The 142,874-nt window shown below is 45.5% G+C and overlaps 4 protein-coding genes across 4 annotated transcripts; 1 reads left to right on the top strand and 3 right to left on the bottom strand.

Annotated features, from left to right (window-relative positions):
• Positions 1-4,199: 4,199 nt before the first annotated feature.
• On the bottom strand, positions 4,200-12,019 carry Il4 (interleukin 4). Its single transcript, XM_045151645.1, has 4 exons — positions 11,891-12,019; positions 11,432-11,479; positions 4,843-5,004; positions 4,200-4,319 (listed from the first exon to the last, which is right to left on the bottom strand). Exons 1-4 carry the CDS (start codon positions 12,017-12,019, stop codon positions 4,209-4,211), a joined length of 450 nt encoding a protein of 149 aa, XP_045007580.1. The 3' UTR covers positions 4,200-4,208.
• Positions 12,020-28,043: 16,024 nt separating this feature from the next.
• Il13 (interleukin 13) lies at positions 28,044-30,218 on the bottom strand. Its single transcript, XM_004666573.3, has 4 exons — positions 30,045-30,218; positions 29,126-29,179; positions 28,661-28,765; positions 28,044-28,136 (listed from the first exon to the last, which is right to left on the bottom strand). The coding sequence occupies exons 1-4, from the start codon at positions 30,186-30,188 to the stop codon at positions 28,044-28,046; spliced, it is 396 nt and encodes a 131-aa protein (XP_004666630.3). The 5' UTR covers positions 30,189-30,218.
• A 22,700-nt stretch (positions 30,219-52,918) lies between these two features.
• Rad50 (RAD50 double strand break repair protein) lies at positions 52,919-121,674 on the bottom strand. Its single transcript, XM_045152755.1, has 25 exons — positions 121,464-121,674; positions 119,188-119,271; positions 117,416-117,567; positions 115,069-115,254; positions 112,773-112,977; positions 108,515-108,643; positions 108,237-108,402; positions 106,794-106,987; positions 105,532-105,738; positions 103,093-103,275; positions 101,931-102,088; positions 99,640-99,815; positions 98,062-98,299; positions 92,753-92,942; positions 91,386-91,512; positions 90,767-90,960; positions 85,982-86,092; positions 83,858-83,950; positions 83,671-83,784; positions 77,093-77,220; positions 73,969-74,193; positions 56,870-56,955; positions 56,278-56,420; positions 54,622-54,755; positions 52,919-53,282 (listed from the first exon to the last, which is right to left on the bottom strand). Exons 1-25 carry the CDS (start codon positions 121,590-121,592, stop codon positions 53,096-53,098), a joined length of 3,939 nt encoding a protein of 1,312 aa, XP_045008690.1. The 5' UTR covers positions 121,593-121,674; the 3' UTR covers positions 52,919-53,095.
• Positions 121,675-137,165: 15,491 nt separating this feature from the next.
• Positions 137,166-140,795, top strand: Il5 (interleukin 5). The gene is made up of 4 exons (XM_004666519.2): positions 137,166-137,309; positions 137,882-137,914; positions 140,444-140,572; positions 140,676-140,795. The coding sequence occupies exons 1-4, from the start codon at positions 137,166-137,168 to the stop codon at positions 140,778-140,780; spliced, it is 411 nt and encodes a 136-aa protein (XP_004666576.1). The 3' UTR covers positions 140,781-140,795.
• Positions 140,796-142,874: the final 2,079 nt, after the last annotated feature.

The raw sequence follows: 142,874 nt of genomic DNA, 5'->3' as shown, positions 1-142,874 counted from the left end.
CCCATCCGTGCCCCATCCCCTAGCAACCATCCCCTAGCAACCAATGTCCTAATTTCGCTTCTATGGGTTTTCCTATCTCGTATTAGTTCATATAAACACAATTGTACCAATCATGGTCTACTGTATTTGACATAATATGTTCAAGGCTCATCCATCTTGTGGCATTTATCATTTCTTTTTCTTTTTCAAAAATATTTTTATTTATTTGCACAAAGAAATGGGCACACCAGGGCCTCTTGCCACTGCAAACGAGTTCCAGATGGATTTGCCACTTTGTGCATCTGGTGTCACTGGGTACTGGTGAACCTAATCCATCTCTCCAGCTCATTCTTTTCTTATTTTCTTTTTATTGTCAAATAACATTCCATTGTGGGGTTATGTTACATTTTGTCCATCCACTCATCGTTTGATTGACATTTTGCCCTTAAAAAGAATATAGTAGGGGCTGGAGAGAAGGCTCAATGATTAAAGCACTTGCCTACAAGGCCTAACCACCCGGGTTTGATTCCCCCAGACCCACATAATGCCAGATGCACAAAGTGGCACATGTGTCTGGAGTTTGTTTGCAGTGGCTGGAGGCCCTGCATACCCATTCTCTTTGTGTGTCTCTCTTCTCTCTCTCTGCTTGCAAATAAATAAATACATAAATAATTTTTTTAAGAAAAGAATATAGTGGCTGGGAAATGGCTCAGTGGTTCGAGGTGCTTACTTGCAAAGCTGGCCATGTGGTGCAAGAGTCTGCATTTGTTTGCTGGGATGAGAGGCTCTGGCATGCCCACACACAAACACGTACCACATGCAAATAAATATTTTTTTAAAAAGAAGGTTGAAAGTCAGGTGTGGTGGCACACACCTTCAATCCCAGCACATGTGAGGCAGAGGTAGGAGGATTATGGTGAGTTCAAGGCCAGCCCAAAACTTCAGGGTTCCAGGTCAGCCTGGGCTAGAGTGAGACCCTACCTCACCTCAAAATAGAATGTTGATATCAACATGTATGGGACATGTTTTCAGATCCTTTGTGTATTGGGATTACTAGGACATAAACTGCATATTGCTATTTTAGGAACCACCAAATTCATTTCCAAAATGGCTTCATTATGTTGATTTTTTTTTTTTTTTTTTTTACAATGAGAGAGAACAAGAACGAGAGAGAGAGAGAAAATTGGCATGCCATGGCCATTAACCATTGCAATCGAACTCCAGATGTGTGCACCGCCTTGCACACATGTGTGACCTTGTGCATCTGGCTTATGTGGGTTCTGGGGAGTCAAACCTGGGTCCTTAGGCTTCACAGGAAAGCACCTTAACCACTAAGCCATCCCTCTAGCCCTGCTTCATTATTTTCTAATCATACTAGCTAAGGGTTCTAGCTTTTCTACATGTTCGTTATTGTCTATATCCTATTTTTTTCTTCTTCAATTAAAAAAACAAAACAGGGCTGGAGAGATGGCTTAGTGGTTAAGGCGCATGCTTGTGAAGCCTAAGGATCCAGGTTTGATTCTCCAGGTCCCACGTAAGCCAGATGCGCCTGGTGGTGCATGTGTCTGGAGTTCGTTTGCAGTGGCTAGAGACCTTGGTATGTCCCTTCTTACAGTCCCTCTCCCTCTAATAAATAAAAATAAATCTTTAAAAAACAAACAACAGCAACTACAACAACAAAAAATTTAGGGGTGGGGAGATGGCTTAGTGGCTAAAATTAGCTTCTGTGCAACTGTGACGACCTAAATTCAGATTCCCTGAACCCACATACAGCGGGCTCAAGCACCTGTCCCCGCAGCATGACGACGCTGAGAGGTGGCGTCAGGAGGCCTCCCACCCGTGGGCCGGCTCACCAGGCTTATGTAGCGGAGTGCAGTCGCCCGCCTGGAAGTGCCCGTGCTCGGCTTCAACAGCCCACTCGTGGCCACTCTTACCAGCGAGTTTTCTTTGTCACCTTGATAATATTATTTTCCTTTTTGAAAAATGAAGATTTGGCCAGGCGTAGTAGTGGCGCAAGCCTTTAATCCCAGCACTCGGGAGGCCGAGGTAGGAGGATCACTGTGAATTCAAGACCAGGCTGAGAATACAGATTAAATTCCAGGTCAGGCTGGGCTAGAGCAAGACCCTACCTTGAAAAACCAAAAACAAATAAACTAAAAAAGCACAACCAAGAAGCTTTGCCTCATGTATGCCGCCCCTTCCAGATGCTTTCTTTGGGGGTTAGGAATGATATAAGCCTCACTATGTTGCCCAGGCTGGTGGTCATCATGTACCTATGTTATCTTCCTGCCTTAGTCTCACAAAGTAGGTAAGATTGTAGGAAGACATCCTCACATCTGACTTCCTTAAAAAAAAAAAATTATTTATTTATTTGAGAGAAAGAGTGAGTATGGGCACACCAGGGTCTCCTGCCATTGCATACAGACTCCAGATGCATCTGGCTTTGCATGGGTACTGAGGTACCAAACCCTAGTGGCCAGGCTGTGCAAGCAAGCACATTTAACAGCTGATCACTCTCTCCAGCTCTTTACTAATCCTCTTACATTTGCAGCTTTCCATACTTAACTCTCTTATTATTTTTAAAAATATTTTTATTGGCTGGGTGTGGTAGCACATGCCTTTAAAACCCATACTTGGGTTTTAAAAACAAAAAATAAATAAATAAAAATAAAATGCTTTTATTTCTTTGCAATCAGAGAGAGAAAAAGAACAAGAGGTGGGAGTTATGTACCAAGGCCTCTTGCCATTGCTAACGAGCTCCAGATGCATGCACCACTTTGTGAATCTGGATTTACATGGATACTGGGGAACCAAACTCAAACCATCAGGCTTTGTAAGCAAGTGCCCTTAACCAATCTTTTGTTGTTGTTGTTTTCGAGGTAGGGTCTCACTCTAGCTCAGGCTAACCTGGAATTCACTATGCAGTCTCAAGGTGGCCTTGAACTCACAGCAATCCTCTTACCTCTGCCTCCCGAGTGCTGGGATTAAAAGTATGTGCCACCACACCCAGCTAACCAATCATATTTTTAAATTATGATTGATTTTTGAGACAGTTAGCCTCATGCTGGGATCACAGGCATGAGCCATTGTGTCCTTGTTCATCAATTGTAGACATTATTGTTGAACTGAACCTCTTCTACATCCTCTGAAAAGGGGGTCCTCATGCCTCTTTGCTTCTGCTATGACCTTCCAACCATCTTCAGTTTAGTTTTTCCCCCCTTTTTTTGAGCCTTGCTCAACACACTGGCCTTTTTTTTTTAATGTGAGAGAGTGAGAGCGAGGGAGAGAGAGAGAATTGGTGCACCAGGGTCTCCAGCCACTGTAAGTGAACTCCAGACATATGTGACTTTGTGTGCTTGCATCACCCTGTGTGTCTGGCCTACGTGAGACCTGGAGAGTTGAACATGGGTCCTTGGGCTTCGCAGGCAAGCACCTTAACCACTATGCCATCTCTCCAGCACGCTATGTTTTATATTGCCAGGAGAATAGCATTTATACTGGTCTCTAACCATAGGGAAGTCTTCTGGGATTTAACTATTGGTTGACTGGTCCAAGGATTTGAGAATCAAAAGAATTTGCAAGCTGGGTGTGGTGGTACACGCCTTTAATCCCAGCACTTGGAAGGCAAAGGTAGGAGGATTGCTGTGAGTTCAAGGCCACCCTGAGACTACATAGTGAATTCTAGGTCATCCTGGGCTAGAGCAAGACACTACCTAGAAAAAAAAATTATAGTAGTATGACTTTAAATATTGTTAATTCGGAGTCACATGCTATGTGAGAACGGCTTTTCCCACAGATGCACTCTAACCCCGTGTGCCAAAGAGAGAAGGCTGTTTGAAGGATGCGGCGGGCGTTCAGAAACGTGAGGCAGGGGCGCCGCTCAGAGCGCAGCATTTGCCTGCAGAAGGCGCGGTCGGTCAGCAGGACTCTTGGTCTCTCTGTGCAAGCAAGCTCCCTTAACCACTTACGTTTCCTGAGGCCCCGAACCCTTGGGTTCTCATCCAGGGAGAGGGGGACCCCTTGAGAAGGAAGTGCTCTTTCCCACTCTGCTCCCTCGCCATCCGTAGCCTCAGAAAGTTAAACTGGTTCCATCAGAGTTATAAACCATGATTTCATTTGTTGAGTAAAATATCATGAAATGCCTCTGCTGTTAGATTATACATATATTTTATTTTATAATGAGTTATAAATATATAAATACTTTAAAAATGAAGCCACTCAGTCATAAATTAAGACATCGCACTCCCACACTGTGAATATTTCTTTTGCATGATCGCTTTTAGGTTTTCCAAGAAGTTCTTCAGAGTCCTCTGTGTAGATTCATTCACAGGACAGTTTCTCTGCAAGAAAAAAACATTTCATTGCTTGCATCAGTAAGCACCCGTGTCTTGCTACAGAGGCCCATCTGCTTGGTAAAGCCGACTTGGGCACTCTGTAGGACGGTCATCTAGCTCGGCTGGACATCTGGGCCAGGAGGTGGGCCGTGTTGGTCTGCGAGGCGGCGCGGGGCCCCTCTTCTCGGAGCTCCCTGCAGGCACCCCGCCGCAGCTCAGGGCAGGCACAGCATCCTCTCTGTCCTTCTGGGGACTCTGCGGGTGTCCTCACCCTCCTGGGGGAGCCCACCTCGTGGACTCTGCCCCGGGCCACATCTCTGCTCACGGGCCCAGCCCCCCTGCCCCACGACCGCTGCCTGGATCTTTCTTCGGGGCCCCACGGTGACTGGACTGCGTATTTCGTGTTTGTTTCTTCTCCCTGGAGGCGGGGCTCTGCCTTTGCCTCGAGCGACCGCTGGCCAGGCAGCGAGCGGAGAAACGGAACCCCGGCCCCTGCCTGAGCCCCCCTCGCCCGCTGCGCAGCGCTCACCGTCGGGGCCAGGCGGGAAATGGTCCTGTAGAGTCCTCGCAGGCTGGCGAGAAGGTGGCACTGCTGGTGGCGGATCAGGCACCGGGTGGCCGCCCCGTGCGGCTGGTAGAACTGCCGGAGCACCCCCGCGGCCCTGCACAGGGCCTCGCTGTCCGACGCGCTCTGCGAGGGAGGGCGAGGCCGGAGGCCCGTGAGCACCGGAGCCGCTCCCGGCCCTGAAGCGGGGTTTGCTCCGTCTGCCTAGCGGATCTGTGTTCGAGGGCTCCCGGGGCACCAGGCCTGAAGACGGCTGTCAGCTGTCCCCGTACCCAGCCTAGCAGCCACCTGCAAATGCAGTGGCCTCTCCAGAAACTGCGGGTTTCTGTTTCCCTGCAGGGCTTCGCTAAAGGGGTACCCGAGAGAACCCCCCCCAAGCTAAGCGGATAGCAGAGTGGGGACCGCCTTCTCAGTGGCGGTGGCTGTGTCTCTATCCCCTGGGGGCTCCCTCTCCCCTCTGTCCAATATGCGCTCTCGGCCAAATGCTGTCCCCACCCCTGCAAGGGCCGAGCGTCCACTGTGTCCTGGACGCCTGCGCTGCTTGCTGGGCAGATGACCGCCCTCCTTGCTAGCCACACGCCGTGTGATCAAGTTGACCGTGCAAGGGAGGAATAAGGCGCTTCCCTTGGACAGAGCCCGTGGGACAGGGTTCCCAGCGGTCTACCCTAGGGAGCAGGGGAGGCCCCTGGGAGAGGGTGTTTTTGACTTAGGCCTTGGAGAGAGCCTCTCACTCACTGGCAGACAGAGAGGACGTGGGACCGTGGCAGGACCGGGAGCTCTGAGCTTACATGGGAGAGCACTCTGCCTGGGAGCCTGGGAGAGACATGGTGTCCCAGGCCATCCAGGCTGCTAACACACGGGCGTGCAGCCCCGGTGTTCCAGTTTCAGCCCAGCCTGTGTCTCCAGTCCCAGCCAGGATGTGTCTGAAGCCCTCTGCAGGCCAGTTTTAACCCAGGACTCATCAGAAAGGCAATTCTCAGACACCATCTTACACCCATTAAGTCAGAATTGCAGCGACAAAATCACCCGGGAACTGACAGGAGAAACACTGTCCAAGCAGGGTGACAAGATCCCCGGGAACCGGACAGAAACATTGGCCAGGCAGCTCTTAGGGTCTTACAGTTATCCTTTTTTTTCTATCAAAGTAAATTTAACAGAAATGAATTCACTTATCCCATCATATAGAGATAACTATGCTGCTAGTACTTCAATGAGTACAGAGGTGGTGGGACAGGAGATGAGTACAGAGGTGGTGGGAATTGGAGGTGAGTACAGAGGTGGTGGGACAGGAGATGAGTACAGAGGTGGTGGGAATAGGAGGTGAGCACAGAGGTGGTGGGAATAGGAGATGAGTACAGAGGTGGTGGGAATAGGAGGTGAGCACAGAGGTGGTGGGAATAGGAGGTGAGCATAGAGGTGGTGGGAATAGGAAGTGAGAACAGAGGTGGTGGGGACAGGAAGGGATTATGACCAAAATCACATTGTGTGCATGTATGAAAATCATTGGTAAACTGTTCTTACAATGTTTTAGTAAGTATCATCCTGGGGGTGTAACTCAGTGGTAGAGCACTTGCCTTGGCCTAGTTTCAATCCCTAGTACCAGGGATAAATCTCTTACTAGGTTTTGTTTTGTTTTTATTTTTGAGGTGAATCTTGCTCTAGCCCAGGTTGACCTGGAGTTTATTCTGTAGTCTCAGGCTGGTTTTGAACTCACAACGTTCCTCCTACCTCTGCCTCCTGAGTGCTGGGATTAGAGGTGTGCACCACCATGCCCGGCCCCTTACTAGTTTGTTTTTTTTTAGACAGGGTCTTGGTATGTAGCCTAGACTTGCCTGAAACTCGTGATCCCCTGCTTTCGTCTTACAAATGCTGGGATTAAAGGCACAGAACACCATGCCCAGCGTCCCACATTGCTTCCACATAATTTGTCCTCAAATAGGGGTTAGTTATTAATACTGTTTCGTAAACTTTTCACACTTAACAGGCCACAGGGATTTCCTCAAGTTATTAAACTGAGAAGGCATGGACATCCACTTGCCCACTGCGTGTTTGTACCTTAATTAACCAGCCCCTGGTTGTAGCAGATTTGTGCTTCGTGGTTAACACGGCAGTGAGTAATCTGGTGTTTGTTGCGATACTGGGGATAGAAGCCGGAGCTCTGCGTACACCAAGCAGGCAAGTGCTGCACCCCTGAACTACACCCCCAGTCTGTGTTCACCTTTCACTTCTAAGGACTAAAGTCTAGAAGTACAGATGCTATTTTAAAGCTTTTCAGAGAAATCTGGAAGCCTCTAGAGGCACCAGAATTGCAGGCTTAGAGTCATGAAGACCCAGAGCGGGCTGATGGAAGGACAGTTGGAGAACTGGCTGAGAGCCCCCACTCCCTGACTCGAGCTGGAAGTGTGAAATGCGCCAGGGTGCCAGGGCTCTGGTATTTGTGGGCAAGTGGAAGGACAAGTGAAAGGCGCATACCCTTATGTCTGCCAAGAGAACTCTGCTGATCTTTCCATCAAAACCCAATGATATGCTTCTGAAATTTGGCTTAGAGTCTGAAAATTAAACTGCCTGATCATTCTAACCAGTATATAGCTACATAACATAGCTCAAAAAAATTTTTTTTAAAGGTAGGGCCTCATGCTAGCCTAGGATGATCTGAAATTCACTCTGTAGTCTCAGGCTGGCCTCAAATTCACAGTGATGGTCCTACCCTTGGCCTCTGAGTGCTGGGATTAAAGGCATGCACCACCATGCCTGGCTCTAAAAGTTTTAAAAATTATTATTATTATTATTATTATTATTATTATTATTATTTATTTGAGAGAGACAGAGTCAGACAGAGGGAGAGAGAAAGAGAGAGAGGGAGGGAGGGAGGGAGAGAATGGGTGCGCTAGGGCACCCAGCCACTGCAAACAAACTGCAGATGCATGTGCCATCTTGTGTATCTGGCTTACATGGGACCTGGATAATCAAATCTGGGTCCTTAGGTTTTGCAGGCAAGTGCCTTAACTGCTAAGCCATCACTCCAGCCCTCCAAAAAAGTATTTTAAAAAGACTTTCTTTTCTTGGCTGGAGACAAAGGACCCAGGTTTGATTCTCCAGGTCCCATGTAAGCCAGATACACAAGTTGGCACATGCGTCTGGAGTTCGTTCGCAGTGCTAGAGATTCTAGTGCCCCCCCACTCTCTCTCCCTCATTCTCTCCCTCTGTCTCTAATAAATACATTTTTTAAATAATTAATATTTTTTGCAAGGTCTCAATCTAGCTCAGGTTGATCTGAAACTCACTCTGTAGCCCAGGCTGGCCTTGAACTCACAGACATGCTCCTATCTCAGCCTCCCAGTCTGCGCCACCACACCCGGCCTAAAGGACTTTCTAAAAGTAATTAAGATGAAGATAGAATTGAAAAGAGCACCATCTGGGAAAACTTCAAAAGATCTAGTCTGAAAGGCAGCTTTAATCAAAACCTTAAAATTTTAGTTCCATTAAGTTTACCGCCACAGACAATAACATCCTACTCCTGGCTTTTGGCCTGGGGGCACCCACCTGCCTATGTAGGTGTTGTGCCCAAGGGCTGTGGCCATGGCTCAGGAGAGCACTGTGACACCCAACAGACTTAGTACCTCAGAACTGCTCAAGAGACTCAAAAGACGGTCCTACGCCCCCACCACAGGCGAGTCTGTGGCTCACAAGAATGACAGAAAATGGCCACCTGGGAGGGGTTGTGGGCAGTGATGTCTTCTCAGCCTCCATCACCTCTTGACCAGCCTTGTTTAAGGCCGTGAAATGCTTCGTCCTCTTGCTATTGCATCTCCTTGTGACTTGGCCCATGTCTAGTAAGCCAGGGCTCTAGACGAGAGAACCCTTTAAAGCCAGACAGGGGTAGCTTGAGGCTCAGCGTAGCCCTCTGAGTACCCACAGCCTCCAGATGCATTGGCTCCATACCAAATGTGCCCTCCAAAGCCCGTCACCGAGCTTGTTCTCGTCCTTCACTCTTGAGACAGCCTTCCTTCATCAACACCCAGGCGGTGCCTGCGGCACCTGGGGTTTCCCCCTGGCAGCCACCAAGGGCACCGTACTACCCGATTGGACGAACTGGGATGTTTAATGCCCAAAAGAGATAAATATATTGGATTTGAGAAAGGCAGTCACCTTAGGAAGTGGAAAGAAGAACCTTTTCCTCCCTCCATCCTGCTTTTGTGTTCTTTTGAAAATAGCAACCTCGGGGCTGGAGGAAGGCTTATCAGTTAAGGTGCTTGCTAGCAAAGGCAAAGGACCTGGGTTCAGTTCTCCAGGGCCCACAGCCAGATGCACGAGGTGATGCATGCATCTGGAGTTCGTTTGCTGGAGGCACTGGTGCACCCATTCTCTTTCTATCTGACCCCCTCTCTCTGCTTCTTTCTCATAAATAAATAAATACTCAGAAAACACTATGCTGAATGTGTATAGGAATTTTTAAAATTTATATTATAAAAAACTAAAATAACAACCTCAGGCTGAAGGGAAGGCTTAGCAGTTAAGGCGCTTGTTAGCAAAGCTAAAGGACACAGATTCAATTCCTCACGACCTATGTAAGCCAGATGCACAAGGTGGCACATGTGTCTGGAGTTTGGTTTCAGTGGCTTGGAGGCCCTGATGTGCCCAATCTCTCTCTCTATTTTCCTCTCTCTTTCTCTCCCCAATAAATAAATAAAAATTGTAAAGAAAGAAAAAAAAAAGGAGAGAGGAGCCAGAATGGGGGTGAGGGTGGGAGCGAGGCCAGCCAGATTTTCTAGAAATAGCCCACAGTAGCTGCCCTCCGGTGTGGAGTCATGGAGGGCTTGGTGATGTCTAGCTACTAGCCTGCTTACAGCCATGGCTCCTCCACGGCCAGTCTGTACTGGGGTTCTACGGCCCTACACGAACACTTCCCACTAGCTATCCAGAGCTGGCTTCTAGTCCACCTTCACCCTGCCTTCAGAATCACTTCGTGTCTTCACTGAGAAAAGGGACCCCAAGATGTGTGAGGACTTCCCAGAGGCCGCACAGCCAGGGAATGGCAGAACTGGGCTGGAACCAAAGGATCTCACCTGCACACCCTCTGGACCTCCGAGCATGCTGGTCCCTGCTCTGGGCTACACTAATGCAGCAGCCTCAGGGGGACTCAGCCTCTAGTGGACACCATGTGGGCTGAAAGGCCTTATAGACAGAACATACATTTAAAGACACACATACAAACACATCCAAGCATGGTGGTTCATGTCTGTAATCCTAGCATTCAGGAGACAGAGGCAGGAGGATTGCTAATATTGTGAGGCTATCCTGGTCTAAATAGCAAGTCTTGAGCTTGCTAGGGTTACACTAGTGAGACCTTGTCTAAAATCAAAGAAAAATAAAGTAAGGTATCTGTGAATACACACACACAAACACACCTACATGCACCCATGCATATTTGCCCTTCAGAAACTCATCCTGCACCAGGCTCTGGGATAATCTTGAAGGAAATGAAGTGATGCAGATAAAACCTGAGGCACCGTGGGCTTCCATTTGTTCCCAGCCTCGGTGCCGGCTGTCACCTCCACCCCTCGGGGCTTCGCTCGCCTCCTGCACGTGGGAAGCGGGTGGTTGGGAGTCCACTGGTAAGTGGAGACCTCCGGGCTTTCATTCTCAGTTGTGTGTTTCCATGAAAACAGGAACTGAAGTGCACAAAGCGATTGATAGGGCTCTAGTCATGTGTTTTGTCAGAGAGACAATGCCCTATCAACGGTCACATCTGTCCCCTCCCACCACAGATGGAGTGTGGGGGAGGCAGGAAGGCAGAATCAGGGATGGTGGAACAAGGTCCTCAGGATGGTCCTGGACCCGACTGGAGGGGACTTTGGCAGGACAGAGTGAACTAAGGGTCTCTGGACACCCAGCTGGCTGCTAGTCGCCCAGGCTATGTCTGAGAAGGGGCTCTGGTGCCGCCTTCCCCATCGCTGGGGGACGTCGCTCAGACAAAGCAAAAGCTCCCACAACCTGAATCTCCGCATCTGCTTCTGGTGAGAGGATTTGGCTTTTTAGAAATGTATGGGCCAAACAAAACAAAACAAAAAATCCTCTCATTTAACAGTTATTAACTGAGGCTGGGCATGGTGGCACACGCCTTTAATCCCAGCACTTGGGAGGCAGAGGTAGGAGGATCACTGTGAGTTCGAGGCCACCCTGAGACTACATAGTGAATTCCAGGTCAGCCCGGGCTACAGTGAGACCCTACCTCGAAAAACCAAAACAAACAGTTATTTACTGAGCAGATCCTGTGTTCAGGCACTAAGGCAAGGCCGGGTAGAACAGGGAAGAGCCTGTCTTGGGCCAGGACAAATCCTGGCTTTTGGTGACAGGTCTTTTAACCCAGGCGAAACCAGAAACCCAAACACACTGATGAGTAAGGTCAGCATTCTCACTGTGCGAAAACTTAACACCTTATACTCGCTTTGGGCCTGCTTGGTTTCCATGAAAGAAGTTTCTTATTCAAACATGTGGGTGGCCCTCCTCCCCCCAAAGTCCCAACCTGTGTGTCAGAAGGGCGGCTCCTTACCTTGGAATCTGTGAGGATGGGTGCCACAGTCATCTCCGTGCATGGAGTCTTGACACAGGTAAGAATTAAGAAAGAAAAAGAGTTAACCCAAGTGGGACAGAGAAATATTTGATTCACTTTTCGTTCCTTGGGTAAACCTCCTACAGCTCCCTAGAGGGAAGCAGATGGGTCTCAAAAAGCCTCGTCCTGGCCCGGCATGGTGACGTGCACCTCTAATCCCAGCACACGGGGTGCAGAGGTGGGAGGATCGCTGTCAGTTCCAGGCCAGCGTGAGACTACAGAGTGAATTTCCAGGTCAGCCTGGGCTAAAGCGAGACCCCACCTCAAACAAAAACAAAATAAAAAGTTTCGCCTCAACCACCAGCCACCGCCTTCTTCAGCGGCCCCAGTTGTCACAGCCGGGAAGTGCGGCAGCATCACCCCGACATCTGGAGAGATGATGCTAGATAAGGTACTCACCTTTTCTTCTAAGAGCGAGGTCAGAGTCTGGACAATCTCCCCTAAGACTCTGTTGCACCCACGTACGGAGTTGCCAGGGCATACCAGCAGGCAGAGCAAGGTGGCAACCAGCTGGGGGGCAAGACCCATCAAGAGACCTCGTATTGTCAGCGACAACGCGAAGACAATGAGTTTATCAGGAGACACTAACAATGCACTTCTGACGAAGATATCTCTATATATAGATTTGAAATTGCTGAAACGGAGGGAAAATAAGTTTACATTGGAAATTTTGGTTATACCAGATTGTCAGTCATTTGGGGCCAATCAGCACCTCTCTTCCAGGAGAAAAAATGCCTCAGAGAGACAGGTAAACTGAAATCAGACCCACTGGAAAATGAAACCTTTTTTAAAAATCTACTACAAAGTTCCAGCATAGGAAATTACACCATAATTTGCTCTTTAGATTAATCTTATCAGCTGGGGGGGGGGGGGTTGCTGCTGGCTTGGGCTTTGCGTAGAAAGCAGAGGCCACAGGTGTCGTGTTTGCTAATGCCACCCTTCTGGGGGAAGACAGAGGAACATCAAGGAATTTTGACTTGTTAGCGCTTTGGCCTGGCTTCCAGGCACGGGAGGCATCCTGGAAACCGTCCTGTCATGGGAAAGCTGATTGGAGCTCTCCTCTGGTGCTGGAGAGTGACAGGATGGTGTGGGTCCCCGCCTCTGCTAGTTTGGCTCTTCTCGCAAGCTGCTGTCCTCAGAGGACAGGTAACATGGGTGGGACCTATTCCGGGGTCCAGCAGGTCTCACCAGTAAGGAGGCCCCAGGCAAGGTTGAAGGTTGTCATCCCGCCCCTCCCCCAACACACCCAAGGCTATGGGAATGGCTCCTTTTTTAAGTGAATTTAATAATTTTTTTTATTTTTTATTTATTTGAGAGAGAGAGAGAGAAAGAGACAGACAGAGAATGGGCTCAACAGGGCCTCCAGCCACTGCAAATGAACTGCAGATGCACGCACCCCTATGTGCACCTGGCTTACGTGGATCCTGGGGTTTGAACGTGGGTCCTTTGGCTTTGCAGTCAAGTGTCTTAACCGCTAAGCCACCTGTCCAGCCCTTAAGTGAATTTACACATGTTCTCAGCTCATCAGGAAAAATCTCACCAACTCACTGACAAGTTCCCCGCCAGTGCCCCCACCCACCCTGCTGTGGAGCCCTGGTGAGGCGCCTCGTTCGTGCCTCACCCTGTCACTGAACGCACGGGTGTGCCATTCGCCTGGACGTAGAGGTCCCCGGTCAGAGTTCCTTCCCCTCTCTCGCATCCTCCGCGGAAAGGAAAGGACCCTGCCTGTGCGTCCCCGCCCGGGCCGGGCCCCTTGCTCTGGAGGCATCCCTCCCTATGCTGGCTCCCTTTAGACATTATCTAGAAATGGTGTTGCTAAGGTTGTTCCTGCACTTCAGACAAAAACTATGATATACAAACCTTCCTTATAATTTTTCTCATTCTTTCTCTCTCTTAAATAATTAAAAATAAAATATTTTTTAAAAAGAAAGAGTAAGAGCAAGACAGGGGAGGGAGGGAGGGAGAACTGACACACCAGGGCCCCCGGCCACTGTACCCTAACCCTGGACACGTGCACCTGTGCAAACTTGCATGCCAGCGTCACATCGTGCGTCTGGCTGACATGGGAACTAGAGTGTCCAATGTGGGTTCTATGGCTTCACAGGCAAGAGCCTTAACTGCTAAGCCATCTCTCCAGCCCCAGAGAGGGAAAAAGAGAGAGAGAGAGAGAGAAAATGGGCATGCCAGGGCCTCTATCCACTGCAAATGAACTCCAGACACATGCGCCACCTTGTGCATCTGGTTTATGTGGTACTGGGGGATTGAACCTGAGTCCTTTGGCTTCATAGGTAAGCACTTTAATCACTAAACCACCTCTCCAGCCCACAGATGCTTTTTTTTTTTTTTTTTTTTTTTTTTTTTTTGGTTTTTCAAGGTAGGGTCTCACTCTAGCCCAGGCTGACCTGGAATTCACTAAGGAGTCTCAGCATGGCCTCAAACTCACTGTGATCCTCCTTCCTCTGCCTTCCGAGTGCCAGGATTAAAGGTGTGCACCACCACGCCTGGCCACAAATACATTTTTTTAAATTTTTTTTTATTATTTATTTATTTGAGAGCAACAGACACAGAGAGAAAGACAGATAGAGGGAGAGAGAGAGAATGGGCGTGCCAGGGCTTCCAGCCTCTGCAAACAAACTCCAGACTCGTGCGCCCCCTTGTGCATCTGGCTAACATGGGACCTGGGGAACTGAGCCTCGAACCGGGGTCCTTAGGCTTCACAGGCAAGCGCTTAACCACTAAGCCATCTCTCCAGCCCCACAAATACATTTTTAACATTTGAGCAATGTTATCTTTCAGGCACTGGTGACAGTGGCTAAATTCTTTTCTTCCAGGGATGTATAGCCATTGGTTCCAAAGCCAGGACAAAGGCCCGACCTCCGTTGCGTCCACCTGGCTCTTCGCTGCGCAGGTGGAAGCTGTGGGAAGCACGTGTGGGCGGATCTTCCGGAACAGGCGTCTCTTCAGCCCGCGGCAAAGCCTCCCGTGGGGTGAAGCAGGCAGAAGGGGTATGAAAGCAGGAGCTGGCTGGGTCCTGCTAAGCAGGCTCTCTAGGAAAAGCAGGGACACAGAGGGACAAAGAGGGGGAGGGCCAGGTCCCCAGAGTGTCCAACCGGCAAAGGAAGAGCCAGCTGTTCACGGATTCTGTTTTCCTGACCACCACTAAGGGTCAGACCTGGGCTTGAAGCTCTGTGGGCAAAGATGATGAGCCAGAAAAAAGTATACATGTATAATGGGGGAGCAATTTGTTCAGAAGCAGAATACAGCTTGTCTACTTGTTTCGATGGTTGGATGAGGCCAGGGAAGAGCAGATGAATTTTCCCAGACAACAGGAAGTGACCCAAAAGTCCTCTCAACGACCAGAAGAAGATGGGCCACCTTTCCCACAGGGACAACCGTGTGTGGCGGTGTGGATGGGACTGGCCAGGCGGAGGTCGGTGAGGCGGGCTGTCTGCACCGTCCGGAACAAAGTAGAGCAGCGGCCAGCCTGCAGGAGGTGGCGCAGCAGCCGGACGGGATGCTGAGGCCGTGCTGGGCTCTCCGTGTCGGCCACAGGCCCTTCCCCGCCCCGGGAGAGCCGAGAACCAGCACGCGCCGCCGGAGCCCACTAGACGGGCCACCTCCTGCCCGCGGCCACCGGCCCAACACAACTCCAGGTCACCGCTTCAGGAATGCCACAGCTCGCCCCCTTTGGGCGTCTGTGAGCAGCAGGTGGAGATCGGGGAGGAGGGCTGCGCACGTGTCACTCCATCTGTCTGTCACAGTGCACGTGGCTGAGTGTGTGCACTCTGCGTTCCCATGACTTGTCAGTCCTGCCTGCTCTGGGTCCTTCCCATGTGGCCTTGGGCACACCCGCAGTCTCATCCAAGAACTGGGGTGACAGTTCTATCTGTCTTGTGAGGTTTTTTGGAGGAACAAATAAGTTGGAGTTTAAGCCAATAAGAAAAAAGGTTGAAGTACTTAAGCTGGGGAGGTGGGCCGCCCAGCAAAGCGCTTGCTACGCCAGCCTGAGGCCAATGTCCAACTCCTCCTCCTTCTGTCCAAAGCTCTTTGGAGGCAGGTGATCAGGAGCAGCCCAGCCTTCCGCGTCTCGGGCACAGGACTGACAGGGGGGCTTGCTCCCCAGGCCTGGCTGGAGGGCTCCCTAGAACCCCGGCTGTCCCGGCCGCCCCCAGCCCAGCTGGGCAGAGCCCGGCCTCACTGTCCCGGCGGTCGGGCCGGGAGAGGACCGGTTCCCAGTTCCTCACAGGCTGCAAGGTGGGAAGAGGTGGTTTCCACAGCGAGCCAGGGCAGCACGTGGCAGGCCGGGCGCCGGCGAGAGAAAGCCAGGCCTCCGGAGGGAGGGTGACGGAGGACACCGGCTAGAAGCTGTGGTGGTCCTGAACAGAGAAGCTGGTGTGGCCGGGATGTGATAGTGTGAGGAGCCCCATGGCCTTGGGCTGTTCCACAGCAGTTTAGGGGGGCACCTAACAGCCGGAGTGGGCTACCCCGAATCCGAGCTCTGCTCCCCGGGGCTCGTGCAAGCTTGGAAAAGCTCTGCTATCCAATGTCTCTTCTCTGTGAATGGACCTAATAATAGGGGAGTGGGAGGACTGAGTGAGGCAATGAATATCCAGCGCGTGGTATGCTGTCTGGCCCATAAAAAAAAATCAACACCTAAGCATAAAAACAGCCATAAAGGGCTGGGCATGGTGGCGCAGGCCTTTAATCCCAGTACTCAGAGGAGCACTGTGAGTTCGAGGCCACCCTGAGACACATAGTGAATTCCAGGTCAGCCTGGACTAGCGTGAAACCCTACCTTGAAAACCCCAAAAATAAAATAAAATAAAAACCACCAAAACAGCTGTGGCGGCCTCACCGGTAGCAGTGGCCGCAGCAGCTGGAGTTGGGTGGCTGAGTGGGGAGGGCAGGAGAGGAGTCAGTGGCAGCTCCCAGGTTTCTGCTCCAGATGCAGAGAGCTTCCTCCCCAAGAGAAGGTGGGTCCGGAGGCGAGAGGTGAGCTGTGGGGCTGGGGGAATGAAGAACCAAGGGTGCCCTGGCTCTGAGCCAGGAGAAGTGTCCAGGGATGTAGAGGGGGATTGTAGGGGAAGACAAGAGACAAAAAGCAGCCGGCCACTCTCCAGCCATGCCGGAAGATGGGCAGGTAGCCTGACCAGGGCCCTGTGTGTCAAGAAGCAGAGGTGAGCGGTCCACAGCGGCGAGGCGAGGCCAGGGCAGATGCATCACTTCAGCTGCATGGAGTGACGCAATGGTGAGTGGTGACATCAGACAGATGTCTTAAGAGCAGGCTTGGGACAGGGTGGACTGGAAGGAAGCAGACCAAATGGAACCTGTGATGTGGCTGGCATTGCTGGAGAGGATGAGGTGTGACGGGTGAGAGCTGCAAGGGGGTCAAAGTGGGGTTCATGATTCTGCCTTGGAATACACGCAAACATAGGGCTTCCTCAGCTCACGAAAACCTCACAAGACACCCCTAGTCAAACCCCATCCCCAGCCCAGATATAATGTCAATGTCAGTTGTGAGGGTGGGAGTGAGGATGGCACAGAAGTGGCCATTGACTGCTAGCTCTTTTTTTAAAATTTTTGTTTTTATTTTTATTTGAAAGCGACAGAGAGAGAAAGAAGCAGATAGAGAGAGAGAATGGGCACGCCAGGGCTTCCAGCCACTGCAAACGAACTCCAGACACGTGCGCCCCCTTGTGCATCTGGCTAATGTGGGTCCTGGGGAATGGAGCCTCGAGCCGGGGTCCTTAGGCTTCATAGGCAAGCGCTTAACCGCTAAGCCGTCTCTCCAGCCCGACTGCTAACTCTTAAGAGTGGATAATGGATGACTGGGAGTAACTTCTGTGTTTGAAATTTTCTGTAGTACAAAATTAAAAAAACTGATGTGGCGTAGAGAGATTAGCTCAGTGGCGGAGCACTTGCCTAGCATGTAAGAGGCAAGGAGTTTAATCCCCATTACTGCAAAAGGAAAAAAAAAAATGTAGATAGGAGAAGTTTGAGGCCAGCCTGGGACTACAGAGTGAGTTCCAGGCCAGCCTGGGTTAGAGAAAACCCTGCCTCAAATAGGAAAAAAAAATGTATGTGAATGGTAAATTTAAGTACATATGACATTTATTCATTAAAATGTTCCATGCAGACTGGAGAGATGGCTTAGTGGTTAAGGCACTTGCCCACGAAGCCTAAGGCCCCAAGTTTGATTCCCCAGTACCCATGTAAGCCAGATGCTTACCCTGGTGTGCTCATTCTCTCTCTCTTTCTAGCTAACTAATACAAACAAAATATTTTAATTGTTCATGCCTGTTTAACAATTATATATTTATATCTATAATTTGCAGTACATATGTTTATGTAACCCCTATAAATTATAAGTACATAAGCCTACACATGAATTGTACAATTGTACACATACTCTCTAGAATGGAATGGATCACTTCTCACTTCCAGGGCCGTGTCTGTCCCCCTTTCCCACGTGGGCGTCTTCAAGAGCCTGGTCGTCTAGTCTCACCCTGGAGCCACTCGTTCCTCACCTTGCCCAGTAGCCAGAATGGCTCTCTTAAAACTTGAGTCAGGAGGCTAGAGAGATGGGCACTTGCTTGAAAGCCTAATAACCTAGTCTTTAAGTTTTCTAACTTTTATTTTTATTTATTTATTAGAGATACAAGAAGAGAAAGAGAGAGAGGGAGAGAATGGGTGCTTCAGGGCCTCCAGCTGCTGCAAATGAACTCCAGATGCCACCTTGTGCATCTGGCCTATGTGGGACCTGGAAAATCAAACCTGGGTCCTTAGGCTTCACAGGCAAGAGCCTTAACAGCTAAGCCATCTATCTCTCCAGCCCAGGACCCAGTTTTGATTACCCACCACCTACGTGAAACTAGATGTGCCTGTGTATGCATCTGGAATTTCTTTATTTTCTTTCTTTCTTTTCTTTTTTTTTTTTTTTTTGGTTTTGGTTTTTCAAGGTAGGGTCTCACTCTGGTCCAGGCTGACCTGGAATTAACTCTGTCATCTCAGGGTGGCCTTGAACTCATGGCAATCCTCCTACCTCTGCCTTCTGAGTGCTGGGATTAAAGGCGTGCACCACCATGCCCGGCTGTTGGAGTTTCTTTACAGTTGATAGAGGCATCTGTTCTCTTTCTCTCTCTCTCTCTCTCCATGAAAAAAAACAAAAACAAAAACAAAAAACTTGGGCTAGATAGATGGCTTAGTGGTTAAGGCACTTGCTTGTGAAGCCTAAGGACCCAGGTTGGACTCCCAAGAACCCATGTAAGCCAGATGCACATAGTGGCACATGCATCTGGAGTTTATGTGCAGCTGCTAGAGGCCCTAGCATGCCCATTCTCTCCCTCTCCCATAAATAAATAGAAATAAAATATTAAAAAGGCATATGCTATTTAAAAAGACAAAACTTGAGTCAGATATGGCCTGCACTAGGAGGCCTGGAGTGTCTCTGAGGATCCTTACCCACTCCATTTGAGCCAATTAGGCCCCTTCCCCCCCCTTTCTTAATTTACTCGTTCCCTACCTTCCTTCCTTTCTTCCCTCTCTCCTTCCCTCCTTCCTTTCTTTCTCTTTCTCTCTTTCTTTGCCTCTTTCCTTCTTTCTTTCTTTCCTTCCTTCCTTCCTTCCTTTCTCTCGACAGGGTTTCATGTGGCCCAGGCAGACTCTGACTAGCTATGTAGCATAGCAAAGGCTGGCCTTGAACTCCTGCTCCTCCTGCCCTCACCTCCCAAGTTCAGGGACGTCAGGTGTGAGCCACCCCACTGGACAAGCAAGTCTCTCGAGCAGAAGGGCAGCCCCAGCTGTCTGTGGTCCAGGCTTTGGCCCTTGCAGAGCCGTCCACCCCGATGCTTTTCCTCCTGTATGCACCGTCTTGTCTCCTCCATGGCCTTCAGGGCCACCAACATCCCTGAGCTTTTAGCTGTGCCCACAATGGCTTCCCAGCCCCTAGAATGGTGCAGTGCACTATTATGGAATGAACAAAGCTCTGAGACTTGGCCCAAATAACACTGGAAGTCAAGGACACAGTGGCACTTGAAACCAGAGTTGATTTTACCCAGAAGTTCTTGCCCTGAGCTCCTGGCTGTACGTTCTGCCTGTGTCCCCAAGAGGGCAAGCTAAGGGACCCAGCACAGACCCTGAGGTGACTCCGTCCAAGGGACCTACATCTAAGGAGGAGGGGCCAGAGGAGCCAGGGCTGACCCCAGACTGGGCTTGTGCGCAGGGACTGTGTAGGTCATGGCCTTCTCTCTTCCTTGAGGAGCAGCTGGAAGTCTGTCTCCAGACACAGAAAGAAGCTGGGTGAAGTTAACAGGTAGTTTTCATCTGTCCCCAGGGCTCCAGTGTTACATCACCCTCAGAGCTGAACAAGTTGCCCACCTTGCCCCATCACCCATCCATGGCTTCCCTACTTCACAAGCCATGTGAAGAAGGCCCTGGGAAGAGGGCGCCCTCTGCCCTCATCTCTTTGCAACTAAAGCTGAAGGCCGCAGAGTGCCTGCGAGGGACGTGGGTCTTCTAACCAGACTGTGAGCTGCGGCTCAGCCACCTAGGCTCTGCAGCTCACCACCTAGGCTCTGCAGGAACTGGCTTGTTTGTTTGTTTTGTTTTTTGTTTTTTGAGGTAGGGTCTCACTCTGGTCCAGGCTGACCTGGAATTAACTATGTAGTCTCAGGATGGCCTCGAACTCACGGCGATCCTCCTACCTCTGCCTCCTGAGTGCTGGGATTAAAGGTGTGCACCACCACACCCAGCTCATTTGCTTTTTAAAAAGTATTTTATTTATTTATTTGAGAGCGAGAGAAAAAGAGAGAGAGAGAGAGAGAGAGAGAGAATGGGTGCTCCTTGACCTCCAGCCACTGCAAATGAACTCCAGACACATGCACCACCTTGTGCATCTGGCTTCTGAGGGTATTGGGGAATCGAACCTGGGTCCTTAGGCTTTGCAGGTAAACACCTTGTGGTGGTTTGATTCAGGTGTCCCCCATAAACTTAGGTGACCTGAATGCTAGGTTCCCAGCTGATGGATATTTGGGAATTAATGCCTCCTGGAGGGAGTGTATTGTTGGGGGCGGGCTAATAGGCTTTATAGCCAGTTTCCTCATGCCAGTGTTTGGCACACCCTTCTGTTGCTGTGGTCCACCTTACGTTGGCCAGGGGGTGATGTCCACCCTCTGCTCATGCCATCGTTCTCCCCTGCCATCATGGAGCTTCCCCTCGAGCCTGTAAGCCAAAATAAATCTCTTTTTCCCAGAAGCTGCTTTTGGTTGGGTGATTTCTACCAGCAATGCGAACCGGACTGCAACACACCTTAACTGCTAAGCCATCTCTCCAGCCCTCATTTTGCTTTACTACATTTAAATTTATCTTTCTCCTTCCACAGGGAAAATAGAAGAAGCAGAGATTAGAAGAAAGGAGAATGGGTAAGTGGGAACTCTCCCCGCCCCCCCCACACCCATGTAGGGTCACTGGAGTTTCTCTGGTGTGGGCCTGGGCTGGGCCGGGCCAGGCACAATGGATATTCTGGTCAGAGCGCTCAACAACTACAGGCCTACAGGGGCCACTAGGGCTGGCGTGGGCTGACACCCCATGAGGGCTTCAGGAACAGCTATGTGGCCCCTGCACACTAGTCCGCAGTGATACACGGAGCAGAGATGACCAGATTCACCGGACCACACAGCACCCCGGGCAGGGCAGGGCTGGGGACATATCTGAGCCACTCCGTGACAGAATCACTTTCCACAAGAGAAGGCACCGTGGAGGGGAAGGGACAGAGCGACAGAAAGTGAGGCAGAACGTTGAAAACCGCTTCTGGGATTTTGAATGGCTTCCTCCCGGGCCTCCCTCGCTGCCGAGAAATCTGTTGATCTGGGAAAGTTCGTTGCAAACCATGTGCTCTGTCACTTTTGGGTGGAGCTGAGAAATGAATGGAGATAATGAGGCCTTGTGACTTTTACTTTTTCAGAGGAAGAGAGGGCAGTATGAGGAGGGAGCGTCTGACAATGGACACAACCCCAGTCCTGCGGGTCCAAAGGCAAGGCTAACCCACTACCAGGCTGTCCCTGGCTGGGAGGTCCCATGAGCGTGTGGCCAGCCTCTGCCCACCCCTTTCTTAGAAGGGAGGCGTCGAGCTGTTACCACTGACCAACTAACGGGAGAGGCAGAGCAGAAGGGCTCTCTCCCATGATCATGAGCCAGATATGATAAGCCGGTGACTTGATAAGCCCCAGCTTCTAGCTGTCCCTTGGCACAAGAGGACTGATGCACGACTCCTCAGTGTCCTGAGCAGCTCAGGGACAGCCTCAGAGAAACCCTGGGACTGTTTTCATATGTATTTATATATATGTATTTATTTATTTATATTTATTTATTTATTATATTTATTATATATATATTTAATATATGTGTACTTATTATTTTTATATATGTATTTATCATATATATATATATATATTTATTTATTTTCAAGCACAGAAAGATAAAAGAGAAACAGAGAATGGGTGTGCCAGGGCCTCCAGCCATTGCAAACAGACTCCAAATGCATGCATCTGGCTTTATGTGGGTACTGGGGAATCAAACCCGGGTGGTTGGGCTTTGCAGGAAAGTGCCTTAACCATTGAGCCATCTCTACCCACGTGTGGGGAGTGTTTTCTGACACCTGGGTTCACAGGCAGAGGTGTTTGCTGCTGAGTTCACTGGAAAGCGTGTGTCTCACTTTTCCTTTGGGGCCCAGTCCCTCTCGTTGAACCCCGGGTCTGGGGTGCCGAGAGGCTGGCATCCTGCATCCCGGCCACCCCGCCTCCCCCTCACCTGGCAACTCTCCGGTTCCTCCTGGCTGGGCCCTGTCGGGGTTCGCCTTGTGTGCGGGACAAGGCTGCTCCTATGGTGAGCGGAAGCTCCCCGCAGACAGCCCCAGGGCCAGGCCCACCCGCGATGCCCCCAAACCTTCCTGCTGCCGTCTATTCGTTTTTCCCTGTGTCTTCTTTCGTTCCTTCCCGGCCAGACCACCCCCTCCTATCACCAACAGCAGCTTGGCTCTGCGGCTGTGTCCAGCGGCTGGTGCCCTGGAGGACCCTGGGTGCCCCGCCCTGGTCTGCAGGTCTCAGAAGTCGAGGGACCGAGGCTGTGGCGAGCTGTGGACCCCTAGTGGTAGGGTCTGGCATAGCGCTGTCTGTCCAACGCGAGGACAGAGACTCTTCCAGTGCAATTCCACCGGAGGCCCTCCACAATAAATGCCCTTCAAAAATTCCTAAGGGGGCCCGGAGAGATGGCTTACTGGTGAAGGCGTTTGCCTGCAAAGCCAAAAGGATCTTCTTGGTTTGATTCCCCAGGACCCATGTAAACCAGATGCACAAGGTGGCCCATGCTTCTGGAGTTCGTTTTGCAGTGGCCAGAGGCCCTGGCACATCCATTCTCTCCCTGTCTATCTCTCTTTGTATGTCTGTCTTTTTTCATCTCTTGCTTGCTCAAATATATATATTTAAATATATAAATTAAATATAAATTAAATATATATATATATATTTAATTCCTAAGGGGGACTGGAGAGATGACTCAATGATTAAAGGTGCTTGCTGGCAAAGCTTGACATCCCAGGTTCAATGCCCCAGTACCCATATAAGTCCAGATGCACAAAGTGGCTCATGTGTCTGGACTTCGTTTGCAATGGCAAGAAGCCCTGGTGAGCCCACAGTAACTCTGCCTCCCTCCCTCTCTTTCTCTTTCCCTCTATGCTCACAAACAAATAAAAATATTTTTTTTAATCCTAAAGGAGCTGGCTGTGGTGGTAATCCCAGCACTTGGGAGGCCAAGGTAGGAGGATTGCTGTGAGTTCAAGGCCCGCCTGAGACTACATCATGAATACCAGGTTAGCCTGTGTAAGAGTGAGAGGGAGACCCTTCCTCAAAAGAAAAGTACTAAAGGAAAAATAAAGTAGGGTTTAGCACTTAAGGCACATGCCTGCGAAGTCTAAGGACCCAGGTTCAATTCTCCTGGTCCCACATAAGCCAGCTGCACATGGAGGTGCCTGTGTCTGGAGGTCGTTTGCAGTGGCAGTAGCTGGAGGCCCTGGCGCACCCATTCTCATTCTCTCTCTCTCTCTCTCTAATAAATAAATAAACAAGAATAAAATCTTAAAAAAAAAATAAAGCTGGGCATGGTGGCGCACACCTTTAATCCCAGCACTGGGGAGACAGACGTACCAAGATCTCTGTGAGTTCCAGGCCAGCCTAGGACTACAAAGTGAGTTCCAGGTCAGCCTGGACAAGAGTGAGTCCCTACCTCAAAAACAACAAAAACAAACATTTTTTTTTAAATTCCTAAAGAACCCTCCCCCAGGCAGCCGCTGACCAGGAGGCCTCCAGGGGCATTGCAGTGGAAGAGCCACTGGCCTCACTTGGGCAGTCAGGCCAGTGTCTTGGTCGGGAGAGGACCTGGCCAGAGGTGATGCTGCCTAAGGATGCATTGCCCAGATCTGAAAACAAATCCATGGGGCGGGGGAGACAGCTCAGTCAGGAAAGTGCTCGCAAGCATGAGGACTTGAGTTCAGATCCCCAATACCCTCTGAAAAAGCGAGAGGAAGTGACACGTGTTATAATCCTATGACTGGGGAGGCTGGGACAGGAGGAAGCCAGCATTTGCTGACTGGCTTGTCTGGGTGAATTGGTGGGTCATGGGTTCTGCGAGACCCTGCCACCAAAAAAAAAAAAAAAAAAGGTGGAGAGTGATTGAGGAAGACAATGATCATTGTCATTGATCTCTGACCTCCACGGGCATGCACACACCCATGCGCATGTACCCGCAGCCCTCCTCCATGTATGCTCACATGCATATGAGCATGCGTGCACACATACGTGCATTCACGTCACACACATACACAAAATGGTATCATTTAAAAACACCCTCCCAGCTAAAACCCTAGACCGTGAGTGGAGACAGAAGCTGAGATCAGCGCCATTCCCCTGTCCGTGACTCTCTAGCCTCTCTCCCTCCCGGTGGAGCTCCAGCTCCCTCTGCACCCTTCAGAGCTCCTCCTGCTGCTAAGCCAGGCATGGATGCTATCAATGCCTTGTGATCACAAGTCCAGATGCGACGCCTGCGCTCCTCAGCAAATGCAGTGGGGCACGTGTGCGGAACCCTCTCTGTGCCACTGAAAGCTGGTTCTGCCCTGTTCTGCACACTCCGCGGCCCTCCCCAGGGTCTCTGCCCTGCGCAGCAGCCGGGCTCCAGCACCACTGGCTTGGCTCTTCCAGTCCCTCCTGGGTGGCTATGGAGCCAGGAAGGGGGACCGATTCCCGAGCAGCCAGCCAAGTTCTGTCATTGCTCAGATGACAAGTGACCGTGAGCTCTGGGGCACCTGGGCGGGTCATGGTGAGTTTGAGAGTGGGCCTTGACAGCCCGCTACCTGCCGCAGAGCTGCCCCTCTTCCTGCTCTGGGCACCTCCGAAGATGCTGGCATGGCTTTGGCTGGCACCTGCAGATGCTGTTGGTTCCAGCAAGGGAAGTTCAGAGCGAGCTGCTGTGAGGTGCAGTTTGCCAGGGCCTCAGCCCGGGGCTGCCCACTGTGGCCTCCCACTCCCGCCCGGTCGGCAGCCGCACATGTCCTGGTTCACGGAGGGGCGACGGTGCCCTCACGATCGAGAAGGTCCAGAAATTCAATGCGCTGTTCTCAGAAAGTAAGTAGTGGTCTAATGCGGAAGAGGTGGCGGAAAGAATGTAAGAGCCAAAGGAAGGGTAGGACTCCTTACAACATGCTCCTCCAGACACAAAATGGCCTGGATGCCCATGACCTCACAGTGCCTGACACTCCCTACACAAGACCATCATAAGAGGAGGAGAAGATCATGACATCAAAATAAAAGAGAGACTGATTGAGATGGGAAGGGGATAAGATGGAGAATAGGGTTTCAAAGGGGAAAGGAGGGGCAGGTAGGGTATTACCATGGGATATTTTGTATTATCATGGAAAATGTTAATAAAAATTGAGAAAAAAAAAAGTAAGTAGTGAACTTTCTGTCAGCACACGGCATATCCACACAGGCTGACAACACTATTCTGGAGAGAAAGTACACATTCTGGCAAACGCAGGTGGCCTTAAAAATTTTTTTTTTTTATTGACAGCTTCTATACTTACAGACAATAAACTATGATATTTTCCTTCCCCTTTCACTCCCTTCACAACTCTGCTCTCCATCACCTGTAGCTGCTGAGCCCTCTCTCCAGCCCTGCAGGTGACCTTTGAGAGACAGTGGGAATGAGGGTGGACTTTGGAGTTGGAATGAATTTTGGGGTCAAACTCTGATTTTGCTCCTTTTTTTTTTTTTGTATGTGTGTCTGTGCATGTGGAGGTTGGGGGTTGATGTTAGATGCCTTTCTCAATTACTTTAAAAAATATATTATTTTGAGCAGGGCATGGTGGCACACACTTTTAATCTCAGCACTCAAGAGGCAGAAGTAGGAGGATCGCTGTGAGTTCAAGGCCAGCCTGAGAATACAGAGTGAATTCCAGGTCAGCCTGATCTAGAGTGAGACCCCACCTCAAAAAATCAAAAACTGTAAGCCGGGTATGGTGGTGCACCCCTTAAATCCCAGCACTTCAGAGGCAGAAGTAGGAGAATCACTGTCAGTTCAAGGCCACCCTGAGACTACAAAATCCCAGGTCAGCCTGAGCTACAGTGAGACATTACTTCAGAAAACAAACAAAAAAAAGGGGGTGCTGGAGAGATGGCTTAGCGGTTAAGAAGCTTGCCTGCAAAGCCTGAGCACCCAGGTTGCATTCCCCAGGACCCACATAAACCAGATCCACAAGGTGGCGCATAAATCTGGAGTTTGTGGCTAGAGGACCTGGCGTGTCTAGTCTCTTTATCTGCCTCCCTCCCCAACCCTCTGACAAATAAATAAATATTTTTTAAAAGGAGAGTGAGAGAATGAATGCTGCAAACAAACTCCAGACACATGTGCCACTCTGTACACCTGGTACTACATGGGTGCTGGGTGCTGGGGAATCGAACCTAAGTTGTTAGGCTCTTCAGGCAAGTGCCTGAACTGCTAAGCCATCTCTCTAGCACCTCAATCACTCTTTATCTGATTTTCTTTCTTTTTTTGTTTCTGTTTTTCGAGGTAGGTTCTCGCTGTAGCCCAGGCTGACCTGGAATTCACTCTGTAGTCTCTGGGTGGCCTCGAACTCACAGCGATCCTCCTACCTGTGCCTCCTGTGCTGGGATTAAAGGCGTGCGCCACCACGCCCGGCTTAATCTTATTTTCTTGAGACAGGGTCCCTTACTGAATCTGGAACTCACCAGTTTGGTTAGACGAGCTAGCCCACAAGCTCTGGGGAGTCTTCTCCCTCTCCGTCCCCAGGGCTGGGACTGCAGGCATGGGGGACCACGCCCCGCTTCTCTATGGGCGCTGGGGATGGGCCTGACGCCCCGTGCTTGCGCAATAAGTGCTCTACCCACTGAGCATCCCAGCCCTGGTTTTGCTCCTTACTGGCATGCGACCTTGGACAAGTTGCCTGCTCTTGGACCTCAGAGCCTGCTTGTGCCTGGGACTGGTGAGGGGCATGCAAGAGTGTGTGGCTGGTACAGACAGAGCTGGCCAGTCACTAGGAGATTCCCACGCGGTCCTCGCCTGCCCCAGATGTCGTCACGGAACCCCGCCATCGTGGCCCGAGCTTCCTCCGCTTGTAGCCGGCAGTGGGCAGGAGGGTTCCTGCCCTGAGGGTTCACGTCTAGCTTTCGGCCCGGCCCCTCCTACGGGGAGCCTGCCTCCCACACGCAGAGCGCCCCATCTTGAGACCACAGACCAGCATCCCCAAGGGCCAAAATAAAGCAAGCAAGCACAAACGGGCTGGTCCGCCACCGTCTTTATTTCTGGTTTCCAGTTTGAGAGTCAATGAGAGCTCTCCAAGTACCATCTCTACCATATATCATTAACCCTTTGCTAACACATTTAATACTTAACTTTAAATATGAGGACAAAAACAATAAATTACTCCATAGCTGAGGGTTGGCTGCTGGCTGGTGGACAAGAGTGCTGTCCTCTGTCCTGCTGCCTGCCTTGGATGAGGCCCAGAGATCCCCAGTGAGGTAGAGTTCTGTGCACAGTACTTGTTGCTGGGGACACGGGATCCTGTTGCTTCGGTGCTGGAGCCCCAAGTCTTGGGGCTCAGATAGCAACCGTCTCCTCACCCCAGCACTGACAAACACATTTAAATAACACACAACCATAATAAATAAAACCAAGGAGAAAGGTGCCCAAGCTGCTCTCTGCTTCAGTTGCCCTGCGTGAAGTGGGTCCCTCTCTTGCCACAGGGTGGCACCCACTGTAATGCTACCGTTCGCTCTAGAGAGGGGGCACGTGTGGGTCGTGTCTTCTGCCCTGGTCTCTCCGGCCTGGAGTCCTGGGCACAGGGCAGGTAGCACAGGCTGAGGTCTAAACTAAGGCAATGTCACCCCTCCCCACCCATCCTCCCTGGCTCCCCAAGAAACGTCTGACACGAAAAGGAAAAGTCGGATCTGCAGCTGGAATCTCCACGGGCCTCTCTGTGTCTCACGCTTCAGTTTGGGTTGCGGAAAAGTTTCCGTGAGTACTGGAGGAGGGTCTTGATGAACTGGGCCACTTCGATTTTTGTGTCTGGTAAGCTGGAACCCTGTGGGCACGACAGAGACCAGCGTGTTCCCGGGGTGCCAGAGGCGAGGATGACCAGCCAGGGGCTTTCCTGGGACTGTCACAAGCGGCCTGCACAAAAGTCCCTTCCGGGAGGAGGGTACTTAATAACTTGATATTGTATATATGTAAGTACAATGATTGTGATGGGGAGGTAATATGATGGAGAGTGGAATTTCAAAGGGGAAAGTGAGGGGGGGAGGGAGGGAATTAACATGGGATTTTTTTTTTATAATCATGGAAAATGCTAATAATAATAATTTTTTTTAAAGTCCCTTCCGGGTAGGTACTGCTGTTGCCCCTGTTCCACAGAGGTGGAAACTGAGGCTCAGATAGGAGGTAGGAGCCCTGGAGCCCAGGACCTGTATTTCCCAAAGGCTAGGGGTCCCTGCTGCCACAGTAAGCCCTGGCTTGAGTAGACCCCAGGCCTTATTCTCCTGGAGCTCCCAGGGGAACGCAGGCCAGCAGGGATGGGTGCTGGCGGGGGGCAATGTCGGAGGGCCTCACCCCAGCCGAGGCCTTGTGAGTGCACAGTCCCCTCAGCATCCTCTGGGTCTTGAGAATGGCACTGCAGCCAGAGACGTTGGCCAGGGACTCCAGGGCGGCGCAGTACTGGGAAGGAAAGGCGTGCGTTAGTCTGGGCGGGCCGGCGCCTGGTCAGGCGGGGAGAGTGAGAGGCAGGTCTAGATCGGGAGGAGGGTGGGGGGTAGCTCTGGGAAGTGATTGTTTGAAGCAGGGTCTCATTCTGTAGCCCAGGCTCCCCTGGAACCCACTATGTAGACCTGAAACACATAGCAATCCCCCTGCCTCTGCCTCCCAAGTGCTGAAATGCCACGCACAAGCCACCACACCCGGCTGGGAGGCTTAGGTGGAAAAGCCCCAGCTGCGTGAGTGGGGCTTGGGGGAGGGGAAGCCCAAGATTTACAAGCCCCCCCACCCCGCCACCCTGCCCCAGCCACCCAGGGTCCTTACCCCGCCGGCTGTGAGGTCTGCGCTCCACACCATGCTGTTGTTGCACAGGGGAGCCTGAGGAGACAAAGGGACCAGGCGTGAGGAGCCGAGTCCCCGGGAGGGGTCCCGACCTGCCCAGGCCAGGCGACCTGCATTGGGTCCGCACAGAGCACTAGGTGGCGGTGACGCAGAGCTGAGAAGGAAACTGAGTGACAGCTGGAAAAGGAGCAGCCTTATGCGAAGCTCAAAGCTCACTGTATGTAGCCAGGGCAGGAAGCCGGGGCCTGTGGGGAAGGCCCGAGCAGGGTTAGGTGAGGGAGGATGGGCTCAGGCTGCTGTTGGCCAGGACCAATCACACGGGGGTGGTGAGGGCCTGGCATTATCAAGTCCTTGCCTTCTAGAGTGGCAGTGCATTCGGCACACAGTCACGCCACGTGAGCCAGGCCTGGCTTGTAGCTGATGCCCTGTTGGTTAACCTCCCTGAGCCCGCCATGCCCGGGTCCAGATGTGCTGATGGGGTTGAAGTGACAAGCTTCCAGGACCAGCACTGGCAGTAACCAGTGCCCAGCTATCGCAAGCTGGCTCCCAGTGAGGGGAAGAGCTGAGGAGATAGAGTCCTGCCGTCAAATGGCCGTAGCTGACATGCCATGCACAGCAGCCACATGATGGCCCCAGGGGTCCAGGTGGCAGGCGCCACATGATTCTAGGGGACTGCTGACCCCTGCCTACCCTCATCTGTGCAGGGGTGCTGAGCAGGAGCTGGCAAAGGAGGGCCAGACCAGGGGAGCAGATGCCCCCTAGAGATACCGTCACCTCCTTCAGAGCTCCATCCATACTGCTGCACCCCTAGACTGAATTGTCTTCTTTCCTCATGAGCCCCCCAGTTCCCAAGGCAACCTGCCCCAGGCCCTGTGAGAGACCTCGGCCGAGTCCAACTCACCTTCTGGTCTTGTGTGATGTTGACCAGCTCCTCGATGAGCTCTCTGAGGGCCACCAGAGGTGGCACTGAGCATGGCACGGGGCCTGGGGCGGTGAGGTCACCAAAGCAGGCGAGAGCGAGGACCGCAGTCACCCAGAGCGCCATGAAGCCCAGAGCCACCAGGAGGACCCAAGGATGGACGTGCTGTGGGCTGGCCTGAGCGGAGTGGCTGGTGGCCCCATCCTCTGGCAGCAGCTTTTATAGTCCCCAGTGGTGACGCCCTCGCCCTGGCCTCCGCTTTGTCGGGTATTATCTGCAAACCACATCTTTACTCATCTTGATTTTTCACTTTTTGGAAAATCCAGTGCCGTATAAAGGAAAAAGTTTGATTTTGTGGATTTATTGAGAAGGGTCTAGGAAAGTTTGCAACATCTGAGCGGCTACTTCCAGGTTGTCAAGAGGCCCTAAGAGCAATGCCAGCTCCAGCGGAGTTACCTGGAGACTCTTCAGAGCCCAAAAAGCAGGCCCAATACTGAGCTCATGTCCCTAGACCAGACCCCTTCAGGTCACCGAAAGTGTCAGGCAGCCTTGGGGGCATTGTGGCTGTGACCAACCTACTAGTTATGACAATGTGGAAGTTTTATCATTTTCAGTGAGTGAGTGTCTTGTTTTCTTTTTTGGTTTTTCGAGGTAGGGTCTCACTCTAGCCCAGGCTGACCTGAAATTCACTCTGTAGTCTCAAAGTGGCCTCGAACTCATGGCCATCCTCCTACCTCTGCCTCCCTAGTGCTGGGATTAAAGGTGTGTGCCACCACGCCCGGCTGAGTGAGTGCCTTAATTTAGCAAAGTAAAGCTTGCTTTGGACACAGGATTCACATGGGATCAAGGGAGTGAACGAAGCTCCCGTCTGTCTGCAGATTCCCCCTTGGCCCCACATGGGATGCAAGTTCAGATGCACAAGGCTTCAGTGAAATGGCCAGCCAGCCCAGGGGCTCCTGGACTTTCATGCTTAAAATTGTTTCCATGCTAGCTTTGGTCATGGGCAGCTTGGACACCAGGGCCTATCCAGGTCATTGCGCTAGGACACTCTCATGGGACCAGGCTGGCAGCAGGGTGCTCTAGCCTCAGCCCAGGTCAGAGCAGGGCAACTGGGACTTGGTACCACCCCATATGCATTCCCCCGCCCCCAGTCTCTGCTGGAACAGCCTCTGTCTGCCAGGATCTCAAATTTCCCATATTGGTATGACTGAAGAACAGCTCCTGAGCCTGTCCAGGGCCAGGAGTAGCCCACCCTGAGGGATGCTGGCAGGTGGTCTTTCCCTGACTCCTCATTTCCAGAAACCTCCACTGCAGAGAGGCCACAACATTTGCCTATTAAATGCTGATGTCAAGATTGCACCGAGATCCACTTCCTCCCCTAGCCCAGCGCCCGCCCCTCTAGGCCCCCTCTCTGTTCAGTGAGGCTCAACCTCCTTATAAGGGTCCTCCTTATAAGATGCCAAGCCTCTTGTCTCCAGCTCAGGTTTACCAGCTCAACTACTGGTCCTGACATCAAAGGAAGCCCACCCCTGACCCTCAGGCTCTCCACACCCTCCGGCTCAGGGCTTGCAGTGACCCCAATCTTTTGTGGACCCCAATCTCCCCATGTGTAGGTGAGAGCCAGTGGGATCTTCGTGTTGGTGGAAGGAGCAGGAAACACCTTGGGTTGTGCAAGTCCCAGAGCCCTGAGCATGGATGAGTCAACGTCCCCCTGGCCCTCAAGGCCTGCAGAAGACTTTCGGGAGTAGCAGGTGGGCGCGCGCGTGGGAGAAGGCGCGCTGGCGCGGCGATGGCCCGCGGAGATAGGGACGCGCCTTATGTAACTGGAGATGGAGTCGATAAGCGGACCAGAGTGCCCTCCCCCTCCGGAGGAGGCTGGGGCGGGAAGGAGGGGCGGAGGACCCCGCGGGCCCAGGGGAAGCGGAGGTAGGAGAGCTGGACTTGCGTCCCCGGGGCCCCAGAGCTCCCGGGCGCACAGGCGACACCGGGCGACATCCACGCCCGCTCCTGGACCCGCTCCCCACGCGACCCGGAGGCGACCTGGGGGCCAGAGGGGAGGGGGCGTGCCGCGCTTGTCTCCTTTTTAGCTTCTTTTTTTCCTTTTCTCTCCGTTCTCTTCTCCTCCCCTCGTCTTTCTTTTCTCCTCTCCTTCCCTTTTGTCTTCCTTTTCTTAGTTTTTTAAAAGTTTGCTTTTTTGTTTGAAATATATTTAACTTATTTATTTATTTGAGAGAGACAAAGAGGGAGAGAGAGGGGGAGAATGGGCACACCAGGGCCTCCAGCCACTGCAAATGAACTCCAGATGCATGCGTATCCCCTTGAGCATCTGGTTTGCATGGGTACTGGAGACTCGAATCCGGATCCTTTGGCTTTGTAGGAAAAGCTTTAACCGCTAAGCCATCTCTCCAGCCCTGGGTTTTTTTTTTGTTTTTTTTTTTTGTATTTTTATTTTATTTATTAATTTGTCTATTTGAGAGAAAGAGATACAGAAATAGGCAGGTAGAGAGAGAACGAGAAAACGGGTGTGCAAGAGACTTCAGCCACTGCAAACGAACTCCCTACACATGTGCCCCCTTGTGCACCTGGCTTATGTGGATCCTGGGGAGTCGAACCTGGGTCCTTTGGCTTTGCAGGCAAGCTGAGCTATCTCCTCAGCCTTTTATTTATTTATGTATTTCGTTGTTGTTAATTTTTATTTACTTATTTGAGAGAGAGAGAAAGAGGCAAATAAAGAGAGAGAGAGAACAGGCGCACCAGGGCCCGCAGCTGCTGCAAACAAACTCCAGAAGCGTGCGCCCCCCTGTGCATCTGGCTTATGTGAGTCCCAGAGAATCGAACCTGGGTCCTTTGGCTTTTCAGGCAAGCACCTTAACCACTAAGCCATCTCTCTAGTCCTCTCCCCAGTCCTTTTAAAGCATTTTGTTGACAACTTCTATAGATACAGACAATATATCATGGTGATATTTCCCTCCAACTACCCTCCCAAGTCCCTCCAAGTACCCCTCCACCTAATCTCTTCTTTCCACCTAGTCTCTTCTATTTTCATGTCATTGTTTTTTGTTTTTTGTTTTTCCTCCTATTATGCAGGTCTTGAATTGGTAACTTCAACCACTGTGAGGTCAGGAATGCCACAGCAGTTTGGTCTGGAAGATAGGATTATAAGCACTCTGGCCCTTTCCTTAGCTCTTACTTTTTTTTTTTTTTTTTTTTTAAGGTAGGGTCTCCCCCTAGCCCAGGCTGACCTGAAATTCACTATATAGTCTCAGGGTGGCCTCACACTTGTAATGATCCTCCTACCTCTGCCTCCCGAGTGCTGGGATTAAAGGCGTGCGCCCCCGTGCCCGGCTCTTTTACACTCTTTCCATCACCTCTTCCGCAGTGGTCCCTGAGCCTTGGCGGCTGTGACAGAGATGTCTCACTTGGTGCTGAACACCCCACCGCCACTTTTTAGCACTTTGATGAATTTTGAGTTTCCCCACTGGCCACCACCATCTAAAAAGTGAAGCTTCTCTAGCCAAGAGTGAGAGAAGCTTTAAAGTACGGGCATAAACGTCAGTATTTACAGGGCAGTTGGTAGGCATAATATATCCATTTAGCCAGAGAGCAGTATCTGTTTCCCCGTTAAGGCTTATGATCTCCCCAGCCATCGACTTTTGATTATGTTTTCTGTACCAGGCATGAATCCCCTCCTGAGACATCAAACCCCATAACAGACCCGCCACTATTGCACCAGTTGGTACATTGGCTCAACTAAAACTTGCAAGGTCCACTGCTGGTTAAGATGGGTTAAGCTGGGCGTGGTGGCACATGACTTTAATCTCAGCACTCAGGAGGCAGAGGTAGGAGGATCTTCATGAGGTCTAGACCACCCTGATACTACATAGTAAATTCTAGGTTTCCAGTTCAGCCTGGGCAAGAGTGAGACCCTACCTCAAAAAAAAAAAAAAAGATGGTTGATGACTTTTGTCCCCCAGCAGGCTGCACAGCTCCTTCCAGCGTCCTGGCAGCTAGTCAGCAGGGAGGAGGCTTCCAGCTCCGCTCCAGCTTCATTTCTCAGTGTTCTGCAGCACAGGGTGCTGGGATCTTATTTCCTATTTCTTTTTGTAAATTTGTTTATCTATTTTGAGAGAGAGAGAGAATGGGTGTGCCAGGGCCTTTAGCTGCTACCAGTGAACTCCAGATGCGCGTGTCGCTTGTGCTCATGTGCAACATTGAGCCTTGTGTCACTGTGTCTGGTTTATGTGGGATCTGGAGATTTAAACAGGAGTCCTTAGGTCTCCCAGGCAAGCGCCTTAACCACTAAGCCATATCTCCAGCCCCCATTTCTCTTTTTATGAGAGGGGGCGGGGAGAGAGAGAGACAGAGAGAGAGAGAGAGAATTGGTGTGACAGGGCCTCCAGCTACTGTAATCAAACTCCAGATGTGTGCGCCACCTTACACGCATGTGCAGCCTTGAGCACGTATGTCGCCTTGTGCGTCTGGCTTGTGTGGGACCTGAAGAGTGGAACATGAGTCCTCAGGCTTGGCAGGCAAGCGCCTTAACCACCAAGCCATCTCTCCAGCCCCTTATTTACTATTTTTTTTTGAGGCAAGCCTAACATACGACCCCCCTTTTTTAATGAGAGGGAGTGAGAGCGGGGACGGGGGAGGGAGAGAATGGGCATGCCAGGGCCTCTAGTCACTGTAACGGAACTCCAGATCCATGTGCCACCTTGTGCGCACGTGCAACCTCACACACTTGTGTCACGTTGTGCATCTGGCTTATGAGGGACCTGGAGAGCCAAACATGGGTCCTCAGGCTTCGCAGGCAAGCCTTAACCACCAAGCCATTTTTCCAGCCCTTATTTCCTATTTCTTATCAGTAGAATCCATCACCTACTGTACCCCAGAAAATTGTAATTTATACCAAGTATCAGAGGACTAGTGGGCAGCTCTCCGTACATACAACACACACAGTGAGCGCGTTGCCTGCAGGGGACATAGGGTGGGTGTTTCCAGGGGTAACATGCTGGGGGACCTCCCCCACCACCCCAGCTCCAGGGCCCTGGGTAGTGGCCTTCTCACCAGCCTGTCTTGATTGCTGAGGTGGAACCAATCCCTTGGGAAGGCTGCGAAGAAAAGATGCCACGTCGGGAGGCATAAGGGCTGCAGGAGTCACTTTACTAAGCTAAAGTACTCACTAGAATTTTGTTTTTAGGAATGTTACCCTTGGAAGGAACTTCAGAAATGAAAGTGATGTGCATGGAAACCAGCCTGGTGGCTGTCAGCTCTCCACACATCTTGTTCATTTCTGTGCAACCTGTGAGCGAGCCCGGCTGCCCTTCGCTTTGCTGGTGGAGGGGGGGGGGGTCTGCCCAGCAAACAGCCTGGGAGGGAGTCCATCTCCCCCACCCTGGACAAAACGTACATGTTTACTATCGATCATAAAGTGCCCAGGTTCCCTAAGCCCAGCTTCCTCTCCTGTCATTGGGCCCACTGTGCGCAGGGGCCATCTATCTGTCTTTGCATCTCCCTGGGAGAACGACATTTATAGACTACCTCTGGCTGCAGTAAATGTTTGTCTCTGAGCCAAGAAGCTTGTCAGCTGTCAGCATCTACATAATGGTGACAGCTGATTTCTGTTGGCCTGTAAGTAGGCCCTCAGGGTTTTGTTCTGTCAGCTCTCTTGGGGTTGTTTGTTTGTTTGTTGTTTGGGTTTTTGTTTGTTTGTTTGTTTTGTTTTTTGAGACACGGCGTTACTATGTAGACCACGCTGGCCTTAGACTTGAGCGGTCCCCCTGCCTCAGCTTCGTAAGTGTCTGCCACCATGGTGTCTGTTTTCGTTTTGGCATGTAAGCATGTCCGTACGTGTGTGGGCACATGTATGTAAGACATACATGTAGAGTGAAGCTTGACGTGGGCGTCATCTTCAGTCATGCTTCACGTTAGTTATCTATAGCTACACTTATATATCTTTTACATAGGTTATGGTCTTGTATCCCTTCACACCTTAAGTTGTGAAACAGAGTCCCACTGCACCTGGAGCTCGTGAAGTCCCGTGAGCCAGCAAGTCCCGAGGATGCTCTTCTGCCCACTGCCTTGGCGTTGGGGTTACAGACACTGTCCGCCATTCCTGGTTTTTATGTGGGGACTGTGGGTCTGAACCAGGGTCCTCAGGCTTCACAGAACCCCCTAAGTTGTCTTTCCAGCCTTGTTTTTGTTTTGGATTGGAGGTGTCACTATGTGGCAAGGCTGGCCTGGAATGGTCCCTCAGTCTGTCTTTTCTCTTTTCTTTCCCTTCTCTTCTCTTCCTTTCCCTTCTCCTTTCTTCCTTCCTTCCTCCTTTCCTTCCTTCCTTCTCGAGACAGGGTCTCACTGTAGCCCAGACTGATCTAGAAATCACTCTGTAGCCCAGGCTGGCTCCAAACTCATGGTGGTCCTCAGGATCCCAAGTGCTGGGATTAAAGGCAGGCACTACTACACCCAGTTGACCTTCTGTCTTTAATAAACTATTTTGGTCATGACATTCTTTCTAAGTGAAACTTATGGTGTTAATACGGGCATGGTGGCATACACCTTTAATCCCCACACTTGGGAGGCAGAGGTAGGAGGATCACTATGAGTTCGAAGCCACCCAGAGTCTACATTCCCAAGTCAGGCTTGGCTAGAGAGTGAGACCCTACCTCAGAAAACCAACAACAAACACTTAAAGTGCTGGTTCTTGGTCTTGACATGTAGACATTATCTATTTACTCTCTGTCCTTCTTACCACTCTTCCTCAACTTATCTCTTTCCTTTACTCCCTCACCCTACCAGTATAGAAATGTCATAATTTGGACCAGTCAAAAGCTTTATTAGGGGCTGAAGATGTAGCTCAGTGGGTTGGGAGAATGGTCATCGAGCATGCATGAAGCCCCCAATTCCATCCCTAACACTACATAAAATGTCTGCAATCCAGCTGGGCATGGCGGCACATGGCTTTAATCCCAGCACTTGGGAGGCAGAAGTAGGAGGATCACCATGAGCATACATGGTGAATTCCAGGTCAGCCTGGGCAAGAGTGAGACCCTACCTTGAAAAACCAAAAAAAGTCTGCAATCTCAGCGCGCTCAGGAGGTGGAGGCAGGAGGCTCAGAAGTCACCCGTTGACTACATAATGAATTGAGGCCGGCCTGGGCTACACGAGATCTTGTCTCAAACAAAGAAAAGAGAGGCTGGAATACAGCTCAGAGGCAGAGCACTCAGATCACATGGATGAGGCTCTAGGTTCAATTTCCAGAATCATAAAAAAGAAGAGAGGCTAGAGAGATGGCTCAATGCTTAAGGTGCTTGTCTGCAAAGCCTAATGGCCTGGGTTCAATTCCCCAGTATCCATGTAAAGCCAGATGCACAAACTGGCACCTACATCTGGAGTTTTTCTGCAGTGACAATAGACCCTGGAACACTCATATTCTCTCCCTCTCTCTCTTTCCCCTTGCAAATAATTTTCATAAGTATTTATTTATCTATTTAAAGACAGAATGAGCCAGGCATGGTGGAGCATGCCTTAACCCCAGCGCTTGGGAGGCAGAGGTAGGAGAATTGCTGTGAGTTTGAGGCCACCCTGAGACTACATAGTGAATTCCAGGTCAGCCTGAGCTAGAGTGTGACCCCACCTCAAAAAACAGAAAAAAAAAAAAAAAAAAAGGAAAAGTGAGAGAGAGAGAGAGAATGGGCAGACCAGGCCCTCTAGCCACTACAGATAAACTTCAGATGTATGCATTATCTTGTACATCTGGCTTTATGTGGGTACTAGGGAATTGAACCTGGGTCCTTTGGCTTTGCAGGCAAGCACCTTAACAACTAAGATATCTCTCCAGCCCCACAAATAAATTAATTTTTAAAAAGATCCAGGGCTGGAGTGATGGCTTAGCGGTGAAGGCATTTGCCTGCAAAGCCAAAGGACCCTGGTTCGATTCCCCAGGACCCATGTTAGCCAGATGTACAAGGAGGCACAGGCATATGGAGTTTGCAGTGGCTGGAGGTCCTGGCGTGCCCATTCTCTCTTTCTCCCTTCTCTGTCCCTCTTTCTCTGTCAAATAATAAATAAATAAAAATAAAAAGATCCAAACAATGAAAATGGCATAATCTGCCAAGTTGCTTAGGAAAAAAAAAAAAGTAAGGCTGGAGAGATGGCTTAGCTTGTGTCTGACATTAGTTTGCAAGTGGCTGGAGGCCCTGGCATGCCCATTCTCACTCAAATAAATAAATAAATAAAATTTTTTAAAAATGTAAGGAAGGGAGAGAGGACGGCAACTTAAGAGGGAAAGACAAAACAGTTGGCCTGTAAGGCAGTCACCAGGAAAAGAGCTTGCCACATCAGCCTGAATACCTGTACTCAGGCTCCCAGAGGCCAGACGAAAAGCTGGATGCTGACCAGGGTGTCCGTGACTCCACTGTGGCTGTGGCAAGATGAAGGTGCAGTCAGAAGCATCTCCCGGAAGCTTGCAGGCAGCTGTGAGTACCGAGAGAATCTCCCTGAAACAAGGTGGAGGGCGAGGCCAGGCACCCATGATGTCCACTGACCTCCACAGGAATGCCGTGGCACCCACACACTGCCATGCACACCTGTGTGGGTGCACACAGCCGTGTTTGCCAGTAACAGAATTAGACAAATATTTCACAGTTGGATGTAGAGAATGTACTCTTTTTTAAAAATTTTATGTATTGGCCGGGTGTGGTGGCGCACACCTTTAATCCCAGCACTCGGGAGGCAGAGGTAGGAGGATTGCCATGAGTTCGAGGCCACTCTGAGACTCCATAGTGAATTCCAGGTCAGCCTGAGCTAGAGTGAGACCCTACCTCAAAAACAAAACAAAACAAAACAAAACAAAAAAACAAAAAACAAAAAATAAATTATGTATTACTTATAGAGAGAGAGAATGGTCCACCAAGGCCTATAGCCTCTGCAAATGAACTCCAGATGCATGCCCCACTATGTGCATCTGGCTTACATGGGACCTGGAGAATCGAACCTGGGTCCTTAGGTTTCACAGGCAAATGCCTTAACCTCTAAGCCATCTCTCCAGCCTACAATGCATTCTTTTTTTCCCTCTAAACTGTTTTCCTCTAGAGCTGTCTTGTTTCACACCTGCTTAGTTTCTCTCTCTCTCTCTCTCTCTCTCTCCCTTTTAAGTAGAATAGGATGGGGACAAAACGGGATAGAGGACAGGAATCCGATCAAATTACACTATGTTCAGGTAGTAGAATCCTCAGTAAAAAATGTTGAATTGGGCTGGAGAGATGGTTTAGCAGTTAGGGCCCTTGCCAGCAAAGCCAAAGACCCAGGTTTGATTCCTCAGTGCCCAGCTAAAGCCAGATGCTCATATGTCGCATTTGCAGTGGCTGGAGGCCCTGTTGCACCCATTCTCTCTCCACCTGCCTCGTTCTCTCTCTCTCTTTGTGTGCTTCTCTCTAAAATAAATAAATATTTTTTAAAAGTGCTAAACAAAAGTGAGTTTCAGGGCTGGAGAGATGGCTCAGTGGTTAAGGTGCTTGCCTGCAAAGCCTAATGACATGGGTTCGATTCCCCACCACTCAGGTAAAGCCAGATACACAAGGTAGTGCATGCATCTGGAGCTCATTTGTAGGGGCTGGGCACCCTGGCATGCCCATTCTCTTTGTCTCTCTTCTCTCTACTTGCAAATAAATAAATAAATAAATATTTAAAGTCCCCATTTTAAAAGACTGAGTTTTGCCATGTAATCCTGGTTGGCTTGGAACACTCTATGTGGACCAGGCTTGGCGATCCTCCTGCCTTGGCCTTGCCAGTGCTGGGATTACAGGTGTGTGCCAACAGCCCAGCTAGCGTTCTCTGGTCTTTTCAGAGATTTACCCCTAAAGGCTCTGTCCCTTGGGAGGTTTAGCAAAATCTAACACTCTCAGCTCCACCTTCCTGAGAAGCCTCCCTTGGAGTCCCCTGACCAGCTCTAGCAGTGAGCAGTCCTCTCCCTCAGTCTCTAGTGCTGGGGATTCCCCGGGCCTCTCTGGGGACCTCTCTTAGTCCTCGATCCCAGGGCTTCCTCACTCTCAGGGAAACACCTCTTCTGATAGTCTTATTTTTTCCTTCCTTCCTCCTTTCCTTCCTTCTTTCTTCCCTCCCTCCCTCCCTCTCTCCCTCCCTCCTTTCCTTCCTTCTTCCCTCCTTCCCTCTCACCCTCTGTCTCTTTCTCCCTTTCCTTCTGAATTATTTTCTTTTAAAATATTTTTACTTATAGGCCAGGCATGATGGCACACACCTTTAATCCCAGCACTTGAAAGGCAGAAGTAGGAGAACCACTGTGAGTCTGAGGTCAATCTGAGACTACATAGTGAATTCCTGAATTCCAGGTCAGCCTGGGCTAGGGTGAGACTCTACGTTGAAAAACCAAAAAAGAAAGAAAGAAAGAAAGAAAGAAAGAAAGAAAGAAAGAAAGAAAGAAAGAAAGAAAGAAAGAAAGAAAGGGAGAAAGAAAGAAAAGTGTGTATGTTTACTTATTTATTTGCAAGGAGAGAAAGAAAACTAATAGGTTGCAAATTAACTCCAGATGCATATGCCACTTTGTGCATCTGACTTTTACATGGGTACTGGAGAATTGAACCTGGGCCAGCAGGCTTTAACTATTGAACCATTTCTCCAGTCCAGCTAGCCCAGGCTGACCTGGAATTCACTATGTAGTCTCAGGGTGGCCTTGAACTCACTGTGATCCTCTTACCTCTGCCTCCCAAGTGCTGGTATTAAAGGCATATGCCACCATGCCTGTCCTCTTTCTTTCTGAAAGTTTATTTTAACTGATTTACAAAAAAAAAGCTATACATATTAATGGAGGTACCATATAATGTTCATATGTGGGTCATTGTGTAGTAATCAGGTTAAAAATTTATCCTCTCATAGTGTTCCAACAAAAGGTGTGTAGAAGGTCATATTGTGAGAACTTGAATATCTAAATACATCTTTATTTTAATCCCAGATAAGTTGACAGTTTAGCCAAGTATAAAAATTTAGATGGGAAGTACTTTTCTTCAGAACCCTCAAGGTCCGTGCTGTTGCCTCCCATCTCCCAGAGGCTCAGAAGTTAGCAACCATTTGAATTGAAATCTTTCCTGTCTCTCTGGGAGGTGTAGGGATTTTCTTGCCCTCACATGCTCCACTTTCACAGTGATGTGTCTCAGAGTGGTTGATGTTATCTCCTGTGGCAGACGTGTGGAGAGCCCCTGCGAGCAGAAGGCCGACGCCGTGCTCTGATGAACTTCTCTCTTGCTCTCCTTCTTTACTTTTTGTGTTTTTTTCTAATACTTTCTGAGTAGTTTTTCTATTCACAAGGTATAAAATTATAACTACATGCAGATGTAAATGCATACGTACATACATTTAAATACATATATGTACACACACGTTTCAGTGGAACATCTCTGCTTTCCCCCCAAAGGACTATTTTTTACTAGTTTTTAAATGTGACTTGTTAGAATTTATTTTGCACCTTGATTTCTCTCGATTGTTTTGCATGCGTGTGTGCGTGTGTGTGTGTGTGTGTGTGTGTGTGTGTGTGTGCGCGTGTGTGCGCATATGCGTGCTGTGCATGTGGAGGCCAAGGACAGCCTCAGGGCCTGTTTATCAGGTACCTCCCACACCCCTGCTTTGGGACAGGGTTTCTCACTGGCCTGGAACTCACCAAGTAGGCTAGGCTATTTCACTAGAGGAATCCCATCTTTGCCTCTCCAGTTTTGGTGTTTTCTTTCTTTCTTTTTTTTTTTCCGAGGTAAGGTCTTACTCTAGCCCAGGCTGACCTGGATTTCACTATGTAGTCTCAGGGTAGCCTCACACTCACAGTGATCCTTCTACCTCAGCCTCCCAAGTGCTTTGTTTTTTTAAAAAATATTTTATTTGTTTATGAGAGAGGAAAAAATAGGCAGAGAGAAAAAGAGAGAGAGGATGGGCACACCAGGGCCTCTAGTCTCTGCAAACAAACTCCAGATGCATGTGCCATATTGTGGATCTGGCTTATGTGGCTACTGGAGAATTGAACCTGGGTCCTTAGTCTTTACAGGCAAGCGCCTTAACCACTAAGGTATCTCTCCAGCCTTGTATTTTTGGAGGGAGTAGGGTTTTATTTTACTCTAGTCCAGGCTGACCTGGAATTCAATCTGTAGTCCCAGGCTGGCTGAAAACTCACAGAGATCCTCCTACCTCTGTCCCCACGTGCTAGGATTAAAGACGTGCATTACCACACCTGGCTGAACTCTGAGATTTTTGTTGTTGTTGTTGTTATTTGTTTTTTTGAGGTAGGGTCTCACTCTAGCTCAGGCTGACCTGGAATTCACTATGAAGTCTCAGGGTGGCCTCGAACTCACGGTGATCCTCCTACCTCTCCCCCCTGAGTGCTGGAATTAAAGGTATGCACCACCATGCCCAGTCTTTGTGAGAAAAATTTTAAGTATTTATGTTATTTTATTAATTTATTCAAGATATGGTTCAACTCCCCAGAACCCATGTAAACCAGTTGCACAAGGTGGCACATGCGCACAAGGTGGCACATGCATCTGGAGTTTGATTGCGATGGCTGGAGGCCCTGGCATGTCAATTCTCTCTCTCTCTCTCATGAAAAAAAAATTTAAAACATTATTTTGTTTAGTTGTGATCAAATAGAATATGAATATGCCAGGGCTTCTTGGCACTGTAAAGGAATTCCAGACACATGCATCACTCTGTGCAACTGGCTTTTTGTGGGCACTGGGGAACTCAGGCCAGCAGGCTTTGCAAGCAAGCAGCTTTAACCACGGAGCCATCTCCCAAGCCCCAGAAACCTAAGAATTTGATTGGCAACTGGTTTTTGTTTGCTTCCATCTCTGTACATAGTCTTTGCTATAATCTCCAAGGTTATTTATTGGTACAGTTGGATTGCAGGCGTTCTGTGTTGCAGACAAGTACTCTACGACCCTCTCCTTTTCGCGTTCACATTTTCTCCCATGTCACAGGCTTCTCTCTGCTGTGAGGTGACCCTGCATCGCCTGTTCACATTGTCCTACCTTTCCTTGTTAGGATTAGCACAGGTTTGGGTAAGTTCGACTTTCTTCATCTTCCTCCTCCTCATCTTCTTTTCTTCTTTTTATATGTTAAGATTTTTTGCACCAAACCAGGTGCGGTGGCCGCATCTGTAACCCCAGCACTCAGGAGGTGGAGGGAGGAGGGTTATGAGTTTGAAACCAACCTGTGTTATGCTGAAGACTCTTGTCTCCATGCCCCACTCCCTGCAAAACAATAAAAAATGACAACAAAAAACAGCAATCCCTTCCCCCCAAAAAACACAGAAAAGCAAAAACAAACCATGACACTACAAGGTGTCCTAAGTTCAGTGTATAGTTCAGTCCTAGAATCAACAGCTTCTTCAAGGACTTTGGCTTTCTTTTTCTAAAGTGGCTGTTTTAAGATCAAGATCAGAGGCGCAGTCTGCTTATCATTACTGGCACATCCTGGCCTTTTGGCCCTTGTAGTGGACAGGGCTAGGACAGATGTCATTGTAGTAACCCACACAAATACATTTGTGTATGCTCCTCTCTTTAAAGATCCTATATGTGGGCCTGGAGAGATGGCTTCGTGATCAAGGCACTTGTCTGTGAAGCCTAATGACTCAGGTTTGACTCCCTAGTACCCACACAAGCCAGATGCACATGGTGTGCATACATCTGGAGTTTGTTTGCAGTGGCTAGAAGCCCTGGCACAACCATTCTCTTTCTATCTGCCTCTTTCTCTCAAATAAATAAACATAAAAATTTAAAATATTTTATTTATTTCAGCCCCTGGGGAGCACTCTTACTTTTGTATCTTATATACACGGAACCATACAGAACTGTTCCTCTTGTGACTGGCTTCTTCAAGGTGTTCAAGGTTTATCTACGTTGTAATCTGTGCCATAATTTCCTTTCGTTGTGTAATTTATTATTTTTTATTTTAGAGAGAGGCAGAGAGAATTGGCATACCAGGGCCTCAGCCACTGAAATCAAACTCCATACGCTTGCGCCACCTAATGGGCATGTGCCCCCTCGTGCTTGCTTTACCCCTGTGCGTCTGGCTTATGTGGGATCTTCAGAGTTGAACATGGGTCCTTAGGCTTTGCAGGCAAGTGCCTTAAGTGCTAAGCCATCTCTTCAGTCCAATTTCCTTTCTTTTTAAAAAGATTCCCATTTAATTACTAAAGGGAGAGAGTGAGTGTATGGCACCCTAGGGCCCCTTGCCACCACAAAGAGCCCAAACACATGTGCCACTGTGTGCATCTGACTTCATGTAAGCACTGGGGAACCCAACCCAGGGTGGCAGGCCTTGCAGGCAAGTACCGTTAACCGTGGAGTCACCCCTCCGTCCCGAGGCAAATATTTCACCAAGTTGTGTGAATATGCTGTGCTTTCATCCATTCAGCCACAGATATGCGGGTTACTTCCCCCCTTGGCAGCTGTGCCAGTCAATATAAGTGTGCACACATCTTTGAGACTCTGCTCTTGGGGTATATTCTAGAACTGAGGCCAGAAGTCATCTGAAATTCTACAAGGAATCTGAAAGAATCCTGAAGTTTTTAATTTTTTTTTTTTTTTTTTTGAGGAGCTGCCACAGCAGCTGCACCATTTTGCATGACATAACAGTGCGCTCAGGGAGCCCGTTCCCCATCAGTGTATGTGGGTGAAGGCGATGGCATTTTGCTGCTTTTTCTAAATTTTGGGGGGTGTGCTACGTGGGGGCTGTGCGTGTGCTCACGTGTGATACAGCTGCAAGCGTGTGAGCGCAGATGAGTGAGTTCCAGAGGGCTGACCTCGGGCCCTTCACACGTGCACAGCCGCCACTCAGCGACTGAGCCATCACCCGCGCCCCTCGCTCTGTGTGCGCTTCATGCTTCATTTATTTACTTGTGAGCAGGCAAGCGGGAGCGCGAGAGAAGACGGTATGGGTGCATGAGGGCCTCTTGTAACGGCAAATAAACTCCAGACACATGGACCACTGTACAAGTGGCTTTATGTGGATACTGGGGAATTGAACCCTGGGCCCACAGGCTTGGCAAGCGACCACCTTTAAGAGCTGAGCCATCTCCCTCAACTCATGTTGTGGTTTTGATTTGCACTTCCCTAATGTTTAGTGATGAACACTCTATGTTTATTAGCTATTATTTTTTAGATTTTTTAAATTTTGTTTATCGAGGTAGGGACTCACTCTAGCCCAGGCTGTCCTGGAATTCACTATATAGTCTCAGAGTGACCTTGAACTCATGGCAATCCTCCTAGCTCTGTCTACTGAGTACTGGGATTAAAGGCGTGCTCCATGAAGCCTGGCAACCTTTAGTCCCAGCACTCAGGAGGCAGAGGTAGGAGGACCACTGCAAGTTCGAGGCCAGCCTGAGACCACATAGTGAAATCCAGGTCAACCTGAGCTAGTGAAAAGATGTGTACCACCATGCCTGGCTTCATCAATAATCTTAATGGTGATTTTTAAAATTTTGAGACAGGATCTTTAAAAAAATATATATCTGAGAGACAGAGGGAGGGAGAGAGACTGAGAAAGAGGCAGATAAAGTGAGAGGGAATGGGTGCGCCAGGGTCTCTAGCTGCTGCAAATGAACTCCAGATGCATACACCACCTTGTGCATCTGGCTTATGTGGGTCCTGCGGAATCAAATGTAGGTCCTTTGGCTTTGCAGAAAAATGCCTTAACCACTAAGCCATCTTTCCAATCCAAGGATCAGTTTTTTTTTTTAAGTTTCACTTTAGGAATTATTTGTGCCAGGCCATTAACCCCAGCACTTGGGAGGTAGAGGTAGGAGGATCACCTCAAGTTTGAGACCAACCTGAGACTACAGAGTGAATTCCATATTAGCCTGGGCTAGAGTGAGACCTTACCTCAAAAAAACAAAACAAAACATTTCTGTGTGTATCCTGGAAACCATTTCCTTTCCATGAAGATGAGTTGTGAAAGAATCTCCCTTTATGCTGCATGTTGCTTTTCTGGTCTACTGACTGAGCCCTTTGATACATGGACATGGTCCGGTTAACCTGTAGTGTTTTTGGTCCTTTGGTTGCCTATGTTTTTGGCCCACAGCAACACACACACGCGTGCGCACACACACACACAGCTTCCTAGCATCTATTCTTGTAAGAGAACTTGCTCTGCGGGGAAAGGGAGGGTAATGGGATACATGTGATAAGAAATCATCCGGGGCAGTTTGGGGAAGGAAAGAAAGTAGCCAGAGTGGGGCAAGGGGCACAGGGGTGATTGAGGGCGAAATTAACGCATTGTTAGAAATTGCTGCAATGCAACTCATTAGCTTCTATGCCAACCTAACAATTAAGGAAAAGCACAAAGCACAGAGGTGGCTCTGTGGTTGCCCTTGCCGCAGTAGCCCTCCTGCTTCTCAGCACCTTGTAGAGCGAGTTGGGCAGTGTGGCTTCCTTTTTCTTCTAGCAGAGTTTGAAAAGGATTGGTGTTCCTCTTCCAGTGTTTGGTAGAAATCATGTGAAGAAAAAGCCGGGCGTGGTGGCGCACGCCTTTAATCCCAGCACTGGGGAGGCAGAGGTAGGAGGATCACTGTGAGTTCGAGGCCACCCTGAGACTACATAGTGAGTTCCAGGTCAGCCTGGGCTAGAGAGAAATCCTACCTTGATATATATATTTAAATTTTATTTATTTACTTATTGGGGGAGTTGGGAGAGAATGGGCATGTCAGGGCCTCCAGCCATTGCAAACAAACTCCAGACACATGCACCACCTTGTACATCTGGCTTATGTGGGTACTTGGGAATCGAACCTGGGTCCTTAGGCTTCACAGGCAAGCACCTTAACTGTTAAGTCATCTTTCAGGCACCTTTCTTTTTAATACAGAGTCTAGTGTATCCTAGGCTGGTCTCAAATTCACTATGTAGTTGAGAATGACCTTGAACTTCTGATCCTCCTTCTTACACCTCCCAAGTGCTGGCATGTGCCACTATGCATGGTTTAATGGGACTGGGGATTGAACCCAGGTCTTCCCAAATACTGGGTAGGCACTCACCTATTATGCCACCTCACCAGTCTAATTCTAACTTACTATCTTCACTTGTGATAGCTGTATTCAGAAAACTCAGTTGTCCACAATGTGTGTTTGACTCTAGTATACGCAGGTGGCCCCCCCGACTTACGATTTTCTGACTGCAAAAGAAAATGCATGGAGTAGAAACGGGACTTCTAAGCTTGACTTGTGAACGTTTCGTGGGTGAGCAGTGCTGGCCGGCGGCGCTGAGCTGGGTCAGCCGCAGCACCTCGGGGGGAATTCGTCGGTGCTGTGCTGCTGAGCAGGGATGGGGCTATGTTAAGCTCAGGATGTGTTTCCAGGGGTGTAGGTCAAGGAGCACCTGCATATAGAACTGATCTCCAACACTCAGTGAGAACCCCTTTACAGGGTGACTGCTGCTGTGCTGAGAGCAGACGGCAGGACTCCGCCCGATGACGCTTGGAGCCGAGTCCGGGGCTTCCGTGGAGGCACAGTTAGATCCTGGGAGCATTTTGATATAGTGATATAGCCTATAGTGTTTTGTTTTTCTAAAAATATTTTCATTTGGAGGAGTGTAGTGGCCCACGCCTTTAATGCCAGCACTCGGGAGGCAGAAGTATGAGAACTGCTGTGAATTCAAAGCCAGTGTGGAACTATAGAGTGAATTCCAGGTCAATATATAAAAATGTTTTAAGAAAATTAGTTGCAGGTCAGGCATGGTTGTGCACATCTTTAATCCCAGCACTCGGGAGGCAGAGGTAGGAGGATCACCAAGAGTTTGAGGCCACCCTGAGACTGATATTGAATTCCAAGTCAGCCTGGGCTAGAATGAGACCCTACATTGAAAGAAAAAAAAATTGTGGCCAGGCATGATGGCACACACCTTTAATACCAGCACTTGGGAGGCAGAGGTAGGAGGATCGCTGTGAGTTTGAGGTCACCTGACACTACGTAGTGAATTCCAGGTCAGCCTGGGCTAGAGCGAGACTTTCCTTAAAAACAAACAAAAAAATTGTGAGAGGTGTGGGCGCATGCATGTGTATAGACACGCCAGGGCCTACCGCTGCTGCAAACGAACTCCGGATGCTTGCATCACTTTGTGCATCTGGTCCTATGTGAGTCCTAGGGGACTGAACCCAGGCTAGCAGGCTTTGCAAGTAAGCACCTTTAGCCACTGACCCATCTCCCAGTCTTCAGCACACTGTTTCAAACAGAGCTTAGGGGACTGGAGAAAATGGTTTAGTGGCTAAAGCGCTTGCCTGCAGAGCCTAAGGACCTAGGTTCAATTCCCCAGTACCCACGTAAGCTATATGCACAAAGTGGCACATGCATCTGGAATTCATTTGCAGTGGCTAAGGGCCCTGGTGTGCCCTCTTTCTTCCTCTAATAAATACCAGCAAAAACAAAGTAAAAAATCCAGAGCTTGGATGTGACAGCTATGAGACAAATGAAGAATCATGGTGAAAGCCAGCTTGGGGAAGCTTGGGCTGGGTCATGGGAATTTCAGATGTCTGTTTATATACTGAGTGCACACAGATGCCCAGTGGTCCACAGGCAGCTGGGCGAGTCAGCGCAGAAGAGATCCGGACTGGAGTCACCAGGATTAGGTCACTGGGCCTGCGATGCTAGGACTGCATTCGCTCCTGCACCCGCCACACGCCGTTGGAGGCTTGCTGTTGCTGCTGGTCCACACGACCAGCCAGAAACCACTACACACCAGAACAGCCCTCAGCAACTCTGAAGGGGATTCCAGATACCCCCTCCCAAAACCGGGCTTCCTGCCTTCAGCAGGGCAATGCCAAGGCTAGTTTTGCCACATTGTTTGTGGTAGCTGGTTTGCTAGAAGGCTCTCGTCTTTCCTGCCCAGTCCCTAACGGTCGCCACTGAGTGCTTTTCACCTGAAGCTATCTCACGCTCTGGGAACTAAGAGAAGGATTCTAAAGCTAAGGCTGGAAGCCAGTGAGTGCGGAGACCAAAGACGGGGTCACAGTCCAAGACAAGTGGCACGGGAACAGAACGGAGCCCTGGAGGAGGTTGGAGGGATGGTGACCCAGGGCTGGGCGGCCCGGGTATGGCGGGCAGCGCCCCCGGGAAGGGAAGTGGTGGGCCACGGACCGTAGGACAGGAAAACGAAGGGTGGAAAGTGGTAGGATGGCTGGACTGAAATTGAGGTGGGACCCAAAGGATTGCTGGGGCCGAGGGCTGCCCACGAGGAAGCTTAACGCTGAGGTGAGGTCATGGAGCTGGGGCTGCGGAGCCAGACCATGGCATGGGAGCTTCTCCTGGGAGAAAAGAACGGGAACAGAAAGGAGGGGTGGTAGCTGAAATCACCTACGATCATGATGTTAGTTTAGAATGACATTGAACAGGCAACTAAAAATCCTCAATGAAGCTGGGCATGGTGGCGCACGCCTTTAATCCCAACACTCAGGAGGCAGAGGTGGGAGGATCGCTGTGAGTTCGAGGCCAGCCTGAGACTACATAATTAATTTCAGGTCAGCCTGAGCTAGAGTGAGACCCTGCCTTGAAAAACCAAAACCAACCAAACAAACAAACAAACAAAAAAACCCTTCAGTGATTAGGGTGTGCTACCAGGCTTAGAACTAAGGATACTGCAACAAGACTAGACATAAGGTTTTTCTTGAGTAAGCACACAATGCTTATAATGTGCCCATTATGTGTAAGCAGGTCCTGTCCCATTTCACCCCTTTGTAGGTATGGGAGCTCAGAGTTCCTCAGCCAGCAAACAGCAATGCGGGGATTTGAACCCAGGCAGCCAGTGATTCTTTATCTCCACAAGGGAGAAAATGAATGGAAAACAGCTAGCAGCAGTAATGAAAAGGGGGCACCTACCCACTGCAAAGCCCAAGGATACAAGGGTTATGGGAGAGAAAGCAGGTCCTCAGGTCCCCCAAAGACAAGTACACGCTGTGCACATGTGCGGACGAGATATGGGCTCATAGTGCTTTTAATTGGCTTCATCACACCTACCTTATACTGTCTATAGACTAGAGCTTCTGGAAACTTGATAGAACCTACCTGGTATGACTAATGAGAAATTTTCTGAAAATGCTTTTTAGTTTTCAAAATTTATCTTTATTTATTTGACAGAGACAGATAGAATGGACACCTCAGGGCCTCCAGCCACTGCAAATGAATGCTAGATACATGCACCCCCTTGTGTATCTGGCTTACACGAGTCCTGGGGAATCAAACCTGGGTCCTTTGGCTTTGCAAGCAAGTGCCTTTAACTGCTAAATCATCTCTCCAGCCCCTGAAAAATACCCTTTACAGCCAGCCGGGTGTGGTGGTGCACGCCTTTAATCCCAGCACTCGGGAGGCAGAGGTAGGAGGATCACAGTGAGTTTGAGGCCACCCTGAGACTACAGAGTGAATTCCAGGTAAGCCTGCACTAGAGTGAAACCCTACCTTGAAAAACCAAAAAAAAAAAAAAAAAAAAGTACTCTTTACAGAGTTACACTATATATCTGCGGAAGCTAGGAGCCGCTGAGTGTACTTATGTCGTTAGGCATCTAGCCACGTTTCCCCCTTTGACTTTACTATTGGTAATGAGATATAAACACTTAATCTGTTTCCCAAAACCCTCTTGCATTCTTCGGATAAGAACACCTTGGGGCTGGGGAGATGGTTCAGTCAGTAAAACACTGTAAGTATGAGGGCCTGAGACTGGATCCCCAGCACCCACGTAACTGCATCTTTCTGTTTTGAACTTTTTATTTGGAAGTAACTTTCCATGTATTATTTTTTTATTTGCAAGCAGAGACAAAGACAGAGAGACAATGGCATGCCTGGGCCTCCAGCCACTGCAAATGAAGTCCAGACTCATGTGACCCTTGTGCATCTAGCTTACATGGGCCCTGGGGAATTGAACCTGGGTCCTTTGGCTTCACAGGCACATGCCTTAACCGCTAAGCCATCTCTCCAGTCCCTGTAAATGCATCTTAATCCCAGCAATGTGGTGGTGGAGCTGAAGGATGGGGAGGAGTTATTTGGAACAGTGTCTCTAAACAAGAGTGGCAGTGGTAGTCATGACCTCACTCAGGCCGTCATTACCTGCACAAGACCTGCATAACATTGGGCCCACTCACAGGTTGTCATGGATTATGAAAGTAGGCAAAAAAAAAAAAAAAAAGATATCAATGTAGGAGAGAATAGCAGGAAAGAGGGGGGTTGAGTAGAGGGGACAGAGGGCGGTGAGAGGATTTTGTAAATTTTAAGGTTTTTTAAAAATTTTTTGTTTTTTCAAGGTAGGGTCTCACTCTAGCCCAGGCTGACCTGGAATTCACTATGCAGTCTCAGGGTGGCCTTGAACTCATGGCAGTTCTCCTACCTCTGCCTCCCAAGTGCTGGGATTAAAGGTGAATTAAAGGCATGTGCCACCACACCCAGCTAAGATTTTTATTTTCTTAAGTTTATTTACTTAATTATTATTAGTTTTGTTTTTTTCAAGGTAGGGTCTCACTGTAGCTCAGTCTAACCTGGAATTCACTATGTAGTCTCAGGGCGGCCTTGAACTCATGGTGATCCTCCTAGCTCTGCCTCCTGAGTGTTGGGATTAAAGGCGTGTGCCACCACTCCTGGCTTAATTTTCCGTATCATTTTTCTTATCAGTGAATATCTGATTGTATATCTGTTTTATATACCTATAATACCCAGGGTGGCATAAAAATGGCTCAAGGGAAAAGGACTCCATGTGAGAGAAGTTTAAGAAGTGTGTGCTAGTCCATGTGCTTGCTGGACCTGAATATGGCACAAAACCAGGAAGGAATCAAGCAAGGCTCAACAGGAGTGAGCGACAAGACTAACATGTGACTGATGCACCGCAGCCCCACAGCAACGCTGCTAACTGGAGGCAGACGTAGTGGTGCACACCTTCAACCCAGCTTTAAGAAGGCAGGGGCAAAAGTAAGAGGACTGCTGTGAGTTCGAGGCTAGCCTGGGCTAGAGTGAGACCCGACCTTGAAAAAACCCAAAAGATGCTAGCTGACAATCCAGAATGCCGGGCTAGTAAAACTGGCATCTGGAGTGCAAATGAAAGGCCTGCCCTCCCAGGTCCAGTTGGGCAGACGGGGCAGCCCCTTGCTGTCGGCGAGCCGGCTTCCCTTCCACCTGCTGTGGACAGCGACTAAGATGTGTGTCAAGGTGAAGCTGACACATGTGCCACAGAAGAGCGTGACAGGCAGGTCAGGACGCGCTGAAGAACCCCAGGAGGCTTCTGTGTGACGGAGACGACGGTCAGGGCTCCTGCTGAACTGTGAGCCCCCTTCCAACTTCATCAGGTTGGAGTTGAGAAACCTAGGTTCGGACAATGAGGTCACTGGTGTGGGCTTATACAGTTAAAGTAGAACCAAACATTGGTCTCTCTTAACCTCTATCCATCTTCAGATATTAATATTCCCTGATAAGCTTTGGAATACATGGAAGGAAATAAATTTCAGACACCACCAACACTGATTTTTTTACATGCCCACACCACAAGTTATCCAAGCAGTGAGCTCCTGCTCTTGGCCGTGCGCTGAGCAGTCCCTGCTCATTGTTCCAGGATGGGAAGGACAGGCTGGGTCCAGCTGTGACATCGTTGAGCCCTGTGACCTATCAGAACTGCCGGAGGAGACACTCTTCAGAGAATTGGTTCAGATTTCATGGGAAGCAACTCTCATGATCTCAGACCCTCTCAAATACTCCACATATGGGTCCTTTTTTTAAAAAAAAATTTTTTTGTTTATTTTTATTTATTTATTTGAGAGCGACAGAGAGAGAGAGAGAGAGAGAGAGAAAGAGAGAGAGAATGGGCACGCCAGGGCCTCCAGCCACTGCAAAAGAACTCCAGACACATGCGGCCCCTTGTGCATCTGGCTAACGTGGGTACTGGGGAATCGAGCCTTTAATTGGGATCCTTAGGCTTCCCAGGCAAGCGCTTAACCGCTAAGCCATCTCTCTAGCCCACGGGTCCTTTTTTTGATGCAAGACGTTTCCCTACTGGTTCAAGCTGACACCAGAAGCAAACAGCTAGTGAACATAAGACCCCAGGGAGCTGACACTACACTTCACAATCTCCGAGCACTGGTCAATGTTCTTCTTAATCCTGTAGAACTTCTCCACATATTCAGAGCGTCCTAAGAGCTCCACAAAATCTTCATCATGAGTAATTACCAGAAGCTGGAAATTACGCTGCTGTGAGCGGCTTTTTATGATCCTGCAACAATACATGTACAGCACATTTTTACTAACAAGCAGAAATCTGGAAAAGCCTCTGCAAACTTTGCCAGATACGCCAACTGCTGTGTGGCAACCACGCTCTTCCTGTGCAGTATGTGACAGGGCCTTTGGCTACCCTACCGGAAGTGGGGTTGGCTGGGGTGCCCTGGGGCCCTACCTGTAGGGGGAATGCAAGGCCTGATTTCCTCACAGATGTGGCTCACGGGTTAGTAAAAACCAGGTAGATTGGGTTCTCCACATCACAAAGGCTCTTTCTTTTTTTTTTTTTTTTTTTTTTTTTGGTTTTTCGAGGTAGGGTCTCACTCTGGTCCAGGCTGACCTGGAATTAACTCTGTAGTCTCAGGGTGGCCTTGAAGGCTCATTCTTATGTAGACGGAGCTGATCCTCTGCCTACACTTTCCTGACCTGTTCTGACTTTCTCTGGAATAAAATTTAAAAAATGGTATAGACAGATGACAGGGGAATAACACTGCCTTCTGAAGATCTCCATCTACTTAGAATTCTGCCACCATTAGTCACTAGATGCATCAGTGCTGTGACACACAGGGGTCTGAGTGGGGTGGGGACATTTCTGCTCACTGTCAGCATGCTGAGATGACAGCTAAGAGAATGAGACCCGATGCTGTGTTAACTGACCTCTTGGTTAGCACTTGTCTGGTGCTAGGTGCTCGGGAGGTCTCAGAAGCACTAGCCCTGCCTTTTTGCTGACCCCTGGGACCATGAAGAGCAGGCTGAAGCCCATGTGCCTCACCTCTGCCCAAGCGGGCTGTCAGTCAGGAAATCCCATCTGCAGTGAAGTATGTGGAAGTGAGGAGTGACCGGAAACCCTCTTCCTGTGCCAGCACAGCGTGCACGTGAACTGCCCTACCCTGGTGCCCAGCCCACACGTGACGGGCTAAGGGGTGCACAACTCACTCTCGTTACCACCCTTTATGCCCACTGCTCAGGTTTGGCATCTGTCATGGGGAGGGCTGGGCAGACAGTCCTAAGCCACAGTCGCCACCCAGACATGTGCAGCAGGGCACCTTGGCTCTGCACACAACATGTACGTTCACAGAAAGCCCAAAGGAGGCGTGGGGCTCCTCACCCTGGCTGTCCCTGAGGACACACTGGGGAAGGCAGGCTGTGCCTGCAGCTTCGTTCACTTTTCCAGCTCCTTCAAGGGACGCTGAGGAAGTGACACTGAAAGGCCAAGTGTACAGCCTGCCCTGGGCTGGCTCCCCTAAGGACAGCACATCTAGCGAAGGCTTATACCACACAGCAATATCCATACTCCTTAAAAAATTACAACCTGCCCCCAAATTAGAGATACTTACTCAACCAGAGCATGGGCAAGAGATTCGATGTTTTCTCGGTCAAGATTTGTTGTGGGCTCATCCAAGGCAAGAATGCCACAGTTCAGGCAGAACGTCTCAGCCAGCGCCAGGCGGATGATGAGTGAAGCCAACACCTGCAGGAGAAAGGGCAGGTAGCACAGAAGGCGTCTTTAGGGGGAAGGCGGGGAACGTCACGGGAGACGCCGGTGTGGGGGAGCTGGCACCGGGACCGTGCTCATGTTCCTCTGGAAGAGGATCCATAGTCTCTCAGCCCATAAAGCTCAACAAAACACCGAAGACCCATCCCATGCACACCAGCTATATCGCCACTTAGGACTAACCCAAACTCCTAGGACAGGAATGTCTGTAATTAATGCTGATTTAAATGAAGGACAAAGACTGACTGTAAACGTTCCTGATCTGGCCCTTAGTTTCTCGATGACAAGGCTTATGAGAATGTGTGGACACACTGCATTTTCTAAGAGTCAATTGTAATTTTAACAGTGAGCATTTTTAAGGTGGAGAGATCATATTCCAAATCCATATAATTAACACTAAATATTACCAAGGCAGGTAGGGACACAGATTATAGATCCAAAATTAGTCATTTCTGCAGACTATGATTTAGACGGGAATCTGCAGTGCCTTAAGTTGGTATCAGCTGTCTGATGAGGTACTAGGGACATGGTGTGTTCTTTAAGTAAAAAGCGGAGTAATTGAAAAAACTCAGATGTAGGCATCTCTAAGAGTGTGAAACTTCATGGAAATCTCTCTCTCTCTTATTTTTGGTTTTCGGAGGTAGGGTCTCACTGTGGCCCAGGCTGACCTGGAATTCACTATGTAGTCTCAGGGTGGCCTCGAACTCTTGGCGATCCTCCTCCCTGTGCCTCCCTCCCGAGTGCTGGGGTAAAAGGTGCACACCACCCCGCCGGCTCACGGAACTCTTTCTACACGCAGGGAGAAGTCAAGACTCTGTGTCTTTGGGATCTTCCTGTGTGTTATGAAAGGAACTGGCCTGGCTCCTAAGATGCAGGTCTTGTGTTTCTGCTCTTTGAAAACCACGCTATTCTGACTTTTTCCCCTGAATGTATTCCACATCCAGCTGCTATCTGCCTCCCGGAGCCTCAAGCAGAGCATCTTGTGTATTCAGTGCTGTGGACAGAGGCCTGACCTACAGACCGTGCTTTGGAATGGTCTGAGGCCCAAAGAGGAGGCCGAGGGTGGTGGGGAGGGGACTGACTCAGACCTGCGGGGCCTCCTCTCCATGGGTGTGCTGGGAGAGTGCTCACCCCACTTCTGCAGGCTCTGGTGTGCTGGGTTCACTTGTGACTGGCTGAACAACTACTATTAGCACGACTACTGCTAATTGTGAGATACTCTCCCATTTTCACTCCCGAGATCAGACTGTTACGTCCTCTTGGCAAAGAAAACAGAGTTGTGTCTTAGTGCGGCGGTGGCCAATGCTCCACAGCAGCCTGCCTGCAGACAGTCTCAAGCTCTTGTCATGAGCGTCCCCTGTGGCTGGCACCGGCGGTGCACTGGTGGAGCGTGCTGACCCTCGTGGTGGCAAGGAGGGCTACACAAGGGCAGCCCTGCTGCTTCCTGGCAGGGTCTGCTGTGTGGCCTTCCGGGCTTCATGTAAGTTGAGATACCTGCCTTTTGTCCCGCACTGCACCGTCCTCGCATGTCCAAGGGCACGTCTCCCTTCAGCATCACCACACGGTAGTTGTAATTCCTCCTTTTATCAGAGGCTGATACATTCTCATCAGCATCAGACCGAATTTCTATGTATTCAATATCTAAAGAGATAAGACTAATTTAGAGCAAGCTACGCTGCAGCTTTACGAGCAGCATCACGGCAGCTGGGAGAGAAAGGGAGGGTGTGCCTCCTGGGGACGCACTAGCTGGCTTCAAGCCTGTCTCTGGACGGCAGCACTCGGGATCCTAGCGCCCTCCAGAAGCAACCTGTGAGGATGCTCTTCTCTCACACTTCGGTCTGTCCCTATCTACACTTCAGCACAACTCATCGTGTCTCAGCTCCTAGAGCCAGACCTGTGGGTACTACCAGGCTCTGGAAAAGAAACACTGCATTTCATTTTGCTAGCAGATGTCAAGATAAACATTCTTAGAAAGTCTCAAAGAAATGTTTAGAAGAAGGCTCAAGGAGGCAATGCCGGCATGATGAGATATATTGGGAAGGACGGGGGACAGGGCTTTGGAACGAGCATCCGGGACACATGTTAATTACCTTGCCCACGATAGGTACTTCGCCAGAGATCACGAATAATTTTATTGATTTCTTCCATTTTCATACTGTGAAATTTCATTATTGCTCTGGAAACAGAAGACATCGGTACTTGGTATAATATGTACTATTTATATACAAGATGAACAGAAACGATATGTAACGGTATATATTAAATTATATAAACATGCAATAATTTCCCTAATACTTTCAATTATAAAAGTAAAATATGGAAAGTACTAGGACCAAAACTTTGCCGTTTCATTAGTAATGAAAATTGTCAGGCATACTTCCAATGTTCCAGAGTCCTTACAAATCTCCCATTCTGACTCTATGATATAACAAGTTCTTAAGTAAATACTTAAAACTGCAAAACTTTCTTTAAAAAAAAAACCTAAAAATTTCAGAAAACAACTTTTTTTTTTTTCAGTTTTTACCAGATGCATGTGCCATTTTGTGCACCTGGCTTTACATGGGTACTAGGGAACTGAACCTGGGCCATCAGGGTTTGCAAGAACCAGTGAGTCGTCTCTCTAGTTCCAGAAAGCAGTTCTCTGGAGGCTGCTTTCCTAGGCAATGACAGTGTGCTGGAGGACAGCCTTCCTGACGGCCAGGAGGACGGCCCCGGAGTGCGTAGAGACCCGCATGCAGCCAGCCTTGCCCACAGGACGGACCTGCAGCACTGCTGCCCGTTCGCTCCCACCGCTCTTCCTCAGACCACCGAGAAACCTCACCAGCCAGAAAGTAGCTTTAGCTTTAGGTCAGAAAGGATGATTTAGAAGTGTAATTTGAGATGAAATTTAAATATGATTTTGTCTTATTTTTGTTGTTGTTTTCTTTTTTGCTTTCCTTGTTTTTCGAGGTAGGGTCTCACTCTAGCCCAGGCTGACCTGGAATTCACTATGGAGTCTCAGGGTGGCCTCGAACTCATGGCGATCCTCCTACCTCTGCCTCCCGAGGGCTGGGATTAAAGGCATGCACCACCACGTCAGGTTTGCTTTTGATTCTTTGAGGTAGGGTCTCACTCTAGCCCAGGTTGACCTGGATTCACTATGTAGTTTCAGGGTGGCCTCAAACTTGTAGTGATCCTCCTGCCTCTGCTTCCTAAATGCTAGGATTAAAGGTATGCGCTACCATTCCTGACAGAGAGAGAGAAAGAGAGGGAGGTAAGAAGGGAAGGGAGGGAGAGGGAGGGACAGAATGGGTGCACCAGGACCTCTAGCTGCTGCAAAAAAAACTCCAGATGCATGCGCCACCTTGTGCATCTGGCTTTACGTGGCTACTTGGGAAATGAATTTAGGTCATTAGGTTCTGTAGGCAACTTCCACTTGGCGCCGCATGTCCTGCCCTTAATTCTCTTGTAGGGTGGCAGTTTCTAAACACTAAAAAGTTTGGAAGAGCAAAAGTAGGCTGTTAACCCTAACACTGTGCTTCACTTCAGCTCTACCTGACTCTTTGGGTGACTTAGGAACTCCAGGGCAGAGAGGAAGGCTTCAGTGCCAGCGTCGTGTAAAGGACGGAGGCTGACTCACTTCCATCTGCAGGCCTCTTATCTGATCGGCACAGAAAAAGAAACTAAACGTAATGCTGTGGCCGCTGCAGAATCATTTCGTGATCTCCTGGGTGAGCAGCTAAAGAGAAAGAAATGACTCAGCGTAAATACACTGCACCTATCAGATGAAGGACTACCAAAGTAGTAAAGCCGGACAACAGCTGCATGCTCTTCTAGAAGAGAGTGCCAGTCTCCATCTCCTACCTTAGCCAAACAGCTTATGCTGCTTTGAGAGAGAGAGAGAGAGAGAGAGAGAGAGAGAGAGAGAGAGAGAGAGATAGATATATCACACATCACACATCTAGTATTTTCTAAAACCACCCCCTCACTGGGACCAGTCATGTATGAAGACTGTCTTTCCACAGTGTTACATCAAAGGAACCAGTGGTACCTACCTAAAGTAACCATGGCAACTGTTTATCACTATGCATTTGCCTCCTAAGAGATACAACTGTGCTAACAAGTCACATACTATCTCATTTCATCTCCTTAACAATTCTAGGACTTAAGATTTTATCTCTAATTACCATTAAACAAACAGATTCAATAAAACTTGCTCAAAGACTGGGAAAGAAGAATATAAGCTGGGCCAGGGGAATGGGGATTTTGTTTGAAAATGTCAAGATGAAACCTGTTACTGTGTATGCTAAATAAGTAAGAAAAATTTGCTCAAAGTAGAGAAAAGTGGCTGGTTTAAGAACAGCCTCTGATTATGATAGCTGCAAAAAGGTAGCAAAAAAATTCATCTTTTGGCTCAGCGGTTAAAGGCACTTGTTTGCAAAGCCTGATGGCCTGGGTTAAATTCCCTAGTACCATACAGAAGCAGGTGCACAAAGTGATATGTGCATTCATTTGCAGTGGTGAAAGGCCCATTTTCTTGTTCTCTCCTTACAAATAATTATAAAAGTATTTTTAAAAACTGATGTTTTAAAGTAACCATATTCATATAGTTTTCTAAATGTTATAAAAAATCTTCAAGTAAACCAGGTGTGGTGGCGCACACCTTTAATTCCAGAACTCGGGAGGCAGAGGTAGGAGGATTGCCCTGAGTTCGAGGTCAGCCTGAGACTACATAGTGGATTCCAGGTCAGCCTGAGCTACAGTGAGACCCTACCATGAAAAACCAAAAAAAAAAAAAAAAAAAAAAAAAATTGTATGATCAAGTAATTTATTTATTTACTTTATTGTTGTGGGTTGACCTAGAGCCAGACATGTCAGGCAGCACTCCATAAACCACTGAGCTACAGAACAGTACAACAGTAAAACAAATTTACAGTAACTCATATAGTGAGAGATAAAAGACCATCTCTAGAGATGGCAAAGAAGCACTTAATACAGTGTAATGCTCAGTTCTGGTAAAAATCTCCAGTGGGTGGAAAATGAAAGAAAATTTCCTTACTATGACAAATTCCTCTCCTAGGTACCTATAAGCAGATAGCAAATTCAGTTGAATATACGGAAGCAGTCTTTTCACAGTTAAATGCCAAAGATGCCCATCATGGCTCTTCTAAAGCCCTGTCCTGGAGATCCCTAGCAGTTTGCTAGGACAAGAAAAAAACAGAAGAGGGACAGGGCTGGAGAGACGGCTTAGTGGCTAAGGCACTTGCCTGCAAAGGCAAAGGACCCAGGTTCAATTACCCGGGACCCATGCAGTAAGCCAGATGCACAAGGTGGTGCATGCATCTGGAGTTTGTTTGCAGAAGCTGGAGGCCCTGACGCACCCATTCTCATTTATTCTTTAAGATAAATAAATTAAAAAAAAAAAATAAAAAGAGGGATAAGATGACATGCAAGAAATGGAAGGCCTGGCCCAAACACAAAATGGCCTGGTTATCCATGACCTCACAGTGCCCGACACTACCTATACAAGACCATCATAACAGGAGGAAAAGATCATGACATCAAAATAAGAGACTATTGAGTGGAGGAGGGGATATGATGGAGAATGGAGTTTCAAAGGGGAGGGAGGAAATTACCAAGGGATCGTATTTACAATCATGGAAGCTGTTAATGAGAAAATCAACAGAAAAAAAAAATAAGACAGTCTAAAATACATTTATACAAAATAAAGTTTTATTATCTAGTAGCTAATACTATTAGGAAAGAAAATAGAAACAAGGACTCTATTCACAATGGCAATAAAAACCATAAAACATATAGAAATTTAAAAAGGTACAGAATTTAGAGGAAAAGAGCTATAAAACTTTACAATATGGGCTGGAGAGATAGCTTAGCTGCTAAGGCACTTGCCTGAGAAACCTAGAATCATGTTCAACTCTCCAGGTCCCACATAAGCCAGATGCAGTGATGCAAGCACACAATGTCACATGTGTTCTCAAGGGGGCACATGTGTATGGAGTTTGATTTCAGTGGCTGGAGGCCCTGGCACACCAATTTTCTCTCTCTCTCTCTCTCACACACACATTAAAAAATACAGGCAGTCTGTTGGGCTTGCCTTGAAACAACAACAACAATAATAAGAAAAAAAACTTTAGAATAGGACAAAAGAACTGATTAAATATATTAAAAGATCTAAAATGCCAGATTCATTACTGCAAAGATATCCTTTCTTCCCAAATAATCCATAAATAAAATGCACTCCAAACAAAAAAATCCCAAGAAGATTAAAAAATGTTAATGGAATCTGCAAGTTGACTATAAAGTTCTAGAAATAAGCAAAATAACCAAATGATGAGACTAAGACAAATAAGGAAGGAGGTGGGCACAAGAAAATCCAGAAATAAACCCAATTCTACATGGAACCATTGACAATTCATGTGAATGGGAAAAATTCTAATACTGTTGAAAAGGAGAAAAAAATTAACATGGTATCACTACATTTGATCAAATTCCAAAATAAATCCAAATGACTGACAAGATGAAAAGTTAAGTAAGCCAGTACAGGATGCACAACTGAAGCCCAGCCACTCCGGTAGCCGACACCAGAAAGTCACTGAGTCAGGATTGAGTCAGGAATTCAAGGTAACATGGCAAGTGAAATAAAGTTAGCATTTTTGTAATGTTAGGATAGGGAAAACCTAGTTAAGACCCATAATTAAGAAGACTAAATATTTAACTACCAAAAAATTGAAAGTCACAACCAATACCATGAAGAAAGAACAATTTAAACTGTTTATGAGGGGCTGGAGGGATGGCTTAGTGGTTAAGGTGCTTGCTGGCAAAGCCAAAGGACCCAGGTTTAACTGCCAATATCCACATAAGCCAGATGTACAAGGTGGTGCATGCATCTGGAGCTTGTTTGCAGTGGCTAGAGGCCCTGGTGTGCCCATTCTCTCTCTTCCTATCTGTCTCATTCTCTCTCTCAAATAAGTAAATAATTCTTTTTTTTTTTTTTTTAAGGAACTTTAAAATGTTTATTAAAAGGCTTAAATAGGGCTAGAGTGATGGCTTAGTGGTTAAGGACCCAGGTGCGACTCTCCAGAACTGAATAAAGCCAGATGCACAAAGTGGTACATGTATCTGGAATTCATTTGCAGCAGCTAGAGGCCCTAGTGTACCCCTTCTTTCCCTCTCCCCTCCTCTCTGCTTGCAAATAAGTAAATAAATATTTTTTAAAAGGCTTAATATCCATAATCTATATTTTTTAAAAGTGGTACAGCAATCATAAGAGACATCAGTGAAGAGCTATGTGCAGGCAAGTCTCAGGAGAAGAAAGAGAATACACTCGCATTCTTGAAAGAAGCCTTGCTAGTAAGGGGGGGTATAAGTCACAGTGAGTGGCAGCATTTTCCCAAAACAAACCGGCAAAAATGGAAATGGATGGATGGTAATTAACACTGCAGGCCTAGAAGCAGCCACTGCATATACAGTTTATAGTGCTTCTGGGAGGCAATTTGGTATTAAGTTAGAAATGAACATACCCTCTGACCCAGTAACTTCTAAGAAGTTATCAAGAAGCTATCTCTCTGGTCCATCTGTACAAGAGTGCAGTCACACTGCAGCAGAACGGGTGGCAGCCATAATTTTCAAGCTTCCTCCTGTGTCTGTCAATAGTTGACATAGGTAAGACATTAAGGAGAATGAGGTACTTAACACACATGAGCATCAAAGAATTTCACTGTGTAAGTGAAAACCCCCAAAGGAAATTAACTGTAGTGTGACAGCACTCGTATAAAAGCCATATACATAACTTGTGTGTACTACATGTACAAAGGCACCATGAGGAAAATAACATTACAAATGTAATGGTCACAGAAAAGAACCTAAGTTTACTCTGAAGTATGTTCAGTAATTCACAAGTAGGAAATGTGAAAAAGCACATTATCTATAATACAAATCTGATGTGGTGCAAATATTTTGGATGACAAGGAAAGGGGGAAAAGTCACATCTGTTTAAGGGCTTAAAAGAACATTCTGAGGGCTGGAGAGATGGCTTAGCGGTTAAGCGCTTGCCTCTGAAGCCTAAGGACCCCGGTTCGAGGCTCTATTCCCCAGGACCCATGTTAGCCAGATGTACAAGGGGGCGCATGCATCTGGAGTTCATTTGCAGTGGCTGGCAACACTGGCACGCCCATTCTCTCTCTTTCTCTCTGCCTCTTTCTGTCTGTCTCTCTCTAATTTAAAAAAAAAAAAAAAAGAACATTCTGAGGAGGAGAAAGAACAGGAAAACGTGTCTGTGTGTGTGTGTGTGTGTGTGTGTGTGCGCGTGCACACATGCACATGTGGTAGAGGCCAGAGGTTGGGCTGGACTGCCTCCCTCTACAACTCTCCACCTTGTTTGTTGTGGTTTTTCTTCAAGGTAGGGTCTTGCTCTAGCCCAGGCTGACCTGAATTCATGTAGTCTCAGGGTAACCTCGAACTCACTACGATCCTACCCCTGCCCCCTGAGTAGCTGCTTTAGCTAGCCGGCTTGCCCCAGGGATACACCTGTCTCTGCCTCTGAGCCCGGGATTACAAGCACCAGTAGTTACATGAATTCTGGCGACCTGAACTCGGGTCCTCACTTGTAGGGCAAGCGCTTTAGGACTGAGCCACCTCTCCAGCCCAAACATGGGTGTCTTAAGGGAGCAAAAACGAGTTGATGAGAGGCATTATGAGCAGTGAGAGGTGGAATGGAAAGGCCAGGAGGGAAGTCATTCCCATAGTGATGAGCACAGGGCCCACTCTCTTCAGGTAGGTTATCGATGTGCACAGGGTGGGAAGGACAGAAGAAAGCAGAGCTCGGAGGAGCTACTGCAGGAAGAGGTCAGAGGTGTAGGGCGCGGAAGGAAAGAGCACCATACAAGAAACTGAGAACTGAGTGCTGACTGGCAGCAGACCAAACCAACACTACGCTACGAGTACCTGGTGCCACAGGCACTTCATCTTGCTTTTTCGAGGTAGGGTCTCACTCTAGCCCAGGCTGACCTGGAATTCACTATGGAGTCTCAGCTGGTCTCAGTCTCGTAGCCTGGGCTACAGTGAGGCCCTCGAAAAACCAACAAATAAATTAAATTAAATTTCAGTAATAGTCCGTCATTATAAAGATAATTCTGATTGATTCACGGGTCTCAGGCAGTGATCTTTATAAATGACAAAGGCCTACCATATTTCCCATCTAAAAGGAAGCATGGTGTAGTCAGAAAGACAAAATGACTTGCCCCAGTAAAAAACTTCCATATAACACCGTGATGGTAGACACACACCATTCAGTACTAGTGGATCCTGGCAGAGTACACAGCACCAAGTGGGAACTCGTGTGCACTGTGGACTTTAGATGGTGATGGTGTGCCAGCTAATACTGCACAGCAAGCTGGATGCCCATATGGCGGCAGGAGGTACATAAGAATCTCTGTACTTTATTCAATTTTGATATGGAAATAAAAATAGTCTTAAAAAAAAAAAGGTTTGTAGCTTCAGTTGCAGGACATATTAAGAAAATAAGTGGAAACTGAGCTGGAAGTCTTACCGGCTGCTGGGGGAGAAAAATCATCAACAGTTTTAAGCAGCAGTGGACCCTGTGAACTATACACCTGATGACCAGCCTGGTGCAGTAGTGGCAGGACTGTTACGGGGTAACCAACCGTTCTCTCCCAGAAGACTTGTCCAGCTCTTGCTTCTACTCTCATTTAACCATCTACCTCTGCACAAAATCCGAACACATGAAGACAAAACTTAAAGCTCTTGCTTCTAGTCTCATTTATTTATTTATTCTCATTTAACCATCTACCTCTGCACAAAATCCAAACAGATGAAGGCAAATCTTAAAGTGGATCACCATACCCTCAATCCATCTCACTGACCACTAACAGGGAAAGCCAAGTATATAGGGACTTTTTGGTAATTAAAATATCAATTCAGAAACATGATAGAAACTAAGTTAATAAAATTGCTTTAAAAAAACCAGTAAATTATACTTCCAAAGTATAATAGCTATTTTGCCTTTATATTATTTATTTATTTATTTATATTCTTGTGAGAGGGACACAGAGAGAATGGAGCACCATGGCCTCCAGCTGCTGCAAAGAACTCCAGATGCATGCGTCTCCTTGATCTGGCTTATGTGGGTCCTGGAGAATTGAACCTAGGTCCTTTGGCTTTGCAGGCAAGCGCCTTAACTGCTACATCATCTCCCCAACCCAGGCACACACCTTTAATCCCAGCACTTAGGAGGAAGAGGTAGGAGGATTATTGTGGGTTGAAGGCCAGCCTGGAATTACAGAGTGAGTTCCAGATCAGACTGGGCTAGAGAGAGACCCTTGAGAAAAACAGCAAATTAATTTATTTGTGAGGGGAGAAGAGGTAAGGTATGCTAGGGACCTCTTGCTGCTACAAATGCACTCCAAATGAATGCTCCACTTTGTGCCTCTAGCTTTATGTAGGCACTGGGGATTTGAACCTAGGCTGAAACTAGGTGGATGGGCTTTGCAAGCAAGCACCTTCAACCACTAAGCCACCTTCCTAGCCCTACTATCCCCTTTTAAATTTTTATTTATTTATTTGTTTGAGAGAGAGAGAGAGAAAGAGGCAGATAGAGCAGCTGCTGCAAACAAACTCCAAACACATGTGCCACCTTCTGCATCTGGCTTATGTGGTCCTGGGGAATCAAACCTGGGTCCATTAGCTTTGTAGGCAAGTGCCTTAACTGCTAAGCCATCTCTTCAGCCCTCTACTATCCTTTTTAAAACTGATTAGTCTTCCCTACTGCCTAGAACTTGGCACTGGGACAACTTCTTGCTTTAGTATACTTGGATGAGCAAAAGTCCTCCTGCATAAGGGGAATCATGTTCTAAACTAATAATAATTTTTCCTAGTAAAACTCAAAATCCTTAATTTGACAAGCTTAAGTTTCACATTTAAAATAAGTGTCTCTTTTATTCTCCAAGATAAAACTCTTATGATTATTAAGACCTTAGCTGACTCCTGATTATCAGCTTTTAATATTCAGGAATAATTAAAGAAGAAAGAAAAATGCACTGATATAGAAGTGGCATGTTACTAGCTATCCTTCAGTATAGTAACCTGCCCTACAGGATGCAACAGATGTGAAACTCTAACTAACATATCCATTCACGGTCAGCACAAGGACAGCGCCACAAGATGAGTCCTGAGTGAAGTTCTCAGCCAATCCTCCCCTGAATGCAGGGACCTACGTTCTGAACACTCGACAGAGCAAGAGCTGGCTGCCTCAGATACGAAACTGCGAAAGTTGCATGTTTCTACTGAGTTTTAGCAGTACGACCTAACATGTAACATTCCGTACTTAAAAAAAAAAAAAAAAAAGAGAGAGGATATTTTGCTCATGCTATGCCTTGAGTGATATATTCCAACTTAAATTGAGTGTGAGGTAATTCATTCTAAATGATGCACGTTTTCCTTTCTCATCTAGTGTCTCTCACCATTGTCAATGCTTCTATTCAGTGATGCTTTTAGATGATTACTAACAACAGATTGTAATCAGCTTTTCTTGAAAATGCACCACTAATTTCCTGTGTTACCTTAAATAGACAGCTGACTGCAAATATGACACTACTGCATGCTTTATTCTAAGAGGTAAAACAATGAGGGAAATTTTGGACCTTTTTTTTTTTTCCGGAGGAGAAGGCAATTTTACAGCTCACAGTATAAACCTTGAGATGTCCACTGTTTGGAATAAACCCACTTTGGGGGAAATTTGTACCACTTTCCTTCTCAGAAGAATTCATCTAATTACTAGAAAATAGGTCTCAGTAATGTCTGGCTTTGTTCCTTAAACAAAGTTGCTGGAAAGCCCCCTGCATCTCCCACTCCAACCCTTCCTGGGGGTTCCAGTCTCCTGCACATCCTCACCCCACTCAGACAGGGGCACGGCCCTCCGTGGAACTGTCCTCTGTCCTCACTCAAGGACCAGAGCAAACGCCTGGAACCCATCCAAGGCCTCCCACGGTGGACTCCGCAGCACGGAGGGGGACCAAGAATCCTGTCTGTCTTCTTCAAGGAACATATGTCCAAGCCGCAGTAACTCACGAACACGTGTGATGTGTGCCTTACTAAGGACAGCTAGAGCTCCTGGGGGCAGTCTATTCAGAAACACATATGCAGGCCCAGGTCTGCAGGGCAATCCGCTGTGAACGAGGTGAAGAGCTCGCTGGACTTGTAAGAGAAAGCTTGTTTACACCGAAGCCCCTAACCCGGTCTTCTAGGGTCGCCATCTGCACCTTTCTCCCATCATCTCCCCCTCAACCGCAACTAGGCTTTAGCCACTGGCTGCTTCTCAGAGTCTTCAACAATCTTCCACTTTATCAAATTCAAAGGCCCCCTTTCAGCCTTCAGTCAACCTCTCTATAGTACTAGATTCTTGAAGGTGCCTTCACTTGGTTTTCAAGATAAAATAGGTTTAAAAACCTTCCCCACCTCCCCAGTAGATTTGCTGGATCTTTCAACACGAGCCCTTTCCCTTCTCCAACTATGCTCATTCCACGGTTCTGCATGCCACACAGATGCCAATGACGTCCACACTGGATGACCTCCCCCCTCAGCTCCAGACCCTGGATTATACATCTACCTGCCAGCTTCATTTGGCTCAACTTAGCAGTCCAGAGGCAACTTAAACTGAAGTGCTCAACACAGAACTCTTCATTTCTTCCCTCAAATTCTGCCCATTCCTAGCATATGAATTTGTGGGTTAGGGAGATGGCTCAATCGGTAAAGTGCTTGTCACACAAGTGTGAGGATGTGAGACAGAATCTTCAGAACCCGGTCTGCCTCAAGTCCTGGTGCTCAGGAGGCAGAGACACGGGACCCCTGGGCCCCAAGGCTAGAGAGCCGGGCCAAATCAGCAAGCTCGAGACTCAGCGAGAGAGCCGGGCCAAATCAGCGAGCTTGAGACTCAGCGAGAGCCGCCTCAAGGTGGCAGGCTGTAGAGGAAGATGGCCAGCATCGTCTCTGACCTCCACACGTGCACCCATAACACACTTTCATGCACACCACACACAGAAAAAATGCCAGCTTGTTCCACTAGTATCCTGCTGTCCAATTAAGAATATGGAGAAGTAATTTTGGGGTCAGGTGAATTCCAAGTCTGCCTGGGCTAGAGTGAGACCCTACCTTGAAAAACAAAAAAGAAAAAAAGAATTTTTGATCCTTGTCTTTCTTTTTCCCTTAATTTAGAAGTAATGTCTGGCAATTCAATCTCCAGAACACATCTTCCATTGCTGCCACCCAGTCACCCAGCAACACCTTGTGCGTTACCAGCAGCCTCCTCACAGCCTGGCTTCCACCCCTGCTCATTACAATCCACAACCGGCAGCCAATCCAATCTCCTCAAGCTATAAATCAGGTAGTGCTGCCTTGGCTTAAACCTCAATACACTTTCAAGGAAAGGAGAATTCCGTGGCCTGAGGCGCAGCTCCCTCAGGGTAGGGTCTCTGGCCTTCCTGCTGCACCAGGACGTCTGCGGGGACTGCCTCAGCTTGCTTTCCTGGCTCTTGGCCCTGGATGGCTGTGTCCCTGCACCGGCCTGTCTTGCTCCCTGTGATCACTCAGGACCCCGCTGAAGTGCTTCATCCTGAAAATGTCTTAAGTAGCTCCTCAGTTACGCTCATACTATTTATTTTTATTACAGCACCTATTGCTACTTGCTGTTTTCTCATTTACTTCTTAATTTTCTGTTACTTCATCCTTGTTCCCTTAATATCTAGGAAGAGTGTCACCAAGTAAACACTCAAAAACTTAAACACATAATCTTATCTTGATAGAGAGAGAACGAGTGAGCAAGCATGTGAATATAAATGAGGATGAGTGCTCCAGGACCTTCTGCTACTGCCAACTCCAGACACATGCACCACCCTGTGTATCTGGCTGTACATTGGTACTAAGGAGTTGAACCCAGAACAGCAGGTCTTGTAAGCAAGTGCCTCTAAAGGCTGAGCCATCTTTCCAGTCCTAATTTTAATAATATACAGATATATACCTCACTAAGGAGCTATAAAGTTCATAAAACTTAGTTATCATGGTCATTAGAAAGTATGAGTTAAATAAGTTATGCAATATAAATTTATATATAAATGTAAATTATTTAAGTTTAAAAAATATTTTTATTTATTTGCAAGCAGAGATAGAAGGGGGAGAGAATTGGCATGCCACCACAAACAAATTCCAAATGCATGCACCACCTTTGGCATCTGGCTTTATGTGGATACTGAGGAATTGAACTCGGGTCCTTAGGCTTTACAAGCAAGTGCCTTAACCGCTGAAACACCTCTCTAACCCATAAGTAAGTTTTTAGAAAGGTTTTAATGAATATTAGTGTTTTCTCTCAATTTTTGGACATTTAATCTCTAAGAATGTTTTAATAGGAATGATAGAACCTATATTTCCTTTATAGTTTCTTCATGCTTTTGTTTTTGGTGGAGGGGGTTCAAGGCTGTAGCCCAGGCTGACCTGAAATTCACTTTGTAGTCCCAGGCTGGCCTCAAACTCACAGAGATCCTCCTGCTTCTGCCTCCCAAGTGCTGGGATTAAAGGCACCACTACGCCCAGCTTCTTCATGCTTTTAAAGAACAGAGTTTAAGAAGTTAAAGAACAGGGTTGGAAAGATTGCTTAGTGGTTAAGGCGCCTGCCTGCGAAACCTAAGTACCCAGGCCCGATTCCCCAGGACCCACATAAGCCAGATGCACAAGATGGCACATGTATCTGGAGTTCGTCTGCAGTGGTTGGAAAGCCCTGGCATGTCCATTCTCTCTCTACTTGACCCTCTCTCTCTCATAAATTAATAAAATATACTTTTTTAAAGATTCAGAAAAAGAACTTAAAGAACAGAACCTGAAGTCAGGTATGGTCGCTTACACCCATAATGCCAGAACTCAGGAGACTGAGGCAGGAAAACTGCAAGTTTAAGGTCAGCCTGGGCTACAGTGAGACCCTGTCTTTAGAAACAAACAAAAACCCCCAAGCCCTCCCAAAAGACAACTATGTCAAGAGTTTTTCCTTGTTAACTATTTCTATATTTAATATTATTACACATCTTTTAAAAACTCCCATTTTATAGACAGGGAAATAAAAGCTCAGGGTGTTTAAATTGTTAATACAACAGAATTAAAATTCAGTTTAAAAAAAAAAGCATTTTCAAGCTAGGTGTGGTGGTGCACACCTTTACTCCCAGCACTCGGGAGGCAGAGGAAGGAGGATTACTGTTCAAGGCCACCCTGAGACTACATAGTGAGTTCCAGGTTAGCCAGGGCCAGAGCAAGATCCTACCTCAAAAACAACAACAACAACAAACATAGTCTCAGAGACAGTACTTTTAACCATGTGTTATGGAACTGGGACCTTGTAAAATGAAATTTATCAACTTTTAGAGAAAGTCCACTATCTTGCTTTTTAATTCCTAGTTTTATTATTCAATACCAACTGAAGCTATCTTATTCCATATCGCAGATTCCTATTGATAAAAATCTTTGAATTCCTCAAAAAAGATTTTTTTCTATTATTTGAGAAAGACACAGAAAGAAACAGAGACACAGTGAGACAAAGAGTGGGCCAGGGTGTCCTGACACTGCAAATGAACTCCAGACACATGCACCACACTTTGTGCTTTGGTTTTACATGTATTCTTGGAAATCAAACCTGGGCCATCAATCAGCCTTTACAAGCAAATGCCTTTAACCACTGAGCCATCTTTCCAGCCCCTTGAATTTTTTTTCTTGAATCAACTTACAACATCCTTGCCAGCAGGGATTAAGTCTTCTATCCTTTAATGATTAACAAGGGTTTGTTGTTAAGTCTATTGGGTTCACAGCACGGTTACGAAAAAAGTTAACAAACAAACAAACAAATAAAACAAAACAGAAAAAAAAAAGCCGGGCGTGGTGGCGCACGCCTTTAATCCCAGCACTTGGGAGGCAGAGGTAGGAGGATCGCCATGAGTTCAAGGCCACCCTGAGACTACAGAGTTAATTCCAGGTCAGCCTGGACCAGAGTGAGACCCTACCTCAAAAAACCAAAACAAGCAAACAAACAAACAAAAAAAAAAAACCCAGCCTCTTCTGGCATAAATGAGGTAGCTGGGAAGATAAGGGGCAGGGAGGACAGATTGGTGTGTGTATCTCACAGGCAAGGAGTCTCTAAAAAGTCATGTTTAAAACCTTACAATGTTCTAAGATAAAAGACTGCTTTTTGCTGAGAAAATCCCTGGAATCACAGATCAAGAGAAGAGTTACATGGACCACAGGTTCAGTCCAAAGTGAGCTGGGTCCGCTGCTGTAGGCCACTGATGACCAGCATAGAAGGACATGGTGGAAGAAAGCCATTCCCTGCTGGCAGTCAGGAATTTAAAGTAACAAGGCAGACTCCTCATTGGAGGCATGTCCTCTTTCTCCAACTTGGCCCGTCTTCCACGGTTCCACTACATTCTGATAGTCTACAAAAAATGTTTTCTACAACACAGGGTCTCATGTAACCCAGGTTGGCCTCAAACTCACTATGTAGCTGCAGGTGGCCATGGAACTCCTGATCTTCCTGCCTACACCTCCAGAGTGCTGGGAATAGAGGCATGCGCCACCAGAGCTGGCTTCAAATTCTGAACGGATTATACCATTGGTTAGGGCAGAGCACTCAGGATCTAACTGCCTCTAGAAAGGCCTTCACAGACAGACAGAGAATGCTTTGCTAACCTCCCACGTGCTTCTCAAAAGTCAAGACTACCCATCCCAACATCAACACACAACTGCATATTTCCATATGCCAATGACAACTATGGCAAAAAGAAACCAACAAAGTAATTTTATTCACAACTATGAAAAAAAAAAACCTAGTAACATATTTAATAAGAGGAGAAAGGGGCTGGAGAGATGGCTTAGCAGTTAAGTGCTTGCCTGAGAAGTCTCAGGACCCTGGTTCAAGGCTCTATTCTCCAGGACCCACATTAGTCAAATGCACAAGGGGGCGTACGCATCTGGAGTTTGTTTGCAGTGGCTAGAGGCCCTGGCGCGTCCATTCTTTCTCTCTATGTTCCTCTCTCTCTCTGTCCGCTGCTCTCAAATAAATAAATAAAAATAAACAAAATAAGTTTTAAAAAGAGGAGAAAGATATCTACAAAAAAAATTATAAAATGTCAATGAGAGAATTTGAGGGGAACACATAAAGGAAAGATATTCCACATTCATGGAGTAGAAAAAACAATAGTGTTAACGTCCTTGTCATCCAAAGTGACCTACAGATTGGCAGGGCAATCCTTATAAAATACCAATGGCAGGCTGCAGAGATGGCTTAGTGGTTAAGGCACTAAAAAAAAAAGCCTAAGGACTAAAAAGCCTAAGGATCCAGGTTTGACTCCCCAGTACCCATGTAAACCAGATGCACATGGTGGTTCAAGAATCTGGAGGTTGTTTGCAGTGGCTAGAGGTCCTGATGTGCCCATTTCCTCCCTCCCTCCCTTCCTCTCTCTCTCTCTGTAATAAATAAAAATAAAAGCCAGTGTGGTGGCACACACCTTTAATTCCAGCACTTGGGAGGCAGAGGTAGAGGGATTGAAAAACCAAAAAATATAAATAATAAATAAAACAAAAATGTTTAAAGTACCAATAGCATTTTCATAGAATTAGAAAAAAAAATCCTGAAACAGAACTACAATACAAGCAAGCAAATAAAAACCCCAACAGACAAAACAATCTTGAGCAAAAAGCAAAGCAAAATGTACAATACCTCCTGCAAACTATTTCACAAGCTACATCCTCACCTCAGCACAGCACTGGCATAAACACAGACACCCAAACCCATGGAATTCCACTAGCACTTAGACATAAACTCTTCTTGTATCAGTTAACTAGTCTTCAACAGGTGCTAAGAACAGGCACTAGATAAGACAGTCTCTCTCCTACAAGTGCTTCTTGGGAAACTTGTTATCTATGAAAACTGAATAAGCAATGAATGGAGGTACCATCTTCACTGCAGTCAGACTGGCTAACATCCAAACAACACAAATGCTGGCAAGGATGTGGTAGAAAAGGAGCTCTGGACCACTTCTGCTGTGACTGTAAAGCCACTATGTGAACAGTATAGAGGTTCTTTAAAAACTAAGAAGAATGGGCTGGAGAGATGGCTCACTGGTTATGCGTTGCCTATGAAGCCTAAGGACCCCAGTTCGAGGCTTGATTCTCCAGGACCCACGTTAGCCAGATGCACAAGGGGGCGCACACGTCTGGAGTTCGTTTGCAGTGGCTGGAGGCCCTGGCGCACCCATTCTCTCTCTCTCTACTTCTTTCTCTGCCTGCCTGTCACTCTCAAATAAAATAAAATAAACAAAAATATTTTAAAAACTAAGGAGGAGGGCTCTCTCATATGCAGAAGCTTTAAAAAGCAACTACTTGATAATAAAATAGTGATTTCTAGAGGCTGGGAAAGGTTGGTGGGAAGAAAAGTGAGCAGATTTAACCAGTGCATGTATGGAAATATCACACTGAACATTTCTACTAATATATACAATTAATATGTGTTAATAACGTAATTAAAAAATTCTATTCTTGGGCCTCCAGCCATTGTAAGCAAACTCCAGACACATGTATCACCTTGTGCATGTGGCTTATGTGGTTCCTGGGGAATCAAACTTGGGTTCTTTGGCTTTGTAGGCAAGTGCCTTAACCAGTAAGCCATCCCCCCAGCCCATAAATCAAGTTTTTGAAAAAGAAGTGAAGTAAACAATCTCTGTCACTGTAACAGAGTGGATATAAGATAAAGCATTAATGGGCTGGAGAGTTGGCTTAGTGGTTAAGTCACTTGCCAGCAAAGCCTAAGGACCCAGGTTCAATTCTCCATATCCCATGTAAGCCAGTTGCATATGGAGTTTGTTTGCAGGGCTAAAGGCCCTGGTGTGCCCATTCTCTCTCTTTCCCTCTCTCCCTGATTAAAAAAAAAAAAAAAAAGATAAAGCATTAAGCAGATGCCAGGTGGTTCTGGGGTTGGTCAGGGAAAGTGATCATAACCTAAGTACGTACGTATTGACATACACACACCTTTCCATGCTACGGTACACGTGAAATGTCACTCCACAGAGTGACACTGGGAGAAAGGATAACTAGAATATGATACCTGCTGCTCATTACAATGGAGCCAAGTCCTCAGCCTACTACTTACTGGTCCAGGGTCTTGTAATAAATGTCCAGGTCCTTGTTAACAAGTTCGGTTGTTCTCATAACAATCATCATCTCTCTGTACTTTTCCTCAGCATCCCGAAACTGAGGTTCTCGAAGTTCTTTCTTAAAATGAATGATTTCTTCTTCATAACCTTTCTGTCGCCCCAATGCCAAACTGTGATTTCTTTTTATAGCATCTATTTTCTCTTCCAACTTTTGATGTTCACTGTGTAAAAGGAAAAATGACAAATGAGGACTGCTTTTTAGCTTTTAAGCAATCTTTTTAGTTTTCTTTTCCTTTTTCATTTTTCTAAGAGGAACAGTCTAACTCTAGCACACGCTGGCCTGGAACTCACTCTGTTGCCCAGACTGGTCTTGAACTCATGGCAAATATCCTACCTCAGTCTCCTGAGTGCTGGGATTATAGGTATGAGCCATCATGTCCACCTCAACAATTTCTTTAGATAGCTGTTATTTTCATTAGCCATCAGTATATGAGTCTCTCCTTGATTTAAATTTAAAGGCTTTAGTACTAAAGAATATTTGTTCCTTCCAAATTTCTTCCAGCCTTTAGTTTCTAAGCTGCCGCCTTTTGTGTGCCAAATCAAGAACCTGCAGGCCATGTGGGTGCTGAGAACTTCCCTGGCTTCTGGACACTGACCGTGTGTCCAACACCGCAGTCGGTCTTCTGATTCTGAGCATTAAGAGTTACTGCGCTTGCATCAGCTTTGCTCACAGCATGTAGAGTATCAAGGACACAATACAACTTTACCTTAGATAAATTAAGTCATTTCCTACAGTAACATTTATTAAAATCTGCATGCCTCTAAGAAAACAAAATTTATTGCAACAGCATAACAACCACACTATTATTCAAAAAGTGGCCTACTCAATTTTTTCTAAATCAGGAAGATTACACAGACTTCAATGTCTTATTTGACAATCACTTATTAAGCACTTTCTTACATGCTACAACACTTTCAGGTTTACAAAGTCTTATGTGGTTGGCCTGCTTCGCTGATATTTCTGTTGTTTCCTAGTTAAGAATGGTTTGAAGAAAAACATTCTCCTGGCATCTAGATGAGCATGAAAAGCATCATCAAGCCGGGCGTGGTGGCACACACCTTTAATCCCAGCCCTTGGAGGCAGAGGTAGGAGGATCACCACGAGTTCAAGGCCTGGGCTAGAGTGAGACCCTACCATGACAAACAAAAAAGAAAAAAAAGAAGAAGAAAAAGAAAAAAAGAAAAGCTTCATCAAATTCTAAGCACAGAGACTTAAAAACAATCACTGTGACTCTGGGCCATAGCATCCTAGTGCACAAAACAGGAGCATGCTAAAAAGGACAAGCCCTTTCTGTTACGAAGTCTCAGCTCCTTGGTATAGGAGTGAGATTTTAAATAACGAAGCCAAGAGTACTTACACACAGATAACCATGTTAGCTCATACAAGCTACGTTACATCTTTACCTTCACTGGATCTTTTAGAAAATCCTCCCAACATTTCCTTCATTCAGATTTTTATACAAATTCAGGAAAACAAAAACATCTGTAAGGAAGAGCTAAATGCATGAGACCTAGATTTAACCAGCTAATGTGTTCAAACAAAGAAACAAAACAAAACAAACCCAACTTAACCTTTTCCTTGTTCTTGGAAGGCAGCAACTAAATTACCCTCCTCCAAAAGCAAGCAGGGGAAGGAGGACTATGGCTCATGTTTCCCAAACTGCTGTGGCGTTATACAATCACAGCCAGGACCCAGCATGCGGCACACCTTTACCTCCACACTCAGGAAGCTCAGGTCAGAGGATCGTGGTGAGCTCAAGGCCAACCTGAGCCTACTTAGTGAATTCCAGGTCAGCCTGGGCTAGGCAGAATCTACTTCTAACCCCGACACACCATGTTCCCCCCAAAGAAATTAACAACTGGAGAGCTAGAGATGGCTTAGCAGTTAAGGCAAATGCCTATCAAGCCTAAGGACCCAGGTTCAATTCCCCAGGTCCCACATAAGCCGGATGCACATGGTGGCACACGGATCTGGAGTTCATCTGCAGTGGCCAGAGGCCTTGGTATGCCTATTTTCTCTCTCTCCCTCTCCCTCTCTCTTTCCCCTCTGTCACTAATAAATAAATAAAATAAAATCTTTTTAATAAAGAAATGACAACTGGGGCGCTCTAGAATAAGCATCCATTGACAAACTGCGTGGCTTGTACTCATTCTGAGCACAGTGTCAGAGCAGCAGTGAGCTGGGGACGCGGCGTGTTTTGTCCTTGGGAGGAGTGTGGCCCATCCACCCATCACCAGTGTCACCCTCAATTACACCACTTCTTCAGTCACCCCAAAGAAATACTCTTTTCAAAAAACAAGGTTTTACTATGTAGTTCAAGGCTAGCCTTAAACTTGCGATCCTCCTGCCTCAGCTTCCTGACAGCTGGGTTTATAGGCAGCTTCAGCAATACAATTTTTTTTCAAGGCAGCGTCTTACTTTATTAGTCCAGGCTGGCCTCCATTCACTATGTATTCTCAGAGTGGCCTCAAACTCATGGCAATCCTCCTACCTCTGCCTCCTGAGTGCTGGAATTAAAGGTGTGCACAATCATGCCCGGCAATAATACAATTTTTGAGGCCATAAAATATATTTGTATAAAACCTTTCTCAAAGTTAACAGGCTGATGCTCAAAATCTTTTGTAAAATATGTATTTAATTTCTTTTATATTATAATACAGATATTTACTAAACTAAGGATTATTTATCCAAGTATGGTGATACAAGTTTATAATCCCAGCCCTAAGGAGGTGAAGGCAGGATTGTGATTTTAAAAAAATATATTTTAATTTTATTGATTTATTTGAGAGAGAGAGAGAGAGAGAGAGAGAGAGAGAGATATTTTGGGCATGCCAGGGCCGGTAGCCACTGCAAACAAACTCCAGATACATGCGCCACCATGTGCACCTGGCTAACGTGGGTCCTGGGGAATTGAACCTGTGTCCTTTGGCTTTACAAGCAAGCGCCTGAACCGCTAAGTCATCTCTCCAGCCCAGAATTGTGATTTTAAAGTCAATGTGGGCTATAAAGGAGAACCCTACTCAAAAGTAAATAAATAAAAGGCTATTATAAAAACATACTCTTTCATTTGTAAGACCTGCATTTGTCCCATTTCCTTCAAATGTTGTTTTCTTTCTTCTTCAACTTCTTTTAGCTCCTCGTTTCTTTTTCTTAAGGTAAGGTTGTCCTGTAGCCACCTTTCTTGTATCTGAATGTAAATATGATGTCAGTTAACAACAATGGCTATGTTACTATAGAAACTCAGTAAGAGGCCAGTGCTGATGGGGTCACAGAGAGGAAGGCAGAGCCAGTGTCATGGGGTCTCCTGACGGGCACTCCTGCATACAGCTTGCACCAACTGTCCTTTTGTGACCCTCACATAAAGAAGAGGTCCCTCTTCTGTGGGGAGTCTTCTTAACAAATTATTATTGTTATTATTGCTGTTAATTGAGGTAGGGTCTCACTCTAGCCTAAAGTGAGCTGGAATTAGTCTCAGGCTGGCCTCAAACTCACAGTACTCCTCCTACCTCTGCCTCCCAAATGCTGGGATTAAAGGCATGTGCCACCACTTCTGGCAACAATTTTTTTTTTTTTTTTTTGAGGTAGGGTCTCACTCTGTTCCAGGCTGACCTGGAATTAATTATGTAGTCTCAGGGTGGCCTCAAACTCACAGTGATCCTCCTACCTCTGCCTCCCAAGTGCTGGGATTAAAGGCATGCGCCACTGTTCCTGGCTAACAAATTATTTTAACATGTACTTTGTATACTTATTTGCTTGTAAGCTCTATTCAAGTTTTCAGTAAAAAGTGCTATTAATGGGCTGGAGAGATGGCTTAGTGGTTAAGCATTTGCCTCTGAAGCCTAAGGACCCTAGTTCGAGGCTCGATTCCCCAGGACCCACGTTAGCCAGATGCACAAGGGGGCGCATGCATCTGGAATTCGTTTGCAGTGGCTGGAGGCCCTGGCGTGCCCATTCTCTCTCTCTCTATCTGCCTCTTTCTCTCTATGCCTGTCGCTTTCAAATAAATAAATAAAAATAAACAAAAGTGCTGGGCGTGGTGGCGCACGCCTTTAATCCCAGCACTCGGGAGGCAGAGGTAGGAGGATCGCCGTGGGTTCAAGGCCACCCTGAGACTACAGAGTTAATTCCAGGTCAGCCTGGACCAGAGTGAGACTCTACCTCGAAAAACCAAAAAAAAAAAAATAAATAAACAAAAGTGCTATTAATAACAATTTTAATTATAACTACTACTACTACTATTAATAACTACTGTTATTAATAGCACTTTTAATCAAAAACTTGAAATACTATTATATATATACAGAAACTTAAAATGAAAAAATAATTAAACATTACAGTATTTAATACTTACACCTACCAGAGCATCATACCCAAGACCACCCCTCCACTAGACAGCCTACTGACCTAAAGATCATAAGATCACATTATGATGTATAATTATTTTTTAAAAGATTTTATTTTTTATTTATTTGAGAGACACAGAGAAAGAGACACAAAGAGGGAGAGAATGAGTGTGCCAGGACTTCCAGCCACTGTAAATGAACTTCAGACGCATGCACCACCTTGTGCATCTGGCTTACATGGGTCCTGGGTCCTTAGGCTTGGCAGGCAAGTGTCTAACTGCTAAGTCATCTCTCCAGCCCTTGATTTTTTTTTAAACTTTAAATATAAGTGTTGCTGGTTAGTCATTGTATATTTAATTAGATCAGGCAGGTAGACAATTTGCCTTTACTTGATATATTGTATAGCTGAAATTCCTGGAGGGGGAGCCAGGTACAGAGGTTTATGCCTGTAAACCCAGCACTTGGAGTAGAAGCAAGGATACCAAAACCAGGCAAAGATAGAACAAAGGAAGAAAATTACATACCAATCTCCCTCCTGAACATAGATGCAAAAATTCTCAACAAAATATTGGCAAACAGAATGCAAGAATATATCAGAAAGATCATTCACCCTGACCAAGTAGGCTTTGTCCCAGAAATGCAGGGATGGTTCAAAATGGGCAAATCGATAAATGTAATACATTATATAAATGGACTGAAGGACATCAAATGCTGAGAAAGCACTTGGCAAAATCCAACATCTCTTCATGATAAAAGTCCTACAGAGACTGGGAATAGAAGGAAGAAATCTCAACATAACAAAGGCTATTTATGACAAGCCTACACCCAACATATTACTAAATGGAGAAAAATGGGAAGCTTTTCCACTACAATCAGAAACAAGACAAGGTGTCCACTGTCCCCACTTTTATTTAATATAGTTTTGGAAGTCTTAGCCATAGCAATAAGGCAAGAGACACACATAAAAGGGATACAAATTGGAAAGGAAGAGATCAAGTTATCATTATTTGCAGATGACATGATTTTATGCAAAAAGAACCTAAAGACTCTACCAGCAAACTGTTAGAGCTAATAAACACCTATAGCCATGTAGCAGGATACAAAATAAACATACAGAAATCAGTAGCCTTTCTATATGCTAACAACAAATACACAGAGGATGAAATCAGAGAATCACTCCCATTCACAATTGCATCAAATAAATAAATAAATAAAGTACATTGGAATAAACCTACCCAAGGAAGTGAAGGATCTCTACAATGAAAACTTTAAAACACTCAAGCGAGAAATTGCAGAAGACACTAGGAAATGGAAAGACATCCCTTGTTCTTGGATCAGAAGAATCAATATTGTGAAAATGGCAATGTTACCAAAAGCAATCTACACATTTAATGTGATCCCCATCAAAATTCCAATGGCTTCCATGTCACTAGCCATCAGGGAAATGCAGATTAAAACTACATTGAGATACCACCTCACTCCTGTCAGATTGGCCACCATCATGAAAACAAATGATCATAAATGTTGGCGGGATGTGGAAAAAGAGGAACCCTTCTACACTGCTGGTGGGAATGCAATCTGATCCAGCCATTGTGGAAATCAGTGTGGAGGTTCCTAAAACAGCTAAAGATTGATCTACCATCTGACCCAGCTATAGCACTCTTAGGCATATGTCCAAAGGACTCATCTCATTTCCTTAGAAATATGTGCTCAATCATGTTTATTGCTGCTCAATTTATAATAGCTGGGAAATGGAACCAGCCTAGATGTCCCTCAACAGATGAGTGGATAATGAAGATGTGGCACATTTATACAATGGAGTTCTACTCAGCGGTAAAGAAAAATGAAGTTATGAAATTTGCAGAAAAATGGATGGACCTGGAAAGGATTATACTACCTGAGGTAACCGAGGCCCAGAAAGCCAAGCGCCACATGTTCTCTCTCATATGTGGATCCTAGCTACAGATGATTGGGCTTCTGCGTGAGAAGGAAAATACTTAGTAGCAGAGGACAGTAAGTTAAAAGGGAGATATAAAGGGAAGAGAAAGGAAGGGAGGAGGGTACTTAATAGGTTGATATTGTATATATGTAAGTACAATGATTGAGATGGGGAGGTAATATGATGGAGAATGGAATTTCAAAGGGGAAAGTGTCGGGGGGGGGGGAAGAAATTACCATGGGATATTTTTTTATAATCATGGAAAATGCTAATAAAAATTTTAAAAAGTTAAAAAAATTTTAAAAAGTTATGGTAAAGGCAAAAAAAAAAAATTCCAATGGCATTCTTCACGGAAATATAAAAAATATCCAAAAATTCGTTTGAAAGCATAAAAAACCTCAAATATCTAAAACAATTTTGAGCAACAAAAATAAGGCTGGTGGTATCACCATACCTGCTTTTGACCTATACTACAGAGCCATAGTAACAAAAACAGCATGGTATTGGCACAAAAACAGACATGTATATCAATGGAACAGAATAGAGGACTCAGATGTAAGTCCTGGTAGCTATAGCCACCTGAGCTTTCACAAGAGTGCCAAAAATACTCATTGGAGAAAAGACAGCCTTTTTCAGCATATGGTGCTGGGAAAACTGGATATGTATCTGTAGAAGGATGAAAGTAGATCCTTATCTCTCTCCATGCACAAGAAGTAAGTCCAAATGGATTAAAGACCTTAACATCAGACCTGAAACTCTGAAACTGCTAGAGGAAAAAGTAGGGGGAACCCTTCAACATATTGGCCTTGGCAAGGCCTTTCTGAATATAACCCCAATTGCTCAGGCAATAAAACCACAGATTAATTGCTGGAACCTAATGAAATTACAAGCCTATTGTATGGCAAAAGACACTGTGAATTTAGCAAAGAGGCAACCTACAGAATGGGACAAAATCCTTGCTAGCTATACATCTGATAGAGGATTAGTATCTAAGATATACAAAGAACTCAAAAAATTCAATAATAAGAAATCAAACAACCCATTTAAAAAATGAGCTATGGAACTAAACAGAGAGAAATCCTGCTGGAACTGAGCTGATATCCTCCTCCATGTAGACCAGCTGACAGAAAACTGGAAAAAGCCATGCTGCATGCAGTTCAATGGGAGAGAGAAAAATCACCAGTGAAGATACTCAAGAGTGGACACTGCAAACCTTATATTTGGCCAGCTAGACCAAATGAGCCAATGGGTACAATAGTGGCACATCTGTTATATATCCCTGATACTGAAAACCTACAACGGGGTTGTCATGAGCCCTAGGAGTGTTAACGTCTGCTGGTGTCTGGTTAAAAGTATACCAAACTGCCCAGTAAGCACTTCTTTTAATGTTCATACCCATATATTAATGCTACTCTCACTTCTGGCCAGAGAACCTTCTCTTTTCAGATGGCAGTAACCTTGGGATGACTCAGAAGGCATCATGGTGCTAGAAAGAAGTGACAGGAGTGCTCAGCACTGAAACATCTCAATCACAACCTCCCTGGTTCAGGGTCCATTGCGGAAGAGGTGGATGAAATAATGTAAGAGCCAAAGGAAGGGTAGGACTCCTTACTGTGTGCTCCTCCATATACAAAATGGCCTGGATAACCATGACCTCATAGTGCCTGACACTATCTACACAAGACCATCATAATAGGAGGAAAAGATCATGATATTAAAACAAAAGAGAAACTGACTGAAGGAGAAGCGATATGATGGAGAGTAGAGTTTCAAAGGGGAAAGTGGGGGAGCAAGGGAATTACCATGGGATTTTGTTTATAATTATGGAAGTTGTCAATAAAAAATATTTTTAAAAAAATTAAAAAACAAACAAACCCAGAAAATCAAACACAACTAACAGCAAAAAAAGAAAAAAGAAATTCCTGGGGGAATAGCCAGAAAGCTAGTAGAAAGCTGATCTGCCTAGTACCTAATATATACTAGGCAGATGTTTTACCAGTGGGTGACATCCCCATGCTTTCAAAGAAGACTTTTATTTTTTATTTTTGTTTGGTTTGCAAAGGTAGGATATTTCTCTAGCTCAGGCTGACCTGGAATTCACTATGTAGTCTCAGGGTGGCATCGAATTCACAGTGATCCTCGTATCTCTGCCTCCCATGAGCTGGGACTAAAGGTGTGCGCCACCACTCCCAGCTTCAAAGAGACTTTTAAGCACCATTAACACCAGGTACTTAAACAGCAAACATTGATTAAGACACAGGAAGAGAGAAATGATGTCATTTCCAAAGACACTAACTACATGCCTACATACAGCATGTGGAAAATAGCTTTTCAACCTAATTTTAATTTGTGGAAATTAATTTCTTTAACAGCAAAAAGTAATACAGGAACCAACTGCAAAATGACCTAATATTTTCCATACAGATAACTTTTAAGATTACATTAGACATCTTTTGTGTAAATTTAGTAAGAGTAAGAAAAGACGCAAATACTTGCAGAAAGATATTCACTGCCACATGGCTTAACAAGGAAAAGAGTACTAAGCCTCAGTAAGTGAGGACACTCGACTCACCACTTACTCAGCGCGAATGACACACCGACCCACCTCTCACTTAGCGAGAGTGACACACTTGACCCACCGCTCAGGAGGCTGAGGCACAAGGAGCACATATCCAAGGTTAGCCTGAGCTCCGTAGTAAGACCTTGGAAGAATGTGACAAACCTATGAGTTGATATACAGATCAAAATATACTAACTAGTCGGGCGTGGTGGTGCATGCCTTTAATCCCAGCACTCGGGAGGCAGAGGTAGGAGGATCGCCATAAGTTTGAGGCCACCCTGAGACTCCATAGTGAATTCCAGGTCAGCCTGGGCTAGAGTGAGATCCTACCTTGAAAAACCAAAGCAAAACAAAACAAAACAAACAAACAAACAAACAAACAAAAAAACACTAACTACTGGCCAGGCGTGGTAGCACATGCCTTTAATCCCAGCACTCAGGAGGCAGAGGTAGGAGGATCGCCATGAATTTGAGGTCACCCTGAGACTCCATAGTGAAACCCAGGTCAGCCTGGGCTAGAGTGAGACCCTACCTTGAAAAATAAAAAACAAAACAAAACAAACAAACAAACAAAATATATATACTAACTACAGTTATAAATTACTATGAATGGTAATATCCACATAAGCCTTCTGCTGAAAATAAAGAAGAAAAGAATGTCACGGAATTGTTTTGCTCTTCTTACATTTTCATTCAATACATCTTCTGTTATGAGAAAGCTCACAACAAAAATAAATAAATAAAACTCACCACAGAAAAGATGGTGTAAGTGATGCCATGACTAAAAAGACCTACCTTCTGTGTATCAATATCTTGTCTCATCATTCCCATCTCTTTATTTATCTTTTCCTTGTGTTTGTCACATTCATTTAACTGAAGTATTACTTTATCAAGTTCAGTTTCTTTTTGCTACAAAAGAAGAAAATACCTTAAGCACATGAAATAAAGATATAAACAAATACATGATTTTGTGTGAACTTACCTTCCTGTATTCGTCTTTTCCATCTTGAATATAATTGTCAATGTCTTTCATATAACCAAGAATGTTTTTAATCTTCTCTTTGATATCACTGATCTGGGGAGAAATTTATTAAATTACACTAGATGAGCCAGGCATAGTAGTTCATGCCTTTAATTCTAAAAATTGATAAGCTGAAGGATGCAACCTGGTGTTTGTAGTGTGTTCCAAAACAGCCACAGCTACATAGTGAAACCTTGTCTCAAAAAATAAAAAATAAAAGGAATTGCTGGGCCTGGTGGTGCATGCCTTTTATCCTAGCACTTGGGGGTCAGAAGTAGGAGAGCACCTTGAGTTTGAGACCAGCCTGAGACTACATAGTGAATTCCAGGTCAGCTTGGGCTGGAGTGAGACCCTACCTGGAAAAACAAAAACAAAAAGCTGGTGAGGAGATGGGTCTGAGCAGATAGAATGCTTGCCATGTAAGCATGAGGACCTGAGGAGAAGTCCTGGTTCACCCTAAGTTTGATTCTCCAGCACCCACATGAACAGCGAGATGTGGCAGTGCATGTCTGAGACCCCAGTCCTGTTGGAAGAATTGACTGGAAAATCACTGAGAGTGAGAGACCCTGTGGCTGAGTGACAGAGAACACCCAATGGTCTCTTCTGGCTTCAGAATGCACGAGCACAGGAACAAGCACTGTGGGGGTGTTCCACCCATTCTTATTTGAGTAGGCTGTTTTTATAAGCCCAGACAACTCCCTGGTCTCTGCCCCACTTTATGGGATTGAGGTTATAGGTATGTGTGGCCATGCCCAGCTATTTTACATGGGATCATTTGACCTCAGGCACTTTTAGGCCCTCATGCTTGGGCAGGAAGTGCACTAAAGTTTTGGTCTTACTCTAACCCAGGCTGACCTGGAATTCTCTAGGTAGTCTCAGGCTGGTCTCAAACTCACAGTGACCCTTCTTTGTGTCCACGCCCAGCTCCACCCTTTTTATTTTATTTTATTTGGCTTTTCGAGGTAGGATCTCACTCTAGACCAGGCTGACCTCGAACTCATGGTGATCCTTCTACCTCTGCCTCCCAAGTGCTGGGATTAAAGGTATGCACCATCACACCCGGATGCTCCACCCTTTTTGAAAGAGGGTCTTACTCTAGCCCAGGCTGCCCTTGAACTCACTGCCAATCTTCTATCTCAACTTCCCAAGTGTTAAAATTATAGAAATGAGCCACCACACCTATCTTTAATAAGAATTTTGCTAGGGTGTGGTGCATGCCTTTAATCCCAGCACTCGGGAGGCGGAGGTAGCAGGATCACAGTGAGTTTGAAGATACCCTGAGACTACACAGGAAATTCCAGGTCAGTCTGTGCTAGAGCAAGACTACCACACACACAAAAAAATTCAAATGACAAAACTGTATCACAGGCCAAGTGGAGTGCTGCATGCCTTTGATCCCAGCACTCAGTAAGCTGAGGTAGGAGGGTTGCTTTGAGTTCAAGATCAGCTTGAAACTAATTCCAGGTCAGCATGGGCTAGAGCAAGATCCTACCTCGAAAATCCAAAAAACAAACAAACAAAACAAAACACAAAAACCTGTATCACAGGGCTGGAGATATGGCTCAGCAGTTAAAGGGCCCTTGCTTGCAAAGCCTTTTGACATAGGTTTGGTTCCCCAGTACCCATGTAAAGACAGATGAACAAAGAGGTGCTTACACCTGTAGTTCATTTGCAGTGGCAAGAGACCTTGATGGGCACATTCTCTCTCTCTCTCCCAAATTAATGAAGTTTAGAAAAAAATTATTTAAAAAAATCTGTATCATCAAGGCTGGGCATAAGGAGCAAGGCTTTAACTTAGGGAAGTGGCTGTGAGTTCAAAGCAATGCTGGGCTACAAAGTGGGTTTCAGGTCAGGCTGATCCTGCCTCAAAAACAAGACGTGCATCATGAGGGCTGGATTTGCAACTTTGTGTTGCGTGCTCACCTAGAGTACTCAATTTCCAGCACTGCAAACCTAAGTCACTACTATAGAAGGAACTCGCAAATGTTGTTTACCCTAAAAAGGTATTCAGTGTCCTGTGAAATAATGGTGCTATAAATATTTAACATAGATGTTTGACAAGTAGATACATAAATGAAATCTTACTTTATCCTGTGTCACCTTGTTACTTGTTTGTTTTTTGTTGATCAACTCTTCTTTTTCCTGCTGGAACTTTTCCAAGGTTGTTTCCAAAGGATTTACCTGCTCCTTAGCATCCTGAAAATACAAAACCAGTCTTCTAATATTACATTACCTTTCTTAGTGTCAGACTTGACAGCCTTAGTAAAAAACATGTACTGTCAGACCTTAATGTCAACTACTTATTTGTTCCTCTCTTGACAATCCTGTCAAATCTGAGAATTTAATACTTTTTTGTTTTGCTTTGGTTTGTCAAGGTAGGGTCTCATTCTAGCCCAAGCTGTCCTGGAATTCACTATGTGGTCTCTGGGTGGCCTTGAACCCATGGCAATCCTCCTATCCATGCCTTCTGAGTGCTGGGATTAAAGGTGTGTGCCACCACACCTGACTCTTTTTTCTTTTTCTTTTTGGTTTTTGAGGTAGAGTCTCACTCTAGCTCAGGCTAACCTGAATTCACTATGTGTTCTCAGGGTGGCCTTGAACTTCATGGTGATCCTCCTACCTCTGCCTCCCAAATGTTGTGATTAAAGACGTGTGCCACCACGCCTGGCTCCTTTTTCTTTTTTTAATTGAGAATGTTCATACATGAACATACTGTCCTTTGGTCACAATCTCCTCCACAATGCCCTTCTTTTGTCCCCCTCACTCACTCATGTCCCACGGAACTCCCTCCCCTTTCTGACCAGTCTTTCTATTCTGATGTTCCTTTCTCTTTGTCGTCCTCTATCATTCATGTCAAAATGTTAATGAAGCCAGGCGTGGTGGCACATGCCTTTATAAATCCCAGCACTCGGGAGGCAGAGATAGGAGGATTGCGGAGAGTTCGAGGCCACCCTGAGAATACATAGTGAATTCCAGGTCAGCCTGAGTTAGAGTGAGACCCTACCTTAGAAAAAAAACAAAACAAAACAAAACAAAAAAGTTAATGGGCCAGCAGCACTATGTTCATCTCAAACTTGAACAGTAAACAGGCCCAAAGAATGACTTGTCCAGTGTCACAACAGTAAATGCAGCATTTGAGATTCTAACCTAGCCCAGTCCCTGAGTTTCCTCTTTACCACTCTGCCTCAGTCACTGACTAGATTCTGTAATCTTTAGGCATGAATTTTCATGAGTTCAACAGGAACCTATACCAGCTCTGTGGGATCACAGAATAGGAGAGTTTATTCAGTCCAGCATTCTCTTCTACCGTTGGTCTGATGCTGGTGTGCCTACTCTTACTTTGGATTTCAAATAATAAACTATTTTACCTGTCAGAGGTCCCTAGCATGTACCTCATAACAACTTGATAAACATACACATAATATAACCATGGTTTATACATGATGAACTCACCATGCGTGGTGGCATACAACCTTTAAACCTGCAGATGAGAGGCATAGGTAGGAGGATCACTGAATTTGAGGCCTGAGATTACATAATGAATTCAGGTCAGCCTGGGTTACAGGGAGACCCTACCTTGAAAAACCAAAATAAATAAATACACAAAATAAACAAACAAAAACAATAAACACCGAGATCCTAAAATACCTTCAGGATTTATAAAGGTTAAGGGCAGACACAATTATTTACTATGACCTCAGTGCCAGTGTATTTCCTCATGCTGGGAAGTGGTATGATGTGGTGAGAAGTCAAGAGTCTTTTTTTAACTTTTTAAAATTTTTATTAGCATTTTCCATTGATTATAAAAATATATCCCATGTTAATTCCCTCCCTCCCCCCCACAAGAGTCTTTGATGTTAGAAGATCTATCTGAAAATCAACCTTACTTCCCTTTAGCAACTCATGGGACATCTGTAAACCTGTTTCTTTTAAAAAAATTTTTTTTTGTTTATTTTTTATTTATTTATTTGAGAGCAACAGACAAAGAAAGAGACACAGACAGGGAGAGAGAGAGAATGGGCATGTCAGGGCTTCCAGCCACTGCAAATGAACTCCAGACACGTGCGCCCCCTTGTGCATCTGGTTAACGTGGGTCCTGGGGAATCCAGCCTTAAACCAGGGTCCTTAGACTTCATAGGCAAGTGCTTAACTGCTAAGCCATCTCTCCAACCCTATTTCTTTTTTTCTATAAAAAGGAAATTTAGTGCTAGGCATGGGGGTATACACCTTTAATCCCAACACTTGGGAGGCATCAATGGGATTGGTTGAGTTTGAGGACAGCCTGGGCTAGAGTGAGACACTACCTGGATAAAACAAAAAAGCGAAAGAAAAAAAGGAGATTTAGTTATCTAACTCAATAGAGTTGCAGGATAGTAAACATTTTAATGTTAAAATTAAAATGTTAAAATGTTTTATAGCTAAATAACACTAAAACAAGGTAGTATTGTTTGTCCTATATTCAAAACTTCTGATAATTTGTAGTCTAAAAATTATTTAAGGAATAAAGGAATATTTATAAAAATTAATGTTAAACAGATTAATGGAGATGAAAAGGCCTAAGTGAGGTCAGGGGAAAAGATTGAGTAAAGGAAAGGTGGAGAAAGGACTAATCAAAATCTAAGGGGATATAAATAAGTCATAAAGAAACCTACTTTTTTGGACAATGGAACACTCAGAAGCCATAGATTGTTACTAGAAAATTTTCAGTGCCAGGGATGGGATACCTTCCAGTGAGCTGTTGGCCAGGGAGATCCATGATGCCCCCAAAACATTAGAGGCCATTGTTGAGGCTCTTCGTTTCCCACCAGGAATAGATGGTAAGACCCTACTGCTGAAGACTCCACATACTTGGGCTGCAAGGTCACCGAGAAATCCTGCTGGAGCTGAGTTGAAAAGCCCCTCCATGTAGACCAGCTGACAGAAAGCTGGAAAAAGCTACAGAGCATGCAGTTCAATGAGAAAGAGAGAGAAATCATCAGTGGAGATATTCAACAGTAGACACTGGAAGCCTTATATTTGGCCAGCCAGGGCAAATGAGCCAATGGGTGCAATAGTGGCATGTTTGTTATGGGGGAAACCAACTACTCTCTAATTGAACTGGAGGCCCGATCCATGGGAGGGAATATATTTCTGATACTGAAAACCTGTAGCAGGGGTAGTCATGAGCCCTAGGGGTGTGACGTCTGCAGCTATCTGGGTAAATGCACATATTATGTATATAGTATATATATCAAACTGTCCGGCAAGCATTTCTCATAATGTTCATACCCATATGTTAATGCTACTCTCACTTTTGGTTAGAGACGTTTCTCTTTTCAGATGGCAATGACCTTGGGATGACTCAGAAGGTACTCTGGTGCTGAGAAGAAGTGACAGAGGAGTGCTCAGCACTGAAATATCTCTATCACATTTTCCAAGGTTCAGGGTCCATTGCGAAAGAGGTGGTGGAAATAATGTAAGAACTAGGGGTTGGAGAGATGGCTTAGCAGTTAAGGCGCTTCCCTGTAAACCAAATGACTTCGGTTCAATTCCCCAATACCCACGTAAGCAGATGCACAAGGTGACACATGCTTGTGGAGTTTGTTTGCAGTGGCTGTAAGCCCTGGTACACTCATTCTCTCCATCTCTCACTCTGCCTTTTTCCCTCTCAAATAAATAAAAATTAAAAATATTTTTAAAAATGTAAGAACCAAAGGAAAGGTAGGATTCTTTACAAAATGTTCCTCCAGACACAAAATGGCCTGGATATCCATGACCTCACAGAGCTTGACACTACCTACACAAGACCATCATAACAGGAGGAAAAGATGATGATATCAAAATAAAAGAGAGACTGATTAAGAGGGAAGATAGGTATGATGGAGAGTGGAATCAAAGGGGAAAGAGGGGGAGGGAGAGAATCACCATGGGTTATTGTCTACCATTATGGGAGTTGTCAATAAAAAAAAGAAATTAAAAAAAAGAAAAGTTCATGTTAAATAGATTGAGTGACTTATTATTTACTGAATAAGCAGGTATCATTACGAGAACCTAGATTAAGATCACTGTTTGAACTCTTCATAGATTAAGCTGCTAAAAGGCCTGGCAAGTGCATTTCAGTACACATGCTAACTAAATGGCTGCTCGCAGTGCTGGTAAGGACTCGGATTACACATGGAATCCAGTGGAAGCAGTACTGTGACAGTGCCTGCCATGGACAGAGCATTTACACTTAATACAAACTTCCTCCCATGTCTAGTTACTCCACCATCACCTGAGCACCTCCAGAACAGGAAGTTCACTACTTAACCAGGGAGCTGCTTCCTTACCATGGCCAAATTCTTCCTTCTAGGAATCTTTGTTAGTACACATTGTGAGACTCTGGACTCACACCAACAATTCCTATACCAGTTTCTTTTGATTCTCATGACTATAGTGCTGACTATCATGATAATAAAGAGAATTTCAGGCTGGAGAGATGACTTGGTGGTTAAGGTGCTTGCTTGCAAAGCCTAAACACCCAGGTTCGAATCCCCAGTACCCACCTACGCCAAATGTACAAGGTTGCTTATGTGTCAACTTCATTTGCAGTGGCTGAAGACCCTGGCATGCCTATTCTCCTCCTCTCTCTCTTTCCCTCTCTCAAATAAATAAATAAATATTTAGAAAAGAGAATTTTATGTTTAAACAAACTTTAAAAACATGTATCTGGCTCAGTGGTGCATACCTGTAATCCCAGCACTTGGGAGGCAGAGATAGGAGGATTGCTGTAAGTTCAAGGCCAGCCTGAGACTACAAAGTGAATTCCAGGTCAGCCTGGGCTAGAGTGGGACCCTACTTAGAAAAACCAAACAAACAAACAAACAAAAAAATGTGTATGAATATTCTGACCTTTATCTCTCTGAGTAAAGACTGAACTTCAGTGGCTAATTCCACAGTCTGTTCCTCTAGTTGTTGACGACGTTGCAAGTTGGCAGATATCTGAAGTTTCTCTGATTTTAGTTCATTTGTTGTACTTTTTAGGTGTTGAATTTGTTCTTGCTGGTCCTGTATAAGCTTACGATTCAATTCAATCTTACTGGAAACTACAAAAACATATTGATGTGGTAGTTAATGTAAGGGCACTGAAAATACTAGCATTACTACCCTTTCATTTATATACGTATGGGAACTCATGAAGGCTGAATTTCTATGCGGCCCACTGTGTACAACAAGAGCGTAACAAGAGCCCTTCTAGTTCCTTGCTGCCGACCGTCCCCTCCTGTTACTCAGATGAAGCTCACAGGGCAGACAGGACCGAGCAAGAGTACAGCTCGTCTGATACTCTCCTACTGCCCCACCTCTGCTGCCCAAGCCCAAGCCCAAGTCAGGTGAGTGTGCTTCAAGAAGGGAATGAACACACTGTGGCTGGAAGGAAAACAAATTCTTTGGCTATGCAGCAGGCACATGACTGTAACAAGCTGTGCTGGAGATGCTCAAGTCAATGGCATGTGAGGACAGACTAGATCACCTGTATCCAGCTTGTGCTGCTTTTCTTGTTTTTCCTGGTTGACTTGTTGGACAGTTCGATCCAAGTCCATCCCTTGTAGCTTAGCTGCTTGTTGCGCAATTTTTCTTTCAACATCTTTAAGTTCCATCTTAAAAAGAGAACAGTTATGTCAAGTTTTTTTTTTTTTTTTTTTTTTGGTTTTTGGAGGTAGGGTTTCACTGTAGCCCAGGCTGACCTGAAATTCACTATGCATTCTCAGGGTGGCCTTGAACTCATGACGATCCTCCTGCCTCCCAAGTGCTGGGATTAAAGGCATGTGCCACCACGACTGGCTCAATGTCAAGATTTTAGAATTTTTAAAAAAATTTTTTGTTTATTTTTATTTATTTGAGAGTGACAGACACAGAGAAAGAGGGAGGGAGGGAGAATGGGCATGCCAGGGCTTCCAGCCACTGCAAACGAACTCCAGATGCGTACAGCCCCTTGTGCATCTGGCTAATGTGGGTCCTGGGGAATCGAGCCTCGAACCTGGGTCCTTAAGCTTCATAGGCAAGCGCTTAACCACTAAGTCATCTCTCCAGCCCAAGATTTTGAAATTTTTTTTAACTGGGAAATTTTTTAAAATTTATTTTCATTTATTTGAGAGCGACAGAGAGAGACAAAGCGAGAGAGAGACAGAGAGAGAATAGGCACGTCAGGGCCTCCAGCCATTGCAAACGAGCTCTAGATGCATGTGCCACCTTGTGCATTTGGCTTACATGGGTCCTGGGGAATTGAGCCTTGAACCAGGGTCCTTAGGCTTCACAGGCAAGTGCTTAAGCGCCAAGCCATCTCTCCAGCCCAAGATCTTTTAGTTTTGTAGCTTGTTTGTTTATTTACTTATTTATTGCAGAGAGAAAGAGGCAAATAGAGGGCCTCTAGCCACTGCAAGGAACTCCAGACACATGGGCCACCTTGGGCATCTAGCTTTCATGGGTACTGATGAATGGAACCTGGGTCGTTAGGCTTTGCAGGCAAGTGCCTTTGAGGTAGGGTCTGCCTCTCACGCAGGCTGACCTAGAACTCACTTTGCAGCCCAAGCTGGCCTCAAACTTATAATATTCTCCTACCTTTGCTTCCGAAGAGCTCAGATCAAAGTGTATCACCATGCCTGGAAGCTACTATTTTTAACATACTCACATTTCCATTCAAGTGGCAATGGGACTATTTTGTCTTAAACTATAAAAACTTACCCAGCTGGATGTGCTGGCTCATGCCTTTAATCCCAGCACTCAGGAGGCTGAGGTAAGAGAATCAATGTGAGTTTGAGGCCAGCCAGGAGCTAGAGAGTGAGTTCCATGTCAGCCTGGGCACTTGACCTTGCCTTGAAGAAAAACAAAACTACTTACCTGGAACCTCTCCATGATTGTAACATCTGTCAGACAAACTTTGGCGCTTTCCTCTTCAGGCATTATTGTTCCCAGGAGAGTCTCCTGCTCTTCTATGTCACTCTTTAGGCGCTGTATGTCTCTATTGACATTCTGTAGCTTGTTTCTTAATTCCGGTATTTCCTTCTCCTTCAAATCAATTACACTTTGCCTTAAGAGAAAAATAGATACAAGCAAGCGAGCTGGTGTTTTATCTTGATTACACTGAGGTTACATAGTTTTGGCAAGAATACCACAGAAGTGACGTTGTTCCTTTAAAGGGCACAGTGACAGTAGCTACAATGATGTCAATGTGTTGTATTACTTGTGATGTTAATCTTACTTACTTGGTTATGGTGGTGCAAGTTTTCTTCACTGCAAAGTATTTTTTCTCTGTAACTAAGAAATATCTTAGGAGGGGCTGGCGGGATGGCTTAAAGGTAAAGGCACTTGCCTGCAAAGCCAAAGGACCCAGGTTTAATTTCCCAGGACCCATGGAAGCCAGATGCATCTGGAATTCGTTTGCAGTGTCTGGAAGCCCTGTTGTACCCATTCTTTCTCTCTCAAATAAGTAGATAAAAATATTTTAAATAAAAGAAGACATATCTGAGGAAGGACACATTGAGAAAATGGGAACATCCTATTTCTTAAACTTCTGCTTGGTATTCATATCCAGTGCTAGATTTTGTTTGTAATAATTATTACTGGGGAGTTTGCCAAAGAGATATTCTACAAATTAACTAACTGATTGTACTCATCAAAACTGTCAAGGCCAGCCAGCTGTGGTGGCACACACCTTTAATCCCAGCACTTGGACAGCAGAGATAGGAGGACTGCTGTGAGTTCGAGGTCATCCTCAGACTACATTGTGAATTCCAGGTCAGCCTGGGCTAAAGTGAGATCCTGCCTTGAGAAACAAAGAAAAAGAAAGTGTCAAGACCATAAAAAACAAGGAACACTGCTACACAGACTGTAGGAGCCTAAAGAAAAATAATAATAATAAAAAAAAACAAGTTTAAAAGCCGGGCGAGGTGGCACACGCCTTTAATCCTAGCACTTGGGAGGCAGAGGTAGTAGGATTGCTGTGAGTTCAAGGCCACCCCGAGACTACAGAGTGAATTCCAGGTCAGCCTGAGCTAGAGTGAGACCCTACCTTGAAAAACCAAAAAAAAGAAAGAAAGAAAGAAAGAGATCTTGGAATGGAAAAAGAACAGTAGTGGGAAAACTGATGAAATTCAAGTACGACTTCTAATTCAGTTAGCCAAATTGTATCACTGCTATCTTCCTGGTATTGATGATTATATATGGCTACATAAAATATTAACACAAAGAAGACAGGTAAAGAGTACATGTCTATTCTCTGAAATGTTAAAATCATTTGTTTACTTATTTGAGAAAATGACAGATCGTGAGTATGGGTATGCCAGGGCCTCATACCACTACAAATGAACTCCAGGTGCCACTGTGCAACTGGCTTTATGTGGGTACTGGGGACTTGAACACAGGCCATCATACTTTGCAGGCAATCGCCTTTATCCACTGAGCCATCTCTCCAGCCCATTTTCTGTAGCTTTATAATCTTTCTATAAGTAATAAAAAACAATAACAACAACAACAACAAAAAACAATTACAGAAGTGTCCAGGCATGGTGGCACATGCCTTTAATCCCAGCACTCAGGAGGAAGAGGGAGGAAGATCACTGTGAGTCAGAGGCCAGCCTGACATTACCTAGTAAATTCCATGTCAACCTGGGATAGAGCTACTTTGAAAAACAAATAATTACAGAGGGGAGAAAGGAGACCAAACACTACATGGGCTTAAGGTACGAGAACTGTCGATCACTGATTGTCACTACTTGAACTAGCAAATTACTGTTCCTAGGCAGGCACTGGCTCCATATCTACTAACTACTGGTAGGGTCTCACTCACTCTAGCCCAGGTTGACCTGGAATTCACTATGTAGTCTTAGGCTGGCCTAAAACTCACAACAATCCTACCTCTGCCTCCTGAATGCTGGAACTAAAGGTGTGCACCATCACGCCTGGTCATATCTACTTCTGATGACAACTGCGAACCAGTAACACTTAAAGCCAAACAACATGAGTTTAATTCTCCAGTGCCCACATAAAACCAGGTATACAAGGGGACACATGCATCTAGAGTTCGTTTGCAGAGGCTAGAGGCCCTGGCATGACCATTCTCTCTCTGTCTCTCTTCTCTCTCTGCTTACAAATAAAATACATAAATAAATAAGAGATTTAAAAAGAGAAATATCCCTAATTCTCACATCAGTGAGATAAAAAAGTGTAAGAAATCAGGGGCTAGAGAGATTGTTCAGCAGTTAAAGCACTTGCCTGCAAGGCCTAATAACCCAGCTTCAATTCTCCAGTACCCAAGTAAAGCCAGGTGCACAGTGGGGCATACATCTGGGGTTCATCTGCAAATAAGTGAAAAATTAAAAGAAAAAAAGAAATCTATTATTTTAAAATAAAAACTATAAGACATTAAATCAACATAAGCAGAAACTGGGACTCAAGCGGGGTAGCCCCTGTGTACTGTGGTGTCTCCCATAGTCTGCTGTGTTGATCACTTGATCCCCATCTGCGGCTGCTGGCGTGCTGGCCCTCTAGGAAATGGCACTGAGGTGTCACAGTCCAGCTCTAGCCCGTGTTCTTGCTCTACTTCGTCCCTGCTGATAATGATTTGTGGCAACAGACCTGTAATTTCCTCTATCACAAAGTATGAAGCATTTTTGTTTCATGTGAGTCAATATAAAGGGATATAGATTATGAGCAACTAATTCCATACTTTTATTACTTTCAAAATGATAGATCTAAGATGGAACTTTTTCTACAAAAAAGAAACTTCCCTGGAGAATGGGCTGTTAAGATACCTTAGTCTCCAGGCGGGGTGGGGCTCATCCCAAAGCCCGAAGCCCAGCATTTGGGAGACAGTGGCAGAGAACAAGTTAAGGTCATCACCTCTGCACAAGGCAAGTTTGTGGGGCTTCTCTGGGCTGGGAGATCCCATTTCTAACAAACAAAATCAATTACTGTTCTCTGAGTCCACTTTTTCATTTTTATGACATTTCAGTTTTTATTTTTATAAATATACTTTTCTCACAGGCCATGAGTTTTTAGATAATCAGTTTTAATAAAGAATCATTGCCGGCTGTGCCTTTAACCCCAGCACTCGGGAGGCAGAGGTAGGAGGATCACTGTGAGTTCGAGGCCACCTTGAGACTCCATAGCGGATTCCAGGTCAGCCTGGGCTAGAGTGAGACCCTACCTCGAAAAACAACAACAACAACAACAAAAAAAAGAATCATAACTGTATACATTGTAAGATCAACTTTCTTACACATAATGAGGAATGATTAAATCAGATTTTTTTTTTTTTGGTAGGGTCTCACTCTAGTCCAGGCTGACCTGGAATTCACTGTCGTCTCAGGGTGGCCTCGAACTCACGGTGATCCTCCTGCGTCTGCTTCCTGAGTGCTGGGATTCAAGGTGTGCGCCACCACACCCAGCTAGCGTATGTCAGTAACTTCCTGGAACGCTTTTCCTGGGCAACTGCATGGACGCCTCCTCAGTCCTCCTCCCAGGTCTCCATTCAAGTGCCACATTTCAAATGGACTCTCCTGAAGTTTCCTTCTTTCCTTTTCCTCCCAATAAACAACTCGCTCATTTTTGGCAGCATTCTTCTTTCCAAGGGGATTGTATGTTAAAAGGCCCATACAATGAGATATTGAAAAAAAGCCTTTGATAAAAATGGGGGAAAATACTGCTCTTTAAAAAAATTTTTTAAGCTTAGAATCATTTATTTATTATTTCAGAGAGAGTACAGAAACAAGCAGGTAGTACAAGAATGAGCACACCAGGGCCTCTAGTCACTGCAAACCAACTCCAGATGCATGTATCACCTTGTGCATATGGCTTACATGGATCCTGGGGAATCGAATCTGAGTCCTTTGGCTTTGCAGGCAAGCACCTTAACCACTTAGCCATTTCTACAGCCCCTGAGTTTTATTACATGAGATTCTATAATAAAGGTACCTGAGTTAGTACTAGATTAAAATGATAAACAGGTGTATGTTTACCTGAGATTTCACTCACAATGGTGGTTTTATATTTAGTGTTGGTTGAGGATTTAAATGAAAATATTGTTTTCTTTTCCTTTTTTTGTTTTTCAAGTTAGGGTCTCACTTTAGCCCAGGCTGACCTGGAATTCACTATGTAGTTTCAGGGTGGCCTCGAACTCACAGTGATCCTCCTATCTCTGCCTCCCTAGTGCTGGGATTAAAGGTGTGTGCCACCACGCCCAGTGAAAATATTATTTCCTCTGAAGAGTTTGATAAAGTATGTTCCAGTCTCCTACTTCCTCCTTCAGCTCATCTTCTATCACTTTCCCCTTTAACCTTCAGGTCAAACTCAGATTTTGTATTGCCTGGAATGCCATAAAAGAATCTTCTTACACCGTCTCCTTTCCTAAAGCCCTTTTTCATTTTTGCTGAGCAATATATTCTTCTAGGGTTTTTTTTTTTTTTCTTGCAGAGATTTTCCCCATCCTATCTACTCCATATATTAACATTAGATTCAATTTCCTAAAATACTCTCATTAAATCCCTTGGATGGATTTTCACCTACTGAGTTATAACTAGGCCTGAACATAATCTAGCTCTGTCTTCCCAACCTGGGAATCAATCCCTTCAAATAATTCCCTAAGCCAAGATAACGTTTTGTTGCACTGTGGGCCCCACTCCTCTGCACAGGGTTCTGATTTCCATCTTCCTTTTCTGCCCTTGACTATGTCAAACCAACTTCTCTAAGACTTCATATTCCTTTTCTGCCTGTTTTTGTCAGTTTGTTTTTTGTTTTGTTTTTTTGAGGCACTATCTCACTCTAGTACAGGCTGACCTGGAACTTACTCTGTAGCCCAGGCTGGCCCCAAACTCAAGTCAATCCTCCTAGCCCAGCCTCCCAAGTACTAGAATCTAGGTGTGAGTCACCATGTGTGGCACTGCCTTGTTTATAAAATATCTTTTTCATCTGTATAGTGTTTGGCTTTTTTCTTTTTCTTTTTTTGATTTATTTGAGAGCAACAGATACACACTAAAGACTATGCCTACTCACAGACTAATTTAAGAAACAGTATCTTTTAACAAGGTTACTGACTCTTCTATTATATAAATAACATTACAGGGAATCCTAAGGATCTACCACATGCCAGCTATTTCCTGGACACCTTTCACGGTGTGGATGCAATATGTAATAATAAACCCTATTTTTACCTTACAGGCACAAGCCCCAGCATTTCATCACGCCGTCTTTCTTTTTTCTTTAGCTCCGATTCAGTTGACTTGAGTTTATCTGGAGCAAGCCTCAGCTTAGACTGCAAGTCACTGATGACTTCTTGTAATTCAGCCTCTGTCTGAAAAACTCTCTGACAGACAGGGCAACAGGACTGGTTCTCATCTGTCAGCTGAGTAATGAACTGGGAGTAAACTGCTGTAGCTCCAGCCAGCATAGCTAGTAAAAAAATAAGTCAATAATCTCCAGTGAGGAAAACACTTATTTTCATCTATAAATAGTCTGCTTGATTCATAAATGTACCACAAATTAAATGAAAAATTCTCTGACATTTCAGGTCTATATAAACTATTTTTGGTCACATATAAGAAGTGTAAAAAATATTTTATTTCATGTATGCTGAGAGAAAAAGAGGTAGATAGAGAATGGGGGTGCCAGGGCCTCCAGCCACTGCAAATGAACTCCAGGAGCACACGCCACCTTGTGCAGCTGGCTTACGTGGGTCCTGGGGAATCAAACCTTGGTCCTTGGGCTTCACAGGCTAGTGCCTTAACTTCTAGGCCATCTCTCCAGCCCAAGAAGTGTAACAGTTTATCAAGAGCTTTTTATATGCCAGTTGCTGTTTTCTGGACTTCCCTCTTATCTCATGTGATGCTCTTTTTTCTTTTTTTTTTTTTTTGAGATAGGGTCTTGCTCTAACCCATGCTGACCTGAAATTTACTGTGTAGTCTCAAGATGGCTTCTAACTCACAGTGATTCTCCTATCTCAACCCCCCGAATGCTAGGATTAAAGGTGTGTGCCAGCCAGGTGTGGTGACACACACCTTTACTCCCAGCACCCAGGAGGCAGAGGTACAAGGATTGCAGTAAGTCTGAGGCCACCCTGAGACTACGTAGTGAATTTCAGGTCATCCTGGGCCAGAGCAAGACACTACCTCAAAGTGCCCCCAACTATCCCCTCAAAACAAGCTGTATACCACCATGCCCAGCCAATTTTCATGTGTTCCTCTTTAATACCCTGCATGGCAGGTAGTTTTGTCTTCATTTCATAGATTAAAGTTTAAAATATGTATATGCAGGCTTCAATAAGCTGCCCAAAGTCACACAGTAAGTTGTACAGCCAGGAGTGGACACAAGCCATTTGGCCCTGTAATAAAGTTGTTTTCCATTTCCTTTTTGTGTATGTGTGTGTGGATCTAGTGGCTAGAAGTTAAGGAGTGCCTTCCTTAATTACTCTTACTTTTGAGACAACTAACACTGAACCTACAGCTTATCAATTTGGCTTTTTATCAATTACATTAGCTAGCCAGCAAGTCCAAAGGATCCTCCTGTTTCTACTTCCCCAGCTCTGGGATTAAAGGCATGTGCTGCCAGGCCTGGCACTTTACATGGGCACCGAGGATCCGAATCCAGGTGCTCATGCTTGTACAGCAAAGCACTCTACCCACTGGGCTACCACTCCAGCCCCTGGCACCTCCTAGTCCTAGCACTTACTTCCTGGTGAGTGGAAGTTCAGAAGAGTTGAAACGCTTCCGTAATACAAAGGATAATGAACTTACCTCGCTGTTTTGATGATTTTTCAATTTCTTCTTTAAGTCTGCCTAAATCGCTTTCAAAATCCTGGCTACCACAAACATCAAACAGCTTGTCTTCATAACTGGACAACTGCTCTTCCTTTCTCTTTAGTTCATTATTTATATGATTCTTATTTTGCTCAGCTGAAGCTAGCTCCTTGCTAAAAACAAACAAACAAACAAACAAAAAACAATAAATTTGGTAATTTGAAAACAGAAAAATTTGAGCAGGGAGACACAAGACAAATTTTGCCATCATTACACGGATTTGATATAACCAAATACCCTAAGTTTTAAAAATTAATTTTTGCTGGTGATGGAAGCCCGGGCTTTGAGCATGCTGAGCACATACTCTACCACTGAGGTAGGCCCCAACCACAATACTTAAATCAGTCCAGGTAACAGTCGGCCTCTGGCTTAATGCTCCCTCAGATACTAAGTTGTCAATCCTCATCATGGACCTGCTCAAGAAAAATTTAGACTGGCAGGGTTCTGCTTGATTTCTGGGTTACTGGTCTTAGCCCCCAGGTTATAAGGCTCAGCAAGCAGAAGTTGCTAGGGGGTCTACTGGAGGGAAAGAAGGGCATGTGACCTTTGGCTTCTCTCACAACCTATAAAGGCTCCTATGAAAGGCTGTCCTTTGTCCTCTTATTTTATTATTTACTTATTTGAGAGAGAGAAAGAGGCAGATAGAGAGAGAATGGACGTGCCAGGGCCTCCTGCCACTGAGGGTGAACTCCAGGCGTGTGCACTTCCTTGCACATCTGGCTAACATGGGTCTTGGAGAGTTGAACCGGGATCCTTTGGTTTTGAAGGCAAATGCCTTAACAGCTGAGCCATCCCTCCAGCCCTCCTTTGTCCCCTTCCTGTTCTATCATCTGCTCAACCTGACTGCTCATCAAAGATCCTGCTTACTAGTGTAATGAAGCTGCCCTGCCTCTGACTTCCTCACTCACAGATTTTAATATGGGTAGGCCATGATGCGTCAGCAAGTTATATCATCAAGTGAATGTATTTTCCTTAGCATATTTTTAAAAAAACAGAAAAGTATGTTGATTCCTTAGAGTAGGTGGTAAACAGCACCGTTCTGAGAAGTCTGCTTTGGAGAATGTATCCAAACACTCCCCAGCGTGAGGCACAGCATAGCCTTGGGAAAGAGACCTCAGTGACACTTCTACGGTGACGCCCCTAAACACGCCTCCTCCAGGCAGAGCTGTCTTCCTTCCACTTGAGCTCTACGAAGTGCGGAGGCCACCAGCCCTCTCCTAGAAGGCTGGTCTTCCCAAGGCACTCTTGCTTGCTGCCTCACCCTGGGTCCCCAGGCCGTCCTGTTGCCATCATCACTCCTTCTTAGCCAGACAACTCTGGTCTTTCCTACTGTTTAACTATGACACCTTTTCTTTGCACAGCTCTTTCAAGGTGACATCATTTATATTAATCACCTTGATTATCCCTTATATAGCAGCAACTCCCAATGGAAACTTCAAACCCCAGTATTCTATTTCAAGACCCTGTAAAAGAAACACTATTTTTCAGCCAAGCATGGTGGTACACAGCTATAATCCTAGTACTGGGGGGACTTGGCAAGAGGATCTTGTGTGAAAAGAGGATCTTGTGTGAAAGGCTTATCTGGGTTACATACTGAGACCTCCATCTCAAACAAAAACCACCACAAATTTAATATGGCCAAAGCCTCAAAATTGTCAACAAAAAAATTTATCTTTTTATCAAATCACTTTTTTTTTTTTTTTTTTTTTTTTGGTTTTTCGAGGTAGGGTCTCACTCTGGCTCAGGCTGACCTGGAATTCACTATGTAGTCTCAGGGTGGCCTCGAACTCTCGGAGATCCTCCTACCTCTGCCTCCCGAGTGCTGTCAAATCACTTTTTGAGGCAATGTCTGGGGAAAAGGTGAGCAATGGACCATTCACAGAGATAAAAAGAGAACTTTGGAATTTGAATCCTAATTTTCAAATTTTTAAGGATCAAGAAGCCCTAATCAAAATAATAATTAAAGGCTGAGGAAATGGCTCAGCAGTTAAAGGTGCTTGCCTATAAAGTCTGACAACTTGGGCTCAATTTCCCATTACCCACATGGAACCAAAAGCATGCATGAACCAGGTGTGTAGCACACACCTTTAATCCCAGCACTCGGGAGGCAGAGGTAAGAGGACTGCTGAGTTCAAGGTCACCCTGAGACTACATAGTGAATTCCAGGTCAACCTAAGCTACGGCAAGACCATGAATGATATTATAATAGTAATGTTTCAACAACTTACTTCAATTTGGCAAGTCTATCCCTGGTCTGATTAATTTCTCTTGATTTACTATGAAGCCAGTCTTCAAGTTGTTTCTTGTTAGGAAAATACCCCAGTAGTGAAGTTAGTTCGTCATTGTGCCTAGATTTTATTTTTCTGATTTGTTCATCTTTGTCAGCCTATAAGTTAAAAATAAACAGAAACACTTAAAAATCAAGTCTGTGAGGGCTGAAGAGCTGGCTTAGCGGTTAAGGTGCTTGCTTGCAAAGCCCAAGAACCCAGGTTCAATTCCTCAGGACCCATGTAAGCCAGATACACAAGATGGCACATGTGTCTGGAGTTTGTCTGCAGTGGCTAGAGGCCCTGATGCACCCATTCTCTCTATCTGCCCCCCCATCAAATAAATATTTATATATATATATATTTTAAAGTATGTTAGGTGCAAAGGCTGGAGAGACGGCTTAGTGGTTAAGGCTCTTGTCTGCAAAGCCAAAGGACCAAGGTTTGATTCTCCAGGAATCATGTAAGCCAGATGCACAAGGTGCCACAGCATCTGGAGTTCATTCTCTCTCTTTCAAATAAATAAAGATAAAATATTAAAAAAATAAGCCAGAGCCGGGCGTGGTGGCACATGCCTTTAATCCCAGCACTTAGGAGGCAGACGTAGGAGGATCACTGTGAGTTTGATGCCACCCTGAGACTACATAGTGAATTTCATGTCAGCCTGAGCTACAGTGAGACCCTACAGCGCCAGGCATGGTAGTTCATGCCTTTAATCCCAGCACTCAGGAGGCTCAGAGGTAAGAGGATTGCCGTGAGTTCAAGGCCACCCCAAGACTACATAGTGAATTCCAGATCAGTCTGGGCTAGAGCAAAACTATACCTCAAAAAGCCAAAAAAAGAAAAACAAAAGGATATTAGGTGTGACAAGAGATTTTTTTTCCACTGGAAGGGAGAGGGAGGGACTACTTTTGACTTGAGAGCTTTTCCACTCTTTCTTCTCCTGCTTCCACGCTCTCCCTTAGTAAGTCTTCCATAACTTAGAAAAGCAGATTTAACAGGTTTGTTTTTAATACTTGGCTCAGTAACCTCTCAATGCAAGGATAGTACCAATCCATCCGTGCTGGCTCCCAGGTAGAACTGCAAAAGCACAGAGGACAGAGAGCGAGAAGCAAAGGCCTGCCTTGTCTGTGGTCAGCATCTCCATGTGGGTGCGGGCCGTCGTCTGGCGGTTGAGCTGCTCCATCTCCTGGTCCAGCTTGCGCAAGCCCCTGTCTAGATCGGCCTTCTCATCTTGGAGGCGTATTACTTCTGTTTTTAGGGCTTCTACATTGCTGTTCTTCTCAGCCTTGCTTAGCTCATGTTCCTAATCAATAATTTAAATAAATGCATAGTTTGGCATACTTTTGTGGTTAAAATAATAACAAAGTATATTGGAAACTACTTATCTGGCTGTCTCCCTTCAAAATAGCCTACTCTCCTATCTGCAGAACATACCGACCTTTCTCTTAATAAACTTTCCCTCTTGCTACTGAAAAGACTCACTTCTCAGAATAATCCAAATATCTTATTTTGCTTATGTTCAGCAAGAAAAAAACAAAGCTTCAGAGAAAATCTTATAAAGTTACAGTACTAAGCTCTATTGATAATTATTAGTAAATAAATCCAGAATGACCAAACAGGAAAATAAATAGCAATTAAGAGAAAAAATAGGGGGGCTGGAAAGATGGCTTAGCAGTTAAGATGCTTGCCTATGAAGCCTAAGGACTCACGTTTGACTCTCCAGATCCCAGGTAAGAGAGACACACAGTGACATAAGCATACAAGGTCACACATGTGCATAAGATGGCACATGCATCTGGAGCTCGACTGCCGTGGCTACAGGATATGGCGTGCTAATTCTGTCTCTCTCTCTCTCACATAAAAAGACAGTCTGGGGGCTGGAGAGATGGCTTAGTGGTTAAGGCGTTTGCCTGCAAAACCAAAGGATCCTGGTTCTACTCTCCAGGACCCATGTAAGCCAGATGTACAAGGGGGCGCATGCGTCTGGAGTTCATTTGTAGTGGCTGAATGCCTTGGCATGCCCATTCTCTCTCTCCCTCTTTTTCTCTCTGAAATTATAAAATACATACATACATACATACATATATACGCAGTCTGTTGGGTTTGCCTCAAAAACAATTAGTAGAACTATGTCTACATAGAGACATTAATGGCTTTTTGTTACCAATTAAGTGTTTCTTAAGTCCGAAGTAACCACCTATACTGCCTGACATGTAGAACTACAAAAACTGCAATGTGGCATGCCTGCCTGGCACTTCCCCATCCCAACAATACTGAGATAAAAGTAAAAAAAGCAATGGTGAATCACAGAAAGCAATTCCCCAAGTTATGAAGATGAGATGTAAGAAAGAACTAGCCACAGTTCAGTCTGTGTGTTCTGATGATGGAGGTGATGACAATGGGAGGAAAAAGGACCTGCCAAGTTTAAGAGGCTTATTTTGATGATGGAGACATGAAAGAAGAGGACACATCAGAAGCAAGCAAAAAAGTGTGGCACATCTTGAAGACCTAGGAAAGTATGTTTCATACAGAAAAAGTGGTAACAAGTTTTAAAAAATTACATAAAATAACACCTTGTAGAATGGAGCTAAAGGGAATTTTTCTTTTTAAACTTGGGTAAATGTATCTTACCCAAGGTGCTTGTAATAATAACTTTATTTTGCTGTTTGGAATATATCATTTCTCATATTCTCAAGACATTTGGTTTCAAAAAATCTAAAGCATTAAGGTCTGAGTAAAAGTCTCTTTAAAAAGTTCCCTTGGAAAGTATTATACTAAGTGAGGTAACCCAGGCCCAGAAAGCCAAGCGCCACATGTTCTCTCTCATATGTGGATCCTAGCTACAGATGACTGGGCTTCTGCATGAGAATGAAAATACTTAGTAGCAGAGGCCAGTAAGGTAAAAAGGAGACATAAAGGGCAGAGAAAGGAAGGGAGGAGGATACTTAATAGGTTGATATTGTATATATGTAATTACAATGATTGTAATGGGGAGGTAATATGATGGAGAATGGAATTTCAAATGGGAAAGTGTGGGGGTGGGAAGGGAGGGAATTACCATGGGAGATAGAGACAGAGAGAGAGGAGGAAGACAGGATAAAAGAAAGTAATGGGAAGGGATTATGATCTAAATACATTGTATGTATGAAAGTTGTCAATAAAAAGTTTAAAAAAAAAAAAGTTCCCTTGGTAGCCATGCCAGGTGACACACGCCTTTAATCCCAGCACTTGGGAGGCAGAGGTAGGAGGATTACCTTGAGTTTGAGGCCATCCTGAGAATACAAAGTTAACTCAAGGTCAGCCTGGGCCAGAGTAAGACCCTTCCTCAAAAAGCCAAAAAAAAAAAAAAAAAAAGTTCCCTTGGTGATTCTCATTTTTAGCCTCACCATTTTTGATCAAGATATTCAAATAAGCTCATAAGAAGATATTATTATCATGATAAAAAGGCTGACTTTTTAACTAAGGAACCACAACCTTGAGGTTAGCAATAGATAAGAGAGTTCAGAATGCAAGCTTTTGAAGTCATCTTTAAGATAACTGCATTCTTCATGGAGCTTACCACTTTTGAGAGCTCCCGGTCCAGCTCAAGAATCCGGTCTGAAGATCCTTCCAACTGTTGTAACTCATACTTCACATTTTTCAGCTCATTCTGCTTCTTACTTAGGATTTCTGTTTTTAGCTCGATGATTCTTCCCAGTCCGGTTTTCTTATCCCTTATCTCATCTATCTGTTTTTGCTTCAGAGTTTCTTTTTCTGCAAAGTCATTCTAAATACATGTGAAGAATGTGCATTTAGCCTTTTCACTATTCAATTAAGAAACTGTCTTCATTGTAAAAGTAATTATAATGAAGAAAATACAGACAAGTGTTTTTAAAAATGAAACAAGTACCAACTACCTAATCATTAACAATAAGCTTTTTTTTTTTTTTTTTTTTGCAACTAGTCTTAAAAACCTATTTTTTCTGGGCTGGAGAGATGGCTTAGCAGTTAAAGCATTTGCCTGCAAAATCAAAGGACCTTGGTTCGATTCCCCAGGACCCACATAAGCCAGATGCACAAGGGGGTACACGTGTCTGGAGTTCGTTTGCAGTGGCTGGAGGCCCTGGCGTGCCCATTCTCTCTCTGTGCCTGCCTCTTTCCCTCTCTTTCTCTCTTAAATATATATATATATATGCATATATACATACACATACATATTTATTTTTTTAATTTTTTTGTTTATTTTCATTAATTTATTTGAGAGTGACAGACAAAGAGAGGAAGAGGCAGAAAGAATGGGCGCACCAGGGCCTCCAGCCACTGCAAACGAATTCCAGACACGTGCACCCCCTTGTGCATCTGGCTTACGTAGATCCTGGGGAATCGAGCCTTGAACCGGGGTCCTTAGGCTTCACAGGCAAGCACTTAACAGCTAAGCCATTTCTCCAGACCCAATGCATATATTTTTTTTTAAAAAGGTGTTTTCCTTACAGCTGGGCATGATGGCTCTCATCTACAATCCCAGCACTCAGGAGGCTGAGGTAAGAGGATCACCATACGTTTGAAGCCAGTTTGGGCTACAGTGAGACTCTGCCTCAAAATCAATCCATTAATTTTGCTTAAAATCAAATAAAAATATAACTCTACATTTTGTTCACATTATTATTCATGTAAACTTTTAAAAACTTGCTTCTAAAGGTATTTTTCCTACCTCTCACAGTAGATTTTGCCCTCATGTTAATCTAAAAGTGTGCCAAAGTCAGGTTCATCCAAACAATTTTGTGAATCTCCTAGCAAATCAGACAGAAAGGAAAACAGCAAGCAAGGCATTCAAAGGTTTACCATCAGTTGGCTAGCAGTTTCAGCTTCCTTTTCTTGTCTCTCTCTCACAAGCTTGTGAAAATTCTTAATCTGCCTTTCATTGAAGGGGCCCCGCTCAAAGCCATCCAATTCTAGCTGTGTTGCTAAAGACTGAATTAATGAGTCTCTGGCTCGGATATGTTCTTGATGGCGATCAGCTTGCAGTTGCAGACGACCTTCACATGAAACAAAAGAAAACAGTACACTAATTTCTTGGGGCGGGGGGAAGGTGTGTGTGTGCACGTGCACGTGTGGAAGTCATAGGACAACTTCAGGCATTCAGGTCCTTGCCTTCTATACCTTGCTTGAAAAGCAGGATTTCTAGTTGTTCACCCCTGTGTTTGTCAGACTAGGGAACCAGGAGCTTCTAGGAAATGCTTGCAGTAAGTATGCTGGGATCACAGACATCCACAATATCCTGCTTTGACATGGATCTTGGGGGTCTGGACTCAGGTCCTCACCCTTGTGCCAAAGTGATATCTCCAGTGATCCATCTTCACAGCCCTAACCTCACTTTCTGAGTGAGATGATGGTAGCTTTATAAGCAACTGTAAAAAGTAATACAGTCTGGGTTGGAGAGAGTTCAGCTGGTAAAATGCTTTGCTTACAAGCATGAAGACTCAAGTTTGAGCCCCAACACCCATGTAAAATGTTGGGCATAGTGTTGCATGCCTGTGAGCTGGGTAGACAGAGACAGGAAGATCCTCAGGCTAGCCAGTCTCACCTAAATGGTGAGCTCCAACCTAATTAGAGAACCTCTGTCAGGGTGGATGGTATTTCTGAGGAACATCACCAGAAGGTATACTAGCCTTCACACACACACACTTTGTTTTGTTTTAATAATAATTAGTGTGATTTCTTTTATACTTCGGCCAGTTTACTACAACAGAAACATTTTGAGAACTAGTACAATACTGAAACTTTATATTGGCATTGACATAATTCGTCAATCCTAATGAAAGGTGCTCACTGTTACTTGTACCCACTTGTGCGTGTACAAAGTTCCAGGTAATCTTACCACCTGTGTAGGCTCATGCTCATGCACCCACTACAACAGTCCAGACACACACATGAATCTTCTTGTGACTCTTCTATAACCATGATGCACCCATCTCCCTCTTGGCCCTTCCTACCCACCATTCCTGGCAACTACTAATTCGTCCACTATCGCTTAAATCATGACATTTCCAAAGTGCCGCACAACCTACTGAGAACAGTTTTCTTTCCTTGCTTCCTCCTCACTCCTGCCAGGACCTCACTCTGTAACCCAAGCTGGCCTCAAACCCAGTGACCCTCCTACTTCAGCCTTCCAAGTACTGGAACTAAAGGTGGGTGCCAGCTTTCTTCAACTCAGTACAATTCCACGGAGTGTCTTCATACAGAGAATGGAGACAGAGGGAAAAAGAACTCGGCTCTTTGCCCTACCCTGTTCAACAAGTAGCTCTGATTGTTCTTGGTTGAGAAGCCTTGACTCCTTAGTTAGTTTTTCCACTTCACGCTGACAGTCTACTAATCTCCTTTCTTTTTCCCGTACTGTTCTCTGGTGATTGTGATACAAATCATTTAGTTGCTCATCGGTCCCTTGGAAAACCTATGTAAAATCAAAAGAAAAGGGTTTACTATACAACAAAATACAACTGGTTTAAATGAGATTACAACAGTCCCCGAATTTTCAAGTAGAACAGAATTCTACCACAACAAACCTTTTCCATTTTCTGTTCTAGTTCCTTGTTATCTTTCTCCATTTGCTTCTTCCGGCTCTCCAAGGCTTTAATCTCATTGTCAAGTCTCATTATTTTAGAAAGATTAAGTTCAATTTCCTTTAGGCGGTTCTGCAAATAAAGAAGCATTCTATATAAATGAAAGTCCCTCTGGTTTGCATGGCTCATGCATGAGGAGATATGAGATGTGCAAGGACCAGGCACTTAATTGTGACATTACATCATCCCACACGAACAATAGCACTGGGAGGGAGAAACTAAGAGGAGACCTGAGTGACTTGCTCAAGACCGCAGAGCCCATGCCCTGCCCTCAACAGCTCCCGCAAGTCATTCATGCACAGGTGCTGACAGTGGCAGCACGCGAAGCAGCAGATTTTGAGGATTTAATCTTTAAAAGGCTAATTTATATTTTTCCTTTTTTGTCATTTTATTTTTGTTTTATTATTATTATTAATGCAGGCTGATCAAACTCCAGGCTTCACATATGTTCAGCTACTGCTCCAGCCATAACTTACTTTTGTTCTTGTTGGTTTTTTTTTTTCCTTTTTCGAGGTAGGGTCTTACTCTAGTTCAGGCTGACCTGGAATTCACTAGGTAGTCTCAGGCTGGCCTCAAAAACTCATGGCAATACCCCACTTCTGCCTTCTGAGTGCTGGGACTAAAGGCATGCACCACCACACATGGCTGTTGTTTTAAGACATGGCCAGGGCTGCAGAGATGGCTTAGCAGTTAAGGTGCTTGCCTGCAAAGCCTAAGGACTCAGATATAATTCCCCAGGACCCACCCACATAAAGCCAGATGCACAAAGTGGTGCATGCATCTAGAGTTCATTTGCAGTGGCTAGAGGCCCTGATGGACCTACTTCTCATTCTCTTTTTTTGCAAAGAAATAAACACAAATTTAAAAAAAAAAAAACAACAGGGCCTCAAGGACACTAGGGCATCTTCAAACTCCCTATGCAGCCAAAGGTAACAGTGAATGAACTTGTGATCGTCCTGCCTCCACCTTCCAAGTGCTTGGATTGCAGGTTGTATGTCCACACCCAACCCACATCCACTTATTAAAGAACTCAGGTTGGGGTGATGGCTTCCTTGTTAAAAGTACTTGCTGCGCAATCATGACAACTGTACTCTGGATCTCCCAAACCCAGACACAAGCAGCACACACACCTCTAATCCCAATGCTAGCAGCTAATCTGGCACTGGCAGTGGCAAAAAAAAAAAAAACACAAGAGAGATCATGTCTCAAACAGGGTAGAAGACAAGGACCAACACTATGACCGCTGGGTGCCCGTGACTTGCGCTGCCGGGAGAACAAACGGCACGGCCACACAGAAACAGTTCGGCAGCTTATTATGGCTAAACACACTCTTACCATGTAACTTAGCAACCTATTCCTATAGTTATCCAAGATGAAAATATGTCTAAAGATATATAAACAAAAGAGTAGCAAACTTTTATTTGTAATAACCAAAACCTGGAAAAGATGTAATGTCCATCAACCAGAGAACAGATGATTAAGAGATCAACTACGCAGGCAGGAACAGATGAAAGGAAAAGCAGGTGCGCAGGAAAGAAGGCAGACAACAGTCTACTTATGGTGACACCACTTACACACCATGTGCAAAAGGCAAAAGCAACCAGTAGTTGCCATGGGCTGGGAATAGAAAGGGTTTGAGTAAAAAGGACTTTCAGGGCTGGAGAGATGGCTTAGGGGTGAAGGTGCTTGCCTGCAAAGCCAAAGGACCCAGCTTCAATTCTCCATGACTGACAAAAAGCCAGATGCATAAGGTGGCACATGCATCTGGAGTTCTTTTGCAACAGCTGGAGGCCCTGATGCACCACTCCCCCCCCCCCCCAGCTCTGGCTTCTCTCTCTCTCTCTCTCTCTCTCTCTCTCAAATAAATAAATAAGTAAATAATTTTTTGGTTTCTCGAGGTAGGGCCGTTTTCTAGTCCAGGCTAACCTGGGATTCACTATGCAGTCTCAGGGTGGCCTTGAACTCACAGTGATCCTCCTACCTCTGCCTCCAGAGTGCTGGGATTAAAGGTGTGTGGCAGCATGCCTGGCAAAAATTTTAAAAATATGTATTTTTGTTTCTTTGTTTTTTGAGGTAGGGTCTTAACTATAGCTCAGGCTGACCTAGAATTCACTATGTAGTCTCAGAGTGGCCTCGAACTCATGGTGATCCTCCTACCTCTACCTCCTGAGTGCTGGGATTAAAGGTGTGTGCCACCATGCCCAGCTAAAATATTTTTATTTATTTATTTATTATTATTATTGGTTTTTTGAGGTAGGGTCTTACTCTAGCCACCACACCCAGCTAAAATATATTTTTTTAAAGCATGAGTATGGACTCAACTCCTGTCCTTAGCCCTACTTCCAGTGTTTTCAAAACATGTAACTCAGTTTTACCTATGAAAGTGTACAGGATTACTGTGAGGTTTACATAACACCTGTAGGGTTTTTTAATTTGTTTTTTCTTTTATTTTGAGACAGGGTCTCCAGCAGCCTAGGTTGACCTTGAACTTACTATGTAGTTGAACATGACCTTCAACTCATGACCTTGTGGCTGCCCCCTCCCAAGTGCTCGGATAACAATAGTGCACTACATGCCTACAATGTAACACATTTTAAAGCATATGGACAGCATCTGTTGATGACCATGTTAAACATGGCATCAATTCACAGTACTTGCAAAAAAAAATGTGTGTGTGTGTGTGTGTGTGTGTATTAGTAGAAAGCATCTTTGGAGAGTCTAGCACATACAACTGGACTACTTAAGAGCACGGGGTAGTGTCACCACAGCTTTGAGGCTCTACACACTTCAACTCATCCTCACTAGTTCTTCTGCAGCCTGTTAGAGGCACAGACATTATGATACTCATCTGGCCTTGTATCTTTTTTTTTTAATGTTTTGTTATTTTTATTTGAGAGTGACAGACAAAGAGAGAAAGAGGCAGATAGAGAGAGGGAGAGAGAATGGGCGCGCCAGGGCATCCAGCCACTGCAAACTCCAGATGCGTGCGCCCCCTTGTGCATCTGGCTAACGTGGGTCCTGGGGAGTCGAGCCTTGAACCAGAGTCCTTAGGCTTCACAGGCAAGTGCTTTACCACTAAGCCATCTCTCCAGCCCTGGCCTTGTATCTTTTTTTTTTTAATTTTTATTTATTTATTTGCGAGCAACAGACAGAGAGAGAAAGAGGCAGATAGAGAGAGAGAATGGGTGCATCAGGGCCTCCAGCCACTGCAAACAAACTCCAGGCACATGCATCACCTTGTGCATCTGGCTTACATGGGTCCTGGGGAATCAAGCCTCGAACAGGACTCCTTAGGCTTCACAGGCAAGCGTTTAACTGCTAAGCCATCTCTGCAGCCCTGGCCTTGAATCTTTAATGACATTTCTAGCTGCTTTCTCTATGCTAGTCACCAGATCCTATAGACTCCTGTGGCATCTGTGTTTTAACTGCATCCCCTGGACAAAAATCAGCGCTCTATCCCCAAAGCACCCAATCTGGCTGAAGGAGCTAAGACTACCATGCAGACGGCAAAAAGTAACAGTGTGTCCAACACTTTAATAGTGCCATAGGGCACTGCCATCCACAAACGTGACTGCCATTCAGAGCTATGCTGGAATACACTCCACCACAGGCCGCATGTTGGATATGCCTGGAAAGCTGAGGTGCCAGCGTGAAATGGACAAGAAAAGGAATAGCTGAGCTATCTGGTAGAGAAGGATCACCTTTATGTGGAAAAAAATTAGAGGGGCTGAAGAGATAGATGGCTTAGCAGTTAAGAGACTTGCATGTGAAACCTAAGGACCTAGGTTTGATTACCCACATAAGCCGGATGCACAAGGTGATGCGTGTGTCTAGAGTTTGTTTGCAGTGGCTAGAGGCCCTGGTACACCTACTTCTCTTCCTATCTGCCTCTTTCTCTTTCTCAAATAAATAATTAAAATTAAAAAAAAATAGAAACAAGCCAGGTAAAATGCCACATGTCTTTAATCCTAACACTCGGGAGGCTGAAGTAGATGGATCACTGTGAGGTCAAGGCTAGCCTGGGTTACAGCAATAATCTGCCTCAACAACAACAAAAACACTCTTCTACACAAGAAAAAGAACTAACGTACATATTAATTGGCATGATTTTAGACATTATACATAGTACATTAGGTTATACATACATACATATCACACACGTGTGATCTTAAATTGTCCATTAAAAAATACAGCAAATTACCTTCAATGGTTCAAGTTCATTTTCATAGGACTTGACAATCTCCTTTGAAGATGTTAACTGGGCTTCCTTACTAGTTATCTGGTCACGTATCTCACAAGCTTTTTCCTTATTTTGCTTCAAATATTTCAATTCCATTTGACATTCTTTTACTTTCTGTCCTTGTGTCTGACGTACCTGACGAAGTGTATCTAAGGCCTTAATGTACCTTAAAAAACAGGAAATACAAGTAAAACTTCTGGGGCTGGAGAGATGGCTCAGTGGTTAAAGGAGCTTACTTGCAGGCCTGACAGCCCAGGCTCAATTCCCCACTACCCACGTGTAGCAGACAGCTTCAGATTCACTGAGATGAACTTTCAGACTAGGCACAGTTATGGAGGAAGGGATTTATTGAAGCTTATAGATCCAGAGGAAGTTCTATAATGGCAGAAGAAGCTGGCCTGCCTTCACAGGCCCAGACAGACAGAGAGAAGCACAAGCCTAAAGGTCAAAAGCCACAGCACACTTCAGGAACTCCAGCTAGGCACACACTGCATATCTATAGATTGAAATCGGAAACCCACCACCACAGCTTAAGATCCACCCAGTGACATTGCCTCCAGCCAGGTAGCCAGCAGATGCAAACTACAAACAAACAACTGAATATATTGGGGGCCATCTATTCTATTCAAACCACCACACCATGTAAAGGCCAACGTGCAGAGGAGCACACCCCTCTGCAGTTCATTTCCAATGGAAAGAGGCTCTAGTGTGCCCACAGCTCTCCTCTCCCCTTACCTTACAAATGGCTAATAAATGGTGGTTTTTATATAAACCTTCTTGCTAAGTAAATTATAGTATATTAATGCAGTAGGATAATTACTTTTTTTGGTTTTGTTTTGCTTTTTCCAAGGCTGGGTCTCACTCTAGTCTAGGCTGACCTAGAACTCACTCTGCAATTCCAGGATGGCCTTAAACTCTCAGTGATCCTTCTACCTCTGCTTCCCAAGTGTTACATTAAAGGTGTGTACCACCATGCCTAGCTAAGATAACATTTACAAAGATTTTTTTTTTTTTTTTGAGATTGGGTCTCACTCTAGCCCAGGCTAACCTAGAATTCCCATGTAGTCTTAGGCTGGCCTTGAACTCAGACTGATCCTCCTACCTCTGCCTCCTAAGTGCTGGGATCAAAGGTGTACACCACCACATCCAGCTTGTGTTTTTAATAGCTTGGAAAATGTGTACAACTTACATGTGAAAAAAATCATACTTACTCTCTCATTCAGGTAAATGTGTCCAGCAAGGAAGCTAAGAGGGGACATGCTCAATGTCTGTCACCAGTGAAAGGCCCAACAAACCAGAAGCCCAGAAATACTATCACGCTCCAAAAGGAGCTTTAGCGGGCCCCTGCATACCTCAAATTCCAGGCCCTACTCTGCTAGGAAGTAAAGAATCCCTCTCCTCATTATATCAGAGACCACTCCCGATATAAAACTAGGTAAAAGGGTGTGAGATAGCCCTCAAGGATGGGAAATGAGTAATGGAGTAAACCGCGTATTTGGTTTCTGTAAATAGCCTGCACCATAAGCCTTAGTAGCCTGCACCTTAAGCCTTAGCAGCCTGCCTTAAACCACACTTTGTCACCCCCACCCAAGGACCCGCGCAAATGCTGACCATTGAGGTCATAGGAAACTGGTCCACGGAGCAGGGGCTTGAGCAATTTAAACTAATTGGCTTAGAAACTATGGAGTGGCATAAACTGACTGGCTCGCACCGTGTGGGCTCCTGATGCTAAGAAATAATTGGTTTAATGCATAGGCTTTGTTAGAAATCCTATAAAAACTGTCCTGTTCCTGCGTTCGGGGCTCTGCAGTCTTCTACCCGTGTGGTATACGACTGTGGACCCCAGTGCGCTTGGAATAAAAATCCTCTTGCTGTCTGCATCAAGACCGTTTCTCGTGAGTGATTTGGGGTGTCGCCATATCCGGGCAGAGCGTGGGGTCCCCGTTTTGGGGTTCCTACACAGGTGAAGAGTAAATGACAAATCATTTTCCTTTTAAATTCTTTTCTTTTACAAAGCTGCATTTAAGGTGCTTATGGTGGTATGTGTCTGTGATTCCCGATGCGATATTAGGGCAGGAGCACAGCCTGAGCCCAGAACTTTGGGGTCAGCCTGGGCAACAAAACCCATGACTCCGGCTGGGCCGCAGCGCATTGGCCAAGCACGTTCACCACTGAGGGCCTGAGTCCAATCCCAGCATCACCAAACAAACCACGGCCAAACAACTTTCTGGGCTACAAAGCCAATGCAGTTACAAACCTTGTCGCTGAGAAAATCTCATCAAACTTTTGCTTCAGGGCCTTTCCTTCACTTAAAGGCCAATTAGAGTCTTCTTGGTGACAGAAAATGACATTATTTAGCACAGACTTGGAAACCCCAAGGGAACTTATCATTTCTCGGTCGATTTCTGCACATTTAGAGCTGAGACTGACCTTTTCGCCGTGCCTACAGAAACAGAAATCAAGGATATAAGGGGGAAAAAATTTAAAAATTTAAAATTACCAACTGTTGCTTAATCTTTCATGCTCTACTATTTATTAATTTAGAGACAGGCTCTCATGTATCCTAGCCTGGCCTAAACTTTGGACTTCCAATCCCGTTTCCACTGCTAGGATTACAGGAGCTTGCCAACACAGCTGGTTTTATGCTGTGAGGGAATTATATCCAATGCTTTGTGCATACTAAGAAAGACCTCTACTGACTGAGTTATGGCCTGAGTCCTTTATGATAGCTTCCTCACACTAAGAAGTTCATTTTTACATGATTTAGAAATTCACTTATGGGCTGGAGAGATGGCTTAGCGGTTAGGGCACTTGCCTGAAAAGCCAAAGGACCCAAAAGGACCCAGGTGCGATTCCCCAGGACCCACACAAACCAGATGCACAAGGTGGTGCATGCGTCTGGAGTTTGTTTACAGTGGCTGGATGCACATCCATTCTCTCTCTCCTTCCTCAAATTAAAAAAAAATAAATAAATAAATTTTAATTTGCTTATAACAAGGATACATAGCAGAGGAAGTATGTGGAGGCACGCTACAATCTTTTATATATATATATATATATATATATATATATATATATATATATACATTTTTTTTTTTTTTTTTTTTTTACATATTTGGACTTCATTTGTACCAGCTGGAGGCCCTGGCGCACCTATTCTATTTTCTCTCTCTCTCTCTGCTTACAAATAAATGGTAATTTTTTTAAAAGAAAAGAGTAAACTGCTGGGTATGGTAGCATACACTTTTAATCCCAGCACTTGAGAGGCAGAGGTAGGAGGATCACCATGAGTTCAAGGTCACCCTGAGACTACCAAATGAGTCAGTCTAGGCTAGAGCAAGACCCTACCTTGGGGGGGGGGGGGGAGAAGAGTAAACTGCCAGGTATGGTAGCACAGGGCTTTAATCCCAGCACTTGGGAGGCAGAGGTAGGAGGATCGTAGTGAGTTCAAGGACAGCCTGAGACTACATAGTAAATTCCAGGTCAGCTTGGGCTAGAGTGAAAACCTGCCTCAAAAATTAAAAAAAAAAAAAAAAGAGCCAACAGTTAGAGAACAGTTGTGTCAACGGCAGAGAATATTTGTCTAGTTCACTCCCTGGAACCATGGAAAGAAGGTGGGAGAAGAGCAGACAGACAGACACATGGGTGGGAAGAGAGGGGAAAGAGAGGAGAAAAGAGGGGGGAGGGGAGGCCTAGAGAAGGAAATTTTCAAGTAAGAGCCGACACTGACTAATCCATGGTACATAGACCATGTCCACATGCTAAGTCACTGAATTTTAAATGATAGATTATTATGACAAAGAAGACAAGATTAGACAGAATTAAACTGCTAATCAGGGGATGGAAAGATGGCTTAGCAGTTAAGGCACTTGCCTGCAAGGCCAAAGTACCCAGGTTCAATACCCTAGGACCCACATAAGCCAGATGCACAGAGGTGGCGCATGTGTCTGGAGTGGCTAGAGGTCCTGGCAGGCCATTCTTTTTCTCTCTATCTGTCCCCCCTCAAATAAATAAATTAATAAAGTCTTAACCTGCTAATCATCTGACCTACAAATACAGATTATTCTCACTTATTTGGGTGGAGCCAACGTACTCATACCCCTCCTAAATGGAAAAGGAAAAGAAGCAGTGACTTGTACACAAGTACTGGACCCACACATGCTGGCTTTGAAGATGGAGAAAGAAGCCGTGAGCTGGAAGTGTGGCTGGCTTTAAAAGATGGAAAGGAGCCGGGCATGGTGACACACGTCTTTAATCCCAGCACTCGGGAGGCAGAGGTAGGAGGATTGCTGAGTTCAAGGCCACCTTGAGACTACATAGTGAATTCCAGTCAGCCTGGGCCAGAGTGAGACTCTACCTTGAAAAATCAAAGAAAATAAAAAAATTTAAAAAAAAAAAAAAGATGGAAAGGAGCTGTGAGTGGTAGCCCTCACCTTTGGTCTCAGCCTGGGCTAGAGCAAGACCCTACCTCAAAAATACCAAAAAAAAGATAAAAGAAAATAAATATGATCCCTCTAAACAGTGTAGTAGGATAAAAAAAACACTCATATGCTGAAAAGACCAAAATCAAGCAGCTATCGTTCAAGTACACCAGAGATGCCTACTTCATTCTAGTAATGACTCCTTCCAGGGTTTTGAACTCTGTCTTTTTGCTTTTCTGACTGCACAACATAGATCTGTGCACAGCAACGACCTCTCCATTGACATCCCGAAACTGCAGACGAATCTGGGCTCTCACATCTGTTTCCTGGGCAACCTTTGAAGATAAACAAAGAAAAATTTTGCTACTTTAATAAGCAAGAAAAAAAACGCATAAAAAATCTTACTTATCCAAAAATGAGGGGAAAACAAAAACTCATAATGAATGCCATTTTTACATTATGTTCAAAATATGGGAGGAAAGAATGTTGCTTGATTCACTTTAATCGTGCAATATTATCTGCTTTAATTCAGCACCATAAAACCAGATGTGAATTCAAAACAAATAAACTGCATCTAGTTTGTTTGTTTTAATTTGAGGCAGGATCTCACTCTAGCCCACGAATTTTTATCAGATTCTGCCTATATATTTCACCCATATATACTAAGGAGAGTAGTTATGGGTTTAGAGAGAGGTGTAAGTTGGGCGTGGTGACACACACTTTAATCCTAGCACTTGGGGAGGCTGAGAATGGAGGATTGCCATGAGTTCGAGGCCACCCTGAGACTACCAAGTGAATTCCAGGTCAGCCTGGGCTAGATTTCACCTTGAAAAACCAAAAAGGGGGGGGGGGGAGAGGGAGAGAGGGAGGGAAAGATGTGAAGTAGTTATTTTAGAGATTGGATTTGTGAAGGGGAAAGTAAGGGAGGGAAGGGAATTGTCATGGTTTATTGTCTGTAATTATGGAAGTTATCAATAAAAAAGTTTTTAAAAAAGACAAAAAGGGGGCTGGAAAGATGGCTTAGCGGTTAAGGTATTTGCCTGAAAAGCCAAAGGATCCTGGTTCGATTCTTCAGGACCCACGTAAGCCAACTGCACAGGAAGTGCAAACATCTGGAGTTTGTCTGCAGTGGCTGGAAGCCCTGGTACACCCATTCTCTCCCTCTCTCTTTCTCAGAAATAAATAAAATATATATTTTTTAAGAAAAAGCACCAGGTGTGGTGGCATACACCTTTAATCCCAGCATTCAGGAGGCAGAGGAAGGAGAATCACTGTGATTCCAAGACCAGCTTAGAATGACAGAGTAAGTTCCACATAACCCTGGGATACCATGAGACCCTTCCTTGAGGAAAAAATAAATAAATAAAAATAAGTAATAAAAGAAAAAGATGTTCATAAAACCACACATTTTTAGTTGGAGCTACTTCGACTAAACAAAAGTTTAAAAATTAAAAGCATACATGTGTCAAACACCCAGATTTACAATTTACTATGGTGTTTATGATATGATAATGTTAAATTAAAAAAAAACAACATAAATCTAGGCTGGAGAGATGGCTTAGCAGTTAAGGTACTTGCCTACAAAGCCTAAGGACCCATGTTCAACTCTCCAGGTCCCACATAAGCCAGACGTACAAGGTGACACATGGGCACAAGGTGGCACATGTGTCTGGAGTTTGATTGCAGTGGCTGGAAGCCCTGGTGCACCAATTCTCTCATTTAAAAAAAAAAAAAAACTTAAATATTAGATAGGAGTATGACCTCAACTATATGAAACAGTACATAAGGGAAAAAATATATGAAAATATCAACAATGATTTTTGCTGGGTAAAATTGTGTGTAGTTAACTTTCTCCCCTCTTCATACTTTCCATTTCAGGTTTTCTACAATAAGCTAGTATTACTTTTATATTCATTTTTTATTTTTATAATATAAAGTGTTAGTAACACCATTACCTTGGGATCATGAACAAATGTATTTCCTTTGGTCCCAGGAGGGAAGTCTCCAGTACAAATATACTTTAAACATTCAATGATTGTCTAAAGAAACAGAAAATTACATTTAGTTATGAGAAAAACAGATGTTCATCACATATCTTGATTCACAGCTGGGTAAGGTGATGCATGCCTGCAATTCTAGCATTTGGGAGGTGGAAGCAAGAGGATCAGTTCAAAGTCATCCTTGGCTACAGAGTGAGTTCCCATTCTCTCTCCTTGAAAAACCCCAAAAAACAAGTGACATTGTAAATGGAGTACAGTGATTCATACAATCCCAGCTCTTGGGAAACTGAAGTAGGAGGATCACCCCAAGTTTGAGGACAGCCTGAACAACAGAGTGAGTTCCAGGTCAGCCAGCCTGGCTTAGACCCTGCTTCAAAACACCAAAAAGTAAAATTAAATTAAAAAAATGAAAATAAATCTGACTTAATTGTAAACCTAATCTGAAAACTTGATTAAGAGTTTAAGTAAGGGATTGGAGAGATGGGTCAGTAGTTACAGCATCTGCATGCAAAGCCTAACGACCTGGGGTTTCTTCCCCAGGACCCACGTAAAACCAGATGGACAAAGTGGCTCATGCATCTGGAGTTCATTTGCAGTAGCTGGAGGGCCTGGTATACCCATTCTCTGTGTGTGTGAGTGTCTCTCTCTCTGCTTGCAAATAATTAAAAAAAAAAAAAGTTTAAATGCCAGGTATGGTGGTGCACACCTTTAATCCCAGCCCTTGGGAGGCAGAGGTAGGAGGATAGCTATGAGTTTGAGGCAATCACATAGCCACAACCATTAAAAAAAAAAGTGTGTTCACAGAACTAGTGCTTGCAAACACTTTGTTTTTTTGAGGTAGGGTCTCACACTAACCAAAGCTGACCTGGAACTCACTCTGTACTTCCAGGCTGGCTTTGAACTCACAGCAATCCTACCTCTGTCTCCCAATGGGATTAAACGTTTGTGCCACCACGCCCAGCTGTGAATACTTTATTAAACAGAGATAAGTGCTAAGAACGTACTTAGGGGCTGGAAAGTTTGCTCAGTGGTTAAAGGTGACTGCTTGTGAAGTCTGATGGTTTGAGTTCAAATCCCCAGTACTCATATAAAGCCAGACACACAAAGTGGCCCAAGTGCTTATTTGCAGTGGCAGGAGGCCCTGGGACAACCATTCATTTAGTCTCATATTCTCTCTTCTTCTCTTTCGAATAAATATATATATTTTAAAAAGAATGCACATGTACAATGCAAAGTACACACATTCTGGACATTCACCACATAACGTTTCCATGTAAATAGTCTGGCATCCAACACTCAACCTGCTCCTTCTACGCGCCTCTTACATGCTTCTCATTGCTACACTATTAGCCTGTTCGTCCTCACTCTCCCTGACCAGAATGTCTGATAGCTGTATTGGTCCTTCCCTCCCCCGCCCCCACCCGCCCCGCGTTAGGGACTCACTCTAGCCCAGGCTGACCTGGAACTCACCCTGTAATCCTAGGATGGCCTTGAACTCACAGCGCTCCTCTTATCTCTGCCTCCCAGAGTGCTGGGATTAAACGCCTGTGCCACCATGCCTGGCTAAACTTGCTTTCACTCAGATTTCTAAAACTTTCTAAATGTTTTCTAGATTTTTAATGATCGAAGAACATAAGTTGTGCTCAACGTTTTTATCCGCAGGTAGTGAGAGAGCATGAGTGCGCCAGGGCCTCTTGCAAACGACCTGCAAAAGAACTCCGGACGTATGTGTCACTTTGTGCATATGGTTTCTACATGGGTACTGGGGAATTGAACCGGGGCCATCAGGCTTTACAAGCAAGCGCCTTTAACCGCTGAGCCATCTCCCAGCCCTCCACATTTTATTTCCCTCCAACGGGGTTAAGAGCACCCCTAATTTTCCGAGTTATGCCTCCCTCCATCAACTTCATTTTAAAGTCGGGCTACTTCTCTGCCTTCGGCCACGCACGGCAGCGGGCCTGTCACAACTCGGGGCCGCACGTGGATCCTGCTTTAGGAGACAGAACGCAAGGGGTCACCAATGGGCGGTGAACTCGAGGCCCGGGGGCGCGCAGGCGGGGCTGGAGCGGCACATCCGGACACCTTGGGCAGGCCGGGCCCGGGGCCTGCACGCGAAGCCCGCGCCGCCGCCCGGGCCAGGCCGCGGCACCCACGCGGCCCGCGCCCCGCGCCCGCGCCGCCCCGCGGGCCTGCGCGGCGGGCCCGGCCCCGGGCGCCTTCCCTCGTCTTACCGTCTTCCCCGCCCCGTTGGGTCCCACCAAGATTGTGAGGGGGCTGAAGAAAGTGATAATCTGCTTGTCTTTGTCCTCTATCCCAAAACTCCGCACGCCCAGAATGCTCATCTTTTCGATCTGGGACATCTCGGCCGCACGAGCCGCCGCGCCGGGCCCGGCTCGGAACCGCTCGCCACCCCCCGCCCCAGGCGGACCCAAGAGTGCCGCCGCGCGCTCCGGGGACAGCACTTCCGCCCACGCCGGCTTCCGGCCCACCGGGGCGCGAACGGAGGCGGAGATGGGGACCGGCGCCGGGGCTGCCCGCGGACACCCTGCGGGGACCGAGCGAGCCCGGCGGCCGCGCGCTCTGGGTTCCCGCCTCTCCTGAAGCGCGGGTCACGTGAGGCGCGCGCGCACGCGCACGCGCGGGGCACGCCGGGAAGTGGGAGGCCTGGCCTGCGCGCGGCGTGCTGCCCGCCCGGTTCCGCGCAGGCGGGTTCCGCGCGCGGGCGTTCCGGGTGCCCGCGGCCGCGGGCGAAGCTCCAGGGCGGGTGTTACGGACGGCGTCTCGTTCTGTAGCCCAGGCTGGGCCTCGAACTCGAGATCCTCGTGGCTCAGTGTGCCGCCGCGCAGAGCTCTGGGCAGGGCAGGCCTCGACTGGCTGCGGATGTGCGCCCCTGGACTCTGGAGGGACTGGGACTGTGGACCCATTCGTGTCAAAACGACTGTCTGACACACACCGTCGTCGTCTGCCTCCTTTTCTCCTGCCGCTGCCCAGTGTCCAGTGGTTTCTCGTGATCCTATGAAATCTTTTTTTTTTTTTTTTTCCGAGGTAGGGTCTCACTCTAGCCCAGGCTGACCTGGAATTCACTATGGAGTCTCAGGGTGGCCTCGAACTCTCGGCGATCCTCCTATCTCTATCTCCCGAGTGCTGGGATTAAAGGCGTACGCCACCACGCCCGGATACAATCTAATATATTGTTGTAAAGTATTTATGTGCAGGCTGGAGAGATGAATTAGCAGTTAACTTTGCACTTGCCTGCAAAGCCAAAGGACCAAGGTTAGATTTCCCAGTACCCACGTTAAACCAGATGCACAAGGTGGTGCATGTGACTGGAGTTTGTTTGCAGCCTCTCTCTCCCTATCTCTCTATCTCAAATCAATAAACGAAAATAAAAATATCAGCCTGTCATGGTGGTGCACGCCCTTAATCCCAGCACTCCAGAGACAGAGGTAGGAGTATGGCCGTGAGTTTGAGGCCATCCTGAGACTATATAGTGAATTCCAGATCAGCCTGGGCTAATGTGAGACCCTACTTTGAAAAACCAAAATAAATAAGTAATACTTATTTTCAGGCAGAGAAAAGATAGATAGAGACAGGATGGGTGTGCCAGGGCCTTTAGTTGTTGCAAACAGACTGTAGATGCATGCATCACCTGTGCGTTTGGCTTTTCGTAGGTACTGAGGAATAGAACCAGCATTGTTAGGCTCTGCGGGCAAGTGCCGTAACCACTGACCCATCTCTCCAACCCTATTTTTGTATCTTCTTGTGCTCTCAAGGAAAGCACCATTTTAAGTTCTTGTTGACTATTGCTAATTAAGACTCATAACAGAATGTTTACTATTTGAAATGTTCATTGATTTGTTGTATTTTTGTGCTGGGGATAAAATGTGGAGCCTTTCCTCAAGCTAGGCAAACATTCCGCCACAGAGCCACACCCCAGCCTAGCCATAATTCCCACACAGTTATGCCCCTTGGGCAATTTGCAAAAGAATGTTTAAGACTGAAAGTCAGATACTGTTATGAGACTTTTCTATAAGTAGGAAGAAATCCACTTTGGTCAAGAAGATACCTTTCGAATAGGGAGAAGAGCTGAGCAGGGATGCTAAAGTCTGGAATCCCAGCACTTGAATGGCTGAGGCAGGAGGACTGCAACATGTTGGAGGCCAGCCTGGTGAGTTTCAGGTCAAGGGGCTACAGAGTAAGATCAAATATCAAACAACATCAAAGGCTGGGCATGGTAACACAAGCCTGTAATCCTAGCACTCAGGAGGTAGAGGCAGTATTGTGCGCGCAAGGCCAGCCTGGCCTATGTAATAAATTGCAGGACAGCTAGAGCTACATAGTGTGACCCTTGTCTCAAAAAAAAATTTAAAAAAAAATCACAAACTGAAGTAAATTTGAAGGATCCTTAGGGAAAGTTGAATGTGGGCTAGAAATTAGATGATAAAAGTGTGAATTTGGGGCTGAAGAAATGGCTCAGCAGTTAAGGTGCTTGCCTGCAAAACCTAACAACCTGGGTTTAAGTCCTCAGTGCCCATATAAAGCCAGATGAAGAAAGTGGCCTATGCATCTAGAGTTTATGCACAGCAGCTAGAGGTCTTGGCACGTCCATTCTCTCTCTCTCTGTCTTTGCTTGCAAATAAATAGATAAGTCAGGCGTGGTGGCACATGCCTTTAATCCCAGCACTCCAGAGTGCAAGGTAGGAGGAAGATCATTGTGAGTTCCAGGCCACCCTAAGACTACATAGTAAGTTCCAGTCAGCCTGGGCTACAGCAAGATCCTACCTCAAAAAAAAAAAAAAAAAAAAAAAAAAACAAATAAGGGCTGGAGTGATGCCTTGGAGGAGAAGGCACTTGCCTACAAAGCCTAAGGACCCATGTTCAACCCTCCACATCTCATGTAAACCAGATGCAAAGGTGAGGCAAGCGCAAGGTTGCACATGCCCACTAGGTGGCACAGGCACCTGGAATTTGAATTCAGTGGCTGAGGCCCTAGCGTGCCAATTCTCTCTCTCTCTCTCTCTCTCTCTCCCCGCCTCTGTCTCGGTCTCTCTAAAAAAAACAAATAAATAGATAAAATAAATTTTAAAGTGTAAATTTTATTAAATAACTAATTATATGATAATATTTTGTGATGTAAGACAATACTTTTGAAATGCATATGGAAGTGTTAGTGTCATGCCATCTTAACTTGGTTTAAAGTACATCAGAGAGGCTGGGGAGATATGTCAGCGCTGGTTTGCAAAGCCTGATGGGCAGGGTTTGATTCCCCTGTATCCATGAAAAGCCAGATGCACCAAGTGGTATATGTATCTGGAGTTTGTTCCCAGTGGCAGGAGGCCCTAGCATTTCTTTTGGTTTTTCAAGGTAAGGTCTCATTCTAGCCCAGGCCGACCTGGAAGTCACTATGCAGTCTCAGGGTAACCTCGAACTCATGGCAATCCTCCTACCTCTGCCTCCCGAGTGCTGGGACTAAAGGCATGCACCACCATGCTCAGCTCCATAAAAGTATTTTTAAAGCATAAATAAGATATGTTAGAATCCATTCCACAAAAAGAATTCCAACTTTGTAACAATGAGGAACTGTTAAACTAAGGAACAAAGCTCCAGGATTAGAATGGAAAGGCTTTCCAGTAGTATGACTACCCTAAAATAAACAGGCAAACCAGTCAAGTCCCTATTTCTCAGCAATGTACTTCTGGAAAATGCTTGCTTTTGCTTATACCAAAATTAATGTAATGAAAAGTAAAACTACCATGGCATAGCATCTTATTCCCACAAATAGACCTATAGAACCTCATAATAGTCTCAGACATAAATTCTGTCTATTAATATTCATACATGAGCTTTCTTTGGACTAGTGTTTGTCCAGTTTTCAATGCCATTTGCACTAAGTGTATCTCTTTGAATAACAGCTATAGATTATGGTAATGCAATTTTAATTAATAAATTTTTTTTTCAAGATAGGGTTTCACTTTAGCCCCAGATGACCTGGAACTAACTGTGTAGCTCCGGGCTTGCCTTGTCCTCATAGTGATCCTCCTGCCTCTGCCTCCCAAGTACTGGGTTAAAGGCGTGCGCCACCACACCCAGTTTAAAAAATTATTTATTTTTGAAAGAGTGTAGGTGTACAGTAGCCTCTTGCCACCTTGTGTATCAGGCTTTATGTGGGAATCAAACCCAAGCCAGCAGGCTTTGCAAACAAGCTCCTTTGACACTAAGCCATCTCTCTACCCCATATTTTGGGATGTTTTTTGTTTGTTTATTTGTTTGTTTTGCTTTTTGAGGTAGGGTTTCAGGTTTCGCTTTAGACCAGACTGGCCTGTAATCCCCTATGTAGTCTCAGGGTGGCTTTGAACTCACCATGATCCTCCTACCTCTTCCTTCCAAGTGCTGGTTTTGAAGGTTAAAGGTGTGTGCCAGCATGCCTGGCCATACATATTTAAGATTTTGTTGTTGTTGTTTCAAGGTAAGGTCTCACTCTAGCCCATACTGACCTGGAGCTCACCCTGTAGTCCCAGGCTGGCCCCGAATTCACCAAGATTCTTCTTTCTCAGCCTCCCAGGTGCTGAGATTAAGGGCGTGCACCATCATGCCCCACCATATTTGTGGAGGAAATTGTTTTGTTTTAAAAATATTATTGATTGATTTACTTGGTTTATCAAGTTAGGGTCTCAACCTAGCCCATGCTCACCTGGAATACACTGTGTACTCTCATGGTCTTGAACTCATGGCAATCCTACTTCTGCCTCCCAAGTGATGGAATTGAAGGCATGTGCCACCATGCCCAGGTTAAAAATATTACTTATTTACTTATTTATTATTTATTTATTTATTTGAGAGAGGGGGAGAGAGAGAGTGGCATACCAGGGCCTCAAGCCACTGCAAACCAGCTCCAGATGCATGTGCCACCATATGCATGTGACTTACATGGGTGCTGGGGAATTGAACCCAGGTCCTTAGGCTTCGCAGGCAAGTACCTTAACCACTAAGAAATCTCTCTAGCCCTAAAAATATTTTTATTTACTCATTTGCAAGGAGTGAGAACAAGTGGGCCAGAGCCTTTTGCTGCTGTAAATTTTGAATGTACTACTTTGTACATTTGACAAAGGAAGGGTGGGACTCCTTACAATGTGCTCCTCCAGATGCAAAATGGCCAGGTATCCATGACCTCACAGTGCCTGGCACTACCTACACAAGGCCATCATAATAGGAAGAAAAGATCATGATATCAAAATAAAAGAGATACTGATTTAGAGGGGGAAGGGATATGGAGAGTAGAGTTTTAAAGAGGAAAGTGGGGGTAGAGAGGGAATTACCATGGGATATTGTTTACAATTATAGAAGTTGTCAATAAATAATAATAATAAGGATTCTCAGAGCTAGGTATGCCTAAAATAAATACATAAATGTTGTAATTATTTAGTTATTTGAGAGGGAGGAGACAGAATGGGTTATGTGGGTACTAGGCAATCAAACCTGGGTCCTTAGGCTTTTCAGCCAAGCACCTTAATTGCTAAGCCATATTTCTCCAGCCCTTTAAAAATATTAAAAATATAAATATAAAAATGTTCAACATCTGGGATGGCGAGGTGATTCAGCAGCTAAGGGGCTTGCTCATAAAGCCTAAAGAACTGTGTTAAGCCAAGTATGGTGGTGCACACCTTTAATCCCAGCACTTGGGAGGCAAAGGTAGGAGGATTGCTGTGACTTTGAGGCTACCCTGAGACTACATAGTGAATTCCAGGTCAGCCTGGGCTCATAAAAACAAACAAAAAATCAGTACATGGGAAAAAAATAAGGATTAGGGCAGAAATGATTGGATTTCTGTGTGAGTAGGAATAAAACTCAGTAGCAGAGGCCAGTAAGCTAGAAAGGAGATATAAAGGGGATAGAAAGGGGAAGGGGACTTAATAGGATGGTATTGTATATATGTAACTAGAAGAACAGATTAATGGGGTGAAAAGGTCCAAGTGAGGTCAGGGGAAGAGATTGAGTAAAGGAAAGGTGGAGGGAGGGCTAATCAAAATCTGAGAGGACATAACTAAGTCATATGGAAACCTACTTTTGGACAATGGAACACTAAGAAGCCATAGATTGTTACTAGAAAATTTTCAGTGCCAATGATGGGATACCTTCTAGTGAATTGTTGGCCAGGGTGGTCCCTGATGCCCCCAAAGCATTATAGGCCATTGCCAAGGCCTTTCATTTCCCAGCAGGAATAGATGATAAGACCCTATTGCTAAAGACTCCACATACTTGGGCTGCAAGGCCACTGAGAAATCCTGTTGGAGCTGAGCTGAAAACCTCCTCCATGTTGACCAGCTGACAGAAATCTAGGAAAAGCCATGCTGCATGCAGTTCAATGGGAGAGAAAGAAATCACCAGTGAAGATACCCAACAGTGGATGCTGCAAGCCTTATATTTGGCCAGCCAGGCCAGATGAGCCAACAGGTGCAATAGTGGCACATCTGTTGTGGTGGAAACCAACCACCCTCTAATTGGACTGGAAGCCCGCTCTGTGGAAAGGAATACATCCCTGATACTGAAAACCTGCGACAGGGGTAGTCATGAGCCCTAGTGGTGTATCGTCTGCTGGTGTCTGGCTAAATGTATTTGCTATGCTCACCAAACTGCCCAGTAAGCACTTCTCTTAATGTTCATACCCATATATTAATGCTACTCTCACTTTGGGTAGAGAACCTTCTATTTTCAGATGGTAGTGACTTTGGGATGACTCAGAAGGCACCATGGTGCTGAGAAGAAGTGAGAGAGGAGTGCTGAGCACTGAAATATCTCTATCACACCTTCCAAGGCTCAGGGTCCATTGTGGAAGAGGTGGCAGAAAGAATGTAAGAGCCAAAGGAAGGGTTGGACTCCTTACTGTGGGCTCCTCCAGACACAAAAGGGCCTGGATATCCATGACCTCACAGTGCCTGACACTACCTACACAAGACCATCATAATGGAAAAGATGACATCAAAATAAAAGAGAGATGAATTGAGAAGGGGTGGGGATATGATGGAGAGTGGAGTTTCAAAGGGGAAAGTGGGGAGAAGGAGGGAATTACCATGGGATAGTGTTTATAATCATGGAAGTTGTCAAAATAATAAATAAATAACTTTTTAAAAAATGGCTGGAGGGATGGCTTAGTGGTTAAGACATTTGCCTGCAAACCCAGAGGACCCAGGTTCAATTCCTTAGGACCCACGTTAGCCAGATGTCCAAGGGGGCGCATGCGTCTGGAGTTTTGTTTGCAGTGGCTGGAGGCCCTGGCGTGCCCATTCTCCCTCCCTCTCTCTCCCTTCCCTTTCTCTGTCAAATAAATAAAAATTAAAAAAAAAAAAAAAACACCTAAATTTAGAAGTACTCCATGATCTAACTATACCCCAGGCTCTATTTACAAATGACTATATACCCTACAGTACAGAGATCTTGATTGCTACTTTTTGCTATATTCTCCATAACAGCAGGAAATTGTGGTGGTTTGAATAGGTGACCCCCAATATATTCAGTTGTTTATTGTTTGTAGTTTGCATCTGCTGGCTACCTGGCTGGAGGCAATGTCACTAGGTGATCTTAAGGTGTGGTGTTGGGTTTCCGATTTCAATCTAAAGATATGGAAAGTGTGCCTGGCTGGAGTTCCTGACTTGTGCTGTGGCTTTTGACCTTTAGGCTTGTGCTTCCCTCTCTCTGTTTGGGCCTGTGAAGGCAGGCCAGCTTCTTCTGCCATTATGGAACTTCCCCTGGATCTGTAAGCTTCAATAAATCCCTTCCTCCATAACTGTGCCTGGTCTGAAAGTTCATCTCAGTGAACCTGAAGCTATCTGCTACAGAAATATAATCAGCTTATCTATCTATCCACTGAAAACTGAATAATAAAAACGATACATGAGGGCCTAGAGAGATGGCTCTGCAGTTAAGGCATTTGCCTGCAAAGTCTAACAACCCTGACTTCAATTCTCCAGTACCTACATAAAGCCAGATGCAAAATGGCACATCATCTGGAATTGTTTGTAGTATCTAGAGTCCCTGGTGCACCAATTCTCTACTCCACCTGCTTAAAAATAAATAAATAAGGCTGGACATATGGCTTAGCAGTTAAGGTGCTTGCCTGTGAAGCATAAAAGCCCAGGTTTGGTTCCCCAGTACCCACCCACATAAGACAGATGAACAAGGTAGTGCATGCATCTGTAGTTTGTAGTGCCTGGAGACCCTGGTGTACCCATTGTCCATCTGCCCCCTCTCTTTCTCAAATAAATTTAAAAAAATGTTTTCAAAAAGAAAGTAATTTTTTAAAGTGGTACATTAAAAACCAATAAAGTAGAAGATAAACTAGTTAGAAGAGGTTCAGTGAGAGGAAGGACAAATAATGTAACTAGATGATCAAAATGCTTTATATACATGGATGAAAATAGTCAATAAAAGATCAGGCATGGTGGCACATGCCTTTAATCCCAGCACTTGAGAGGCAGCGGTAGGAGGATCGCCATGAGTTCTAGGCCACCCTGAGACTCCATAGTGAATTCCAGGTCGGCCTGGGCTAGAATGGGACCCCACCTTGAAAAAAAAAAAAAGAAAAAAAATTGGTGTGAACTGAAGAGATGGCTTAGTGGTTAAGGAGCTTGCCTGCAAAGCCTGAGGACCTAGGTTTGATTCCCCAGGACCCATGTAAACCAGATGCACAAGGTGGTGCATGCATCTGGAATTTGTCTACAGTGCCTGGAAGTCCTAGAGCACCCAGTTTCTCTCTCTCTGCCCCCTCTTTCTCTGTCTCTCAAATAAATAAATGAAAATACTAACAAAATCCGATGTAAAGCAATATAGAACTGCGAATGAGAAATACCACTAAGCAAAAAATTAATGTATACTACACATATCCATTGATTACAACTTCATAAAACAGACTGGAAGTTAGCAAAGGTTGGGGGAAATCACCAAAAAACTGACAGGTGCTCTGCCCAGGGGAAGTTCAGTGCTGATTTTCCTAGAATGTTTTATTTTAATTAAAAATTATCTTTAAGATGTTTTGTGGGGCTGGAAGGATGGAAGTCAGAGGTGATGCTGGCAATTTGCATTTTGTCACCACAGAAGCTTTGGGGAATCATGCCCACTTGATTGATTAGAATCAATTCATGGAAAAGTCATTTGACCTTAAGTGACCTCACAGCAAAAACCACAGTTAAGCTTTAGAAAAAACAGTGTCACCAAATTGTAATATGCTAAGAGAGATAAAGGTTTTAGGTTAGGGCAAAAAAGATGTATGTTACCCACTAATGTGCCTCTTCAAACATTATTTTAATATATCTGATATGTTACTCCACATTACATAATATAAATAACATGTTGTATAATGTTATTTAAAACATTTTTCAACATTACTTTTCTAAATTGTATAATTATCAATTCTTTAAAGTTCACATTACTGATTGCAAATTTATTATTTCTGTCCCCTAAAGTAATGTAGTTTTTTTTCGAAATGTTGTAGCTCACACTGGATTAACTGCTATAGCTGTCTTATAGCTTTGCTCTATTTTCCAGGAGTCCTGTCAAAGTGGTTTTTGAACTTCAGCCTCCCAGCTGTAGGCAGTAGAGTCCTTGAATTTCCATAGGATTCACCTTAGTTTGTCCAACTAACATGCCTTGGCCAGAGGGGAGTTAAACAAGGGCCCGAGGGGAAAATAACCTGCATGAGAGACAAGAGACACAAAGAAGGAGACCAAGTCTAGAGTCTGATCAAGGTCTCAAATTTACTCAGGCAAGCACAAGCTTATATACAGAAAACAAAACTTTCTCGACAATGCCTACGTGCCTAAAGTCGGCTCCACAAATGCCTCTGTGTCTGAAGACTGTTTACCAAGGCCATACAATAAGGCCTCTGTGTCTGGAGATCCAAGACCAGCTGCAGTTCTCACGGTCAAAGAGCAGCTACAGCTCCCAACATCTCCCCCTTCTTTATTTATTAAAAGAAGTGACTGTGTCTGTCTTAGGTTGTCAGAGGCAGAAGAACATCCATACCCATCACTGGACAAACGTATTATCCTTCTATACGGGTCCTGTCTTAGGTTGGATGTCTCCTCTCCCGATCTTACCCGTCTCTGGCTACCAGCCAGACAAAATTCAGGGAGAATTAGGATAAAGTCTGGGGGAGCCAAGGACATGCTCTGTAGTGCATTCCTTGACCTCTGCGCCAGCATTCACAATAGACTTCATTAGACACTTGAAGAAAATAGGCAATAGACATAAGAGAAGCAGAAGGCAAACTCCCATAGCTGCAAAGCTGCCTATCCAGGAACTTAGAGAGGCCCAATTGCAGCAAGTAAATCATTAGCAGCCTTGGTGGCATCACAATCAAGATGACTGTTCTGTATAGCTAGAATTTCTGAATGTAAACTAACCAAATCTAACGAAATGTCATCATGGTGACAAATTTCTTCCAAGTGTATTTTGACCTTTACCCAATTTTCATAACTAGCATTGTAAGTTTTAGAGGTGATGCAGATCCATTGGTAATCTGTATGACATTCCAATCAAGCTCTGTAATTTTATTTGAGGAATCTTAAATAAACTTATTTTAAGTAAACTTTATCTATGACCACAGGTACGTATGGTGTAGACAGTCTATTTCCCCTTTATTTCTCCCTCTCATGAGAAGACACTAACTGCTTTAGGGGACTGGGTTGAAAACATTAGATCATTTACCATTTCCTGCTGAATGGGACACGAAGTGGGGACTTGTTGCACTTAGAGAGTCTCTCCCATTTTTCAGTTAGGATAACCAGTGAGCCCAGCGGCCCTCCTGTCTATGTGCCTCTCAGCACCCGGGTCCAGGCTTGCATGACCATGCCCAGAAACTTGTGTGTAATTTTTAAATAATTTTAAGCATAATTTTAGATTTATAGAAAAGTCACAAGGCGCTGGGCGTGGTGGCGCACGCCTTTAATCCCAGCACTCGGGAGGCAGAGGTAGGAGGATCGCCATGAGTTCAAGGCCACCCTGAGACTACAGAGTTAATTCCAGGTCAGCCTGGACCAGAGTGAGACCCTACCTTGAAAAATAAAAAAAAAAAAAAAAAGAAAGAAAGAAAGAAAAGTTACAAGGCTACTATGCAAAGTTCCAGCTTCTTCTGTTAACATTAAAATGGTACATTGCCACAACTAAGACATGCATATTGGTATATTGCCAAGTTCTATAGGTTTTTCTGGATGAGTTTCTCCTAGATCTGATCCCAGATTACACATTGTATGTCATGTCTCTTAGATACTTGTGGGCTATGATAGTCTGTGAAAGTGATTGCATTTGTCACCCTTTACAAGTCTTGGCCAAGAAACTTTGTCCTTTCTCAGGGTTAGACAGAGGTTATGGGTTTGGTGTGGGGGGGAAGACCACAGAGATAAAGTGTCATTCTTATCACTTCACCTCAAAGGTGCTTACTATAACTTCACTGGCTAATGTCAGTCTTGACCTCCATTGCTTGACCTCAGCCACGTTTATCAGATTTCTCCACTATAAATACTCCTCCCCATTCCATTTTTAAAATAAAAAAATACTTTATTCATTATTAATTAGAGAGTGAGAGGCAGATCGAGAGAGAATGGGCACACCAGGGCCTCCAGCCACTGCAAATGCACTCCAGACGCATGTGCCACCTTGTGCATCTGGTTTACGTGGGTCTTAGGAAATTGAACCTAGATCCTTAGACTTCATAGGCAATCATCTTAACCACTAAGCCATCTCTCCAGCTTTTTTTTTTTTTCTTTCTTTTTTTTTTGAGATATGGTCTCGCCCTAGCTCAGGATGACCTGGAATTCACTATGTTGTTTCAGGCTGGCCTTGAACTCATATTGATCCTCCTACCTTTGTCAAGGTTCTAAAATTACAAATTGTTTAGCTGTTTCCTAAAAGCTTGACCTCAGTCCATGCTTTTGCAGTGTAGTCCAAAGATAATCAGCTGGAAAACAGAGAATTCTCTCTTGCCCATGTGGAGAGATGGCTGTGCCAGCAGTGAGGCTGGGTCCTCCTCATTCTAGAGGGTCTGGATTCTGACGTGCCATGATTCCCACTCGCTGCTGGTGGACTCGGCGAAGCAAGCCCATCTTCCTGTACTTGCAGGCCCAGGAAACCATCTCCCAGGGGCTTGAATCAGAGCTAAGGAGATGGCTCAGTGGTGGGTAAACTGCTTGCCATGCAAGTGTGTGAACCTGAGTTCAGGTCCCTGGAACCCATGGAAAGCCAGGAAACGTATGCTATGTCTGAAATCCCAGTGCTGTTAACAGCAAGATAGGAGGCAGACAGGCCGATCCCCAAATCTTGCAGGTCCGTTGTATGCATTGGTGATCAACAAGAGACTTGCTTTGAACAAGGTGGAAGGTAAGAGTAAACACCCAAAATTATCCTTTAAATGGTACACACGTGCCCCCCCACCCCACATTTTTCCCCAAAAGTTCAAATTAGATATGACTAGCCAAGAGTCCAAGACCTCAACACACACACAAAACCACGGCCACTGGCATCCTGCCGCTGCCGAGTTAGGACTCCGTACATGTCAAGGGTGTGTCTACCTCCCACAGTCCTTCCTGCGCCCAGCTTTGGAAGTGTTGGGTAACAATCTCTGTTGAGTTCTGGAACTACGGGAATAAGGCTGGTTTCGCTGATTGCATGGAGTCACATCAAGAAGGCAATGTGGGCTAGAGAGATGGTTTAGTGGTTAAGGCACTTGCCTGTGAAGCCTAAGGACCCAGGTTCAACTGCCCAGATCCCACGTAAGCCAGATACACATGGTGGCACATGCATCTGGAGTTCATTTGCAGTGGCTAGAGGTTCTGGTGCACCCGTTCCCTCCCCTCCCCCTCTCTCTCATAAATAAATAAATAAAAATAAATTTCTAAAAAAGTACACAAATGTGCAAGTTTGCACATGTTCACTAGAAAGCACATGCATCTGGAGTTCAGTGGCTGGAGGCCCTGGTGTGCCAATTCTCTTTCGCTTTCTCACTCACATAAAAATAAAAGTGAATTTCGTCATGGCATTGCCACACACATTTATAATGTACTTTGATCATATACAGCCCCCATTACCTGAGCATCCTTCTACCTTTCTGCCAGACCACTTTCTCTTTCCAAAGAAAGACTGAATTGAGACAGGGTTAAATGTGACCCAGGCAAGCCTTGAATGACATGTAGCTGAGTCTGGCCTTGAACTCCTGATCCTCCTGGCTCCATCTCCCTAGTGCTGGGATTATAGGCATGTGCTACCATGTTCAGCTGAACTGGAAATTTTTTGCATGTGTATGGGTGTATGTGTGTGGGAGCACATGTATGTGCAGGTGTACATGTATGTACATGCGTGTGGAGGCCAAAGGTTGATGCTGAGTGCCTCCTCTATCACTCTCCACCTTATATATTAAGATACGGTCTCTCAGGACTGAAGAGATGGCTTAGTGGATAAGGTGCTTGACTGCAAAGCTGAAGGACCAGGGTTTGATTCTCAGGTGCCCCCAAAAGCCAGATGCACAAGGGGGCCCATGCATCTGGAGTTCATTTGCAGTGGCTGGAGGCCCTGGTGTGCCCATTTTCTCTCTCTCTCTCTCAAATAAATGAATAAAACGTTAAGGTTGGGTCTCTCACTGAGCCCAGAGCTCACCATTCAGTGAGCCTAGCTAGCCAGCATGTGTGCCTTAGGGAGCTGCTTTTCTCTTGAGTGTTAAGATTATAAACGGGCTACCATGCTTGGCATTTACATGGGTGCTGGGATCTGAACACAGGTCCTCATATTTGTGAGGCAAGAACTTTAGTGACTGAACCATTTTCCCAGCCCTGAGCTGAATCTGTGTTTTTTTTTTTTTTTTTTTTTAAAGGTAAGGTCTCACTATCTAGCCCAGGCTGGCCTGGAACTCATAGCAATCCTCCTACCTCACCTTCCCAACTGCTGGGATTAAAGGCATGCGCCACCACACCTGGCTCCTTAGGATTGAACAGTCAGAAAAGCAAAACTGGACCTGGGCGTGGTGGGGCACACACCTCCTCAGCACCTCCACAGCACTCAGGAGGCTGAGACAGGAAGATTAGGAGCTCAAAGTCTCTGCCACATAGTGAGACCTTGTCTCAGTAAACCAAAATAATAATCAGAGTAATGAGAAGAAAAAAGGTGAAAAAAAGGCTTCACTCTGCTGCTCCTAACAGACTAGAGATCGCCTGAGGGGTTCCGACGCCAGCAGAGAGAGAGCTTCCTGAGAATGGAGCCAAAGAGCTGGGCAGAAAGGCGCATCCACCCTGGACTGTTGGTTACATAAAGCAACACACCCTCTGCTTATCTTCAGCTGGTTTGGGCTAGGCTTTTGATTATCAAAAACAGAATGATCCTAATCAAAACCCTTAGAACACAGCTTGACTGCCTGAGCTCTGCTTTAATCACAGTCCTCCCCCTGGCATTTTCCATTCCCTTTCAAGCCCAGATCAGTCCAGTTATAGCAAATATAAAGTTGAGTCCAAGTGAAAAAATTCCTCTTTTTTCTTTTCCTCCTTCCTTTCTTCTTCCCTTTTATCATTCTGTCTTTTGTAAAATATATATATATTTATTTATATATAATATATTATATTATATATGTTTATATATAATATGTATATTATATATATATACGCATAGTTATTATTATTTATGTGCAAGCAGAGAGTGACAGAGAGAGAAGGAGAGAGAATGGACATGCCAGGGCCTCCAGTCACTACAAGCAAACTCCAGACACATGTGTCACTATGCATCTGGCTTTATGTGGGTACTGGGGAATCGAACTTGGGTGGTTAGGTTTTGCAGCCAAGCGCCTTAACTACAGAGATATCTCTCCAGCCCTCTGTCTTTCTTGTGAGATAGCATTTTATGTAGCCCAGGCTAGCTTCAAACTTACTATGCAGTGGAGAATGGCTTTGCTGGGACTACCCACATGCATACCATGCCTGATAAGACATCCCTAATATTTATGTGGTTTAGTATATAATTATGTTTGGTGGCATTCTGAGGATTTTTTTAAAGCAGAGTTGGACTTTATTTTAAAATATGTTTAGGGAGTGGAGAGATGGTATAGTGGTTAAAGCTCTTGGCTATAAAGCCTAATGATCATGGTTTGATTCCCCAGGACCCATGTAAGCCAGCTGCACAAGGTGGTGCATGTATCTGGAGTTTGTTTGAAGTGGCTAAAGGCCTTAGTGCATCCATTCCCTCTACATACCTGCTTCTCTCTCTTTCTTTCTCAAATAAATAAATAAAATAAAATTTTAAAAGAAGACTTAAGCATGTGGGATGTGGTTAATAGGAAGAAAAGTGCTTAGGAAAAGAAGAAACAAATGCAAGGGCAAGGATATTAACTTCTTAAGGGAATTGCCCTGCATTCACCTTTTACAAAGAAACTTCTGGGGCTGGAGAGATGGCTTAGTGGTTAAGGCCCTTGCCTGTGAAGCCTAAGGACCCATGTTCAAGTCTCCAGATCCCACTCTGAGGCATGTGCAAGGTCGCACATGCCCACTAGGTGGTGCAAGCGTCTGGATTTTGATTTCAGTGGCTGAGGCCCTGGCATGTCAATTCTCTCTCTGTATGCCGCTCTCTAAAATTAAAAAAAAAAAAAAACGTTTAAAAAAGGAAACTTCTGATTTGAGTGAATGCCAATGTGGTGCAAGGAGACAGCAACCCCAAGATTTCCTTTTGTTATAGAAAATGTTAGTAAAGGGGAGAAAGAGGGATTTTCACTACTATGCAGACAGACAGGATCTCATTGTTGAAGATGCAGGCACTGGAAACATTTAGTTTCACTACCTGACGCTCTTGTGTGATCTCTATCTGATTGTTAGAAATTATTCATTTCCTCAAAGATAGAGAATAAATTGGTTGAGGGTGCAATCTTGTGCTGTGCACTTTCTTTGCCAAAGACACACCAGCTCTGCAGGACCATGAGAGTGCTTCTGTATTTGAGCTCCCTAGCACTTGGAGCTGCCTATGTTTGGGCCGTTGCCATAGAACGTCCCATGAGCACACTGGTGAAAGAGACCTTGACCCTGCTTTCTGCTTACCGAGCTCAACTGACAAGCAATGAGGTAAACAAAACAAAACAAAACAAAAAAAACAGTTCTGCATATAGGTCTGGGTGGTTTGTTTGTTTGTTTGCTGGCTGTTTTGTTTGTTTGTTTGTTTGTTTGACATAGAATCTCCTGAGGTAGTCCTGGCTGGCCTGAAACCTGACCTGAAGTCCACCAAGCTGGCCTTACACCCACGGGTCATCCTCCTGCCTCTGCCTGCCAAGTGCTGGAGTTACAGGTGTGTGCCACCACGCCTGACTGTACCGTTCTAGGAAACCTATGAATGATCGTGTGTGGTAGCTCATTACAGCTGTAATGAAGTTATGAGTGTGTTCGTGTTAGGATACCTAAATGAGAACTACATTACTAGCAAACATTCTGTTAAAAGTCATGAATGCCTGAGTGTTGTAAAAATGGCTCTATGAGCTGGGCGTGATCCCAGCACTGGGGAGGCTGAAGTTGGAGGATCCAGGAGTTCAAGTCCAGCCTGGGTTACAGGGTGAGTTCCAGGTCAGCCTGGGCTAGAATGAGACCCTGCCTCAGAAACAACCACCACAACAAAAATTGATTGTGTGCCCTTTCCTTTTCAGACCGTGAGGGTTCCTGTTCCTACCCATAAAAATGTAAGTTAAATGATGATGCCATAAAAGGAGTGCAAGAATAAGAGCATTTCATATTTTAAGACATAAGCCATCCTGGCCTTACTTTGCACTGTTCCCTTGGCTTGGGTAGGGTCTCACTACATTGCCTAGGTTGGTATCAAGATCCCGAGCTCACCTGATCCTCCTGCCTCAGCAGAAGCAGTGGGAACTACAGGCTTGTGCCACAACACCCAGAGAGCCATTAGTTTTTGTTGAAATTGCTTACTATTCTCTGCTTTGTTCTCCCATGGGTGAATGAGAATGGAGCAAGAATGAGAGAAAGGTATGGTGCCAAATGCTTGTGATCCCAGCACATGGGAAACTGAGACAAGAGGATCATGAGTTTGAGGCCAGCCTAGGTTGCATAGCAGTAACTTCAAGGCCAGCCTTGATTACATAAGCCAGATACTATATCGAAAAGGCAAAACAAAACAAAACAAAATACAGCCAGGTGTGGTGGCGCACTTGGGAGGCAGAGGCAGGAGGATCACTGTGAGTTCAGGGCCATCCTGAGACTGCATAGTGAATTCCAGGTCAGCCTGGTCTGGAGCGAGACCCTACCTCGAAAGATGCAACAATTAAATCACTCATAAATAACCAATAGTTAGGAGCTGGCGATGTGGCTCATTTGGCAGTGTGCTTGCCCAGCTACACAAAGCCCTGGTTTGATCTGCAGCACCACATAAACTAGGCACCGGGGTACACGCCTGAAATGTGGCACTTAGGATGTGGGGGAGGGGAGTCATTTGTTCAGGGGTGTCCTGGCCTATATCGCCAGTTTGAGGACAACCTGAGCTACGTGAGACCCTATCTCAAGCATTTTTACAAAAGTATTAGGAATGACTTTTAACTAGCAGAATCTATTGTGCCAGTAGATCAAGCCCTTTGGTGACGTATCAGTTCTCTCTGAAATTCACAGAGAAATTCAAGGATTCTTTCCAGAGTCCGTGGGCGAGAGATACCTGGCAGCCTTCATTTGGTTCTGAGTGTTTTGGCCTTCTTCACTCTGTGGTGGTTCTTAAAACTTTTATCTACTTATTTAATTGTGGGGGGTTAGGGGTGTGTGGGAGGGGTGTATGGTAGGGCCTTTTCCACTGCAAACAAGTTCTAACCACTTTTCTCCACTTTTTGCATCTGGCTTATGTGGGTGACTTGGTAGTAACCACATGGCCCTGTCTTCCTGGTCCCTGTTTTTTTTAATTCCCTCTTTCTTTCTTTCTTTCTTTCTTTCTTTCTTTCTTTCTTTCTTTCTTTCTTTCTTTCTTTCTTTCTTTCTTTCTTTCTTTCTTTCTTTTTTTCCCAGTGGTAAGGATTGAACCCGGGGCTTTGTACATGCTAAACAAGTCTTCTACCATTGAGTTGCATGCCTTGCTCACTCTAATATCAGTAATATATTTAATACATCTTTTTCTTTGAGGCAGGGCCTCATTCTAGTCCAGGCTGACCTGAAACTCCCTCTGTAGCCCAGGCTGGCCTTGAACTCACAACACTCCTCCTACCTCATCCTTCCGAGTGTTGGAATTAAAGGCGTGCACCACTAAGCCCAACCCAATCATTTCTTTTTTTTTTTTTTAATATTTTATTTATTTATTTGAGAGCAACAGACACAGAGAGAAAGACAGATAGAGGGAGAGAGAGAGAATGGGCGTGCCAGGGCTTCCAGCCTCTGCAAACGAACTCCAGACGCGTGCGCCCCCTTGTGCATCTGGCTAACGTGGGACCTGGGGAACCGAGCCTCGAACCGGGGTCCTTAGGCTTCACAGGCGAGCGCTTAACCGCTAAGCCATCTCTCCAGCCCAGCCAATCATTTCTTAGTATCTTTAAGAACACTCTTCTGTAATTATAAAATTTCAACTGCCTGTTGAAAATTCCATCTCAGATGAAGTGATTGGTTGTGTGAACACTGAACAGGCAAAAATACATTAGAGAAGAATTCATATAAATACTATGAAACTAAGACTAATTCTTTTTTAACCATTTTTTTCTAATTTCTTACTTAGGTTTGGGTTTTGTTTTTATTTTATTTTTTATGTTTTGAGAGAGAGAAACAGAGAGAGAATGGGCACACCAGGACCTTCAGCCTGCTGTGAATGAACTCCAGACGCGTGCGCCCCCTTGTGACGCATGTGCAACATTGCATGCTTGCGTCACTGCGTTCGGCTAGGTGGGACCTGGAGATTTGAACATGAGTTCTGAGGGTTCGCAGGCAAGCGCCTTAACCGCCAAGCCATCTCTCTAGCCCTAGGTTTGGATTTTGAGACAGAACCACGTGTAACACAGCTGACCTTGAGTTCCTGGTCCCCCTGCCTCCATCTCCCAAGCGCTAGGAGGATCAATGTGGGACACCACACTCAGCGTCGTCTAAGTTTTGACAAATCAAGATGACACATGTTGACTGTGTATAATGTAAGGTTCTGAAATAGGTTTGCATTGTGAGATGGCTAGTGTATCAAGTTTTTACTTTTATTTATTTATTTTTTGCATTTTTTTTACACTTTTTTCCTCATTCAGCACCAACTATGCATTGAGGAAATCTTTCAGGGAATTGACACGCTGAAGAATCAAACTGTCCCTGGGGATGCTTTGGAAGAACTGTTCCAAAACTTGTCTGCCATAAAGAAATACATTGACCGCCAAAAGGTCAGATTCACATGTTCCATGGGCATCGCCTTTGCCTGGCTGTGGGCTTCTCCTGCAGAAACTGACCGTTCCCTGTAATCCCCATGGCTTGTTCTTTTCACAGGAAAAGTGTGGCCAGGAAAGACGGAGAACAAAGCAGTTCCTGGATTATCTGCAGGAGTTTCTTGGTGTCATAAGTACTGAGTGGCCGGTAGAAAACTGGGACTGAGCTGGCCAAATGGAGACATGGACTTGGGGTTTGTTTGAAATCAACTTGTAATTGATACATGAACATCACAGAATTGCCTGTTGTCGTGGGGACCATGTGCTGCTTAATACATCTATGCGTTGTGTAGACAGTCAGGTTAGACCGATCTGTGTCCTCGAGCATTTATGAAAATATTCAACATCCTTTCTTTTCTTTTTTGTTCCTTTTGGTGTCTGGAGACAGAGTCTCGCGTAGCCCACTCTGGCCCTGACTTGGATATGTAGCTGAGGAGGGCCCTGTTCCCCTGTGCTGGGGTGACGGCCGTGTGCGCCACGCCCAGCCTCACATCCTTTCTTCTAGCCTTGTGAGATACACACAGTCATCACTACGGTGCCCTGCTGGGAGCTTCTGGCTTCTACATAACGCCAGTTTAGTACCCCCCACCAATCTCTCCTCTTCACTCTCCCCAGCCTCCAGAAACCCACTTTCTCCTCTTAGTTTCTATGAGATCTTCTTAATGATTCATGGATGTGTGAGCTCATGCTGAACTCGTCTTCCTGTGCCTGGAGTAGTCTGATCTTGGAGAAGGACAAGGACATTTTGTTGCACAAGGAGAGCTGATCAAAAGTAGGCTAGATTTTCGGTTTAATTAACCATCAGAAGCAAAGTACTATTTGGTGTGTACTGCTATTGTATTATAGCACAGAAAACTAGGTAAGGTAGTAAAAAGTTGAAATGTAATTCAGATAGCAGGTCATTGAAGAATTTTCAGGCTCAGGAGATGGCTCAGTATTTAAAGATGCTGGCTTGTGCCAGGCGTGGTGGCGCATGCCTTTAATTCCAGCACTCAGGAAGCAGAGGTAGGAGGATCAGGGTGAGTTTGAGGCCACCCTGAGACTACAGAGTGAATTCCAGGTCAGCCTGAACTAGAGTGAGACCCTACCTCATAAAACCAGGGGGAAAAAAAGGTGCTGGCTTGCAAAACCTGTCAGCTTGGGTTCAAGTCCGAGTTCCCACATAAAGCCAGTGCACAAAGTGGCACATGCATCTGGAATTTATTTGCAGTGGCAGGAGGCCCTGGCATGCTCATTCTCTCTCTTTATCTCCCTTTCTGTATCTCTTTCAAATAAAGAAATAAATATATGTTTTTAAAAAGCCAACGTAGTGGCACATACCTTTAATCCCAGTGGTAGGAGGATCACTGTGAGTTTGAGGCCAACCTGGAACTCTAAAGTGAGTTCTAGGTCAACCGGGGCTAGAGTGAGAGCCTATCTCAAAAAAAAAAAAAAAAAAAGAAAGAAAGAAAGAAAGAAAAGCTGAGTGTGAGTGTGGTGGTGCACACCTTTAATCCCAGCATTTGGGAGGCAGAGGTAGGAGGATCGCTATGATTTCGAGGCCACCCTGAGACTACATAGTGAATTCTAGGTCAGCCTGGGTGACAGTGAGACTCTACCTCAGAAAAACAAAACAAAACACACAAAAGAAGAATTTCCTACCTACTTACTCTAGGAAAAATAGATCCATACTTTTATTTAACTAACATTCTGTAAGTTGTCTACTAACACTATGAAACAAGAAAGGATTTAATAGATTAATATTTATTAATGCTGTGCAATGCTCCAATAAAACACAAAAGGCAACTCTTGTTCAATGTGCTGCTCTGTCTGAACGCCTGGAGTCTGCGGTGTGGAGGAGGGGCTCCGAGCTGCGCCGAGCATTCCTAGCTCCCAGCTGGCAAAAGCCCCAGAGCTGCTGGGAGGACTTGATGGAGACGTGGGGAGGGGGAGCGAGAACAAGGGCGGGAAGTGAATCTGGGTCCGTCTCCCTCGTAGCATACTGAGAACCGAGGATGGCTTAGGATGAACACAGGGGGAGGGAAGGGAGGAAAGAAAAGAAAGAAAGGAGGGAGGGAGGGAGGAGAGAGAGAGAAGGAGGGGGGAAGAAAGGAGAGAGGAGAGAGAGAAGGAGGGAGGGGGGAGGGAGGGAGGGGGAGGGAGGAAGAAAGGAAGGAAGGAAGGAAGGAAGGAAGGGAGAAAAAAAAGGCCTTCCAGGACTGGTTCTACAATTGAAATGAAAGTCAAGGCTTCCCTAGGAGGAAGACAAGTGGGGGAACTT

Source organism: Jaculus jaculus, chromosome 6, assembly GCF_020740685.1.
Source record: "Jaculus jaculus isolate mJacJac1 chromosome 6, mJacJac1.mat.Y.cur, whole genome shotgun sequence".
In the NCBI taxonomy this organism is placed as follows: domain Eukaryota; kingdom Metazoa; phylum Chordata; class Mammalia; order Rodentia; family Dipodidae; genus Jaculus; species Jaculus jaculus.
Note: the sequence above shows the minus strand (reverse complement) of the source record. Positions and strands in the feature narration are given on the sequence as shown.

Bases quoted from the DNA above. Each gene is read 5' to 3' on its own strand.
- Rad50 (XM_045152755.1), bottom strand. From the start codon at position 121,592: ATGTCCCAGATCGAAAAGATGAGCATTCTGGGCGTGCGGAGTTTTGGG. The intron at 92,943-98,061 runs GTAAAAATAGGG...TTTTCTCTTAAG, and splicing joins CTGGGGCTTGTGCCTGTAAG to GCAAAGTGTAATTGATTTGA. The intron at 56,956-73,968 runs GTAAGTAGTAGG...TTCTGTTTCCAG, and splicing joins TATTACAAGACCCTGGACCA to AGCAATAATGAAATTTCACA.
- Il4 (XM_045151645.1), bottom strand. From the start codon at position 12,019: ATGGGTCTTGCCCCCCAGCTGGTTGCCACCTTGCTCTGCCTGCTGGTA. The intron at 11,480-11,890 runs GTGAGTACCTTA...ACCTGTGTCAAG, and splicing joins CCTCGCTCTTAGAAGAAAAG to ACTCCATGCACGGAGATGAC. The intron at 4,320-4,842 runs GTGAGCGCTGCG...TTTTTCTTGCAG, and splicing joins TTTCCCGCCTGGCCCCGACG to AGAAACTGTCCTGTGAATGA.
- Il13 (XM_004666573.3), bottom strand. From the start codon at position 30,188: ATGGCGCTCTGGGTGACTGCGGTCCTCGCTCTCGCCTGCTTTGGTGAC. The intron at 29,180-30,044 runs GTGAGTTGGACT...TTGTCTCCTCAG, and splicing joins ACATCACACAAGACCAGAAG to GCTCCCCTGTGCAACAACAG. The intron at 28,766-29,125 runs GTAAGGACCCTG...TTTCCTTCCCAG, and splicing joins CAGACCTCACAGCCGGCGGG to TACTGCGCCGCCCTGGAGTC.
- Il5 (XM_004666519.2), top strand. From the start codon at position 137,166: ATGAGAGTGCTTCTGTATTTGAGCTCCCTAGCACTTGGAGCTGCCTAT. The intron at 137,915-140,443 runs GTAAGTTAAATG...TTCCTCATTCAG, and splicing joins CTGTTCCTACCCATAAAAAT to CACCAACTATGCATTGAGGA. The intron at 140,573-140,675 runs GTCAGATTCACA...TTCTTTTCACAG, and splicing joins AATACATTGACCGCCAAAAG to GAAAAGTGTGGCCAGGAAAG.